The sequence below is a fragment of the Notolabrus celidotus genome, chromosome 11 (assembly GCF_009762535.1).
Source record: "Notolabrus celidotus isolate fNotCel1 chromosome 11, fNotCel1.pri, whole genome shotgun sequence".
NCBI lineage: Eukaryota > Metazoa > Chordata > Actinopteri > Labriformes > Labridae > Notolabrus > Notolabrus celidotus.
This window is the reverse complement of record NC_048282.1, coordinates 26,730,195-26,868,915: the sequence shown is the minus strand read 5'-3', so window position 1 is coordinate 26,868,915 and position 138,721 is coordinate 26,730,195. Positions and strand designations below refer to the sequence as shown.

The 138,721-nt window shown below is 39.7% G+C and overlaps 5 protein-coding genes and 1 long non-coding RNA gene across 6 annotated transcripts; 5 read left to right on the top strand and 1 right to left on the bottom strand.

Annotated features, from left to right (window-relative positions):
- Positions 1-19,538: 19,538 nt before the first annotated feature.
- On the top strand, positions 19,539-29,299 carry LOC117821865. The gene is made up of 2 exons (XR_004633076.1): positions 19,539-19,943; positions 29,020-29,299. It is a non-coding gene; the product is annotated as an uncharacterized LOC117821865 (long non-coding RNA).
- Positions 29,300-82,530: 53,231 nt separating this feature from the next.
- LOC117821419 (cytochrome P450 3A40-like) lies at positions 82,531-90,092 on the top strand. The gene is made up of 14 exons (XM_034695669.1): positions 82,531-82,548; positions 83,772-83,908; positions 86,559-86,652; positions 86,746-86,798; positions 86,889-86,988; positions 87,083-87,196; positions 87,300-87,388; positions 87,510-87,658; positions 87,741-87,868; positions 87,966-88,047; positions 88,286-88,452; positions 88,551-88,777; positions 88,863-89,025; positions 89,147-90,092. Exons 2-14 carry the CDS (start codon positions 83,838-83,840, stop codon positions 89,246-89,248), a joined length of 1,539 nt encoding a protein of 512 aa, XP_034551560.1. The 5' UTR covers positions 82,531-82,548; positions 83,772-83,837; the 3' UTR covers positions 89,249-90,092.
- A 3,126-nt stretch (positions 90,093-93,218) lies between these two features.
- On the top strand, positions 93,219-113,427 carry LOC117821418 (CTTNBP2 N-terminal-like protein). Its single transcript, XM_034695668.1, has 5 exons — positions 93,219-93,328; positions 95,076-95,183; positions 105,314-105,565; positions 106,073-106,180; positions 109,712-113,427. Exons 1-5 carry the CDS (start codon positions 93,323-93,325, stop codon positions 111,020-111,022), a joined length of 1,785 nt encoding a protein of 594 aa, XP_034551559.1. The 5' UTR covers positions 93,219-93,322; the 3' UTR covers positions 111,023-113,427.
- A 67-nt stretch (positions 113,428-113,494) lies between these two features.
- Positions 113,495-120,030, bottom strand: capza1b (capping actin protein of muscle Z-line subunit alpha 1b). Its single transcript, XM_034696015.1, has 10 exons — positions 119,798-120,030; positions 117,688-117,751; positions 117,500-117,551; positions 117,241-117,304; positions 116,943-117,149; positions 116,779-116,858; positions 116,551-116,629; positions 116,381-116,452; positions 116,181-116,243; positions 113,495-115,017 (listed from the first exon to the last, which is right to left on the bottom strand). Exons 1-10 carry the CDS (start codon positions 119,834-119,836, stop codon positions 114,877-114,879), a joined length of 861 nt encoding a protein of 286 aa, XP_034551906.1. The 5' UTR covers positions 119,837-120,030; the 3' UTR covers positions 113,495-114,876.
- A 991-nt stretch (positions 120,031-121,021) lies between these two features.
- Positions 121,022-133,738, top strand: apeh (acylaminoacyl-peptide hydrolase). Its single transcript, XM_034696383.1, has 23 exons — positions 121,022-121,324; positions 121,747-121,876; positions 123,181-123,307; positions 123,414-123,501; positions 123,655-123,730; positions 123,809-123,900; positions 124,341-124,415; positions 124,515-124,652; positions 124,737-124,828; positions 124,915-124,955; positions 127,638-127,759; positions 127,935-127,995; positions 128,087-128,184; positions 129,057-129,108; positions 129,281-129,369; positions 129,459-129,597; positions 131,247-131,330; positions 131,546-131,626; positions 132,038-132,126; positions 132,371-132,561; positions 132,851-132,953; positions 133,034-133,140; positions 133,240-133,738. Exons 1-23 carry the CDS (start codon positions 121,313-121,315, stop codon positions 133,343-133,345), a joined length of 2,193 nt encoding a protein of 730 aa, XP_034552274.1. The 5' UTR covers positions 121,022-121,312; the 3' UTR covers positions 133,346-133,738.
- Positions 133,739-134,201: 463 nt separating this feature from the next.
- tlr9 (toll-like receptor 9) lies at positions 134,202-138,109 on the top strand. The gene is made up of 3 exons (XM_034696382.1): positions 134,202-134,237; positions 134,449-137,421; positions 137,539-138,109. Exons 1-3 carry the CDS (start codon positions 134,235-134,237, stop codon positions 137,743-137,745), a joined length of 3,183 nt encoding a protein of 1,060 aa, XP_034552273.1. The 5' UTR covers positions 134,202-134,234; the 3' UTR covers positions 137,746-138,109.
- The last annotated feature ends 612 nt before the right edge of the window (positions 138,110-138,721 follow it).

The following is a 138,721-nucleotide window of genomic DNA, read 5'->3' as shown; positions in this document are numbered from 1 at the left end:
GTCAGCCCGGGACTTGTCTCCATGCCAACTATACACAGACAGCCTGTTACTGGGTTACTCAGAGTTCACTGCTGCTAGTGCAATTTTTAACTTTCACTTTCGATTTTGGAGCAGTTCGCATATTGACTAGATTGCACGAAAATGGCGTGTTCCAAGTTTGCTGGTAAAAGAAAAGTGGACGGTGAAAACCGGCAATTCAAAGAAGAATGGACTGAAAAATTTGCATTCATTCTTCCTCAGACAAGCACAAGACCCATGTGCTTAATATGCCAGGAGACTATAGCTGTCTATTCCAAAGACCAAGCAGAGGAATTTTGAAGAGACTTTTCCTCAAAATTCAGAGGTAAGAACAACAAAAATAAAGGCACTGAAACCGTCACATCAAGCTGCAAGCAGAATGCTTGTCACATCTATGACACAACAACAAAAAGAAACACAGTGCTCACTTAGAGTGACGTGGATTTTAGGTAAGTACAAGAAGCCATTCTCAGATGCAGAAATAATAATAAAAAGTGTCATGTTTAGTTTTATTCAACTGTTTATTTTAATTTATGTAAAAATGGAAGTTACATTTTATTTTAGTTCAGATTTTTGTTGTTATTTTGAATGAAAAGGAGATTTTGTTTTGGATATTACAGTATTATCAAATGTTGCCTAACCAACCTCACTAAATGGACCTTTGACTCATTGAAAGAAATCTTTGTGGCCCTTTAAGATTTGTATTTGGGTACCACTGGTCTAAGGTATCAACATGCAGATGCATAATGTAATGAAACTCTTTTCTGTGGATTGATTTGACATGATGCGTGATCAGTTTGCCTCTGGTGTTGATCATGTTAGTGAAAGTTAATAACCGTCGTCAAGGGGTTGTCAAGGGAGTTCAATCAGAATCAAGCATCTTACAGAGCCAGAAGATCAGTATGAAAGCCTGGTATTAACATTTAATTAATAAAAGCTTCAGGTTAATTCATGGCAGCACAGGAAACACAGCCACATGTGCATGTAGGTAGACTAATGTTCTGCAGACCAGCTAAAGGAAGTATGAAGCAACATTTAATCACTTTGAGGGACAGTGGTGGTCATGAGTCTTTGGCACCTATACTTTGCGGTTCACGAGCTGAAAAGTTTGCTTCAAGGTGCTGTAATTTATGAAGGGCAGGATAAATAGTATAAGCAGTACGAAAATCAACTTTATGCATGCGTTTCTCCAGAAAACAAATCAAAATCAGGCTGCACTTTAAAAGTTGATTTCACATTACAGACAAAGTGTTAAGTCCACAAACTTTCACTTCACTTCAATTTGAGTAAGTAGCAGGATATGTTATTCTGTCTACACCCTCCACCCCCTGGAGCTTCATAATAAATGTTGAAATATGTTATTCATAAAATGTTCGTGTACTGTACGCTTTACAGGAATAGTAAATGTCCGAGCTGTGCAAAGCAGAGTAGATGCACTGCAGTGGAGTTATACTGCAGGAGCATTAATGAAAGAGAAGGCTCTGCTCTGTCCCATCCTGTCAGCTCTCAAGGTGAAAGACATGTTTTTCCATCCGACCAGACCTGCACCTCTTGGGTTGGTGTCAATTTCACAGGCTCACAGGCTGAAGTGGTTGATCAGGTAGAGCCTGCATTCCTCCCCCGGAGATTTCATCATTATCATAGTTTTATACTAGACCAGTACCAGCCCCCCCTCCCTCCTGTGTTCCTCTAGACTCAGCTTACTGTGTTGAGACTTTGTACTGTTTGCAGCCCTCCTGGGACAGCAGCACCATCCTTGGCCAGCCAAAGCCCTTTCCTGGCATGGCCCTGGTCAAAAAGTAAACTGTAATAAAGTTTTAACAGAAGGTCTGAAGGGGGGGGTAAACTAATCCCAGCACAGAGGGTAAAGAGAAAGGCATTTATATTCAAAGACATCACGACTTGGTGCTGTATCATCAGAGATAAAGCACTGCAAACTGTATAGATACACCATTGTAATGATGGGGATTTAAGAAAGATTAAAGGCTTAAAACTTCAATGTTTCCCAGAAGTCTGTCCATTCAAATAAGGTCAGCGGTATTTTAAGGATTATGATATGATGACAGTAAGTTTAGACTGGAGAACCAAAGTATATGCATGTTAATTCCCTCTCAGGGATCGGATGTTTGATTTCACCGATGTTGTCCTTTCCCAGTTACCCAGAGTGGCACTTACACATGCAGTCATACAGTCAAAAAGAAGCCGGCACATTTAGAAAACAAGCACATGATAGTTATCAAATGCATATGGACACAGCGTCACAAAAGTTCTATCAGGAGGGAAATTCATCTTAATAGGTCAAAGTTCAAGGACACACAATTAATTTTGTTTAATTACACTGATAGATAAATATGTTTGTTTTTTTGTTCATATATTTACAGCAAAACCCTCTAGAGTTGAATACATGCATGCACAAAACTCCTATAAAGAGTCTGACATTATTGGGGTGAGCCACACCCTGACCTTATACCCAAACTCTTTCCTGTCGGCCCCCCCTAAGTAAAATGTCCACATTAAGCTGGGAAAGCTGATGTTACAATGCAAGAGAAGGTATTTCGGGCTTCTGTGAGTTAGCTTGCAGGATTGACATTTGTTTTAATCAACAGATTAGAACCTAGAAGGGGGACTCGACACCCGATGAACAAAAACAAAGGTTAAAGAAAGAGAAGCAGCAAAGACGTCTGCTGGATGCATGTAGCATTGTGATAAATGTAGAAAGTATTACCATAGCATGGGTCTGCATTGTTCTGTCGGCCAGGATTTGATAGATACTACACTGTGGCTTTCACTGCCTGCTCTTGATGTCATGACCTGCCTAACAAGACTCATCTCCTTAGAAGAGAAGAATTGATGCCATGAGGGACGTGTCAACAAGCAACTTTGGAAAATTTGGGGGCAAGGCTCTAGAAAATTTCTGGAAAACTTGAGTGAGACTCAGGTTAAGTTTAAGTATAAAGAAAAATGTAGTCATTATTTTTACATCTAAAAAGTAAATACTATGTGAGACATGTAACAACACCCAGATATTAGCATTGTTAGGTACTGTTAAATCAGTGCCTGCAGTAATATGTCCGTATAAGTTATAGTTTTACATCTTTTGACCCTTATGATTGGAATCAGAGCATCTTTGCCAAAATGTAGGAAAAGACCTTTCTCACGCACGCACGCACACGCGCACATACACACACACACACACACACACACACACACACACACACACACACACACACACACACACACACATGACCTTTCACAATACAGTACGTTGCTTCAGGTCCTGGACAGCACTGTGCATTTACGTCACATTGTAGAGCACCATGGGCCTCCTTCCTGGTGCCGTCCCCCACTGTGAAAGTCTCAAGAGAGAGAACACACAGCGCAACACACGCACACACACGCACAGAGAAACACATAGTCATGCAGAAATACTGACAACAGCTGGGATAAGAACATCAAAGCGATACCACTGTGGACTGAACACCTAGGACTGAGTCACATGCTCATTTGTGTGTACCTTGACCTCGTATAAACTGGACTTTAACAGGGTTCAGTCAACAGGGACACATGAGGTCAGAATAAGTGTAAGTGAACGTAAAATAAGTTCCACTCATTAGTACAGAAGAAAGCATAAATACAAATGACTGCAAAGCACTATTCTGCATAATATGAGATTACATATTCAGAGTGCCTCTGAGTTTGAATGTTACTGGACCTGGGCCAGTCACTATCTTATTATTACACTAATAAATATATGATTAAAATTCTACAGTCTAATTAAACATAAAGGATGTATGCATGCTCTCTAGTCATAATCTTTATAATCCGCAGTAAATTACAGTATTATACTCAAATGTCAACTTCAATCAGCTTCTAACCAACTGTAATTAGCACATTTCATAACAGGCCTACACATGTGAGAAATTAAACAACTGCCAAACAATATAGTTATGTTAAATAGAAATTAACTCTAGACGTTGGGATAATGCATCTGAGTTAATTAAACCTGATTCCCCTCCGTATTCTTGTTATTTGTTTTACAGGTAGACGTTATTCCTGCATGGCCCTCGGCCTGCTGCACCTCCACCGGTGCCTGTTTTGGTTAGCTGGAGGGTCATCAGTTGGGGACCACCGCTCATAGATATTTCAACACTTAGCCCAGAACATATCCTGGTGGCAGGGCAGTGAACAGGGATGTCTTTATGACACTCTGCAGCCAACCTTCTTCAGGAGCTGCTTGCTCCCGATATTTTGTTCCTTTTTCTCAGCCATAGCAAGAAGCTTGCCTTTTCGGGCTTCCTCTAAGAGCTCCCTGGTTGCCTTGTGCAGCTTAGCTCCCCAACACCCCAAGTCTTTGAGTAGCCGTGTTGTTGAAGCTCCAACAAAGCCTCTAGCCCCCACCTCCACTGGGGAGAGCTTTACGCTCCATCCTCCTTCCCTGCACTCTGCCACCTAATCTGCATATTTTGCCCTCTTTCTCTCGTGGTCAGCATCCAACCCCTCCTCCCAAAAATTAGAACTAATTAAATGTGGTTACTGACATTTTCTAAGTCTGTCGAGAGATCCTGTTAGATATAGTGGCAATTAGAGTGACAAGCCAGAGCGGAACAGTATCTGAAGTTCAGCTCAGCTCCAACATTAAGGCTTTGATGGTAAGTTAATATGTGCCTGCTAACTAGCTGCATGACTCGTGTTTCAAAGTTGACTTTCTTTTAAAAGTTGAAGCCTCCCTGAATGCAAATGATTATTATGTTCTCCATTACGGCTTGTCATCAGTGTTGGAGAACATCTTGCAGTGCTGCTCCTTTAAGGCTGTAATCTGTGGATCGCCTCTGTGAAGGACCCTTTGTGTGCACTTTGAATGGCAGACCATTGTTTGCGTCTAATATCCAGGTCCACTGGAGCTATAAATAACACTAAGGTGCATTGGAAAATTGGTTTGTTATCATAAAATTACACAAAGGCAGAGCTGTGTCCTTGACTGCCTGACCTCTCAGACAGATAAAACTTGGAGACTTACATTCAAGATGTATAGACTTTTTTCAAAACCTCCTTTCAAAAAATGTTCCTATGTGCAAGAGTCTCAAGGCCAGTCTCAAAGACAACTATACAAATGTCTCATCCATACTGTCTATAAAATGTACAGCATTGCTCCGCCTTTTCCTGTTATACAGTTTTGAAGCCAAAAAAACCCGTTCCAATGCGCAGCCATTGTGCAGCTAGAGTCTGCGCAGTAGAGAATTTCTGTGGTTGCCACGGTAATTTATGTGTTGCCATGGTAATGAGCTCTGCTCTACAGCATACCGTCACAAGATCCTACGGAGTTTCCCTCTACGGCAGCTGTCAATCAAAGTGAATCCGGGTGAATCCGGAAGTAAAACCCCGTTTTTTAACCTCTAATGACTAAGGAAAAAGAAACTTTTCAGAAAAAAGAGGCCTTGAACACAAAACAGTCAAATAATAACTACATGTCACCACAGCATACAGATGTGAGAAACATTCGTACGATGTATATTTATTTTTTAAAGTTTGACTGCAGCCTCATTCAAATGAATGGGGGAGAATGTTTTTGACAGCGCAGCCAGCCACTAGGGGGAAGAGTTTTTGTGGAAGCTTCACCTCCTGCTGAGCGATATGCATGCCTGGTCTCATCTCAGAAAACAATGGTAAATGGACTTGTACTTATATAGCACTTTTCTAGTCTGTCTGATCCAAGGGCACCCTCCAGGCTCAAACGAGGAAGCCCATGCGGAAGTGTTATAAACTGCAATATGTCAAGATTCCGCTTGAGGCTGGCCGCAGAAACACTGGAAACCACATAGACACCAATTCAAAAAAGACGATCTTTGCAACATTAATAAACATGTTTACAGCCTGGTTCAAAAAACGGCTTGGCTACAGTAGCTAATCTCTCTATCGGCACACACTGTGCAGGGGGTGAATTTTTTTCTAACCTTGACAGTTCAGAAGATATTAAGATTAAGAGTTTTTGCCCAAATGAGGACATGACTGGACTCCCGGTCGGGAACACATAGCTGTTGGCTAGGAGGCTCAAACTCCGCCCTTTTACATTACACTCTGCCTGGTTTAGTTCCGCATTTCCAATATGGCTTCCGCCATCAATTGGCTTCAAAACAGCTCTCAGGAACTACGTCCATATTTTATACAGTCTATGGTCTGACCACTCAAAACGCTTTTACACACTACTTGTCACATTCACCCATTCACTCACTGATGGTAGAGGCTGTTATTTAGTGAGGGGCCATCAGTGTTAGCTAATTTCATTCATACATATTCACACACCGCTGAACAACTGCAGGAGCAATTTGGGGTTCAGTGTCTTGCTCAAGGGCACTTCGGCATGTGACTACCGGAGCTGGGATTGAACCACCAACCTTCCGATTGATAGATGACCGACTCTACCCACTGAGCCACAGTTGCATGGATGAGCCATGTTTGCTCCTGCAAAGTCTACACATGATGTTGGTGTCAAGGTTTGTGGTGGGAGGTTTAGAGCTAGGTAAGTTGGGGTACCCCCTACATCTTTTTTGCATCCATGTAGGGAAACCTTTATTTGAAACATTAGGTGTCCGGTTTATGGCACTCATATAAGTTCTGACATCTACAGGGACATAACATTATTTTAAGACATTGTTATTGGAATCCATTGAATCCATATATTGCATACCAAAATGATGGTATATATTTGTTTTTGATTATTGCTGTGATTACATCAAGCTTTTGAATCCAGTTCCTAAATCACCCTTCTGTGGCTTTTTAGTTAAAACATGTTGAATCAGTCAATAAACAAAATATATGGACAAGTAGCTGCATTGCAAAAACAATGGAGCTGGATGTAACTTAAAAGGAAGGAAGTATACACATCTAAAAAAAAAAAGGAAGAAAAAAGTTGAGCAAGAGTTACATTTTTTCATGTTCTTCAACCTCAGGATCAGATCTTTCTCTCTATCTTTGCTCTGAAATTGAATTTGAAGCACAGAGCAATGACTCTCAATTATCGACAGCTTGAGCGAGATCTGTAAATAAGTTTGAACAGCTGCTCCAAAAGGGTGTCAGGACCCTCTAGCACAGTTTAACAAGGGGCCCCTCATCCCCAGCCAGCAGTCAGGCACAGATGGGGTGATGCTAAAGGCCTTCCACGATGGACTCGTGAGCTGGAATGGAAGTAATGAGTAATTTTGTGATGAGAGCAGTCGCCCGGCTGAATCTTTGTGCCTGGTTAGGCCTAGCAGTGGTCCCAGTACTTAATGGACACTCACTGTGGCTGTAAGGGTCACAGGTTGTTGTTCCACTGTGGAGGATGAAGCCTGCAAATGTCACCCACCAAGCCTCACTGAAATTTCAGAGGAGCACCACAGGAGGGGAAAGCTGCAAATAGTCTTCTGTTTGTGGACCGCCTGCTGGAGTGGACTGGCTTGACCTCCAATGCCATAACTATTACTACCCATCACACTTATATTATCAGTATTTAATAGTTTATAGCTCATTTGTGTAATATTTCCACTATTACAAGTGGCATTACTACTTTGAGCCTTCAGTAAACGTTGATATTTTTGTTGCTGTCTTTGGACCTATCCCAGTTAATGATTCTACACCAATGATTCTGGTTTTGCTCAGAGTTTCTGCCAGGCAAAGGGAATTGCCAATGTTGCCAAGTTCTTGCTTACTTCTGGATTATTTCTTGTTCTGTTGGAATAAAACACTATTTCAACACTAATATGCATTAGGGTTGCATCGTCTTATCCAATATACAGTAACTTGAAATCCAATTGAAACCAATCCTGAAAAATGATACCCCGAACAAGAATGAAGGAATAAGAATCAGCTCCATATTACTTCAGCAGAGGTGTCACAATATCTGATTACTTTTAAAAAGGAAATGTGTTGCTCAGGCAAGCCCGGTAAATTTACTCTAAGTGAATCTGCAGCTCAGAAAAGAAACAGTAAATGGACTGTTTTTATATTGTGCTTTATCTAGTCTTCTGACCACTCAAATGGCTTTTACCACTTTCACTCTCACTGATTCAAATCACATCAATATACTGATGGCAGCGGCTGCTTTGTAATGCAGCCATCAGTATTAACTTATCACATTCACACAGGGGCATTTTGGGGTAGTGTCTGTCTACTAGCCAAGGACACTTTGGCATGTGGACAACGGGACATGGGATCCTACCACCAACCTTCTGTTTGAGACATGAACTGACTCTACCACTGAGCCACAGTCGACCTTTTAACTAGTAAGAAGTAAAAACGTATTTTGCATCCAGCAACATGTAGTTTCTGCACAGATGTGCTGCTCTTTTTTGTACCATCTGTTTTCAACATATGGACTTTGCAACCCTGCCAGTATGGTAGTTGAGCTAGTCCTAGGCCCCAATCAAAAAAAGACGATCTTTGCAGCATTAATAAACATGTTTACAGCCTGGTTCAAAAAACAGCTTGGGTCTACTTAGCTAATTTCTCTATTGGCACACACTGTACGGGGGTGATTTTTTTTCTAACGCGACATTTCATAAGATATTAAGATTACGAGGTTTTGCCCAAATAAAGACATGACTGACTTGACTCCCAGATGGGAACACATAGCTGTTGGCAAGGAGACTTAAACCCTGCCTCTTAAGTAACACTTTGACTAGTTCAGTTTCGCATTTCCAATATGGATACCGCCGACGATTGGCTTCAAAACAGCGCTCAGGAACAGATGGGTGACGTCACGGATACTACGTCCATATTTTATACAGTCTATGGGACAGACCCACTGCCCTTAACAAACAGAGACTCGCGCCATCCCCCTTTAGCTGATCACTTGTAGTCTTTACATTCCTCCAAAGGGTTATTTACTCACTGGTATAACACTGTTTTCTATAAATGCGTGGTTATGTCCTAATGAGGGAGGAAAGTTGTTATTAAGAGGCATCACCAGCCTAGTCCTCCTCGTTTTGAGTCCAGCATGCTATGCACAGTGAACATCTGCTTACTTTTACCTGGGTTAAAGCTGGGGTTGGTAGTCTCGGAAAACTAGCATGAATTTGAATGTAGCATTACATCATGACTCCATCTAACCCCTCCCCTCCTCCCTCGGAGCTCCTCCAAAAAATGTGCCTGTTAATTTATGTGACTATGACAGAGATGAGTTAAAACCTTTTCTTCATGGCTACAGAAAATACAGAATTGGTGATTTAGGGCATACTTTTCTCATCACTGTCTTAATGCGTGTGACAACTGCAACCACCTTTGAGCTCGTACAAGCACAGATTTAAATATCAGCCACTGGTGATTTCACTTACAGGAAACATGACATAATTTCTGACCTGTCAGGGCAAACCCTTTCTTGTTGGGCACTAGGACCTGAGTGAGAATGCAAGGCCCCAGGACTCTTATCCGTTTCCAGTTTTTACATTTTTCACTTTGATGTAAACACCGAAAGTGTGGCACAAGGGTTTCCTGACCATTGCTCCAGGGCCTCCTGCATCCAGACCACCGATGACATCTGACTGTGATTTCATGCTGCATTGGGGAGCATTCATTCTCTTTCAGGAGCACGGGGGTCAGTGGGCGGACAAAACACAGGTTTTCCATTACGTCCTGACGGAGCGTATGTCCCCCTGCGGTTGGATATTAGGGAAGTGGGAGTCCTATCTGTCACAATGCTGCCTGTCTCTGGTCTCACAATGCTCGACTGGCCCAGTACTGTCAGCCACAAGAGAAGAATTGACCCACAAAAATGATTGTAGGGACAAGGTATGAGATGGGGAATATGGCATGGAGAAAATTGCATATCACTTTTCTTTGAAGAAAAATAGGAAAGCTAAGAGGCCAAACAGGAGTCTAACGAGAATGAAACTCAGTTCAGCCCGAGGGCTTGGTTATGCCAGAGAAGAACAAGTCTGTACGACATGATGTCCAACCACTTCAGAATATATTTTCAGAGCAACTACTCTCACAGACAGAATGAAAAGTCAGCTGTCGTATTCAGGAGCAAGATCGAATAATTGTATAAACATGGAGACAGAGGATCACATAGTTTTACTTTCTGCAAGTACTGAAACTGAGAACTTTAAAAGAGAAGTTTAAACCTGGATCTCTTTTTCAGCTCAGCCAATCACAGGAGGAAGCAGCCGTGCTTGTCAGATTTATGGTTTTGGAAACTTTGTCCGACCATCTGACAGCCACTTCTACCAGAGAACATTGGCTTCTAATGGCATGTAGTCCTATAAATCTTAGCTTGTCAAAGGGTTTTCTGGGGTATATATTTTTTCAATCATACTTTGAAGTGAGAGCGCTCATGCGTGGCTATTTTATCTTTTAGCAAACAGTGTATTAATAAACAAATGTTCTTCATAAAAAGGCCACACACGCAATTTTCAGGTTCTTACAATAGATAGTGTATAAAAGAACATACGATGCTTAACAAATACGAGTTGATTAGGTAGATCTAGACAAAACAAATGCTGCCATGCAGAAAAAAATATTTTATAGAGCTTAAAATTGAATTATTTTTTAGTATTTGTTGCATTTTACTGGGTCATAATGCAATAAAGGTCAACAGTTCAACAAATAAAAGCCTCCAAAATGGCTGTATGACTATAACAACACCTTTTGTGAACAGTTTCAACAAAAGCTGAACATTATGATGTGTTTTCTGAAGATAACATTTGTTCCAGATCTGTCCATATTCTGTGCTTTTCCCTTTACACTTTTGGTTTGGTTTGTGTTTTTTCTGTCGGTGGCTGGGCGTGGCTTCCAGGTTACACACTGCCAGATGATTTCTGCCTACAACTTGGTAAAGTTGGCCTCCAGTTGTAGCCTTTTGAGTAACTCTAGGGGGTTTTGTATAATACTCGTCTATTCCTGTGACTTACCTTTTGTGTTTCTCCCGACTTTCAGTGCCTCCAGCCACTGAGCTCCAGCGCCTCTAACCTCCAAAGCCGTAAGATCCCCTCTCAGTTCAACCAGTGCCTTCACCTCGCCTTTCCCTCGTGGGTGCCTTTATCCCAAGCCACCACAAGTTAAGGCTGATTTATACTTCTGCTGTGCCCCTACGCACCAGGGGCTGACGCGAACATGAGCACCACATACTTGTGCGTTGATGTATCCGTGTCGCGCAGCAATTCTCCACCGAAACGCCTGAGGACAGTGTGGTCTCTCTGATACCCGGTCGCCTGCTTCCGGCCCCGCTCTCTGATCTCTGTTTACTTTTCCACAGCGATTCAGAGCGTGTTATGATAATCTACAGCTTATACATGTTGCTGTTTATCATACAGACATGATTACATGAAGAATAGAGAGGAGGAGATGAGATACACGGCCGATGTGCGATTCTGGTAGTTACATTTTGGAGGAGGTGCACGTCAGCTACGTGTGCAGGCCTCTGCGTAGGTACGGGAGCTACGCGGACCCCAGCGTAGGCTACGCCATCGCTTCGATGCAGAAGTATAAATCAGCCTTTAGCCTCAACCTGCCAATGTCAACTTTCAATTTGTGGATACTTAAGTCTTTTACCTTTCCTCCTTTGTCTGTTGGTCTACTTTTGGGTCTAGTTGAGTCTTTAAAGAGCGCAACACAAGTAGTCAACAGGCATGTCCAGAATGCCCAAAGTGTTAAACTTTGTACATTTATGTCAACAAAAACAGCCAGATACAAACAGAAAAAACATTTACTGTGATGTGGTAAAGGTGTGTATGTAATCTAATCTGCCCACTCTTTATATAGTAACCGGAGAGTACAAACTGAAACCTCGGCTCCTTTTTGTTTAGACTGATCAATCTGGCTTTCTCACACAGGTCCTGGTATTTTAGGTCGAAAATAATGTAACCAAACACTTGAACATTACTAATGACACTAACAGTTGAGTGTTCTCCACAGAATCAGACTCATGCTGTGTATCAGCGTGCTCCTGTTTACCTGTGAGAGAGTGTGTGCTTCTGCTCGTGTGTAGGGAGGTTGTTGCTACTGTTTTTTGTTGTTGTTGCTGTTTGGTGTCATGTTCAGAGGTTTGGTTGCAGACAGACCGACATTTGGGTTATAGAGGTCAATACAAGACAAAGAAAAGTGGTTATATAAAAAGGTTTTTATTCAGTAGATAAGGTCTTTTTTTATAAGATTCAGGTGACCTGCATTTCAGTTTTATCTAAAAGTGTTCTGAATGGAGAGTTAATTAATGAGGCTTTTGCTGCTGCAAAGGAAGACCACTCAATAGACAGCCATGATAAGCCCGGTTGATAATTTTTAATTACCTGTGTGTAAGGTACATTAAACTCAGAAAGCCTGAAAGTGGGTTTGCTTTGTTCAGTTTACAAAGTCTAATGTGTTTTACTGAGAGAGAAGGATGCTGTCTCCTTGTATTGGCAGCACTGGAACTGATTTAAAACTGAAGTGGGAACATGAGTACAGTCAGTGAAACACTGAAATGAATTGTAATAAAAAATCTAAGTTCTAAAGCTGAAGCCTTTTCCCTACTTTGTATACCCTACTGCAGTTTGTAACCAGAAACACACACCAAAGCTTAATACTTAAAAGGAAGGAAAGGCTTAGGTCTACTAAAGGTTTGCGTGTATAAAAACATGTGCAAACTTGATAGCGCGCGCAATGCTAATTTACTAACCGGGTGCAACGAGGATTGCGTCTGTGAAATGAGAAAAATAGCACGTGCAATCCATTTAGCGTGTTTGCCGTCATGAATATGCAGAATACATGCCGATTATAAGAACACGCAAAATACTGAGAGGAGGAGATGCAAATGCAATCATTTTGCACCCACAATGCAATGTGATTTATCAAATCTGCAACCAATTGCGGTCGGTGTTTTTGCGTCTATATTTAGCACATTTGAAAGGCAGGTGCAAACTGGCACAGCGTTACACACAAATGGCTGCAGTCACTGTGGCGAGAAGGTGGCATAAATGCAATGACAGTCGACGGAGAGAGAAAATCTTCCGTGAGCGTGTCAACATATTCAGACTGTCAGAAATAAAAATAGAGATATATCATCTATCCAGCAAAGCCATTTTTGAGCTGCTGGATGACCTAAGGGCAGATTTGGAGCCAGTCACAAAAAAGAGGCATGCCATATCTCCTATGATTAACGTTCATCTCCTGTGCTCTCCCCTCCTTCTTCATTCGGCAGCGGCTCAGTTCAAGGACTACTGCCACTGCATGACCTCCCGACTGTTGCCAGGGCATTGACGGCCATTGTCAGCCCTGACACAGCACTGACCAGCTGCCTGGTGTGCGCAACAATGGCCGAGTGTCACGGCAGCGCGCGCGCGCCACATTGGACACAGCTTTCACCTCCTGTGCAATGGCCTGGAAACCATCCGTCTGATTTCTTTGTTGCTGCAACAACTCCTGATCAATGTCATCTTTGATGAGTGCAGCGGGCAGTGTCAGACATCTGATTAAGATTCTCCATATTTTGACGGTCATGACAGACAACTTACAAAAACACTTTTCAAATCATGAAATCACTTTTTTTCCCCCCATTCTCCCAAATCGCGTTTCTTTTGGCAACACTGAAATGTCTCTGCTGGAGTTCACTAGTGTGTTTATTTGCCTCCTCCATCAAGACCTCCAACTCCATGGCTTCAAACTTCCTTTTTTGTTTACGGCCAATCTGCTCTCCCAAACTATCCATGGTGACAGGTAGCACACGCAAAATCCTCATTTAAATATGGCGGTCAATCACTTTTGCACCTGTTCTCAATTGTGCATGCAATCATAGTAGATCACCCACAACACGCCCATAAATAGCACGTGCAATTGTTTTGTTTGCACACGCAATTTAGTGCTCGTTATTTGGGATCTTAGTAAATCAGGCCCTATCTGTTTTACATTTTTAAAATGCTTTCAGACCTCTTCACCACACTGTAAAACTGCTCATTATACCGCTCTAATCTTACTGTGGTCGATTACAGTCTTACTTGAGTGTTTTCTGAATTTGACTAAGCCTTTGTCGAAAAAACTGCCTCTGTCCAAAGCCTGCTGAGTGACTTTGTGTAGTGTGAACAGTGTCCTTGTGTAACATGAAGCCAAGCTGTGAAGCAAACACAGCCGACTGATCCAGCTCTCAGTCAAGGATTGACTTCTCTTTTTCCATCTCATCAATCCCACCATGCCTCTGCTACTCCACCCTTTTTATCCCTTTTCCTCATCCCACTCCAGTGGAATAAATCAGAGCGCAGAGATAGGTACTCACCCAAATAATCAACCGGCTCATGAGATTTTGCACCGGCAAATTAGTCTGGATCAGTTACAATAAGCTGCGTAGTGACATTGGTTTGACTTTCTCTGGAGGGCGAAAATGTACAACCCTGAAGACACTTCCTCCCGGGCCAGAGCTACACTTCCATGTCAGCATACAAACGGGACACCACAACCTTTGTCACACTGAATTAGATATGCACAACAACACATCCACATCATAGCACATTACTCTGATTAGTAATTTAAGGCATACTGAGCATAATTACTGTATATATAAGATGGGAACACACTGTGTTTTCATAACCTGTCCTCTACAGGGCTGATAATTAGCTTTCTCTTCAATGTTCTCTGCTTTCTGACAATAAGGAACACCACAAGGGAACAAGTCAGGTAAAAACTGCACATAATGCATGCAAATAAAGTAGCTTCAATTCAGTATAATTTGGATGTGAATAATACATTCCCAAGAATTGTGTGTGGGTGTTTGCGAGTGGTCCTGGTCTGAATTGAAAGTTTACTAGAATGTGTGAAGTGTGCAGGTTAATGAAGGTTAATTTCTGAAGATTCTCCCTGCAGTCTGATCTCCTTTCACTCTTCGCTCATTTTATCTGAACACCAAATTTAATTACCTTCTGATCCAATGTAACTGAAGATATTCTGGTTGTTCTGATATGGAAATCCTCTCCCCTTGGAATAACTGAAGCAATTTCACTGTCTTTTCTCTAACCTGGATTTTTCCATGTTTTCAAAACCAGGTGTCAAAATCCTTTGACCACTTTAGACGACGACAAAGACACAATTTTTTGACTTGTAAATAAAGGAGCACAGCCAAACAACAAAGTGATTATATTCTTAAAAGCAACAGACTCTGTTGTAAGGTTTCACTGCATATTGCTTAATCACTCTGATCATATTCCTCTCTTAATATTCTACTTCTGGTTCCGATTCTGAATTAGTGGCTCTGCAGCTGTGCCAGGGGAACTGAGGGATCAGATTCCGCCTTTGTTGTAAAAGGAAGCATAAGCCAAAAACGACGGAAAAACAACATTATTATTCTTATCACAAATTAACAAAAATCATTGAAAGTAGTCAAATAACTTTGTGGACACTTCTAGTGACAAATGTGTACATTGTACTGCAACACAGCTGTTTCCAGGAGGGAGCAAAGACCAGGTAAGTCCAGGTGGGTTGAAGAAGCAGGATTGACCAAAGCCAGCAAATTGCATACATTACCATCTTTATTTTTTACTTTTCATTTTCTTTTAAAGTTTCCAATGTACATACGGTTAAAAGACTACTCTATCAGTGTTTATAAAGCAAAACATATACTAACACCAGGGTAAAAAAGCTAAAAAAAAAGACCCAGAAAAGTACACACTGCAAAAACTTAAAATCTTACCAAGTGAAATTGTCCAATTTATTGTCAAAATGTCTTATCCCACTTTATTTAAGATACATTTACTTAACAAGTAACATTTGAGCAAGATAGAGGGACTTTTTTTAAGACAATACATCTTGAATATCTAGTTAAGTCAAACAATCTTGAAATGATCTTGTTTTGAATTGAAACTAGGTTTATTTTACATTTCATAAATTTTTAATGCTTAGATCTTACTTGTAGAAGACAGATTATCTTGATTTAAGATGAACATTTTACTTGATTTAAGTAAATGCATTTTATTGGAGAATCTATCAGAAAACAGCTCCATTGATAAAAGAAATAAAGAAAGAAAAGTTGTTGTTTTTAAGGGTGGGTTACAGTTTTCAGGCACTGTTTCTTCTAAATCAGATAAAAATATACATCCTGAAACTACATGCACACAATGAAACACCTACTTTTGAGCATAGCTGGCTTATCCTAAAAAAACAACATGACTAAATATTAGTATATCCAGCTCACTATTTGAGGACATTACATCTCAAAATGCTCAAATTAAACTTTGTAATCAGATGGTCTTAAACATAGAGAAGTGCAGCTATAATACAACTCAAATTAAGGTGAATATATCTCAAATGAAGAAGTTCACATGAAATGTAATTGTGCAAAAATCTTTTTTTGAGTAAAAAAATACTAATTGTTAGCATTCCTGGCTTATTCTGAGACACTAAGCTTTAAAATACTGGTAATATATTGCTTAAAATAAGTTTTCCCTGCTAATTTTAAGATCACAGTTTTCTAAATATTAAACTTTACTTTAAGAAATCTTCACTTGTTCTTTTGGCAGATTTTTTTTTCAGAAGTTTTATTTTTGTAGGGGCAGTTTTTCCAGTGCAACACTAATTTCTTTCAAATCACTTGCTTAGCCCTGTAATAATAATAATCAAGTGACATACATCCAGTAACAGAATTGAATACACACCATGTATAACAACTTCAACCCAAAAAGGGAACAAAGACAAAACCCAAGAAAAAGACAGACTATGATTACAGACCAAATGCAGGGGACCAGCAAAATCCAGAGTTTTTGAAAGTTCTCACAGAAAATGTATCAAAAAGATGTGCTTCATGATGCTGCCATGCCAACAAAATTAAACAAAATGGGTTAATAGGGAAGAAAGTGGCCCGTCTACATTTCAATTAACATATTTGTAAAATGTATGTTACTTCAATGTGTCCTCTTGCTGATTAAGATTTAGCACAGTGGGTGAAATTCAGCTGTCAGAGCAGACCATACAGCTCAAGTGGTGAAGAAAACTCACAAAGTGTATCTTATGCTTAAATTTTCCACTCTAATTCTGCTTCCAGCCACCTCATGTTCCTCTTCACAGTACTCGCGACACTGCCCATCCCTGTCCATATGCTGCTTTGATTACTGAACAACCCACTAAACACACACACACACACACCCTCACACACAGTGATGCAGCTCACAGTCTCTGTGCTAAGTGGTTGCTCACAATGTCATGTCGCAGATTTTCACTTCTTAGTTTTCACCTTCAAAAACAGCAACAAAAGTCAATCAAGGTAGAGCAATACAAACATGTCTAAAGGAAGATCTGTGTGTCTATATAAACATGTGCTGTAGTTTGTAGTCATCATCCTCTGTGCTGTCACCATTACTCTCATCATCATTATCATTACCTCCATGATTCATTGCGTCATTATCTATCCACCTTTATACATACCGCACAGTGATGGTGCAACAGTGTCTGGGTGCTCTGATTGAGATTTATGAACGTGGAGGCAATAATTATGACCCCATTACACAGGGAACGACCGCAGGTACACCAGCTTTCCACATGTTCGCTGCATGAGCCCATTTAAATGAATGATCCCGTTTTTTCACTCTGCACCAACTGTTCATGAACTGTCATTTACAGACAGGACAGCAGATGGTGGTTTTATCTGCTCTGTGGCACATTATTGTAAATAATGGTGAGCTACTCTATAGATGGGAGTAGAGAATCAGAAGAATGACTGACATTTTTATTGATTTGAGCATTTTAACGACAAGGTATAACAACAGGGTCCTTAAAATATGAAGATAAGTTGAATAGCTATCATCTTTAACAACATCAAAGTGAATAATTCCTCTGTATGAGCATTCTGGATACACTGTCAATCACATCTCTACATCTGATTAGCATGTCTTGGTTCAGATTACACACCAGCACATGCCACCAAGCTGCCTGAAGCCCACTGGTGTTATAACACCATGCCGTCATGCGGCTGTTTAAAAGCACATCCCTACTTCATTGTGACAAATAGGATAAGACTCCTTCCCTTGATTGTTCTCACTTTTATCTCACCACCTCAGACTTCAGTGGCAGCGATGACAACTTACTTGGGGGTGTTTTTGTTTGATGCGGCGCAGTCTGATCACTGTTGTCAATTCCCACGAGCAGCACTTTGAAAGTCTCTGCGCTGAGTGTCGGTCTCAGGGGGTAACAGAGCAGCTGGAAATGCACAGCCTGATGAGCTTTTCTTGCTCGGAGGTACCGGCTCCATTGAAACCATTTTTGGATGCTCCCAAAGCTGTGACTAGCTGTTGCTTCAGAGTACAAGAACAACTGTCATGAGAGCGACTGGGCGGGTTTGCTTGTGTATCTTCAACAGCTCCACAAGCACAAGGAGGAGGTATCAGATATGGAAGTTTAGGTTACTGGATCAGTATCAGATCCACTTAACATCATAAAAGTAACACTGTATGTTTAGGCTTAAGAGTTTTATACAACTCAATCCCCTCTTTGGCAATACACCTATATTCCAACGGCTGTTTTGATGTCATGCTAAGGGTGGGAAGCTCATAGATCATCAAGCTTTACTACAGTGTTTCAGGTCATAAACAATGACAGTGCAATAATTTATGGCCATTTCATTGCTTCCTCAATAAGCTGCTACATTGACAATGGATAGAGAAAATTCAGAGAGATGTTGATCCATTTTTTAGCTGAAGAACATATTTGACAACCCATAGCTAAGATCAGAAAACAGCTAACATTAGCATTCAGTCTCTGCCTAGTTAGCAATTACATTTTAAAATCACAAATACAATGGGAAATGTGAAACATTTGCACAAGCAAAATTATTTTTTACTGCTGACTGTGATAGCTTACTTTAGCAGCCCTAACGTTTCTGTTGCTATCACGTTAGCTAGCCAAGTACTGTACAGGGTCCTTACTGCTGGTACACAAATAGGGTTTCTCATTTTGCCACCGGATTGAGGCTTATATCCCCAATACTGGAATCAAGACCACAGATGCTTCAATTTAACAAGTGACCTTGTTGACTGACTTTCAGTTGAATGCTCAGGTCGTTGTTGAAGTAACAGGCTGAAAGTCGTCAGTTAACACGGTCACCTGTTAAACTGCAACACTGACTTCTGCCCTAACAGTCCTTAAACCTTGTACTGATGGAGAGCTGTTGTGCAAATGTTTACCTTTCCCATCTTATAGTAGATTTTAAAATTAAATTGTTAAAGGGGAAGTAGCTGCATGCTAACATTAGCTGTGCGCTGATGTAAACAAATTGGTAGTTAAAGCTGCTGTTGGTAGGAATGGTGTAAAAAACTGTACTTTTTTCTACTGGGTTTGGAGAAAAGGTCATAATACCAATAGGCACTCATCTGTAAGTGAAGTAATTTGAGATCATGGCAACATCTCTGTGTTTTCCAATGCCTTTGTATCAAGTAATGTTATTATTCCCCTCGTTCCCGTTATCACGGACCAATCAGAGCTACTCCCCAACCCTCTGTCCTGATTGGTCGAGTGGCGGCCCCACTACGTTGCCCTGATTGGCTGGGAAGCCACTACTTCCTCATAGAACGCGCACAACAATCTTTTGTGGGCGGGGTTACGGCAGCAGAGAGGGGAGAAGTAGTGTTGACATTCGAAATCTCTCACAGAACTGATGTTTATATCACAACTACCAACAGCAGCTTTAAATATGTTTGTTTGACTTAAAGTATGGCTGATGTCACTCTAAATTTTCATTATCATCTGCTTTGTAGCTGCTTGTTAATTGAGGGGTGGTGAAATGATAACAATGAATCAGATTGACGATGTTTGTACTTTTTAGACACAGTAAAGAAACATGATAACAATACTCAAGCTTCTCACTCTGAGTGTGACGTCACGAGGAGATGGCCTCTGTGGGAATATGGGTTGTTAGCTGTTCCTGGCTCTGCTCATTGGTTAGGGAGAAGGAGACCTCATTCTCACCTGGCAGCAACCCGGGGCTGTTTGGCATGCTTCTCTCTCAGGTAAGCAAGGGACAACACTTGTCCCTGACCAATAAGAAGATTGTTTTTGTTTGTTTTTTTCTTTAGAGTGAATAAAACCTGGTCCCTCTTCAACAACACAGACGCAGATGGCTGGTTAACAACCTGTTTAATTGTCCACAATCCAAAAGCTAAACAAGCTTTGGTGCCGAGAACAACAATTTACCCTCGCTGTCTTTATAAGAGATGGTCCTGCCAAGAAAAAGGCGTTTTTTTCAGCAAAGTCACAAAAATCTTTATATTTAAGCATTCAAAGCCCTAAACACTGTTACAGAGAAAAGCTGCATGAACATTTTTTAACAATGAGAATTATACCTCTATAATTGTAAATATGTTTTAACTATTTGATTTGATGTCTTTATTTTGATCATGTAAAAGTAAAATAGAAAAAAACATACAAGTAGAAAAGAAGAAATAGTTATACAAACATACAAGAAAAAAAGAAGAAATATTAAACAACAGAAACAAAGTCAATCAGTTCCTTTAGCAAACACTGAAACATTCTACTTTACATGTGCGAAAAGGAGTAGGAAGAAGTTAAAACTTATCTAATCCTACCCCTTTACTCACTATTTTCTGGCATTATACTAGTGCACTACCACATGTCAAATATTCATATATCATCTTCATATTTACAACTACAATCAAAAGGTAAACCAGTGGCGGTTCTAGACCAATTTTACTGGGGGGCCCAGGCTGGGGCCAAGGGTGTTGTCAGAGGGACACATTCGACCCCGACAAAAGAGACTGAGAAGGGCAAGGACCGGCTGAGAACAAACTGGCAAACATCAGTGCATCCCTTTATACTAGACATATATACTACTGTGTACTAGATCAAAATGCAGACTGACAGCAGCTGTTTGGCTGTTTACACTCAACATGAGTCCCTTAGCGCTCTAAGGGACTGGAACCAAGTGCCACACATACTGTATGTGTTCCACCTGTAACATCGGCGTGATTCCAAAGCTTTTTTTATTGTATAATATTTGTTTGGAGGGGGGGGCAGGTTCAGTTTTACAGAGGCATCGGCCCCAGTTGGCCCCTCCCCAGAACCGCCACTGAGGTAAACCCCTCATGATTATCAATGCTTGTCTTCCTCCTTGTACTTCATGAAAATCATTTCTTTATACTTCTTCTTGAACTAGATTATGTTCTGGCATTGCTGTAGCTCCATATTGAGACTGTTCCACAGTTTTACACCACAGATTGAAATACAGAAACTTTTCCTTGTGGTCTGAACACTCACCATCTTCAATCTTAACTTCTCTATTAAGTAATAGCCCCTCTCTCTTTCAAAGAACAATCTTTGAATATTTCCTAGCAAGAGATTTTTCCTAGCCTTATACACAGTTTGGGCAGTCTTAAAGTCTACAAGTTCAAATAATTTCAATATTTTGGATTTGAGGAACAATGAAATTGTGTTCACAGAAATCAACATTGGGAACTATTCTGATGGCTCTTTTCTGAAGTACTGACAGTGGTTGCAGTGAGCTTTTTAAGTGTTTCCCCAAACCTCAGAACAGTAACTGAGATATGGTATGTGCATATTTCATCCATTACAACTAATGTATTTTTAACTTGACCAAATTAGAAACTTTTTACCTTTTTCTGATGATGACTTACAAAATTTTCCTGAAATATCAGAGTCAAAACTGCTGCCCTGCAGATAGCACATAAAGAAAAATAATACTGTGTCTGCAAATGAATGCTTGTTTCAGATAAAATAACAAGTTCCTTTAGTGCAAGATGGTGTGTTAAAGACAAGAAGAGCTGAAACAGCAACTTTAAAAAGGCTCTAAACACAAACGTATCAGTGTCCAGACAGAGGGAAATGCTTGTGGAACTGATCTGTAAGTCTCAATGTCAGCATCTAGTAAAAAAATCCTCTTCTCGTCTATTGTTCGTGTCTGGGTATTTTACAGGTGAGCTCCATTCTTGGACTGAGAACCTGTAATGCAGATGGGTGACACTTGTGCTGTCACACAGTGAATTAACACTGGACACTGAGAGTGTTCACTGCATTAGTCATGGCCGTGAACCTCGATGCTTGAGCTCTGACAGGCATAACATGAGGTTAGCTGCTTTTAAACTATTAATGGATGAAGGCGGCTGTGACCCTGACTGACTTAATTGTACACACAGTGGCAGGTTATCAGACCTGTGTGTGGCAAGTTGTCAGCATGATGTTGTTGTAGCAGGTCAAAGAGTCATCAAGCGTCAGTGCCTAGTCAGAAAAAAGCACTTTAAGAGGCCAGATTTTACACTTTCTCACACACACACACACACACACACACACTACTACACTCTCATACATACAAAAGGTCCGCCTGCCTTCGTAGTCATGGAGATGTGGAGATATGGCTAAACTGAATGAAGCCCTTGGCCTCATACAGAACATCTTAAAATCCCCTACCATTGTGACTTCAATGTCAGAAATGCTAGAGCAAATTCGTCAGCCTTCCGCGGGGAATTCTACTGCTGCAATGGACGAAGCAATGAGGAGGCTCTTCAGAGCTGGGTTTAAAATGTTTTGTATGAGGCCAAGGGCTACGTTCAGTTCAGCCTTATCTCCAAATTTCCATGACTACGACGAAGGCGGGTCTTTTTCGCACAAGCCAATCAGAAACTGAGAATCCAAGTGCACTTCCGTTTCAATCAAGTTCTCTCACACAGACCTGTACTCTCACTCAGAGTCTATCATAACCGCTTACATTCACTGTCATTTTTTTTTAAAACTCAGGGCTTATTTGCGTACTAAGTGTGTGTGTGTGTGTGTGTTAGCATAGTGCTGTGTGTGTGAGTGCATAGTGGTGTGTGTGTGAGAGCATAGTGGTGTGTGTGTGTGTGTGTGTATGAGTGATAAAATAGTGGAGTGTGTGTGTGTGTGACAGCATAGCGGTGTGTGTGAGAGAGCATAGGTGTGTGTGAGAGAGTTTAGTGGTGTGTGTGTGAGAGCATAGTGGTGTGTGTGTGAGAGAGAGTTAAGTGCTGTGTGTGTGTGTGTGTGTGTGTGTGTGAGAGAGAGCATAGTAGTGTGTGTGTGTGACAGCATAGTGGTGTGTGTGTGTGACAGCACAGTGGTGTGTGTGACAGCACAGTGGTGTGTGTGAGAGAGCATAGTGGTGTGTGTGTGAGAGAGCACAGTGGTGTGTGTGCGTGACAGCACAGTGGTGTGTGTGAGAGAGCATAGTGGTGTGTGTGTGAGAGAGCACAGTGGTGTGTGTGTGTGTGACAGCAAAGTGGTATGTGTGAGAGAGCATAGTGGTGTGTGTGAGACCATAGTGGTTTATGTATGAGAGCATAGTGGTGTGTGTGAGACCATAGTGGTTTATGTGTGAGAGCATAGTGGTGTATGTATGAGAGCATAGTGGTGTGTGTGTGAGAGAAAGCATAGTGGTGTGTGTGAGTGAGATTAGAAGTGTGTGTATGAGAGGGAGTGATTACAGTGGTTTGTGTGTGAGAGTATAGTAGTATGTGTGTGAGAGTATGATTGTGTATATGAGTGAGTATAGCGGTGTATGTGAGTGTCAGTGAGTATAGTGGTGTGTGTGAGTGTCAGTGAGTATAGTGATGTATGTATTAGAGTGTAGTAGTGTGTGTGTGAAAGTATGATTGTGTATATGAGTGAGTATAGTGTTGTGTGTGAGTGTCAGTGAGTATAGTGATGTATGTATAAGAGTGTGGTAGTGTGTGTGTGTGTGTGTGAGAAAGCGTAGATTCTATACGGCCTCTCATAAGATACACCTGTTCCACATGCTGCCTCAGAAGTCTCTGGGCTGGAGACAGGTTGAGACATGGTTGCTAATGCTCACATGGTTGAGTTGGCTCATCCTGACTGGCTGAGTTAACCTTCTGCGTATTTAATTCATCTGAGGAAAAACATATTTAGTTTTTAACTTATAAATCATAGATGCATCCTTCTGTAATCATTGAATATTCATTTAGTTATTTGTAGCGTTGTGTACGCTGCGGTGGCCAACAAGGTCAAAATGGTTGCAAATTCAGAAAGTCCTGGAGGTGGTATCTAATCTGTTTTGTCATAACTTATTACATTTTTTAGGATTTTTTTGGTTCATGAAAAACATAATAAAAAGCCTGTTCATAAAAAGAAATTATGCAAAGTCAAAAACACAAAAAATCCCAAACAACAAGGGGCATGTCCTGGATGTGGCGAAGGGTGGCAAATCATCTGAAATCGGATTTACCACTGTAGGGGCTACCCAAAAATTCTTAGTTGTGATTAGCTTTCTTCCATTACAGAGGCAAGACTTGTGTTAAAAATCAACAATTGGGGCAATGCAACAGACTACTAGTAGTTTTCTTTGCCTTCAAAAGGGAGCACATCTTCTTTTGTTGGTACTTTAAACTGAAGAAAAATACATCAAACATTTATTTTATAAGGACATGCACAGGAGAAGAATGGGTCTACCAACAATGTTGCCAATAAAGGTATTCTTCACAGTGTTCAGGGATTTGCTTGTAAACTTCTAAGTGCTGTGAATCGCTTTGGACAAGCATCTTTTTTATGTCCTGAAACAATTTTTAAAAGTTTACATGTTGCCACTCAAGCATGTTACATTTAAAAGTTTTTAAATTATTAAATTTGTATTATTATAATTATACATAAGAATCTAACATCTGTATAGTACTTTATGCATAAGCCAATGTCCCAGTTGTGCCACCCAGTCAAAAAAGTCTAGTCATAGCCTTGAAAACATTATACTGTAATTAGAAAAACATGGAGTAATAAGCAAATAAATAAATTAAGATATGCACTTCACGTTCATAGATGATGCAAAAAAAAAAGAAGGCAACAAAAAAAAAACCAATGTCAATAAAAAGACTACAATGGAGACCACCACCATAGTGTGATTGTGCATGCATTTAAACATTCTCTATATATCCAACATCAAAGATGATACTTAAATTTTGACACTGTCCATCCCAATCAGCACACTCACTTGGATACATTTACCGCTAACACTTAAAGGGCTCAGGGCTGTTTTACAGCCTAATTGTCAAGTGCATGAGGGTTCAGATTAATTTATTTTCAATGCAAAGTTGTGCCATTTATGTGGGTCTTAATAAATCTGCAGACATTTGCGGGACTTACCCAGAGTTATATGCAAAATGAGTGGTACAGCCCATGACAAGTTTATTTTTATTTTATTGCATGTTCATAGAGTTGTTTGCATTTTAATTGAATATCTTCATGGGATATATGTGTTGGTTTTCTGGCATTTGATAGGTTGATCAATGTATAAATGGATAAACATGAGGGGGTGTGGTCTTTCCCTTATTATCTAACAGTTCATTTTATTTCCAGGTAATGTGTGGTGTCACAATATTAAATCCCATTTACGATTTTAAGCCCTCACAGACTCAAACACACTCAGGTGCTCATACACGTTATGCCTGATGAAAGAAAAGTGTGCAAGGGTTTAGTGCCAAGGCTTTAGTCTGACGATTGGGCCTAATAATACAGTGCAGAATCTGTTCTGTGGGAAACAAAGCATGGCTCAGTACTTCAGTCGAATGGTTCACTGCATTGTTGGATTAAACAGTGTAATTGGTAATCTTTCATTTATCATGTCTTGGCAAATCTATTAGAGTGGAAGGGAAATGTTATAGCCTGGCCAGATGTTTAGTTTACACTCTGCATTCAGTTCATTGGTTTGATTAAGTCACAGAACTAATCTTTTTCCCTTCATCTATCATCTTTTAGTTGAATAATTTACTCTGGTCAAATTAGACTGTATGTATCGCCTGTGAATTAAACATGAGCAGTAATTTGTGCAGGAAATGGAACATGATTTGCAAAGGTATGTAGTGACAACCAAAATGTATGACTAAATGACTCACCAAAGCAGGCTTGAGAAATAGCTGCGAAAACACATGAAATATGCATGATAGAAGGGATATTATTAGATCGCAGATGTTCTATTCAGTCTACACAAAGGTAACCCACAGTAACCACCCGAGAAACCAGCGCTCACACCAGCCTGGCTCAGTCAGTGTTAGTTAGCAAACTGCAGGTGGAGGAGCTGCAGAAATCTGATGGGCTGCGAAGTTGTGGTTCTAAAAAAAGTACTCGTGGTTAAGTTTGATCTGACAGTGCCCTGACAGATTTAGTCAGTTAGAAAGTCTCTGTTTTGGAGAAGCAGTCGAAAGTTAATCTAAGCTGGTCTTTTGGTAGTGATGAGTGAGAGCAGTTTTAAACTACTGTGGAGTGTTTGAAAGCAGCATGAAAGCTCCCCTCATGCTGAACTATGATGGTAACTGTAAGCTTCAGAGCGAAATCAAGTGAAGCAGACAGTTTCACCCACAGGATATGATGCAGCCATCCAAACAATCTGTTTCAAATCTGATCTCACTTTTAACTCCCTTCATCTTCTCTCTACTGATGACTTACACTCTATTTTGAATAACACGTTTAATAGCCTGCTTATTTGTTATAAATTACATCAAACAGAACATTTCCACTAAAGGCGATAATAACCAAGGTGACAGAGATTACTGCTTAAATACTTTTGTTGACATTTCTGTCATCATTGAGTTCTCAGAGCTTTGCAGTTGACACACCTTTAGCATAAATTACACAAATGTATATCAATTGGTAGAAATACAAATGTACTGATCAGCTCTCCTGTTGTTGTCTGGATTGCAGGACAGGACCTCCCTGTCAGAGATGCTTTGAGCTCATTTCCTCTTAGGCTGATCTCACATCTGGGCCTAATGACTGTCATTATTACCTGCCTTTCAAGACCAGCATGGGATGGGAGCTTAGATCTTTGTCGTAGTGTTTATCTACTTAGAATGCTAACATAAACTAACATGTTTGCCCCAGTGTCAACAGGCAGAGGTGAAATGTGACAAACTCCTTTCCACAGATTGATTTGGTATGAAGTGTGTTAACAGGTTGTCCCTGGTGTCACATTTGCTATTGAGAATTAATTACCATTCTTATGTTTTTTTTTTTGACCAATCAGAATCAAGTGTTTGACACAGCCAAGTAATAATAGAAGTATAAATGCTCCTCAGGTGTCCACTGATGGGATTTAGGATTGCATTGTTCTGCTTTTTCCTTACCACGTGGACCATTTACAGAATATAGTCTGTCCAAACTGAAACACTATTGGACAATACTGCTTAGATTACACAAAAAAACAGAATATTTACAACACCCAAAAACTTGTTGTACACCTAAAGGTTTAAATTCAGAATCTTTCAATTGGGATTGGTTGTAATGGTAAAGGTAACAGCAAATGCAACCCCTGAGAAGAGAAGCTGTATATGCCTGCTAACACGTGTTGAACTGAAGGCTTAATACTTAGCGTTAGGCTATGAATGATGGCCTTGCTCTGTGCAAGCACCGACAAAAATCCTACTTCCAAAAGGGTCAGCGACGGCAGGCGTGAAACAGATTTGCCTGGATGTGTATGATAACTGAGTACGAGCAAAAACCAACCTGAAATCTGTACTTGGCGAGAAGTCATGGCGCTTTAAAGTGAAGAATAAAGTTTAATGCTGTATGGTGCTGTGTGTGTGTGTGTGTGTGTGTGTGTGTGTGTGTGTGTGTGTGTGTGTGTGTGTGTGTGTGTGTGTGTGTGTGTGTGTTCCCGTCTTCCCATCTGTCAGACGAGGGAACAAAAGCAGCAGAGGCTCCGGCTGTGGTCAGTTCAGGTCAAACAGGACAGTATTTCAGTATTTCCCTTGCTGTACGAGTCCCTTAATTGAAATCTCAACCAAACTTACTTTTTTTACGTCTTTTACTGAATCTGCACCCTTTTCAATAAAGAATATATATATATATATACTTAAAGTCCTAGATGACATGTTCAGTGGACTAAAACTTCCTTTGTGAATTGATTATATGGGAGTTGCACAACGGCAGCACAGAGCAGCTTCTATTTAAATCCAAATGGACATAGTTAAAGTCAGCCTCTTAACATATTGTGCTGCACACTGCCTGGAGGTGTGAGGTTTTCATAATGCAGTATATTTTGAATCATTCACCTCTTCAAACCAGAGCAAAAAGTTGAGTGTGAGTTTGCTGATATGGGGAGTACATCTTTGGACAACCCAACATTTCAAAGCCACTGCTGTAAATAGAAAATGAATTCAGAGGCATATCCAGGTTATGAATTTAAAATCACGACTCCAGTCGGCCAACTGATGCTAGAAAGATTCATAAATACAGCATGTTTGGCATGTAGTCTCTGGGCCTCAGGACTTTGTGCAAGCTCAGCATAAAGAGACATGAGGGGTGGATATTTTAGAAAATCCCCCCCCAGGGTCATGAGGATGAAAACCTACAGGTGGATGCTGGAGTGAAAGTGGGAATATCAAAAAGTGAAATAAGTGAATATGCTTAACAGGGCCTCATTTGTGCAGTAGCAGGAGGGAAGAACAGTTGGCAAAGTGTTCTCAGCTTATAGACTGCCCTTGTGTGTTTGTTGGATTAAGTGGAACCTGCAGAGAGTTTGTATTGTAAGCCTGATCAGTCAGCCGGTTTATATGCAAAAGAATATTATGTAATTGTAAAATATATGCAGCAATGAAATTTGGTTTCTTGGCTTCGACTCATAACTTCTATAAGGAAACATCAAGTACACTGGCTTTAAAAACCAGTCCAGCGACAAATCTCTCCTGCTGAAGAATCAGACTGACATGTATTATGACTCTTTGTCCAGAGGGAGCAAATGAGGTTACAGTGATGTTTACACAGAACTGAAGAGGAGGTCAGGGTGCACAGAGGGGTCAATAAAATGCTGCAGTGATAGATGCTTTGAATTGAATGCTTTGAAGATGAGTGGTGCAGTATACCCTGGAGAAGTGGGGTATACTCTTAATTCATGCCCTATTTTTTTTAAGCTGTCCATCCAGCAAAAGATGAAGCACCCTGCGTTATAAAGAGTGACATGTAAGACTTCTCTTGTGTATTTAGTTCACTTAGAAAGAAGCCTTCAGTATTTAATCGGAGTCAATTAATTTCAGATTTTAGTGAAGCAGCAAAGTCAATGCAATGAAGAAATGATCTTTTCTTGTTTCAACACAGAGAGAGAGAGAGAGAGAGAGAGAGAGAGAGAGAGAGAGAGAGACAGAGAGAGAGAGAGAGAGAGAGAGACAGAGAGACAGAGAGAAATGAAGACAGTACAGCAGCTGAACTCTCCGAGCTGCATGGATAAAAGCTACCACATTTTTATTTTACAGTTAATCAGCTCCAATCTTCCAAATTCAGATCAATAAATGTCTGGACCTTGGTGACATCACAGCTGATTGACAGCTTTCCTTACAAAGAGGTATGGAAATAAAACGCTGAACTGGATCAAACTTTATTAGCACTACGTCGTCTACAATGCTGTTAGCTGGAGGCTAATGTCATACCCTCTGGTAAACATCCACACGAAACCCCGCTAATAAACACAAGCTAGCAAACACGGCTCATCACTGTTAATTTTAAAACAAAATGTTGCGGTAAATTCAAAATTAAAGGTGACATATTATGCAAAATCAACTTTAACGGTTCTTTACCTGAAATATGTGTCCCTGGCATGTCTACGAGCTCAGAGCTTGTTCAGCCCATAGACTGTATAAAATACAACTCAACTCTGCCTCCGTTTTTCATTACCTGCACACGTGTGCTAACAAGGAGCTTAGGAGGGAGGAATGCTTGGCTGTGTTAATAAACACAAAGGTTGGTTTTACTCCCCACGTCTTCAGATTTGAAGATCTAGAGGAGGATATTTATTTTTCATGGAAAAGTGCTAGCGCTAGTTAGCATAGCCACATAGCTACATGTTCGTAGCTGTGTACCAAGACACACGTCGTCATACTGACAAATAAAACAACAAGAAACACTAAATCTGTGACCAATCGTCCAGAAAGGTCCTGCTGCAGGCGTAACGCGGAGTAACGCGGGTCTGTGGGCAGCCATGTCTATGCAGCCAACATGTAAACATTAGATCAAGAGCCGAGGCCACATCCACTTCCTGAGGGGGCATGGTCAGAGAGCTCATTCTCATTTAAAGGCACAGACACAGAAAACAGCCTGTTCTGAGCAGGGCTGAAAAAGAGGGGTTTACAGGCATGCCAAAATCTGATTTCAAAGATTTCTTTTGAGCAATAAACTTTAAAGACATGTTTTGGGGACCTCTTAGACCAATATATTTTGATGAAAAAGAGCATAATATGTTACCTTTAAAGTTTTAGTTTCACAATTTGTATTGATATGGTGTATTTTGGTCTACATCAACAACCAATACTTCCCTCCACAACATAGGAGCCATGTAAAAATTGCAAATAAAAGCAGAAACAAAACAATCACTGAGGGATTCAGCAAGAAAATATATAAAGACTCGTACATACACACACATATCGATATGTACATGCATACGTACACACACACATGCATACATACACAAGTACACTTATGCATATAAACATGCATACATATCCACATATATTTTAGTCAGTCACATGCTGACCAAAAAAAGATGTAGGCTGAAGCCAAGGCTTATCCTGCCAACCCTTTTACATGACTTATGCTGTATAGGCAACATTGTGCAAGTAATAATGTTATTTTATAACAAATCTTTAAACGTTTCATTCAGAAACAAACTTACAAACAAAAAACAAAATCTCAAAACATTTCAATCTCAACATGCAGCAATTCAGAAAATCTTAGTGAAGTCTAATTTAAATTAACAGTTTATACTTCATTTATATATTTATTTATCTGTTTATTTTATCCTGTACGCTGTGAGATTATTTTTTACTAAACTGCAGCATAACCACATTTATGTGAATAAAGTTGTATTATGAGACTTGAGACACAAATTTAAAACAATACATTTGTAATACGACAAGAATCAAGTCATGAATGTAGGCTATGAGAAAAAATATCTTAATTTTAGTCTATGATTTGCCTAAAAGTTATTTATTATCATTCATTTTGTAAAATCGCAACTTCATTCTTGAAATTTCAATTAATTTTTTTATATTTCATCCTTAGTGTCGCCTTATTCCTCTGTCATACTTACTCACTCATTTCTTCTTTTTTTTTAAAAAGTTTTGGGATATTTTTGCTTTTATTGGTTAGGAAAGCTAACGAGTGACAGGAATTGTGGGGAGTAGAGAGAGGGGTAAGACATGCAGCAGGTGGTGGAGGCTGGGAGTAGGACCTGTGACTGCTGTGACGCGACTGTAGCCTGTTTATGTGGCACCAACGGTCCCCCTTACTCACGAATTTCAAGAAAAAACTAAATCCTTCAGTAGCCTTTGTAAGGATTTTTTGGTGCATGATTACAACCAAACCTTTACCTTTGCTGTAAAATGACTGAAATATTCGTAACAGTGAAATATAAACGTGTGGAGGAGGTTGTCATTTAACATTGACAGCTGACAGCTGTGTAAGAAAATAAACCCTCAGGCCTACGTGTCGATCTAGACACATTTTTTTTTACAGAAACAAGTAATTTCAAGGACTTGTTGAGCAAAACTTAACGTCATAGATGATGATGAACAGATGGGATAAGTGTCCAAGTGTTGTGTTACAAGAGTAATAGTACTTACCATCTGGATAAATTGCAATAGGTCAATGAAATGCGCGGCGCAGTGACAGTACCGAAAGTAAACATGGAACATGCACGTATTTCCCAGGCATCACTTTTCTACGACTTTACATGCTCAGAATAATACCGAGGACCATGCGGATGGGAACCAACGTTACTGCAGTTTAAATGAAATATCTGTAGCTCAAAGCCTTATGTCTCCGGCAGCCATGACAAATGAATAACTCTAATCATATGTCTCCTAACTCTGAGACTCATGAATCATTCCGCATGAACAGATTCATAGCTCATAAATCTTATGAGGAACATTATATCTCTGCAATTAGAGCAGCCGGGCTGCGGCACAAGCCTCATGGTATATTCAAAATGTTTGGTGAATATTAAAGTGAAGAGACTAGTCAGGAATACAGATCTGACGGCGAGGAGAAACTGAGTCTCACTTCAGAAAAATGTCATAATGTAGTGGAGAGAGGGGGCCGACGGAACAGAAAACCAGAGGGAAAATTAGAGCACGTGGTGTGAATGATGAGCTAGTTCTGCAGCAGTTATCAAAATGTTGAGAATCTCTCAGTCCATTTAGGGATGATGGCCGCTGTTTAAGGATGTGGTCATTACACCCAATTGTTCTCACAGAATACAGTTTTAAAAGGGCTAAATCAAACTCTGGATGGGTGACAGAGATGGATGGGAAAGCTCCACTGGCCTCAGCATTTGGAACAATTTACTGCATTGAACACTAAATAGCATTGTAACTGTACCCACAAGGTAAAACACAAACCAGCTGAGCATGAGACATCTATAATCTGGCAGTCTGAACACTTGTTCACATTTTGTTATGAGTATGGACCATCAACCAGCTAAACAAAGACTGCCAAGCTACCTTCAAAATGTAATAAGCTGAGCCAACTCTATATTACATTCAGATTCAATACAATAAAGCTACTCCTATAGAGAAAGTAGCAGGCTAAGGTACAGCAACATGGCAAAAGTTGAATGCTTCGTCCTTTTACATTGATTTTGTTTAAGTTATAATCAGTGCTGTATTTAGAATTAAGAGCAGTACACACATTTCCAGAAAATAACTTTTATCATCATCAGAAACTTCCCTTTGTTTCCTTATGATCCTGTACATGGTGTAACTGCTTGAACTTAAATGTAGTTTAACTTGCATCTAATATGTTAAAAATGTTCCTGTGGGGGCGCTGGTGGCCTAGTGGTCTAAGCACCCCAGGCTAGTCCTCGTCGCAGGGGTCACCGGTTTTATTCCCGGCTGCGATCATTTCCTGCATGTCCTCCCACGCTCTTTTCTCCCCACATTTACTGTCTCTCTTCAGCTGTCCTATCAAATAAAGGCAAAAAGCCCAAAAATATAACTTTTAAAAAAAATGTTCCTGTGACATTTTCCACATTTTCCTCTTTCTATCACAGCTGGATAAGAATGACATGCTTCTTTGAGCTTCCTTAATCGTCCTTACACTTCCTTAGTCCTCTCTTGTTTGTTCTGAGGCTAGCTTTTGACAAATTGCTAGCTGGAGCTGCTAGCCTGTTGCAGGATAGTCACTCCAGTCTGTTGTAATCAAACAAGGTTGGGCTCAACTACATTGAATGGTGAAGTTGGTTATGCTAAAGGGCGCAGTGCTAATTTCTTAGTTCAACCGCTAGCTTGAATCGAGTGGCAGACAAAGGTTTTCACAATTTACCAGATAATCCAACCTCCTCACTCACTGTCCTCCAAGTGAGCTCCTTTTCATTCTTGTTCTCATAAAAAGTAGGCAGTGTCACAAAGTTAGGGGCAGCAACATAGAGATATCATCATTTTGTCCTTTATATTCCAGATGAATGAACCTCACATTGTACGTCAACGGAGGATCTGCACGCTGACAGGCTATTGTGGCACGCATGATTCGCTGGATTAAAGATTTTTCATCTCTTGCGATTAAGCAAATTCACTTATTTGCATGTATACTCCCATCATTCATGGCGCTCAATTAGTGTAATTTGCGCCACCCAACAATGACTTGCGTCAACTTGCATCATTACATTGACTTTGAATGCAAATTATTTTATTCGTGTTTGGTGTTAACACCCCATTATACCAAGCGGCAACCTCCGGTCTCAAACTATGAAGCCCATGCCGAAGTGCTATAAACTGCAATTCATCGAGAATCCGCTTGAGGCTGGCTGCAGAAACACCGGAAACCACATAGACATGAATGGGAAAAAGACGATCTTTGCAGTATTAATAAACATGTTTACAGCCTGGTTCAAAAAACGGTCTGTCCCTTCGTAGCTAATTTCTCTATTGGCACACACTGTACGGGGGGTGAATTTTTTTTCTAATGCGACGGTTCAGAAGATATTAAGATTATGAGTTTTTGCCCAAATAAGGACATGACTGACTTGACTCCCGGATGGGAACACATAGCTGTTGGCTAGGAGGCTCAAACTCCGCCCCTTTACATCACACTCTGCCTGGTTGAGTTCTGCATTTCCAATATGGCTGCCGCTGACAATTGGCTTCAAAACAGTGCTCAGGAACAGATGGGTGATGTCACGTATACTATGTCCATATTTGATACAGTCTATGCATTATACCCAACAAATTTACCAAACTGAGTCCTGGCACAAGGACAGCTGTTCAGGCCTTTATAATGGGTTGAAAAAACATGCTTAATTATGTAAATGATAGCTTATTAGTTAGCTCTTAGTAAGAGACAGAGCCTATTTGTTTTTTTGGGAGGATGGTCTCAAAAGCCATCAACACTTGTGGGCCCCTGGCTGATCATACCACGCCAAGACAGCACAAAACAAATGCACAAGACCCATTTTAATATATTTTCTTCCGGCATTCCTGTGTTTCAGAGTGCACGGCCATGTATCAGCCAACAAGCATGACAAAAGCCCGAATGAAAATGGAAGAAAGTCCAGTAACTTTTGAAGATTATTTTTACCACACCTCTTTTGTTATATATGTCCTCATTCTGCTGCAAGTGTGGAGGTTTTAAGAGAGGTGAAATTGAATTTGCCCCCCTTCATTCTCCTATCTATTGTGTTAGGTCACAGCCTGTGCAGAACACCCACACAGGCTGAGAAATAAATGAAATGCATTTCACATGTATGTAAAGAGGGATAAGTATGCTCAGTATGTAAAACAGGCGCACACAAACTCTAAACCAATAAAGCTGCTTTTCTATTGGTGGTGCAGCAGTTACATTACAGTGTGAGATTGTTTGTGTAACTCTAAATACTGAACATACAGTCCTTCAACATCAGAATGTGTGCATATATCACAGGTCCTACATACTGTATAATACAAGTACTCATGTCATTCTTTCTGAAACATATGAAGCCAAAAGAAACAATTGAAACAATTTTAGTCATTTGTATAATATTACAAAGGGCTGGAGATTGAGTAAATACAAATCATTTCCATTTGATAATCACCTTGCACTGAGGATGAGGATGGAATGAGACTCTGTTACTCACTGCCAAGACCACTGGCACCCAAACAGAGCCCTGCCCGGCCTTTAAGGGCTATGGCATTCTTGTTAATATTCAGAGGGGTTTAGGATCATGTGCCAGCATTCAGAGCAGGATAAAGTAGAGCAATGTGACAGATATCAGTCTGACCTATGGGCTCTCTCCAAAGGAAGCAGGGGCAGTATTTTACAGCTATATTTAGTCTGCTAATGAAATATTTTTCATTGGAACATAAACAACTCACAGTGCGGTTGTCCATCAAGGCAGTCTCCAAGGACTCTGGTTTAGACCTTGGGGAAATTAAATTATGATCCACATCGCATCAACTACAGGCGTCTCCTCCCTGAATAAGGCATTGTTTTATTGGACTTGTTAAATATTATTTAAATAAGCAATGTTTTAAATACAATGCAGAATCGTGATAATAAAATAAATAGAGTCTGCTGCAGCAAACACATGCAAACACACAGACAGAGAGGAAGTGAGCAGACATACTGCAATCCAAGAGGAAAAAGTAACTACCACAGGGGTACAGAGCCAAACTGGGTGAAAGGAAAGTGGAACAAGGAAAGGAAGTGTGAAACCAGGTTCATGCAAATAGAGGCTGGTCTGCTTGCATATGGAATTTTGTCCCAAATGAGACGGACAAGTCAGAGAGATTAAGATGCGTTTCTTGAGCAGCAAAAATGAATTTAATTTCCATCTGTTTATAATTAAGTATTCGTCAACTGAATCAACTCTATCAAGGCAGAGTGGTAGTCTTCAGTACCCAGTACATTGCTGGAGGGGGAATCAGGAGTGCTGATACATGTGAAAAACAAGAGTTCAAGTATTGGATTCAAAGTCCTGCTACTAGCTTTGAAGCAGTCTCACTATTCAACTTTTAAAAAATACACATTAGTTACAAGACAAACTATATCTTAAGTTTTTGGGGTTTTTAAAATAAATGCTGTGCTCTTTTGTAAGAAGAGTTGACCGGGCAGCTGTAGAGAGATAGGAAATATGGGGAAAAGAAAATGGGGACATGCATTAGAGGGTCAAGGGCAGGAGTTGAACCTCCAACTGGTGTATTGAGGACTGTGTCCTCTGTTCATGGGGCACCTGCTCTGCCACTTTAGCTTAATTAACCCCCAATGAATATGCATTAGTTTTTCAGCAAGTAGTACATAAGTATAGAAAATAGAAAATAACACAGTAATACAACTTTGCAGTAACTTATATACATTTTCTTTTGACTATAACATGATAAATAGCTGAGTATTAGATTATAAAATAGTTAATTAAGTGGAATAAGCTTTGACCAATTTAGATACCAGTCCACAGGTAACCTGACTGGGGTGTGGCTCCCTTTTGAAGGGAAATAAAACTTATTTAAGAGGCTTGAGATAAGTAATATCACACATCTGAAAGTCTTTATGAGATTTTTTTTTTCAAAACCTGATGTGACGGAGCGGCACTGTCACTCACTGTCACGTGCAGGGACACACCGACACACATGCCGACACACACAAACAAACACACACCAAACTTTCCATCCCCAACAGTTTCCCCTTTCTCACCGTAACTCCAGTATCCCGCTGTCCCTCTCCGTTACATAGCATCGCCAGGGGTGCACACCTGAAGGCTTATTGTTTTATCACGCACGCACTCAACACTCAAACACTACAGCACATGTTGCACCGCTTACCGCCTGGGTGCGTGGAATCCGCAGAAACGGAGCGTCCCGTTTCCGCATATTAGGTAGGGTCTGTGGTGGGCAATAAGTGCCACATGGGTGTGAAAATCAACTGTTTGTATGTTTGTATGGAGTATTTTACCTCCTAAAAACAAGGTTTAGGGTAAAGTAAATTACTGTAGTGCTTGGGCATGTAATATACAGTAAATCTACAAAGAATGGAGGAATAGCTACTTAAAAGGTGCACTTGACTAAACCTTAGTTTCCACAATCATCAATACTAGATCCTCTGTTGACAGGCCCTCCCTCATCTCTTTTATTAGCAATAATTAGAACTCAGGAGCTTGTTTGTGTATCACCCTCGTCTTGTCTTTCTTCACAGCACTGAAATCAGGAAACCCAGAATGGGGGCAACAATTGCCTTAGTCACAAAAGTTCACGGTTACATGAAATAGACAGGAAACTTTATGAGTGCTTTTAACTATGAACAGATCCTCAATGTCAGCACAAGGAAACTCTGCATTCACAAAAGGCCAACACTGACAGCTTACATTAATTGCTTGGATGACTCATGTGGTCAGATTGCAGGTCCAGATCTGCTGATACCCCCCCCCCCAGCTGTATTAATTAATGTTACATCACTGATCATTAGTTTGTTTGCATGTGCTTCCTCCTTTTCCACTTATGACATGCTCTCTGATATCCACAAACCACATGCAATTTTCAGGGGGGACCATGGTGTGGTTTGTCATGAGCTTGGAAACTTGTAGTAATAACCTGTCACATCAGTGGACCAACAAATTATATATGTGTAGCAGTTTAAGTGTAAAAGTAGTGCCGTGCCAGCATGTGTTAGACGAGGGAGACATTCAGTTGACACGGGTGGTGTGAAAATGAGTCGGAGAATTAAACAGTGGAGGACAGCTGCAGGGCAGCCACCTTTACTGAGACTTATTTACATCATAGCCAGTACTGGTGACACTTAACTGTATCGATCAGCTGGCCTGGGAAATGTTTTCAGACATAAAATGGCAATCCAAATTTGAGTCAAATATACTTGTTCTCCTTCAAAACTAGTTTTAAAAGTAGTTCAGGAAATAGAGCTCTACATGTGACACTGGTTGGCTTTAAAAAGACTAATTTCCTCTGAAACCCATGTGTCTGGATATGAAAACTTCCAAAACAATATAAACCACTGTTCCCAGAGCAGGCTATAAAGTGAGTAAAGCCTCATTTAAAATTAATGAAAGAGAGAAAAATGGTCTTGGTCAATAAAAGCAAATGACAGTCCTTAGGTTGATTTACAACTTGAGGGGGTGGTGCACAACAACAGTAAGTCTTTCATCAAGGTACTCGCTTCCAGCTACTAATAGAGCCTGGCTCCACCAGCACCATAGTAAGAAAGTGTCATCAAATATTAAAGTGCGTCAGATCTGATTTTCCAATATCAATGTAGCAGAAATGTAGCCATGACAATTCACATCAAGGCTATAAAACAGGAGCAGACTGCTGAGTTACAGGAGTTGCAGGAGCAGACTGAGAGGTAAGTTGGAACAGAGTTGTAAGTCGGTCTCTCGCACACCAGTGTTCAGTCATTTGCTTGCTGTGTACGTGTATGTACTGTATATGTTGTTTTTTGCACTAATAGGAGATGATGGGAGTGTTTGCATATAGCTGACAGCTCTCATTAACCAGCAGACTGGCCCAGATGACATGCACTGAGACATTTTGTAGATTGAAATGATGATTAACTCTCTCTTGGTGAGACATGAAGCAGTGTTAATTTTGTTAACAAAATTATGACAATAAATGTTCGTCAACGACTCATTTTCTCATGACGAAAACAAGACTATGACAAGCTAAAGTTCATCACTGATAATAAAACTCGGATGAATGAATGTTTAGTTTTTGCTGACGTGAAGGATGACGAGGCGAAAACTTTAGTGGCGGACCGTCGGACATTCAGAATCCATGTTTTCCTGATTCATTCCTGTGACAGGCTGAGTTATTATTTGAGGGGCACAGTGTTCGCTTGGTCTCTACATGCAGCAGGTGTACTTTATGAACCAGCTCTCCCTGCCTCCATGCATCTGTCTCAGTTTCACTGAATAGTTTTACCCCAGGTGTGCTTTAGTGACAAAGACACAACCGGGGGACGTCTGTTTACTATTTGATGTTTGCAGTTTTTACCGCCATTACTGTAAAAAGCTCAGCGTCTAGAGCTTGATTTGTTCCAGTTTGGTGATACATCAGACACATTTTGTAAGTTTTGATCAACTTCTTGTCAACAAAGATGCAGATGCATGTCAGAGCGCCGGGAATTGACTGTCTGTGCATTCAGGGACAGTCGTAAAAGTGCAATACAGCCCTTATATTGTGTTCATGGTATTTTTATTTGAATTTAAGAGAATCAAAATATCTTTATAGTGGTCACATCAAGAATGTTTCCTTTTTACATTTTAGCAGTTAGAGGCTAAATCATTAAACTTAAGATATTACACAAAAGTGTTAAAAGAGTGAGATATTGACTATTTGAACACTTGGTAGCCCTGATACCGATATCTGATCCACTACATGAACTATTTTAAAGAGAGAAAATGTTTTCGCAAAAATCAAAGACTAAAATGTGACGAAGACTAAACTATAATGTTTTGAGTTTCCGTCGACTAAAACTAGACTAAAACTATAAAAGGGCTGAAAAGACTTCAATCTGACTAAAACTAACAGGCTTTTTTCATCTAAAGACTAAGACTAAGACTGAGATAGCTGCCAAAATGAACACTGGTCCGAACTGAGTCAAGTTGCCTCCAAAAAGGTTTAGTACTCTACTTAAACACTTCATCCCCCTATTACTGCAACACACTAATACACTTGTTGGGAAGAGAAAATATTAGACAGTTGCAAAGACAGACACTGCAATTGGGTTGAAATTATGTTCACATTCATTTAAAATTTGAAATGATTTAACTTATTATCAGATTTTTATTTATTTATGTCAACAATCCAGCTGGTAAGGGACATTTTTGTTTCCAGAAGCAGAACATTTTTTAGGGGGGCATTAAGATGTTCTAAGTTAAGTTGGATAATTGTTAATATAGCAGCTGTAGCCAGGTGGAATATTTTCAATAAAACCATGTTGTTTGAATTTAAATAATGCTTTTTTTCCCCCCCTTTGTAAGCTACTCACTGTCTGGGGTCTATGTTAGCAGCAAATCCAAAGCAGGAATACATTAACATTGTATATGTAAGTATTTGTTTATTTATTGTAAGTCATATCGTCATCACAATATGCAACAACTTTATTGCATGTTTTCCTAATATCATGCAGACCTACTTTTTACATTGTGATGTTTTACCATAAGTCTTCATACTGGTGATCAGAACATGACTCAGAGGTGCAGAGGCTCTCTTGATACTGTTATTATGTTTAAGGTGACTCATGATGACATCATTTAAGCCCTGCTGAGAACATTGTAATACAGAATGTAAAGGCTTTTTGTTGAAAAGCGTCCTGTTTACAGGTAAGCTAAAGCTAACAATAAGGCAATTATAGCCACAATTTGCGGCTTCAGCAACAGTCCATTATTCTTATGCTGTTGTTACTGAAGCCATCACTATCTTCCTGATCATTATCCCAAATGAATTAGTTTTCCATTCCCCTCAAATGTCTCAACCTCTGCCTTTCCACTTATCACAGAGAGCAGAAGAGAGAGAGTCTTGTATCCATCAGTCCTGAGATTCAGCGCCTGCTGGAGAAATAGCCTCTCTTCTGTTCTGGCATTTATCATTTATTGATGATGGTAATTGTCGCTGGCACCACTGAACAGAGCGGCACAGACACAGTGGATATTAAGCCACTTTATCACCCTGAATGAAGGCAGCAGTTTCCCTGGCATCAGATGTCATGACAGTTTGCTTTTCATTGTCATTTAGGAAACAAGTTTGTTGTTGCAAGTTTCTACAATGTCCTGGTAATGAAACTTCTTGTCTAATTGGATCCAAGCCTCTATCTCCATGGCAGCTGGCACATGAGGTGCATCTGCTATACAAGGATGAGCAGGATATGAAATGTGTCGGTTCCTCTCCACAGGCAGATGGGAAGTGCTCATCGAACCTGCCCTTTCTTTAATCATTTCTGATGCCAGTCAGTGGGTTGAAAATAAACCGCGTCACCTGGATAGCTCAGCTGTTCACATCTTTGCACTGCCGTTCTACGCACAGTTTGGGGTATATTTTGGGATAGGATGTTTTCTCAGAGATACTGTCAGATTATTGGGGCAGATTGCATTTTTCTTAGTATCTCTGGAGCTTATAAAAACATGAAGACTGTTGACTCAACTTTATTTACATAGCACTTTACAAAGAACACAGTTAATCCTGAGTGCTTCATGATACTTCTGTGCTCTCAAGGAAAAATAAATAAGGAGGCAAGGGGAAACAAATTCTAGAGTGTTTGAGGCTCTTAAAAACCTAAAAATAATTGATTTTGATTGACCCTTGTTTGAACTATCAGTTTACTTTTCTCTAAAAGTAGTATGGGAGGTAGATCCTTCAGTTATCAGGCCCCTCTGCTTTGGAATCATCTACCAGTCAGGGTCCAGGAGGCAGACACCCTCTCTACTTTTAAGATTAGGCTTCAAACTTTCCTTTTTGAGATAGCTTATAGTTAGAGCTGGCTCAGGCTTGGTACAGCTCTTAGTTAAGCTGCTATAGGCTTAGACTGCCGGGGGAACTGGCACACTGACACACTGGGATTCTATCCCCCCCAATCACTTTAACTCTCCCTGTCCCATTGAAAGTTACTGACCATAGACTTTTCTGGAGTCCCTGAGCTCCATTGTGTCGTACGTTCCTCTGAGTCGCTGCCGTAGGCGGCCTGCTGCTGTGGACGTGCCTGACTTCAGCGGCAACAGCTCCTATTAACTACCACAACTACTACTATCCATCTCATCACTATCATCGCACACTCTCTCTCTTACTTTTTCCCCTCTATCCCTCTTTCCAACCCCAACTCAGTCGAAGCAGATGGCTGTCTAACATGAGTCTGGTTAGAAGCAGACTCACTTTGAGAGAACAGAACTGCTGGAGGTTTCTGCCTGTTAACAGGAAGTTTTCCTCGCCGCCCTTACTAGCTAAATACTGCGAGGTGCAAAGCTCATGGTGGATTAAGATGAGGTAAGATGGAGTCCTGTCAGTAAGGGGGGACTGGTTCATATCCTGTCTTGTTGTTGTGTCTTTGTTAATAATTTAAGATAGAGTACGTTCTAGACCTACTAGGTTTGTAAAAGAACCCAATGAAAGGTGTTTGGGGCCCAGCAGCTCACCAAGCTGCTCACACATCTTTGCACAATAACTGACATCATTGCCGACTTTCAAGACCAGCCTGAGAAGGAGCCAAGCATTTTGTCACATTATCAACAGGCAGAGGTGAAACATGCCAGATGATTTGCTATGACATGTGTGATCAGGTTGGCTCTAATGTTGTTTTTGCTGTTCAGAATTAATCAGGGCTGTTATGGGGTTTTGACCAATCAGAATCAAGTATTTAACACAGCTGGGTAATAATATGAAACAAAAGCATCACTGCAAAAATGCAGCTATGCTTGAAATGAAAGGCTTTAAGTTTGCTTTTGTTGAATAAGACTGAACTCAACTCTGTTGTGTTGGTTAGTTTCTGTTCCATCTGTCTTCTAGTGCCAATCATTTTTATCTCAGCCCTCCACCCTCTATCAGAGTTTGCTTTCCGTATTTCCCTTGTGGGGAATCCAAATACACAAATGATGTCTGAGTCTGAGCCTAAGCTCTGAATAACTTTTCTAACCAATCACTCAGCAATTTACATGGTTAACTTCTCTCTCACTTCTTCTGTTTGTCACATCTGGAAATATTTTTGGTGCAATTACAGGATAAATGCAACATATTCCTGAAGGAAACTGTCCATTAAGGTAGTATTAATCAACACTTTGTTGTTTTGGCCTTGATTTGGCTATTTGGGTACCAGAGAGATCTAAGGGAAACACAATGAATAGCAGGAGCAGCCACTACAGAGAATAGTGAGGACAGATAAAGGGTAATAAGGGCATGAGAAAGCAGATAAAGCATGATAGTCATCACTCACGTCATAGCATAGTATCCAGCAACTCAACTCTGAAATCACTTTTCCCCATTAATTTTCTCTTATGATATTCCAGGGCTTTTTATCTGTTCAAAAAGCTGAACGGGCAAGTGGGAGGTCCTCTGAGGCTGAAAAACCAGCATGAATATGAAGTGATTTGAATATAAACTATGATGCCTACGAAAGTGAATTCGAGGCTGTAAATGATTTGAGCTACTGGAGATGAGAGCTGGGAGATGAAAAAGGAAGTTTAAAATGCCAGTGCAATCTGATTACATAAACTGATAAGAAATCAATTAGCGGCACCAAATATCAGCTTTGTTCATCGCAACCATCTGAAGATCTACACTTAATATGACAGCTTCTGATTATTTAGGTATTTCAAAGCTTCATGTTGGAATGGAAAATGATTTAGCCTCAGTGTAATGGGAAATACATAAAACAGGAAAAAGTATTTTTCTGATATTAGCCCGAGTTTCATTCTCTCAAAGAGATGATTTACCCAAATGAGTTTGAGGGTCACTTTAAAATAGTACATTGACAAAACAGGTTCAAACTAGCTCTGCAGAATCACAGATATCCTCTTTATTATTCCAGGCACTCCATTTTGAAAGGAGTGCATGGTGAAATGGTTAATTTTATCATGATTAGTTGTGATTAGTATTATTATCTTTTAGCTAATACCTAAATGTAGTTTTTTTTCACTTTGGCTGTCAGCATTAACACATAAATGGTATTTAATGTGATTTAAGTCTTTAAAGCTTCGGTTGGTAGTCAGATTTAGATACACTTTTTGTTATACTGGTTAAAATGATCTTTATTTCCCCATGGTAATCAATTCATAATGTGTTCTTAAAAAAGAGCGAAAAAAAGCTTCTATCTACAGCCGGAGTAAACCTGGGGAAAAAAAACAACTAATCCCTGCCTTTAGGGTCCAATTTATGAAACCAATCAAATCACGTCCTGCCGTTCTGCCCACCTCCTGCGTGTACATTTCCCTGACGTGCACTCCCTGTCCCCTGACTCTGCTTCCCCAGACTCTATTTACTGCCCCTCTCGCTCGACCTCGGGCCTGTCCCCTCTGACTCGATGAGGTGCTTTGCTCAGGACTGTAGTCTGGATCAGAGTCTAAAAAGCTCTCACTGCGGGGGCTCTGACAAGCAAAAAAGTTAATGACATTTAGTAAGTCCTACAGAAAATTTGGATGTATTATATGTATTACAGTTTTCTCCTGATATTGTGTCATCGGTCTCACTGGATAATGCTAGCATGACAGTTGTGAGTACTAACAGCAGCCATGTTTGTTTGTGTTTTTAACTTTCACTATGATAATGTTTTGGTGTTTTCTTACCGCTGAGTGAGACATGAGTTGACGTAGTGCAGAACACAAGCGATGTGCTGAGGACCGATTTTGAATCAGTCGCGATCATATGGTCGTGAATCAGTGGCACTAGTGCATGTGAGCGGGGGCGTCGTTTTGAAGGAGCTCCGAGGGGTTAGACGTAGTCCTGAAGACATGCCGCATTCAAATTCATGCTAGTTTTCCGTGACTACCAACCCTAGCGTTAATTAATGATACTTTTTTAAACCCAATACTATTTTGTCCCTTTAAGCACACTGTAGCTAAGCTGCCGCAGTGTCTTCCTGCTTCCTGCTGCCACTGTGATGGAAGATAGTAATATCACTGTGCTTCTGAACAGCGCATTTCACTTGGAGAAATTCTCAGACAGCTCAGTTGACAAGTCAAAAGTAAAATGCAAAAACATATTACCAAAGTATTTACAGTTTGAGCTAGCATCTACAACAGTGGTGTCCAAACTTTTTTCAAAGAGGGACACATTTGATGTTGTCAGAATACCTCAGGGCCAGTGGCTCCTACTGATACTTAGTAATCATAGAAGTTATATATGAAATATCTTTTTAATAACAATTATTTTACATTTTTGTTCTCAATAAATCAGTAACTAGGTAGTCCTCAGTTCTCCACAAGCCACGTAAACATTAGAAAACTTTATCTTCTTCTGGAGGAAAATGTTTTCCATTAGGGTCGGACAATGTGGGAAAAATAGTTTCTCATTATTTTTCTATGACAGGATCACGATCTGGATTTCATCACACTTCTTGTCATGTTGTTTTTAAGACTGTTCTGACCAGCAGACAACATTTTTAGAACAAAATGATTATTTTCCTACATTCTACATATTTTTCTGCACCAAATATGGCCTTTTCTGCACAATTTCATAATTTTGATCTTGTCTTGTATCCTCTTTTGTGTCTTCTGAACTTTTAGTGTTCATAAAGAACATTTTCACATCATGATAAAAACATTAATTTGAAAGCCTGTCAACTTTAAGAGTTCTTGTGTTTCTTCTTTATTGCCGTCTTGCAGAATTCCCAGAGCTTTGGCTTTAGAGAATAAGTCCATATGAAGCTTTTTGGGACGTTTCTGGTTGACTTTAGTTTTGTTTGTGCGCTTGAAAGAAACTGCACATGTACAGATGATTCAGAATGTGATTAATTTCTGTGCTATAATTAGCATGTTGTAAGATGCAAGCTTGGGGCCATAAATAAATTGACCTTGGGTTGCGATTGGCCCCCGGGCCGTACTTTGGACATGCCTGATCTACAAGCTAAGCTTACAGTTGCAGCTAATCAGACTTTGAGAAGGTAACTGCATCAAAGAAGACAGCAAAGCACTGTTTGAGAGTGTGTGAATTGTTGTACATTGTTAATATGGACTTGAAATGAATTCAAAACACACTGGTACTGGTGCAGCATTTATTTGAATAATAAATCAACAAGTCAAGATCATAAAGTTTCTCAAATCAAGACACTGGTAATAAATGTTGTACATTGTAACATGGACTTAAACACTGTTTTGAAATGCAAAATAATGTAGTTGAAAAATTGGATTAATTGTGTTAAGCAATTGAAATTTCTATCTTTTTTTAATCCCAAGTAAAATAATTCATTGTTGGACAACCTTAAGTGTGACATTTTTTATGAGATGCAGTGTCATTACATAATACAAACTGGAAACTTTTAAGCAGTCACAGATGTGTTTGGAGTACTTTGTAAGTGGTGATTATTGTAAATACTTGTCAGCTGCACCAAAGCTTTAAATACATACATCCCCTTTGGATTTACTGATTTAAACACACCAATGAATCCTCTATCCTTCAAGTCCCTCTCCACTTTCTGCAGCTGGAAAGAAAGAGCCTAAAAAGTTGAGTGTGTTTTAAATGGAACCACTTGTAGAAAAGAGTAGAAAATGCCTCTTCAAAGACATAGCTTTTGAAGGAGGTGATGAGTCCATCTCTCTCTGTGGCTGTCAGGGACACATGACGTTGTGGGCAAACCTATCTCTGCTGTTACAGATAATAGTCAGCCTGATTCCTGACCAAGGGCCCATGCTGAGGAGAGCAACCGAGAAGAGTGCGTGAGAGTCCCAAATGCAACCCTCTGGCATGAGGCTTTTGACAGATGAATTACACCATCTTGCCTATGCCACCCACAGCAGATGAGTGGGATGGAAAATAAAAAAGGTTGGCTTAAGCTTGTGGATGGAATAGCAATTCTGTCTTCTAGGTTGTCGGAAACAGCGGTGTATGGATCCAGGCTCATGGTGTTGTGCCCGGGCATTGGGTTTCACATAATCTGAGTCTCTGAGAGGAGAACAGAGGCTGAATAGGGGAGCCAAGATATCATCGGTTCTATCTTCTAAGCCATTGTACCTGCGTCAGTGTGTTGAATGCAAGTGAACAGGGACAGGTATGGAAACATCTGAGGCATTATCTCAGAATGACAGCTGATACCACCCTGGGAGAGAACCAGACAGTAAATACTGACAAGGTTTGTGTGTATCGAAGCGGTGATGTGGGACTGTGTGTGTGTGTACACTCAGTTTTTGTTTTTCTTCTGTTATTGAGTTCTTGGTGTGTGAATGTGTGTGTGTGTGTGTGTGTGTGTAGTATCTGCATTTGTATTTGGTGCATGTGAGGGTATGCAAGGCAATGCAGAAGTACCAAACCTGCGGTTATTCGTCTCTTCCATTACCCACCAGGGCTTGGTGAGTTGTTCAATATTTCATCACAACTGGTGGTGCTGGGCTCTACCAAGCAGGTGTGGTCGACTTGTTACCTCAGGCAGACTAAGGTTGCTTGGTAAAAATGAAAGCATTAGTGCAAGGAAAGTTTTCCAATAGATACTTTAAAAGGTTGCCAAGGAATATCAGCAAAAGTAACACACTGATCAAGGACATCCAAGCAACAAAGGGCCAGTTGATAGAGTTTACCTGGAAGTCAGCAGCTTCAGTCAACTCCACACACCATAGTGTGCATAATTCAGCTTTGATATGTCCTTGGGACACACAGTGGGTAATGCACACACACAAACTAACACACAAACACACAACCAAAAGAAAACAGAATGTTCAGTAGTTTTTCATTGTTTGTTAGAGAATAAGAAGCCTGAAGGTTTACATACAAAGAGGCATATGATGTACGGATAGATACAGACAAGGAGATAAAAATAGCGCAAGCAATGTTATTGGATTTGACAAAAGGACAAAGGTATCTGAGCGTGTAAACAAATTATGTGGCTTTCAAAGACGTGATTGAGGTAAATAAATTAGATGACACACAATAGATTTTTAAGCAACAGATAAACAACAAAAGAATAGAACAAACAACAGAAAGCATAACAAATGATCAAACAATACAAAGAGCAACACAACAGACGACAAAACCTATGCTTTAAAAGAAAATATTTCAATAGACCTCAGAATACACTATAGAACAGATGATAGATGGAAAGGTAGGCATAACAATATATAACATAGAATAAGGGATTGAAAGAGTTAAAAAATGATGTAAGGAACAAGCAAAGGATAAAATGAACAAAATCACCATAGAGCAACAGAACGACAAAAGGAACCAACAAACAGATCATGGAAAAAACTTTTGGAAGAATCATCAAACTGACAAAAGCACAAAAACAAACTATCCAACCTCAACATGTGGCACATCTGAGAATAGTCCAAAAACCAATGAACTTTCTGATGGCAAAGTAGAGCACTGAATTGTGCACACTTACACTGAGAATAGTGCTTTAGTTGGAGTGAGCTGAAGAATTAGCTTAGAATTAAACTACTTGGTAAAGCTAGCCTTGTCTGCAGCGTGGTCAACAAAGTGGTCAAGCTGACAGACATCCTCAGTGGTACTTACTGTATACTCATACAAGCACCCCATACAACTCCACCTTAAAAAACAACAACTATCCCTTTAACTGTCCAAAACAAGGCACTGGTTGCTCTGAAACGGAAATTATCTTGTTGGAATTCTGTAGAACTTGAGTTCACAGTCGATGTATCGATTGACAACCAATCATGAAACAACTATCATTTTGATGCTGGCAGCAGTTTTAATTTATTGTTTAAAGCTCACTAACTCCTCTGAATGAATGGAGCAAAACATTTGTTCTGTTGCCTAGATACTTTGGATAACTGCAAACAGGTTTATAGAATAGACAAATCAAAATAACTCACTATAGACACAGAAGTTACAGACTAACTGCAGAACAAATGACAGCAGGTAAATTCTGACTGTCATGAGTTTATGTTTAGTTCAGTTTTTCCATGTGTTTCATGCCTTGGTTTCTCCTGTGTTTATTCGCTATCAGTCATCCTTTGTGTCCCATGTGTGTTTTGCGATCCATGTCTCTTTTTGTACTTTCTGGTGTTTCTTAGTCTTGTCTTGTGTTCTCTGTTTTGCAGTTCTGAATCCCCTGTGTTTCCAGGTTAGTTACTTACTGCCCTTGTGTTTCCCTCCTTGTTGATTAACCTCATTAGTTTCACCTGTGTCCTGTGCTCCACACCTGTGTCAATTACTGTGTATTTAGTTCCTCTGTTTCCCCTGTCTCTTGTCAGATCATTGTATGTCTACCCGGCCGCACATGCCTGTGTCCTCGTGATTCTGTGTTCGAGCTGTTTCCGTGTTTTTGTTCGAAAGTAAGTTTTGTTATTAAATTCTTTATTTTTGAATCTGCATTTTTGGGTCTTCTTCCTGCTTCTCTCCATGAGTGACAACTAACTATAGAAACAAACCATAAAAGGTACAACCTCCCTATAAAATGGAGGATTTTATGTACAAGCCAACCACAGAACAAATAAGATACAAACTAATCTTAAAACAGACAATACGAGTTCAAACAAACTATAGATTGGATGATGAGATGTACAAGGTAGTGCTTCAAGTGATCAAAAAAGTAAATTAAAGACTTTATTAATGAATCACAAATCGAATCATAAATCATAATGTAAGAAACAATGCATAAAAGGTTGACTTAGGACATTGCCATATTACTAAGTAATTACTAAGTTATTACTAGTTAGTAATACCAAGTTATTTACATTAAGTTTTAAACATCAAGCTCCTTTTAATCAGACCATGTGGCTTCACACACACACACACACACACACACACACACACACACACACACACACACACACACACACACACACACACACACACACACACACACACACACACACACACACAAATCAGTCTTCATCAATCAATTTTCACAGCATGTGAGTGAGCGCATGCAGAGGAGGGTTGTTCATGATGATGCAGCATTTCAAAATGATCAAAAGGAAGATGTTTTTAAATGACATCGGAACTTTGTTCAAACTTTTCAAACTGCCAAAAGAGCAGTTTTTTTTTTTAAAACAAGAAGATCATACATTAGTGATGTGACAGAGCTTGAACATTAATGCGTCACTGCATGTGTGTGTTTTTCTCAGCAGAGCACAGGCACAGGAGAAGCAGAGCTCAAGGGGAGGCATAAACACTAATAAATTAAATCAATTAGATTTATAGCACGTGTTTTATCATGCTCATAAAGCTGCTATATGTGGCTATATGAAAACATAAGATTGAGATTCATCAACATTCATTTCTTTAACCCGTCATTTTGTACGTGATTAATTGATGATAATGAATGCATTACTTTTAACAGCCCTGGTGCAAACATGTACGTAGCAGTTTTTCAAAGATGTTCCTCTTCTCTCTCTTCCCTCTTATCACTGATGGAGCTTGCTGTATTTTTGGAGCTTGGGTTGCCCTTTTGTTTTTCTGCCCATTACTCAGGGGATGATGGTTGACATTGGCAGCTGGTAGCTAAAACTGTCTGGGAAAAGTTTTTCCAGGGTGATGTGCTAAACATTATGAAACACTGAGAAAAAAAGAGAAAGATACCTCCTGTTCTTCCCCCTTTTCTTTCTTTTTGAGGGTTTTTGAAGCAGTACAGAGAGGTGTATTACACAAAACTTGCAGTATGCCGTGTCAAGCTTCAGATAAATTGAAAACCAATCATGGCGGGCCGTGACAGTGACAGAATTATTGCCTATGACAACAACATTGCTTTTGTAGTTTTTACTCAGCCAAAAAATGATTTACCAGCTGAATGAAATAACCTGGAATTTTTTTGCAACATCCTGATAAATCATCTTCTTATTTATCATGTTAATCCAAAATGCCAGAGGCCACAGGTTGTCAGAAGAATATTCATGATGTTTGCGGACATGGGACGATTCTCCTACTGACAGACTCGACATATTGGTCTATCAATGCTCCCTTCTGGAGGCGGTAATGACAGACCAGGATAGGATTCATAAATCAGAAGCCTGTGGGGAGGGCAGCTGACATTGATGCATGTGAGGACAGTGAAAACACAGCAGAGGTAGAGCAAAAGACAAAGGGACACGCTGAATGACTTCTTGTGCAAGAGGCAGTGATGACAGGAAGCCTAATAACTTGTAAGACCAGTGTGGGGTACATTACCATGGATTCTGAAGGCTTTAGGCTGTAGAATATCTGCATAATGCCTCCCATGAGCTCTCTTGATGCTTTCACAACCAAACAAACATGTGTTTCCATGCATACACATCCCTCTCCTATGTGTGCCTTCAAGGTCATTGCCATAATGACTTGCATTACCATAAATCTGAGGTTGAGTGGTGTTGCTCAACATATGTCTGTCCCCCACACTGTAGCATCAAAGAGAAGGTGGACTACATTATCTAAAGGCCAGCCGTTTCCTCCCACACTTTATTAAGACATTAGCTGTTAAAGTGCCTACAAAAGCCACATTCATCACAGTTTTATGAGGCTGTAAAATACAATGTTAATCTATTTTATGCACTATAGGGGAATGACATATATTGGTTTCAATCACTGAATAAGTTTTTGTGGATGTTTGTTGTAATATAAATTAACGAACAAGAGGCGAAATGTTAAAGACTGGACTTTGTCCAGTTTGGTGGGAAAATACAAATGTATAGACTGCAAGTGCAGTCCATGTATTAATTATTTAGTATTAGTCAATTAAAGGAAATGACTCCGAGTACAAATGGTACCATGAAGTATTTAAAGGTACTATGTAAGGGATAGTTATAGCAAGTGGGTTGTTGCAACATAGAATACCTTTAGGGTGAGACAAGGGTCTTGTCTACCAACTAAAGATGCAAAAAGATGACACTAAGTATAGATGTTAAGCTGATTTTATAGATTTAATAATCTAAAAAAATATATTTTAAAAAAGTGCCTCACATGTGACAGTTGGTAGTTGTTATTATGGAGTCAAATTAACATTACACTGAACATTGCATTCCTCTTCTCATCTCCTTTTATCTGTTGATGACTGGTCAGCCATTCCTCCAATCTTAAGTTTTGTGCTCTCAGAATGAAGTGAGGGTAATAATAAAAATACACTCCATGTTGTTTACCATTGTATTGGAAACTTATGTTTTTGCCACATTGTCTACAGGAAGAGGTAAAATGTAAAAACTTGAAAAATGTGCCGGAATTATTTTCCGTGGTTTGATTTGATATGATGTGGTTGTCCCGGGCTTGCTCTTACTATTCAGAATGAATAAGTGTTGTTATGGGGTTTGACCAATCAGAATCAAAGAATTGAACACTGCTGGTTGATGAGTAAGGAAACTGGGTAATCAGGAATAATCATACATTCTGCTGCTCATCTATAAAGATTTGTTTGCAATGTGCATGTCATTTTCAGGCTCTATCCCAATTCACCTCTTGCCACTAACTCTTAAGGCTGAGTTATACTTCTGCGTCAAATCGATGGCGTAGCCTACTCCGGGGGTCCGCGTAGCTCCCGTACCTACGCAGAGACCTACACGCGTAGCTGACGTGCACCTCCTCCAAAATGTAACTACCCGTAGAATCGACGCAGTCCGTAAGCCTTGTGATAGGTCCGCTCAGCGGCATTTACTTTCCCGCAGTTACATCACTTCCTGGGTCCTGGAAATCGACCACACATCGGCTTTGTATTTCATCTCCTCCTCCCTATTCTTCCATATAATCACGTCTGTATGATAAACTGTAACATGTATCAGCTGTAGATTAACATAACACGCTCGGAATCGCTGTGGAAAAGTAAACCGAAATCGTAGCAGGGCCGGAAGCAGGTGACCAGCTATCAGAGAGACCACACTGCCCTCATGCGTCTCGACGGAGAATTGTTGTGCGACACGGACATATCAACACAAGTATGTGGTGCCAGAAATATAAACCAGCATTTAGCCCCACCCCTATGTTTGCGTGTTCACCTCCAGGGATAAGGTGCAAATCATTGGCAGCATCACTTCTCTAGCAGCTAAAAAATGCACAAATGATATCAGCATCTTGAAGGGTTGTCCCATTTTGTAGGGGAAGGTTTCATCACTACCCCTTTGAACTCTGTTCCAAAGGGCAAAGAGGCACTCGAAAACAAAGGGTAGAGTTAAAATGAGAAATGGGACTGAGCCTTAATACATAAATGCCAAAGCAACAGATATAGATTTGTTTTATGTAATTGGAGCAGATTGCCTTGTAGGAATGTAATATGCATATCTCTTTTCTCAAAACAATAATATTCGAGAAATTTTAGACTCACTGAATAAATCTTTCATTCCAGATTTTACTTTCATGCAAAACACTTGAACAAGAGCATAGTCTTTCACGTGAGTCCCAAATCCCTATTTTGATACCTGTGAACGCGGAGGCTGCATTAATTTCTTTCTAACAAAAGCAATTTGTGTCTGGGTGGAAAGGTTTTAAACACACAGGAGGGTGATAACATCCCATGTGTGCTCCAACCTGACACTTGCGCACAGTCAGAGGAAAAGTAATCTTCTGCTAAAGCCTGTATCTCAGTGTTCATCCCAGCAGCGGATGATGTTAGTGAACAAGTCTCCAAAGGGAAGCAGAAAAGATCAACTCTAACAGATTGGCTCTTGTACCTCTCGCATATGATTGATTGCCAGGTAAACAGCATTAGCATTTTAAATCTGCCCTCAGGTTTGTTAGCAACTGTTTCCTAATTGGACGACTATTTGATTGAAGCTGCAGCACCACCAATTTAAAGCTCTTTTTTTTCCACCCAAATCATGGAGGATTTTTTTACAAGGACATGTTTGGCTCTGGACATTTGTTTCTAATGTCCCATCGGCAAAAAAACAATTAATGAACACTGTGCTAACACAACAGCATTTCGTAGGAAAGGGATAACAGAACTCTGATTAAGGAAATCAGGTTGTTCTATGCAGAGGCGGGCAACATCTCTCCCCCGGCTTCAAATCACTGTGTCACCCTCCCACATTAAAAGAGCTGCATAAGATATTCATGCATGCCAGTAACCTAGATTCTTAAATGTTTTATTTGGCCGCTTGTTTCCTGTTGCAGAACAGGGCCAATGGAGGTTCAGAGAGGCCTCATCTTACGTCGTTAAAATCAGGACTCAGGTTGTTTAGTAATGAAAGCATACAGTATGTGTCTATTAACGGAACAAGTGTGCATATCTTCATTTCTAAGTACCCTGTAATGATGCAAGCCAAACAATATTTCTGGAGCAATGTTTATAATGCAACAAAGTAAGGCAATGCTCGATACTTGCAGCCTGTTGAAATAAAAAATGTTTTAAAATGTTCATGTAGGAGTATTTGAGCTTGATCAGACTGGCACTGGATATGAGCAGGTAACCAAAACAGTGCCAGTGCACACCATAGCTCTACATAGGGTTGTTTTACAAATTAATTAACACAGGTGAGATCAGAATCTTCTCGATTAAAGGTGTAAGGTAGTCTCAGTTACTGCGGTATGACCAATGAAAAGCATAGCAGACACTCCCTTGGTGATAGGGACATCTGATTCCTTGGAAAACAAAGATGAGATACCCACCAGCTTTTTAATTTGCACAAATGCATGCAGGCACAATGAGATATAGTTTTACCATAACACAGTACTCTTCTCCTTTGGCTTGTTCTGGGCTGTCTTGCGTGATACCACATTCATTCATTGTCAACTGTATTTGCATTAACAAAGGTTTAGCAGGGTTATAGTGATATGCATAGCCTGTTAACCCCTGAACTAAAGAGCTATGTTTGAGCCTGTGCTTGGGTCTAAATAACAGAGAGGATTAAGGAAGGTACCCAAAATACCTGCTCTTGACTGTTAAAAGTTGAGTGGTGAAGTCCACAATCAGACAGTATTCTCAGAGGTTTCAGTTCACAGTGTGTGCAGTGCTACAAAGGAGCTACAATCAAGTCTTCTCTTGTTATGGCAATCGGAACAGTGAAATAAGCATTGATCACCTATTGTAGAGATCAGGGGCTCTCCATGGGTCGGTAAAGATGCAAACAAAACTCAAAATAACTCTTTAACGTCACTGCACGTTTTTTGTATGCAGTGGAAGCTTAAGCATAACTCATATGACATTTCAGAAAGAAAATAAATAAAACATAAAACACTCTCCATGCGTTTGGGCCAAGCGGCAACCTCCTGTCTCAAACTATGGAGCCCATGTGGAAGTGTTATAAACTGCAATTCATTGAGAATCCGCTTGAGGCTGGCTGCAGAAACATCGGAAACCACATAGACACCAATTCAAAAAGACAATTTTCGCAGCATTAATAAACATGTAGCTAATTTCTCTATCGGCACACACTGTACGGGGGGTGAATTTTTTTCTAACGTGACAGCTCTGAAGATATTAAGATTATGAGTTTTTGCCCAAATAAGGACATGACTGACTTGACTCCCGGATGGGAACACATAGATGTTGGCTAGGAGGCTCAAAGTCCGCCCCTTTACGTCACACTTTGCCTGGTTGAGTTCAGCATTTCCAATATGGCTGCCGCCATCGATTGGCTTCAAAACAGTGCTCAGGAACAGATGGGTGATGTCACGTATACTACATCCATATTTTATACAGTCTATGGTTCGGGCCCAGGAAGATGACTCTGCTCTGACCCCAGTCTTGACCTTAGGTTAATATGGTAACCAACATACTGCAAATGTCACTTAAAGAGACAGTACAGGAGGTGATCATTACACCATACATAAATGATGAGAAGATAAAAAAAAAAGGGAACTGATTGTTCACTGGAAGCTGTTCTACAACCAACGATACGAACATTTTCATCAATAAGATTTAATACTAGAACAGTGGGTTCATTTGGCTTATTGGTACCAACCATTTATGAGCTACAAGCAAATGTATAGGAAAAGGGATGCAGCCTACCTTGAGACAAGCTTGATCTGATGTTGTCTGCTTCAATAATCTTCATTATTGTATTTTGTTCACGTTTAAACTCTTGTGTTTTTGCCTAAATGTTCTTTTTCACTTACTTTCATTCATCCTTGCTTTTTGACTAGTAATGGTTATGACCTTCCCTGAGCTTCCGCACTCACACATATTATCAGGAGATCACCTTTCAAGGACAAAACTGTTTTTGTGCTGGAGACAAAGTAACTCAATGTTACATGGAATAACTCACTGAGGGATGAGTTTACTACTCAACACTGATTGAGACTGACACACAAGCATGCCAACTGTGCTTCAAAAATCCTGTTCACTTTCACTAGTGGAATGATCAGAGGCTAAAGGAGACAACAGACACAATGAGCTAAAAGCCAACCAGCACAGCCTTTAAAGCAGACAGCTGAAAAATGAATACTAGCTTAACCTGTCACTTGTCAACTTTATTGCCATAGTTGGGTAAGTCATAAAAAATAAGAGTTAAGAAAAAATGTCTTTCACTTGCTTATGAAGTAATTCAACATGTTTTAAATATATCAAACATATGTTAGACAGTTGTCCTGCAACAAAAAAATCTGTGAAACTCAATGTAATAAGTTCTAATAAGTTCTTGCTTTTTCATTCTGTTGTCATTACAAAAAGCCTTGGTAAAATGACATAGCAAGTTGGCAAAATTAGACATGACCTTCATTCTAGTAAATCAACTGGATGCCTGGTACACAATAAATATTCCCCTGACATTGCTAGACCACACTAAAACATTGCCCTTCTTGGATAGATCTTCAGCTTCTCAAAAAAAACAATCATAAGCTGAGACAGATTTGCTTCCTTTGATGCATCCATTCCTTTCCTCTCGCCCACTTTTATTTGTTTTCTTTGTCTCTGTCCTTTCCTCTGGCTTTTTCTTCAAACTGGCCTTTTTTGGTTTCTCCCACTTTCAATACTTCATTTCAGTTTTTTCTTGTTCTTTTCCATTTCCTCTTTGCAATCTTATTTTTTCCTCACAGACTACTAAATTCACCCATTCTTTGTTATCACCTGCCTATTTATCTCTTTCTGTAATGCTTGAGCACCCCTTCTTCTTTTTTGTAATCTCAATGCTTTCCAAAAAGTTTGTATGTGTGTTTATATCAGAAATTTCATTTTTGTTGGCATAAGATGAACTATCAAGCAATAAACCAGACCACATTCCTCTCAAGAAGGCAGACAGTAGTTGTCCTTTCTTCAAACTTTTCCCCCAAACTTTGTGTTGCTGACCTGAGTGGCTGCTAGCCAAAGTCAGTCAGGTTAGTACATCAAGGCTGTTTTCATACATTTCAATCATAAAGATTATATGTTCTCTTCTCTTAATGTTTTTAGGATCTGCAGTAGATTGTCTTCCAGGTGTCCATGATCAAGGGTCAATTGGTTTGCACCCTGGATAGTCCTGACTTCCAAAAGATCAATCAATTCCTGATAAACAACACATTATTGGGCATTACTCAATGAAAAAAAATCATATTTCCTGAAATTATCTCACCAAGGAGGTAAAATGTTTGAGATAGGAGACTTTTCCCCTTGAATCATTTCTGAATATCTTTCCTCTTGACAGTGATTAATTTCGGATAGAAGTACTAGGTCACACAGGCAATAAAGATGTCTGATCACTGCACCAAACATGGGAAGACAGGTACAGCCTGTTCAGCCCACGTGCCACAGCCGCTGATAATGACAAGACAAAATCTTTCCAGGGAAAAAGATGTGAAACGTGTTAACAAAACAATACAGTGCACGATTAACAAGAATCATTAATCATTGTCGGGCTCAATAAAATTGCATCTGGTATGTAATTATCCAAAAGACTGTGTTTGTGAAGGAGCCCTTTGACTTAACCCCCCAGGAGAATGAAGGTTAATGATACACCACCTTGTTTACTCACTTGCATGTTAAAGAGAAGCCTCCAGTTAATTCTCTTATTCTTATGTGTAGATAGAAAGTCGTCGTGGGCCTTTGAGAGATGCCCCAAAGGTCATTTAATACAATACTAAGCTTTCTCTGTGTTTGTGTGTGCATACATGCATGTAACCTTTATCAGCGTGAGTGTTTGTTGCTAGGCTATGAGGAAGATATAATTAAATATGATATAAAGGGCAAAAGAAGAGCTTCAATCCAGGATGAGAAAGCCTTTGTTTACAAGTAAGACACAATGGTTGCTGTCTTTAAAGTTAAACTTATTAGAGAACATTGATGCAGATTAGAGTAATCAAACTCGTTTTGATTTTGTGAGTGCTCTGTGAAGTTGGTTTTCGAGAAGTGAGAAGAGCTTAATGTGAGATGTGATTTTTGACGCTGGTTTTGAAAACTTCTTTTTGATGTCTGTAGTGATTTGCACTTTGTGAGATTGGTTTGGAGGAGCTCTTTGTGTTGTCAGTTTTGAGGTATGCTTTGTTAATTTTGTGAGGAAGAGAGAGGAGCTTGGTCCTGGAGAGTTGTTTGATGTTAGCTTTGGCTTTTCACATTGAATTTGAAAAAGTCATTTTGTGAAGCATATTTTGAGAAGTGCCTAGTGAGTTTGGTTTTTGGAAGGCACTGTGCTGGTTTTGAGAGTGCTTCGACTATAGTTTTCAGAAACACTATTCATACATTGGTTTTTGAGAAGCATGTTTTTAGTGTTGATTTTGAGAAGCACAGTTTAACATTGCATAAGCACTTTGTGATATTGGTTTTCAGAAGTGTATTTGATAATGTATCCAGAGATATGCTTTGTGAAGCTGGTTTTGATCATAGACCGTATAATAAATGGACATAGACTACGTTTACATGAGACTTTTAATTCCTCTTTAATTCAGAATAAAAATTAAATCCTCTTTAAAAAGATTAAAAATGACCTTGTAAAGACCTAATTCTGAATGAGAATGACCATTCTGAATTAAACTTAAATCCGAAGTAAGTGTCTGTTTTATTCTGATTTTAAATCCGAATTGAATAATTCCTTGATCATGTATACATTCATTCCGCTTTAAATTAATTCGGGTCGTTCTGCGCATGCTCGCTCCCTTGTTCTGTAGTGATGACGCCCATATTCCGCGCTAGCGGGTACATATTCCAGGCTGAGCAGCTGTTGCACTAACCGGCTTTGATTCGCCAAAGTACGGTCTTCCGCCTCCCTTCTCCAGTCCTCTATCTCTCTTCTCCTCCTCAGCTGACGAAAGTGAAGCAGTATGTTTGTGTCCAGCTGCTTATTCAAAACTATTATCAAAATCAAAGCGAAAGTTGTACTTATTGTGTGGTCTTCAATGTTGTACCCGAAAATAAAAGAAGCAGGAACTGGAGTGTGTTTTCTTCCGGTAGACGTTAATACGTCACGCGCGCCCCTGTCCAATTAGAACCCTTCCCAACCCCCAGACCGTAAGCAGAATTGAATAAAGACAATTAAAGGTATTTTCCATGTAAACCTCAATTCAGAAAAAATAAACGCGAAGGAGAATACTTTAATTCCGAATTATTTAATTCTGAATAATTAATTCTAGATTTTAAAAAATCATGTCCCGTGGCCTAGTCTCTGTAACGTCACCCATCTGTTTCTGAAGCAATGTTTTGAAGCCCATCATCAGCAGCTGTCATATTGAAATGCAAACTTTGGTCGAAATAGTGTGACGCAAACGCATGGATTTTAGGCAGGCTCTTAAGCTTGTAAGTTATAATTGTATGCTTAATATCTTCATATAGTTTTAAAAACAATTCACCCTGCACAGTTTGTGCTGATGGAGAAATTATCAACTGTATTTTTAACCAGGCTGTAAACATGTTTATAATTGCTGTAAAGATTAGCTTTTTTAAATGGGTGTGTATGTAGTCAACCGATGAACTGCAGTTTCCTACTTCCGCGCTGGCTTCATATTTTAAGACCGGAGGTTGCCACTTGGAATTGATATGTCAAGTCAAGTCAAGTCAATTTATTTATAAAGCACATTTAAAAACACAGCAGAAGCTGACCAAAATGCTGTACAATACATACAAAAAGAGACAAACAGACAACAAGGAAAGCACATCATTGGGGATTGTAACCTATTTGGGGCTAGAGGACTCAAATGCTAAAATATGAAAGTGTGTTTTGAGGCGAGCCTTAAAAGAGTTGACAGAGGGGGCGGCCCTTATTGAGGAGGGGAGGCTGTTCCAGAGACGCAGGGCCTTGACACTAAAAGCGCTTTCGCCCTTCAGTTTATATTTTGACCGGGGAACTGCCAGGAGACCCATGTCAGAAGACCTCAGAGGCCTGGAGGTTTTGTAAGGGCTCAGGAGGTCAGTTGGATAAGGTGGGGCCAGACCATTCAGAGCTTTGAAAACAAAAAGCAAAATCTTAAAATTAATTCTAAAGCGAATTGGAGGCCAGTGGAGGGAAGCCAAGACAGGGCTTTTGTGATCCCTCTTCCTGAAACCCGTCAGAAGCCTGGCTGCAGCGTTCTGGACTAACTGCAGGCAAGACAAGGCCGACTGACTGATTCCAGAATACAGGGAGTTACAATAGTAAAGGCGTGATGAAACAAAAGCATGGATTACAATTTGAAGGTTGTTTTGAGAAAGAACTGGTTTTAACTTTGAGATGGCTCTGAGCTGGAAGAAACTATTTTTTACCACTGATTTTACCTGAGAGTCAAAAGTGAGGGCTAAATAGAGAAGGACTCCAAGGTTTTTAACAGATGGTTTGATGAAGGTTGACAGATCACTTAAATTATTGCAAATTAGTTTGGTGGCATCCTGAGGGCCAAAAAACACGGCTTCGTCATCCAGGTTTTTAAGTGGGATATGCTAGGTTTTAGGTGTGCTTTGTGACACCTGGCCACTGTTAAAAACCTTGTCGAAAAAACAACATCCATCACTGTAAGCATTATGGAGGCTCTCCACCTATCAATAAAACCTTCTGCAAAATAAGCTAGCATCCTGGTGGTTTGCTGATGGCAGTGGTCATCCATGTAAACCAACTCAATCACATGTGTCCTTCACAGTGAAGGTAAAGATAAAATACAGCATAAGCAGCATTCAGATGCAGTAAGAAAATTGCAAATAGTTAGCTAATGCAAGCTAAGGATTCAATATTTATTTTGCCTGGGGCTGTTTCAAATCTGTTTATGCTTTCACTATGAATGTTAAAAGTGCTTCTTCCCCTTCAGGTACTCACAGGGCTTCTCACTGTGTAATATTGCAAAGATGTCAATGTACTCATTTGTGTGTGTTGTAAATTCTTCCAGCAGTCAAAAAATGAATTCATGAAGACATGCTAGTTCCTCTTGTATAAGCCTTAGCTGGCCGCAAACTGCATAACGTCTCAACATAGATGTGACCTTCTCAGAGATATGTGAATTTTTAATAGGAATAAAATTGGCCTGTCGTGTCCATTCACTATTGCTTTGTATTATTCATGAATGTAGCAATAATGTTCTTGAACCATTCCTTGCCGTCTGTGGCAGCTTTTCATACTGCACACCTCCAGGACATGTTGCTTAACTTTGAAGATTTTCCCGTCCATAAAAAAGCAATGGTTGTCTTTCCAGTTTTCCTACAACCGAAAGAAAAAAATATAGGAATTCATACGTGTTATTCTTAGACTCTTTGACAACCTGATCAATACTTTAAGCATAAACAAATCTGTAACAAGAAAGATCCTAATTCTAGCCTTAGAAAGAGAGCAGCCCACTCTGTCTTTCTCATCAATCAGTGTCACAACTCATACAAATCAATGGATTGATTACCTTCACTGGAGACATACACAGCTTGTTCTAGGATAAATACAACAGAGCACACACACACACACACAAAGCAGATGCAATGCACTCTCAGCTTATTTCTATTTAAGAAATGAGTCGGTAATTGATGACGTTATCAGTTTCGCAGAGGCACATGATGACGAATGCCACTACTAAAGGATCTCATTCAGTCGGAACATTGCAACTCAGTTATTATTCTCCAGTCTGTTCAGAGAAACACATTATCTCCTGTCAGAGACACCATGTCCCCATGGCTTTTCAAGGAAAACAGCTATTAGGAGCTCACCATGCAATCCAAAGGTTTCACATCCACCCAATTTTCCCTGAAAAGCAACAGCATGCGCCCAGATTATTCAAAGCACCAAGAGACTTTCTTTATTTTTGAAGGCACACCTCCCACCCTCCATCAGTCCACAACTTCCCCTTAAAGCACAATCAATGTGTAATATATAAATTGTATTATTTGCTTACTGATGCTAACCAACAAGGTTGCCTAGCACCAGTTGCTTAGTAACCACCAGCCAGTCCATTGTTTTTCTACTACAGAGCGTCTCACTAATTCTGGTCAGAGCTATATTTAGAAACGCCTTTGATTTATCCCCCTCACTGGATTGACATAAATTGGCTGCACGGAGGGAGGCTTTCTCCAATGGTAGCAGGCTTGATTTTTCAATTTCAGCCTCGTTTTAAAAGCTTGCAGTTATTCGGCCTTTTAAAAAGCTTTGCAGAGGCAAATCTGCTGCTGTGCAGAGCTAATATGGTCAACAATGCTGAGCAGCTAAGTTTAAGACTCTGAATTTAAGGGGGATGCATTCAGGATGCCTTACCCCTTCGTCTATATTTTCTCTAAAGACGTCTGTCAGCCATTCCACAGACTTACCATCTTTTAATTTCCACTCTACAATCAACACTTTCTTTTAGATTGGCTGAGTGTTGAGACCTCTTGCTAAATGTTACAACAATTATCTCCAGTCACACACACTGAATGATGATGTAGCTGATTTGATTGCAACACAGCTGTCATTTCCCTCGGAGACAGAACCAGCCACAATTCACGTTGACAAACAAGTGAAAATTGGGTAAATTGACAGAGTCAAAGGTGGCTACAGTTAACAAATCTTACATTAACAGAAAGCTATGGAAGCATGCTGGATTAAAAGAGACAGGTCATCACAGTCTCAATCAGGACTGTGTTATCTTGTTGCCGTGGCACTGATGAAGCAGCGAGCGGGTTGTCTGTCTGTGCTCCTTAAGAGCTCTGACACGTTTATCTGCTCTTTTCTTTCTCTGCAAAGGGAAATGAATGGCCTGACTGGGACAACACATGCCATGTTCTCATTAGTCAGATAAAGCAAGGTGTTTGATTTACTGACAGAGGTGGTGGTCGGCTTGACAATGTCATGTGCTGCCCGTGATACTCAGGCTGGCATCCATAAATACCCCGTAGAGTAGAGTAGAGTAGAGTTGTTTCAAATGTTCATGTTTGGATTAAAACAGGTGTTAAGGACTTTTGTAAATTGCTTATTCCACCTATTCTTTTGTATAAGGTATTCAGAGCAAGTAAAAGCCAATCATGAACAAAAGTGTCTGTTAATGTAGCTGAGTGAATTGGTAGCTTTTAGCAGTGAAGCTACCTTTACTGGTGGCTGAGACATTCATGATACGTAGAATGTTACTTCCTGGTTTTAAAAATATGTCAAAGCCAAGACAAGAGCTATGCCCAGTGATGCATTACTTTTACACAACAGACGGAGCTAAATGCTAATGTTGGCATGCTAACAACACCATATGAGGCTCATAATAAAGAGGTTACAGTTGGTAGCTACTTTCTCAATGTTTAACATCTTCTACTAAGATCCCAAATACGGAGCGCTAAATTGTGTGTGCAATCTAAAAAACTGCATGTGCTATTAGTGGGCATGTTGCGGGTGATCTACTATGACTGTGTGCGCAATTGATAACAGGTGCAAAAGTGGTGCGGACTGCACTATTTAAATGAGGATTTTGCATGTGCTACCAGCTGTCACCATGGAGAGTTTGGCAGAGCAGAGTGTCCAGAAACGAAAAATGAAGTTTAAAGCATAGACTGTATAAAATATGGACATAGTATCCGTGACGTCACCCATCTGCTCCTGAGAGTTGTTTTGAAGCAAATCGCCGGCAGTAGCCATATTGGTAATGCGGAACTCAACTAGGCAGAGTGTGACGTACTGTGAGCCTCTTAGCCAATGGCTGTGTGTTCCCGACTGGGAGTCACGTCAGTCATGTCCTTATTTGGGCAAAACTCGTAATCTTAATATCTTCTGAACCGTCACGTTAGAAAAAAATTCACCCCCCGTACAGTGTGTGCCGATAGAGAGATTAGCTACGTAGGGCCAAGCCGTTATTTGAACCAGGCTGTAAACATGTTTATTAATGCTGCAAAGATCGTCTTTTTCCCATTCATATCTATGTGGTTTCCGATGTTTCTGCAGCCAGCCTCAAGCGGATTTTCGATGTATTGCAGTTTATAGCACTTCCGCATTGGCTTCATCGTTTGAGACCGGAGTTTGCCACTTGGTTTAAAGCCATGGAGTTGGAAGTCTTGGTGGAGGAGGCAAATAAACACACTGGTGGACTCCGGCAGAGACATCTCAGAGTTGCCGAAATAAAAGCGATTTGGGAGGCCATCTGTGAAAAGGTGAATGCTGTGAGCAAAACAAGAAGATCTGCCGATGAAATAAAAAGAAGATGGCAAGATAAAAGTCACTAGAAGCCGCTAAATGACGTCATTGCCTAATTTGCATAATCTGCATTGTGATAGACGCTGTCAGAAATACATGTAACGTTGAGGGAGAGACTTTGGGACGGGGGGCCACAGCAGCAATCTCTGATCACTTAGAACAATACATGTTTTAATTTCAGAGTCTCCAAAAGTCTCCAATAACACCAGAGAATGTCGCTAGATTTGTCACTAGTCGCTTTTTTGAAAAAGAGTCGCTAGAGGGATCTGAAAACTCGCTAAAGATAGCGACAAAGTCGCCAAGTTGCCAACACTGAGGAGAGCCGAGAGTGAGGAGAGTAAGCGGTAGATATTATTACCAGTGTATCAATGAAAAGTTTACTTTTGTGTGCCAATAAAGCCCACAACTCTGGACTCCTATGTGCTTACCGACTGCTGCTGACAAGTTAACGTGTATGGGGGATAGCCCAGTAGTTAGCATTCATTTCAGCCCTGGATCCAGCGAATAAGTCTCCAGTGTGCTTTCTGACTACAGTCTGGATGCTGAAGCAGGAAAGGCTCAAAAAGCTCAATCAAACAGCTTTCCCAGCAGGGCTCTTGTTCAGATGTTGGCAAAGCATTCATCCAACAAATACTAATTAAATACAAGCTTTTAACCACCAATCACTGACAGTTGCTGTTTGAATTATAAGAATTTACAGTAATGTTCCAATTTTCTGTTGCAAAGGGTAACATAAGATTGAAAAAGTTCTTTTTTATCTATTCAACATTTTTTAAACTTCTGTATGTCGCTCTTCAATTTTCAATTTCAAGGGCATTATCCATTCATTGAAGCACAATATATTAATCTTTTATTTATATTGAATCCATTAAACTTACCACATGTAGTGTTTTTTTAATGTCTCCACAACAGGCTGATTTGTAGTATTTCACCATCTAAACCCACTTTAAGTAGCAAGACTAGGTCCCATAAATCATGTAATGTGATTTACAACCTCACCATATATCATTTAGAAGTTACAGGGCAAGACTTATAGACTATATCAGTGCTTCGGTACAATCTATGTGGCTGCCTCACATGGTGGCAAAGAAGTAAAAAAATAAGCTAGAAGGTTGAAAGGTGTCTGTGATGGAGCAGCGGGCTAAGAGCACCTTACAAAGGCTCAGCTCACCACATGACACTGTATGCATGACCTTCGATCGCAGCATGACTGTCTTTTGTGCTGTACATTTTTGAGCACAGGCTAAAAGCTTTTCCAGGCTCCTTTGAGGAAATATATTTGGTCATGGAGAGATGAGAGTGTCACAGAATAGCAATCTATACTCTCAGATCTAGCATCTCTGCTCCTTTCGCTCATGTGTTGCCATGGCGCTGAGTACACAAGGTGCAGTAGATTGGAGTAAATGGAACAGGTATGAATATCATACTTGTAAGTGGAACAGTGGTAATTCCTCTGTTGCTGTGTTGATTGTTTCACCAATTATGATAAGCCACTGGAATGCATAGAATAAAATGAATTCGATGCTGTTTTTTTTGTATGTCTCTTACTTTGTCTTCCTGTGCTTTGTTGTATTTTTCTTTCTGTAATGACATTTCCTCGTTTTGTCTTTCCAATATTTCTGTTAAATTTCATTGTGTTAATTAGATTTATAATCATTATGTTCAATTCCAAAAAAAAAAAGAGATTTAAAATGCATTAATGATTATCAGAGTGGAACAAGGTGTCCCAGATATGCTCCTGTTTACACATGAAATGGGACAGATTGTGAAAATTAGGGTTACTTGAAGATAATTGCAGAAAGATGCCCCCAGGTCATTCCCCTCATTATATCTGCATATCGTTTATTCTGGTCACAGCAGCTCAGACTTGGCCCATGGGTTGTGAGAGACTGATGTCTTTATAGAGAAGACAGTTTTTTTTCTCTTTCATCTTACTTATTGACAGCCAACATGGACCAGACCAGAAACTGTTCCAGCTACGTGTGTGGAGATCAAACTGAGCACAAAAAAACCCCTCTTTTAACCTCCAGTGGAGTCCTTAGAGTGAGGCATGTTGAAATGCTCTGTGTGATGCATCTATGCTTGTGTGCTCGTGTGTGTTTGTGTGAGTAATAGAGAGGTTTTGCTAAGCAGGAGGCGCAGTAATTAGTAATCATCTAGTCGTACGTTACGTGCAGTGCTTCGTGTGCCTGCAGTGACAGATCTGGAGTGATGCAATGCAAAAGAGCAGAGGGAAACAGTGGAGGAACGCGACTGGACTACATAATACCTGCTATAGAAAATCATGTCTTTAAGATACCTGAAAAACATTTAAGTTAATGCTTGAGACTAAAAATACGTATGAAGCAAAGGAAAAGATTTAACCTGTGAATTAAAAAATAAAGAACATGTTCGTTCCTTGGATGGTTGATAGCATACAAGAAGGACAACAAATAGTTAATTGAAAACACTGTCTCTTTAAGCTTTTAAGTCTCAATCCTAACATGATATACTAAGTGAAATAGTATGGTTTAAACCTGATGCCTGCACTGGAGGATCACTAAGAGCATTAAAACGTCCTTAAGTGTTTATTAAAACCGCACTAAGCTTACCGGCACTCTGGCTCAAACTCTAACAACTGTTAGATATGTACAAATGGTTTCTTTTTGGGGGTTTTTTTAAACAGAGTTTTATTGTTTTTTGTTTTTCCACAAAAAGAAGAGAATTAAATCAAATCATACATCTTGCCTTCAAACCACATTACACACTTAAAATAAAACATTAAGAGTGGATTATATAAAGACATGTACATTAGAAAGAGTAGAGAAGGAAGAGGAAAAAAAAGAAAAAAGAAAATACATAAATAAAACAAAATAACCTACTGCCACCATATCATACTGTGCATTCCAAAAAAGGAAAACACAGCCGCCAGACCACTCCCACAGGTCGATGTCATGCAAATTGCCGTTATAATACGTTTTCACATACCAAGTACAAGCAAATATAATACCTGATAACAAAAGGCAAAGCTAGCTAAGCTATACCGACATTAGAGAGACTCAAAGAAAAAAAGAAAAACTAGGATGCTTATTGATTTGCTCCCTGCAGGTTTGGCCATTTTATCTCATTTTGTCCCCTCATCATAAGTTTAGTCAGTTCTTTAGATAAATAACTGAACACAGGATACAAATGGTTTCAAACTAAAATCCCACACCAAATCAAGAATTATATATGACACCATCCTTCATTTCTTGCGACAGTAAAGACGAGACAGCAGACTGACAGATTAACTCTTAAATAGAACGCAAACTCCCTCATGTCACAGAGAGTCACCTCAGCAGAAAGTTATTTCAAACTACTACCATTAATTGCCCCTTCTGACGATAGCTTCCAGAAAAATGAGACATCTCTCACAAAGGAAGTCCTTCCAAAAGCCAAAAAATTGTTCCAACTTATATCAAGAAAAGTGGTTGGCACTGAAAGACAGGTAAATTGTATTTGCTGCACGAAACTCTGCCTAAGGGCACTTTAAATGATGTCAGTTTGGCTGGACAGTTTGCTCTCAGTTACTCTCTCACTCTGTTTGAACCTGCGCTAATCTTTTTCCTGGTCTGAAAATATTTTAGACATGCTTAAGAACTGCAAAACCAACACCATCAATTATTATGGCCTTGAGAGTTCGATCAAAACCACTTTATATGGTGTAAAAATAACTGTGGTGGTAGTAGTATAATTAGCAGTAGTGTATCAGTAGAAGAACTTGTGGAATATAGTAGTAGAACTGTTTGTAGAATTTTTCAGTTGTAGTAGTAGAAATCTTATATTTAGAAGTTTAGTCAGTTTAAGTACTAGTAATTGTGTTTTCCTTATTTTGTAATCTGTCTTTGATTACTTAGTCTAGTCTATGGTGTTTCCTGTTTTATTTTGTAGTTCGTGATCCCTGTGTGTCCAGTTTGGTGTCACTTCCTGTCCTTGTGTGTTTCCCTCCTTTTTGATGAACTTAATTACTTTCACCTGTGTCCCCACCTGTTGCTCGTTACCTTGAGTGTAGTTAGTTTCTCTGTTTCCTCTCTCCTGTGTTGGATCATTACATCTTCTCCAGTGTTTCCCATCCTCTCATACTTCCTGTGTTGTACTCCAAGTGTTGTTGTTTCATGTTTATTTTTTGACATTTGGGGATTTTGGTTTTCTTGGATATTTAAGTAAGTTTTGTTTGTACCTTTTGCCTTTTTTTTGTTATCTCCCTATTCTGCCTCTGGATCCTCCTTCATTTTTCACCCACTGTGACAGTAATATCATGAGTGGTGGAAGTTTTATTAGTACCAGTACAAGTGGTAGTATCTATGCAGTACCATCAGTATTAGTAGAGGTAATATAATTCATAGTAGTAGCTGTGTTGTGGTGGTACTATTATCATAAGGAGGGGTAGCATTATGAGTATTAGTGGCAGCGGTATCACAAGTATTGGTAGTATTATCATATGCAGTGGTAGCAGTATAACTGTCATTAGCAATGTCATTTAAAGTACTTGTTGTAATGTTAGAAGCAGAGGTATCATAGTTTGAAGTTTGAAGTTTTTATTTTATTATTGTGTCATGCATACAATCATATGCCCAGCCTGCATGGGCTTACAAGTCACCATACATTTGTACAGTCCGGGGTCAGAGCACACAGCATGATCATTCCTTGTAAGGAAACTGAGGGAGAAAATAATAACAGGAAAAAAAATGAATACAAATAAAAAAAAGCACACTACTTAAAAAGACTATCTTGTCTTCTCTTCCAGGCTTTTGATATAAAATTAGCAAGTTTAAACACGTCAAAATTAAACAACCAATTGAGTTTTTGCACATCAGTCCACCACAATATTTCAGGCTTTTCACAGGCGATTTCTTCAAATAATAACTCTCTGAGTTCATCATAACTTGAACTGTACAAAAGAAAATGGGACTCTGTTTCCACTTCATTCAAATCACACATCTCACAGAGTCTGTTTTCTTCTGTGATATTTTTGAATGGACCGACCTCAATGGCCAGAGGAAGAATACCAGATCTTAACCGTGTAACAAAGATCTTTGGCTTCTAGATAAATGAGACTTTACATATAATTTGGGGATGAAATTATGCTTGATCTTCACATATGTCCTTAGTTTTGGTTTGGACAGAACATTTTCAACCCATTTTACTTAATATTTCAATGTGAGCTTATCTTTCACAGAGTTATCATAAGTAGTAGTACTATTTGCAGTGGTAGATGTGTCATTAGTAGTAGTAGCATTGCCAGTAACAGCAGCCGTATCAGTTTTTACAATGATCATGTTACTGTTGTTCCCTTCTTTTTTCAAAACTCAGGAAAGACTGCCACAATTAACAAATAATGCATTATATTTATTCATTAAATACCATAGGGAAAAATAATGCTTATGAGGTGTGTAAAAGTAGTAGTAGTATGCATGAGAGTATGGTGTAGTGTAAGGTGTTAACCTTGTGGATACAAAACAGGTGCAAAAGCTGGCCACGAAGAGATACGAGCAGGAAGTCAAATGTCTATATCCAGTGGAGCAAAGATCTCAGATGCTCTACATCTGGGTGGATATATCAAACAGCCCCTCGGGTACCTCCAAGAAAACCTATTCACACAAGTTCAAATCTGAAAAAGCATATTCTTTTTCCAAGCAGGGGTCATAAATGAAAATAATCTAACATGAGCTTCCCTTTCGATCCAGCCAAGCCTGTGCTGTTAGAACTTTTTTGCAAGAAGTACCCATGATAGATCCAGTTCAACAACTGAGGAGTGCAACACTCTGAAAACAACCCAGCACTATTTTTAAACCCCAATTAGCAAAATGTAAACCTGCAGTAATGAGAGATATGGAGAGTGAAAATGAATCAGCAGTCCAAGAATAAGAAATGCTTTACTGTTGCTGAGCATTTCACACAAACCCAAGAAACGTCTTTATTACAAAATCAAATGATTCTCAGGTCAATCTTTACACTATGGAATGACAAAGTAAAACACTCTAATACAATAGTCAAGCTAGAGTTGATTCTCTCTCACGTCAATCCCCATCCGGCCATGACGAGGAGCTCCCAATTCAGTGAGGGGCATTTAAGTACACATGTTAATGAGAGCACTAACCAACCAGGAGGTAGACCCTGGAGTGAACAATGATTATAAACAAAAGCAAACAATTTAAATTAAAAAAAAATTAAAAAATGTACTTAAATGACAACACAATAAATTAAGCAATTTTTTTAATCAACTGAAGTGGATCCTAATTCTAGCTGCTAAACACATTTTCCTCTGATCAAATTACACTCTCCCCCTGCTGGAGCCCGCTGACCACTCCTCAAAGTCTTCCTACAGATGCTGTTAAAAGAGCGTTTTGAGTATGAAACGTTAGGAAACATAAACATACTGTACTACTAACTGCTGCAGCCATTATAGCCATAGAGGAAATATACCAAATATTAACAATTTAATACTCCTAAATTTAGATTGATAGATAGATCTTTATTTGTCCTTAATAAGGAGATTTGTTGTCTCCGTCTGTACAAGAATACATGTATGAAACACAAATAAACAATAAACATCCACCCAGCCTCACAACAATGGTGCACATCATCCCACATATATATACACACTGGACACTAGGGCTGGGTATCACCAGGTCCATCGCAATACAATACTATCACGATATTTTGCCCACAATAACAATACTATCACGATACAGCGATTCTGCGATAATCGATATATCAAGAAATATCATCCACGATACATCACGGTATCTGTGTAACTGAGGAAATTCAGAATTTATTGAGTGCACTGAATCCATTTCACAGGAATTACAAAACATTGTCAATCAATTTCACATGGAAGACAGCTAAGTAAAACAAAGTATCTACTGCACATATGGTCTAACAGATGGTCTATACGTTTTGGTCGGATCAGAACGTGTATACAGCGACTTGTCTCCATGCCAACGATACGCAGACAGCATGTTACTGGGTCACTTAGAGTTCACTGCTGCTAGTGCAATTTTCACTTTTGTTTTCTCTGCTGTTTGCTAATCCTCCGCCTTGCACCATTTTCTTTTTCTTCTTGTTATTTCCTTTTCAAAGAGTACTCTACCGCAGCACCCACTCTTATTCATGCTAAGCGACATCATGTGGAGGCTTGAAGTAGTGACTCTGTAAATCAAAATTGGAGCAGGCTTTTGTGTGAGAATCTGTTTAGAACAGCTGTATGTTTATTGTTTAAATATCGATATTTGGGGCCAGTGTATCGATAACGTATGGAAAGATGAAATCTCGCGATATATTGTAGTATCGATATTTTGGCACACCCCTACCGGACACATATGAACACACAGGACACATATATGCACGCCGGACACATATGAACACACCTGACACATTACATGGGCAATTTATTTAGAAGTGCTATGGCGGACGGGACAAAGCTTCTGCCAAACCGGGCTCGCCAACAGTATGAGGATCTGTATCTGCGACCAGATGGGAGTAGTGTGAAGACTGAGTAGAGGGGGTGTTGGTGGTCCAGTGTTATAGTGCGTGCTCTGCGTATGATGGCTCTGTTGTTGAGGTCAGACAGATAGTGTGTGGGGAGGTGGATGATTTTGGTGGCAGTGTTTGTGGTGCGTATGAGTTTGGGTTTTTTGGAGACACTTAGCATGTTGTAGTAGCAGGGGGAACACTAGAGGAGAATGGGTGGGATGATGCTTTGGTACAGTAACAGTAAATTTAACCTGCTGGAAATGCATAGTTTTTCTCAATCATGTTTAATTTTTCAAGGAATTTTCCAACTTTGAAGCAGATCAAGGCTCACTATTTCATGAAAGTGATTTCAATTGTCATGGTACTTCTATCCCTAAAACATGAATCCGTTTCCTTGTGTCCCTTTTACTGGATTTTGTTATTTTTGTTTGTCCAGCTGTATTCTTATTGCCTTATTTTGTGTGTGTGTGTTTATATAGCTAGTGTGTGTTCTTATGTACACTTGCACTTAGGCTGCTCTAACAGGCAGCCAAGAAGTGACAGAGGCATAAATAAATAAGCAACATGGCCTTATATCTGTCACAAAGATACACACATCAAGACTTGCAACAGTGTTGTGAGCCATGTTCAACCAACGACAGGGAGGAACAATCCCACATGGAAATAAAAGCACACTGGTGCACACACACACACACACAGAATTCCAATATTATCACTGTTTCTTATTTTTGTTGTTCAGCTTATTGTACACAAATTCTTATATTACTTGACACTTATTACTATAAATCTATTTTTAGACATTGATCGAAAGAATGTCCAACCACCACTGATTATTTGTGTGTGTTGAGAGGACTCCTGCACATGTTTTGCCACTATGTGGTAATGGTTTTAATGGATGGTGGGTCAGCATGGGAGGCTGTGTGATCCATGAGCAGTGAGCGTCCGTCACCACACCGACAGGCAAGGCTGGAGTATGATTAATCCCCTCTTTCTCTGGGAATTTGTCCTGAAGTGTAAAAGTATGTCTTTTCCCACAATGCACTTGTTTCCATGCTGACGAAAAAGGCAATTTGCTGAGGATGGGGTGTGAAACCGATCACTTGGCATCTTTCTCCAGGATGATAGTCTCATTTATGGAAGTTATAACTGCTTAGGTTTGGTATAGTTTTTGTCAGTTATGATGGTATCAAGCAAAAACACAACAATTTAGCGATCTTATGATAACTGTTTTGGTAGGAAGTGTATTTGAAATGTCTCACAGTTCCTCATGGCGCAGGGAGACTGTGGGTACAGCATGACTGTAGGTCAAAGCTGAATTAAGAGGTTGATGTTTACAAGGCAGCATCCTGACATGTGCAGACATTGAATCTCCTGAGAAGAGTTTTTAGTAGGGGTGTAACGATTCTTTTTTAAAAACGATTCGATTCATATCACGATTCGTGGTTGGTGATACGATTAAAGGACGATATTGGTTCATTTAGAACGATAGGATCTGAAACGATTCAGTGACTTGAAATCGATTCAGTAACTTTTCAGCCAAAAATTCAACCAGTGTGACCGTGCATTAAATACCTTGAAACTTGTTGTTCCATGTTTTTCACTCGAGCCGAGTTTTGGCCTCTCTGACTGAACATGCTGGGGAGACCTGAGGCTTCTGCAGAGCTGATGTTACCTTGCGCTGCTGCTGCAGCAGGAATGCTGTAAGAGGTGCCTGGACGGTCGGCGTTGTATGAAATCCCATGGCGCCTTAGTAAGTGGTTGGATAGATTTGTCGTGTTGCCGTGGTACTTTACTTGACCTTCACATATCATACGAACAGCAAGCAACTTATTTGGAACATCTCCATCTTTGCATAAGCCAAAGTGTTTCCACACTGGACCGCAATGGGGGCTTGATAATTTCTCGCTCACCGGCTTCTCCTCTGCCATCCGCCATGCTATGTTTTGTTGTCTGCTGGCGCATGGCGATAACGTCACAGACCGGCAGCCTGAATTGAGTAACGTTTAACGTCTTTACCATTAAAAGTGCAAAAAAACCACATCCATATAAAGTCTGCTGTGCTTAAATCCACTGTGTTATTTCCTGGTATCGATACAATCGATTTATTACCTTTTACACCCCTAGTTTGTAGCACTTTTGAAGCTCTACGTATATGACCTACAAAAGCAAACAAGACTACCAGAGGAGACCATCAAAACTGACCCCAGATCCCAAAGAAACCTTTTTATTCTAAAACCTTCCTGTTCCCTCTTTTGCAGATTGTAGAGCCTATCTTTAAGGGTTAAGTGAGATAAGTGTGACACACGTCACACAGACATGTTTTTTTCTCCTCCCACATGATGAAAATAGCATATGTGTGTCTGTAATGTGTGTATTTTACACTTGATGCGCATTTCTGAGAATCTCAAACAGGGATCAGTGTCAGGAAGGCTGAAGCTTTGGGGGGCTTTAGTATGAGAACAGCTGTGTCATCCTATACATCTCAATAAGCCCCAGACTGTCTCACACACACACACAAACACACACACACACACACACACACACACACACACACACACACACACACACACACACACACAGCTGCAGGGGAGATACAGAATCACACACAAACACAAACATAGGAGAGAGGCGTGTTGTTGAGAGGTGATAGACAGACACATATAACAGACAGATGGACAGACAGACGGACAACAGAAGAACTGTCTGTTCTGGGACTTATTGTGTTGTGACTGGGGATGATGAGGATGGACACTAGAGATGCTGTCTGTGCAGACACTTTACTAATGTTTTAACGACGTTGAAGATAATGCATAAGAATAAATTATCACCCTCACTGCTGTTGCGCCACAAGACAAAGGACAAAGAGAGGTCTACAATTTAAAGTCTGCGTTGAAAACATAACGACATTTTCTTTCAACAAAACATATTCTATTTACAATGTGTTATAGGCTCACAGTTACAGGAAGCAAACAATCATACTAAACGGAATATGAGAAAATGAAGAAAGAGAGGCTAGTCTAAACAACATTCAGAGATGCAATCTGCCGTACTAGTCCCATGACAGCACATCGTAAAAGCCCGAAAGTTGTTACCAGAGCTCAACAAACTGGTCCTCTGTCTCATAGTTCCATGTCTCAGCACCAGCAGCATCATTCTTCTTCCCAGAGTCCCAGATGAGGCCTTTATTGTGTTTTACTATTACACACTGCATGGGATAAAATAATGTGACAGTTCCCATAACCCCACGTCTGCCGAATTGGGCTATAATCATACTGTAACATGTAGTCTAACCTCCACATACGGCATACCAAGCTTTATTGTCTATCCAAAGCTTCAGCGGGGAACTTCATGCATGTGCTGACTTTGGCGCCCCCTTGTGGAGAAAGTGATACCCTTTATATCTCATGTCCTGAACATGTGTAAGTAATGTTCTCTGACAAAAAATCTCATCTTGCTTTCTTTTAACAGTCAAATTCATCATTCATCATGAATGTTTACAGTGGTGAAAGACGGGTTGCCTTCAATGCTGTAAATTCCTTGTCCGACACTTGGCTCCTCGAAGCAGTTACCAGCTTTAAAAATGATACATAATTTTTTTTTTATCTTTTTCCTAATGGTCTGAATTGCTTTTGGAGATCATATAGAACAGAGGCCCTCAATAGGCGGCCCCCGGGCAGCCTATTTGTGGCCCCCGACTGTTATCCCTTCACTCTGTGTTTTTGTCGGGTCACCATGTGTTTACCGGGACTTGTCTCCATGTCAACGATACGCAGACAGGCTGTTACTGGGTCATTTGGAGTCCAATGCTGCAAGTGAAATGTTTAACTTTCACTTTCGTTTTTAGAGCAGTTTGCATATTGGCACTTTGCCAGCTGTAGGACCCTAGAATGCATGAAAATTACGTGTTCCAGGTTTGGTGCTCAAAGAAAATTTGAAGGTGAAAATCAGCGATTGAAAAAAGAATGGAGTGAAACTTTTGCATTCACTCACTCACCAACCACCACAAGACCCATGTGCTTAATATGCCAGGAGACTATAGCTGGGATGAAGATTTCCAATTTGAAACGGCATTATAGGACGAAGCATAGGAATTTTGAAGAGACATTTTCTCAAAATTTTGTAGTGAGAACTACAAAATAAATGCACTCAAATCTTTATATCAAGCTGCAAGCAGGACTCTTGACACATCTATGACACAAAAACACACACCAACATTCACAGTAGTTCATATTGTTGTTGTTATTTTGAACGAAAAGGACATTTTGTTTTGTATATTACAGTATTATTGCATATGGTCTGACCAACCTTATTAAATGGACCTTTGGTTCATTAAAAAAATATTTGTGGCCCTTTTAAGATTTGTATTTGAGTACCCCTGATATAGAGGCATCATTGCAAATTTTAGTCTGCTTCAGCACCAGTGAAAAACTCCTTACTAGAGCTTTAACTATAAATTATGAAAAAATAAACATCTTTGCATTTTCTTTGATACATAAAGGAAAATGTTTACTGAGTAGTAAATCAAGGTAGTTGACATCCATAGAATCAGATACTGTTCTGCAACCAGTGGAAGCCCCCTGCTGGCCATTTGAGAGGATGCACATTTTAAACACTTCTGTTTTGGCTTCACTTTTCAGCCCAGGTGCTTCATTTGCTTCTTAGTATATGGTTGTCAGTTTGTTTCAGTGAAAGGGACTGAATAAAAGCACCCTCACCAGATCAGGATTATAGTTACAACAACAACAACAAAAAACTTCTCCTGATGAGCTGAACTTTGTATTATGCTGTGAGCCAGTGAAAGGATTTAAGTACTGGAATAATATTCTAAGCTTTTTGTACTTGGATTATGTATTCCACTGCTGTGATTTGCTTTTTTAGCAAAAAGAGCTTTGCAGTCAAAGATGAGATGAGTGCATGAACCAGTTTCTGGGAATCAGTAGGAAAAATGAATATAAATAAACTTCCTGAGGTTTTTTTTCAAGGGAAAAAGATGCCCTGTGTCAGATATTGATCTCAAGTCTGCTTTAGGGTTAAGTAACAACATCTTATTTGGATTATTATCAAGAATTAAAAGATTCAAAAGAAGAGTATAAGCAGCACTGATTTTGGAATCATTGCTGCTTTTCCCGTACCACTCTGCCATAGACCTCAATTTCCTCCAAAGCCTAAAAAAAATCAATCAAAGAGGAACAATGTTGCATTTTAGTGACATATTAATTAAACATTAAGAAATATGTCAGTGGGATCCCTTAGAACAACCTTCAGGATTATGATCACATGGGATGACATTTTAAAATATCTCCCACAAAGCCAGAAGTGGGCCAAATAAAAAAGTTTAAAAAGGGAGGACAAATAGCTACTGTGTATGTGACTGTGCTACTTTGAAAAGACATAACACAGACAAAAAGGATAAATCAAAATGACAGTGCACTTTTTTTTTCTGTGTGCCTGTATAACTGGGATTATGCAGGCTACCATTGTGGCTTTTTAGTGTAGCTGTGTGTCTGTGCGTGTATTTGTACTAATCTCTGCTGGGTCGCTTGCCAGTCAGACAGGGGTCATACATTTTGAACCCAGGCATGTGTCCAAGAAAAAACCCAAACTCTAAACCCTTCAAAACAACCCAAAGTTGGATTGAGAGATTATGATTTCTCATCTCCAGGCAGCTTTGACACATTCCAAAAATTCCTTCAGCATTAAAGAGCAATCTGCAGACATGACCCTGAAAAGCCCTCAGTGTATACAGCTGTAACTGTAGCCAGAGCACATATGTTGTTTTGGCTTGTCACGGTCATTAACTGCTTAATACCGCTCTGAGCAGACCACATACACATATTTCATGTGCTATTTTGAGATGAGGATTTATGGTTGATTCATACTCAATGATTCAGGACGGTGCTCCTCAATAAGGAGGTATGATATGATAAGAGTATGTAATATAAGAAATGTCTATAATCTTTACATTTTTGAATTCATGGTGACCTTTCCAGGGACTTCATAAGTCACCTATTATTAGAATTTTAACATAACTAGTGCAATAATTGTGTGGAAGTGGTATAACGATATAAACACATTATTTGCAGAACTAACAGTAACCATGCATTAAAATAGCTGTCAGATAAGGACACACACATCTGACCAAAGCTTTCTACCCTTAGGCTGTTTCGGCTTGGCACTCCATGGCGCTGGGATTTAGTCTCACAACTAACTGGCTCTGTACCTCTCAGAAATCCTTTGGACAGGCAAGTGAATGTGGATTTAGTGGATTTAGCACACGCCACCAACGGCTGTGATAGAGTCTTGCTCTTCACAGTGGAGATCTATGAAGGTGTTGCTGCCCCATCCTGCTCACTCTGCACTTTCCTAAGACTCCACACGTCAGACAAGAAACAATGTAATGGACTTGGGAGCCTTGTAGCCTGAGCAACCGAAAAACTTTGATCCAGCATTCTCCCAGAGCCTTGCTGGAGTAAAAATCTTCTCTCATGTAGCCGGTGTGTGTAATCAAGAGCGGCTGTGAGAGAGGGAATGACAGGCAATTTAGGAATGATTAAAAGCCACTAAATCACCCTGTCACTGTACAAAATGTGTGTTAGAGCTCTCCTGTTTCCTGGTGTGCTATCCACCAGCAAAGTTGCCTTTCAACACAGCCGCTTGCTTGGAAGAGCAGCCATAACTCATCGAAAGTGGCTGCCAGACGGAGGACATGATTTCCTGTCTGAATTAATGGGATAGATTGGACACCGGAGTTGGCATCGAACAAGTAAACATTACACACACGCCCTCAGAAGCTTGCATCGGTGTCTCTATCATCTTGGCATGTAGATCCCCCTCCCTTTACCTAATCGGGAAAACAAACTGTGCCTCTATTTCCTCATCTCACAAAATCTTGAGATATAAAGAGACAGACGGTTTAGAATCTGCCTTGTCTTGTCACGGTGATGCAGGTGTATGACTTGGCAGTATAGCTCAGTAGCTTGGACACAGTCACAGTGTTATTTAGCTCCCTGGGGTAGGGTTGGAGGGGTCCCTACACAGAGGCATATTGCACCAGCCTGACTGCCATTAACTCTCTCTGTATGACTACCCCCTGTGACTCAACTCTGCTGCGGTGCACCTCCTGAGAGATGCTGTCAATGGTCGAACAAGTGCAGACTCTTTGCTAAAGCAAAAGTGGAAATGTGTGATTAAAACTTTAAAAACAGAAAAGAAAAGGAAAATTAGAAATATGTTAAAAATAAAATTAAAATTTGCATTTAAAGTTAGTTACAATGAGCTAAAGGTTAAAGGTTAAAGTAATGCATTTAAAATCTAACAACGTTTAAATTACAGAAACATCAAAAGTGCAGTCATTGTGTTTATATAACTGAATTAGACAACATATGCTGTTGTGGCAGGTAGAGGTGGATTAGGTTTTAATTACTTTTACACTCGTACTCATAGATAGTTTTAATGTTTAACAACCAACAATTTGACCCTACCTTTCATATTAATCTTAAATCTGAAGATCTAACATTAACCTGTATGACTTGATTGAGCATTTCTAGGGAGGTAAATAACTGATGTAATAGCAACAATCCTACAGATCTGACACGTGACAACTCCAGGATGATTTTTGTGTATCAAAGGTCACAAATCAAAAAGGTTGGAGACCGCGCTAAGCTTTAATCCATTGTATTTTATAATCTGATTACACGTGTCTCTATTTGACACAATAATCCTTAAAGTGACTTGTGACTCAAAATGTCAGAGCTAAGGAGTTCTTGTACAATATTTCACCTTAGGGTACAAGTATGGAGTAGAATTAAATGTTAGTTTGCATATAAAGATTAAGACTCATTTGGTAAAGGTTCAGTCGGGAGAAATTAGCTGCTTCAGGCCAAATATAAGAAAAGGTGTGCCTCATCGTTTAATTTCATTAGAGCAAAGTGAGATAGAGTTGGTCTTTTTTTTTATCAATTATTATTTTATATGACCTTTAAAAATGCAGGAAAGGTTATCTGTGAAAGACAAGTAGCAGTTAATGTCTTCCAACTTCCAGCGACTCCCTTATGTGGCATCTATCCACTATAAATACTGCCCTGCACTGCCCTCTACTGGTGAAAATGTTCCAGATCAGCACATAGACCATGTCAAGTGTGAACACAGGATGATGCAAATGATATATAAGGAGTAGGTAGTGATATCAAGAAGAGCGAGTCAGTTTCTGGCTGTGCTTCTAAGTTAGTTATTCTGCTATAACATGACTTTGCTCTCACCTTTTTAACAACCTGGCACTAACAGTCATCTGCCTCCACTCTCCATGCTGCAATTTAAACATATCTTCCTCCTGTCCAACAGCTGCGGCCAGACATTCCCAGCTCTCCCCAGCATGACTCACCATGCGCTGCTTTCACAAGCTCGGCGCTAGAAGGAGTAAACGCCCGCACACATGCAAACACTCACCGGCTACAGAAGGTGACATTCACCAGGCTGCCCGCCAAATAACCAGGGCCGACCGCACAAGGGTGAAATTAACTTTTGGAGCTTCCTGCTCTACTACTTTTGCGAAAAATTTGGAGGGGGGGAAAAAAAAGTGGTGTGTGTGTGTGTGTGTGTGTGTGTGTGTGTGTGTGTGTGTGTGTGTGTGTGTGTGTGTGTGTGTGTGTGTGTGTGTGGAAAAAAGAGGGAGGGAGACAGAGATGGATGCAGGGAAAGTGAACCACTAAGGCTTGCTCCCAGATAGACAGGTGTCCCTTCCAATGTCACAGACTCTCCACAGCTCCAAGCTGACTGGCGGAGCTCAGACTTCATTAGCAGGTCAATTAACATCTCCCAGACATCATCTGGAGGACACACTGGCCACCCAGCTGCCATTACACACTTCCTAATCTCTCTTCCCCTCAGAATAGCATCAAAAACTATGTAACTGCAGCCTAATGACTCAGTCTACAACTTGTACTGAGTGTTTAACCGCAATACAGCATGTAATTGAGCAGAGAGTGGCAAGGTACCCATGAGCAGTGTTAGAAATGTGAGCTCTGGACTCCAGAGGAAATCTTACATCAACTAAATATAACGTTTTGTGTATTTCTGTGCATACAAATCTATATTTTACTTCTAAGTGCAGACGTCATGATTTCTTTCCTCCTCTATTTCCTCTGGCCTCCCTTCACACACCTTATATGTCTCACATGTCATTCTCTCACATCACAATAACACTGCTACTCATCTTTTCAAGATTGATCTGAGCCAAACAGAGAACAGCAGCATTATTGCCAGTTACTCAGTGTAGTGCTGCAGGCAGATAGGCTTTTGCAAAATTGTTGACATTGATGCATTCACATGGGATCACAGAAATACAAAAGCAGAAATGAGAAAAACAACTCGATTTATTCTCAGCTGACCCAGCCACAGCCAAAGGCAGCTTCTTCACATGACAATGTCACATTTCCCTTATTTTAATATTCTTTGCAAACTCAGCTGACTGTTTTTTCCTTTACTTATTAATTTTTTTTTCAGTCCTTTTCTTCATAATTTCTACAATTAAAGAAAATTAAATATCGTTCATGGTTAAAAGAAAGGTGTTTTATGAGTCTATGCAAAAGTGGTTTGTTCAACCAACCTGTTTTTCTGTGAAGAAGCTAGACTTACCATTGTTACAATAAATTACGCTAAGGATACGCTACGGTACAATGCGATATGATTTGATACGATACAATATGCTGTGATATCATACAATAAAATGCTGTAGGATCAGCTACCCTACGATGCAATACGATACAATGTGATACAATACAATATGGTATGGTACGATATGATACAATACAATATGATATGATATGTTATGATGCGGTACAATATGATACAATATGATGCGATACGATAAGCTAAGCAACACTCCGCTGCAATACGATTTAATTTGATAAGATGCAATTCAATACGATACAATACTTTGTGATGTAATGCAATACGACATGGTACGGTACAATATGATACAATGGGATTTGATGCAAAGCAATGCGATATGATATATGGAGTACAAACAACACAGTGCGACACAAAACAATGTTAAGCATGTTAAGCTACGCTACGGTACGCTACAATACGATGCTATATAATTTGATATGATACGATGTGATACAATATGATATGATACTAGGAAAATGCAATACCCAAGGGTACGATACGATGCGATACAATATAATAAGTCACAATATGATACTAGGAAATGCAATACAATATGGTACGGTTTGATACAAAGGGATGTGATGCAGCACGATGCAATGTGATTTTATACGATACCATGTGCTAAAAAACTATATGATATGATACAATAGAATATGCAATGCGATACAATAGGATGTGTTACAATTTCATATGATATATATATATATATACACACATTTATATATATATAGATATGAAATTGAAGGGGTAAGTATTGATCTGTTAAAAAATTCTTTGTTTTTTGTTGCAAGGGGATTTTTATCTTTGAATCTCAGCAGTGAAAAAGAGTGCCTTGCAAACAGTGTAGTGAAAACAATGGAACACTGGATCTTTCAAAGGATTATCAGAGAGCTGTGCTGAAGTAATAAACTTTCCAGCAGTAAACTGGCCACTGGATGGCTCATACAGTGGGTACGAAAAGTATTCATACCCCTTCACTTTTTCTACATTTTGTTTTGTTACCGCCATATTCCAAAATGGATTAAATTATTTTTTCCTCTCAACAATCTACACACAATACCCCATAATAACAAAGTGAAAAATGTTTGGCAGAATTTCTTTTAAAATTAATTAAAAATAAAACACTCAAATATGTCATGTACATAAGTATTCACACCCTTTGCTTTGAAACTCAAAATTGAGCTCAGGTTCATCCTTTTTCCTCTGACCTTCCTTGAAATGTTTCTACAACTTGATTGACTGCACCTGTGGTAAATTCAATTGATTGGACTTGATTTGGAAAGGCAGTTTAACATAAAACGCTGCAGAACTTGAAAGAATCCAGGCGTTTATACAGAGCCTGATTTCTGCCTTTGAGTTCAATTTTGTCTAAAAACTAAAAATTACATTATTAAAAATATGTATCAAGATTTTTAGGCTTATCCAGGATTACCAGCTTGACTGCACATGAGGCAGTGTAGTAAGACAGTAGACAGTAAACTTCAGTCCTAATGAGCTTGTTAGGACGACTAAAGGTTAGTAGTTATCATCCTCTGACTGTAGCTCTATCAGCATTACATCCAGAGCAAAGTTAAAAACAGTAAACCGTCACAGGTGTACATCCGTCAGAATGTGTAAAAAGTTCATTTTATCTACTCAAAAGACTGAGGTTCAGAGTCTTGGTTTCTGCATGATGACTCATATGATGAGTCAGCATGTTTGCTGTGGGAAAGGCATATCAGTTAGAAAGCTGAGGTATATATTATAAATCAATTGGAGAATATCTGTTTATATCCACTTCTCCACAGCAATGCTTTGCCTTTGTTAAAATCTTCATCCTTTTGGTGGTATTGTCCATTTGAACCATTAATATGTGCCCAACATATTCATATTCATAAATAACAAAAATAACCTGGTCCATGTTTTGTCAATTAGCACAGCCTTTGTATACTTTACCCAAAATAATTGATGCATGAAGTAACTCAGGGCCTACATTAGCAACTCAGTTTGATATGTTCGCACGAACCAAACACACCCCAGACCTGCAAAGATGAAGCTAACCAATAAAACAACAGAAACAAAAAGGAAAAAGAAAAGAAAAGCAGCAAATATCAATGATCATTATCAACCATGTTGAGGGAATAGCAATCATAGAATCAAACAGCTGTTATCTGACCATAATTTATTACTCTGGAAGTGATGGACATCTTCCAGCCCTGACTCTTTTCTGTGGTGTTTACAGTTCATCTAATAGGCTAACTTGAGTTGCTAGAATGGAGTTGGTGTTCAGAGACAGTAATGTTTGAGGTTTTTTTTTTTAGCAGCACTTGACTTAAGATTTTAAAAGATGTACATGAAGAGGTTAATCTTTGATGGATGACTGCCAGGGACAAGGGGTTCGTTTCAGTGCAGTGTTCAGCCTCATATGTTCCTGTTTACAAACAATCACCAGTGAAATGCTACAGTACCAAAATCCAGACACCTATGCAGATTTTAATTATCATTATTTTTTTAAACTTTGATTGTAAGTCAGATTGATGTCTCTTTCGTTGTTACAGTTTTTTTCTATACATTTTATATAACAAGTGGATATGGACTGATTTAATCTATTGCCTTTAAATAGAAGTTATATTATAGCAGGTCTCTGGGTGGTAACTTATTATTTTAAAAATAAAAGTGTACTCTGGACTGAAACAGCAAGAATGACCTATTACATAACGTGCATGTTTTCCTATCTGGTGGGACCGCCTCTGAGCAGAGTTGACACAAAAGCAAAGAGGGAAGTGATCAACCTCAGTTCACAGTGGCGTAATCGGCAGGAAAGATGGGCTGGATACCGGACTTTTCCATCGAGACCTGGACTTTAATAGTAATCGTCATTAGTCTCATCGCAATGTAAGTATGCAGCCGAACTTTTTTCTCTTACCTCTGTGTTTTCAAATGCTCAGAGAAAAACGTGACGGAACTGGAGATAAAGGTTGGGAAAGCCTGATCAAGTTTGCGTTAACCCTTCCCGGTTCGACGGTGGGTCAATATGAGGATTTTTAATTTAGATTGATTAACCCTGTGTTTAATCTATCATCAAAACTAATTTGAGATATTGAGTGTGAATTGACTTTTTTCTTTCTTTTTTTTTTTCTTTTATATAATTTTATTTTATTGAGTGTGCAGGTCCAAATACATCAGTACATCCTGTGATTCAAATAATTAGTCATCTTGATTCCAAAGAGTAAAAAATAAAATTAAAATAAAAACACAACAAACAAGCAAAAGACAAAAACAAAACAAAGAAATCAAATTTCATTTCGTAGATCCTGTGTTGTTCATTCACATTACAGTTATGTCAATTTGATCTCACAGGTAGTGGGTATCCCTTACACCCACTCTGTCATGTCTGACGAGTGTTTTATCACATTTGAAGCATAGGTGCTTCCTTATTTTTCCAATTTTTCAAAATAAGTTTCTGAAAAACTAATGATGAAAATAGAATGTGACATCCAAATGGTGAATTGACTTCTTTCTGTGGAATATTCAGAACGCTTCTGCAGTTCCACCTTATCAAAAAAGACAACATCAAAACTGAAGTCATCTTATCTGGTTGTAGGGACCACATGTATTGCTAATTTGCAAAAGAAGGCAAAAAACTCTTGATTTGAATAAATTAAATAAAAATGATTGAAGAAATCTAGCTTAGATATTAAATATATTCCATGACTCATGTTTATCTTGTTATCTTTAAGTTTTTTTATTATAGCTGACATACACTGGACTGATGATACAAGAGGCACACTATTACACCTAGTTACATAACCAATGGCAGGCAAATTAGTCTGTGAGCAAACATGGCCACCTCACTGACCACTAATACAAATAAGGATTCATATGTCAAGGAAAGAACTCCTCCCAAAAATAGTAGTAGGCAATGTTGTGTTGTGACAATATTTAATATTTTTCAAGGCTCTATACATCAACACAGGTGCCATTTATCTTTCTGGCTCACAAGCCCTCTCCCAGGTTTCACATTTCATGTAAATAAGAAAAGAAAATGTTGTCATACCTACAAAGTTTGAAAAGGGAAGGTATCAGTGACTCTACCCAGCCTTAGAGAACAATGCTGAGCAGAGGTCAGTCTAGGCAAAGCAGGCTTATCCTGTGTAGGTGTGACAAAGGTGTGTGGAAGATTTAGGTGTTTGTGCAAACCTTGATATATACTCTCTACAAGCCCATACAGGTTGTGTTTTTAAATAACAGTTCATTAGGCTTGTGGTCAGTTCAAACAGGGACAAATTCATGTTAGCAATTACAAGAAGACACAGAGATGTAATGAAAATGAATGATATAGGTAGAAGCTGTCAGAGGTATAGAGGCAGTAGAGCTAACAGGTAAGTGAAGGAGTTGTCTGCCAGGTTACATCTGTGCATTTCCACACAAGAGGTCAACCAGACACTTCAGATGACATGTGTTAGTGCACCAGAGGTGTGCAACAGCCTCCTTTAACAAGGCTAACATTATGACTTCAATAGCAGATATGCAGCTAATCTCATAGTTAGGTAATGCTATCTAGCTAATCAGTCAGTTCACAGCTTAACCGTAGGACCATATCTGTGATCATTTAGGAGCAATAAAACACAGCTGGAACTGGCATGACGAAGGAGGTGGATGACATATTGGTGTTTAATTATGTCATAAAGTAGACAGTGTATTGTTTCTGCCAATGCTTTGCAAGGCAAGGCAAGGCATATGTATTTATAAAGCGCATTTCAGCAACAAGGCAATTCAAAGTGCTTCACATAAAATGATCGGTATAGTTAAAAATCAGTTGAACATAAAAAGACAGTGGCAAACAGAAGAGTCTTCAGCTTTGACTCTTTGACTTAAAGGAGCTGAGAGTTGCAGTAGTTTGTTCCAGATATTTGGTGCATAAAAACTGAAGGATACACCATACTCTCCATGTTTAGTCCTGACTCTGGGGACAATAAGCAGACCTGTCCCAGATGACCTCAGAGGTCTGGATGGTTCATAATGTGTCAGAAGTTGCAGCGTTGAATGTTTATACCATGACTTTTAATACAGCTCTTAACTGTTTTTAGGAAATTAAAAATCAAAGAGTAAAGAAAGTGAGTCAAATAATCAAATTCAACAATCAAAAAATTAAAAATACTTAAATGAATAAAATGAAATAAAGCAACAAAATGAGCAAAAAAGTAGTTCAGTAATACATTTTGGTTTGAAACAGGCTTATTTAATACACTGGTCAGCATAAAGTGTATCATGTCACAATGGATTTCTCATCACAGTGTGGTAGATAGAGTTGTGGGACAGAATAACTGGTAGAAATCCATGTAAGAGATTTAAAACAACTGTTAAAAATTGCAAAAGGATTCGCTATTTTTTCTTTAAAAATGTTATTTTGATATAATTTCATCACACTCTTGATAAAGTAGGTATCATGAAAAACTCTGAAGTAATAGTAGGAAAATTGTTTAAGTATGAAGACCCTCTGAAATAAAAGAGTTGTTTTTTGTATCCTACTTTAATTCCCCAGATATGGATATTCTCCATATGGCTTTTTCAAGAAAATAGGCATCCCTGGACCAAAACCTCTGCCGTTCATCGGGACATTTTTGGAATACAGAAAGGTGAGACACATTTGCCTGATTGGTACGGGGATTTAGGAGGATGCTTTACAGAAAATGTTTTTGACTCCTTCAAGTTTCATCTGATTTTTTTAGGGCATCCACAATTTTGACACAGAATGCTTTCAGAAATATGGGAAGGTGTGGGGGTAAGTTGATGAATGTGATGTATTTTGTTTCATGTTAGTAAAACCAGAATATACCTAAGCAATACAACAATATCTGCTTTTGATTTGAAGACTCTACGATGGCAGGCAGCCTGTGTTGGCTGTAATGGACACAGCTATGATCAAGATGATCCTGGTCAAAGAGTGTTATTCTGTCTTCACCAACAGACGGGTAAGGAGAAACACTTTGGGGACAATTAGTTTTCCAATAACAGATTAAAGAGCCCAATATAAAGAAGTTATCTTTATATGTGGTTGTTGTTTAGGATTTTGGCCTAAATGGACCCTTGCGTGATGCTGTATCAGTGGTGGAAGATGAGCAATGGAAGAGGATTCGCAGTATACTGTCTCCTTCATTCACCAGCGGTCGACTGAAAGAGGTTAAAAGTCACTCTCTTCTCATCTTCATGCTTCTTTGTTTCATGCTCTGAAACAGGTTGGTCCTGCTTGACTTTCATATTTTCTTTTTGTGCTTTGGGGCAGATGTACAAGATAATGATGCACCACTCAGAAAACCTGACCAACATTCTTCGCAAGAAAACAGAGGCAGATGAAGTCATAGATGTGAAGGAGTGAGTGATGTTTTTCTTTTTCAAGAGGCTTTATCAGCAAAATTCTGTTTGTTTTTTAAACTTGGTTTGACCAGTTATGCTTTTTTTCTCAATTAAAAGTTACGTCTGACTTTCTTTGCAGATATTTTGGACCATACAGCATGGATGTTGTGACCAGCACCGCCTTCAGTGTGGACATAGACTCCATCAACCACCCCTCTGATCCATTTGTAGCAAACATTAAGAAGATGGTCAAGTTCAACTTCCTGAATCCCTTGCTGGTGATGTTGGGTATGCCATACATTACACTGTGATCACAATCTCTGCCTTGTACTCTTGAGCTCTATATCTTTTCAACTTCCCTTTGTTTCAGTCCTGTTTCCATTCCTCGGGCCTATTTTTGATAAGATGGATTTGTCATTCTTTCCTGCCCCGGTGTTGGAGTTCTTCTACAACTTTCTAAAGAGGGTCAAATCAGACCGCAGTAAGGATGAGCACAAGGTGAAAAGTTGATTGCTTGTTCGCTGATATTTAAAAACTGTTTCTAGAACACAGCCTGGACAGTCAAAGACATAATTCTCCCTTTCTTGTCTTGTAGAGCCGGGTGGACTTTATGCAGCTGATGGTGGACAATCAGGCATCAGAGGACAACAAGGAGGACACAAAGTCTGAAAAAAAAGGTTGGGACAGACCGTCATATAGTCGTGATTAAAGGGTGTTATCAGGATACCTTGCGTCTCTTTATGTGTGTGTGTTTAAAGTGGTTTCCCTTATATTGACATTATTACAACACACCTAGTTTTAAAATTAGTCACATACCAATCACAAATCAGACTGGAGAAATACACTACTGCTCATTCTAATGCATGTGTAGCCCTCCCAAACCACACGCTACAAGCTTTTGTTCCACTGTTATAGTTGCAGGGTTGACGGACAATGAGATCCTTTCTCAGGCCATGATATTCATCTTTGCTGGCTATGAAACCAGCAGCAGCTCACTGGGATTCGTGGCCTACAATTTGGCAACCAATCCTGAAATCCAAAAGAAGCTTCAAGAGGAGATTGATGAAACCTTCCCAGGAAAGGTTACTGCACTTTACGTTATTTTATTTTTATTCTGCAGCATTTTTTTGTGCTCCTAACTAATAATGACTTGACACTGTTTCCTCAACTCCACCTCCAGGTCAGACCATCCTATGAACCCCTGATGCAGATGGAGTATCTGGACATGGTTTTGAATGAATCATCAAGGCTTTACCCGATTGCTAACCGGTTAGAGCGGATGTCAAAGTCCTCGATTGAAGTGAATGGTATGACCATCCCTAAAGGAACCACTGTCATGATACCACTTTACACTCTCCAGCGTGACCCGTCTTTGTGGCCTGAGCCAGACACCTTCAAGCCAGAAAGGTACAATGATGGATTAATGTCAGATGAAGGTCTGATTTCACCAAAATTAAGTACTTTGACTAAGCCTCATGTTGTGTTTTCTCAGATTCAGCAAAGAGAACAAAGACAACATCGATCCTTATTCCTTCCTACCCTTTGGAGCAGGGCCAAGGAACTGTATTGGCATGCGATTTGCTCTCCTGATGATGAAGTTGGCCATAGTGGAGATCCTGCAGGAGTTCAGCTTTGTCACATGCAAGGAGACAGAGGTGAGATCACTTTTCATTACTTGTGGTTTTTAAAAGTGGGATAGCCCTATGCATGATTTGGTCTCAGAGGATCTAAACTTTGGTGTAGCTTCTTTTCAGAAACGTTTCTTGTCTCTTCTAGATTCCAATGGAACTTGGAGTTGACGGTTTTACGGCACCCAAGAATCCCATCAAATTGAGGCTGGAGCCAAGAACAGCTACTGCAGATTCTTTCTCAAGTTAACTCTGATTTATACACCCTGACAGCATTCAATTAACCTGCATCAAGTTACCACTACATGCTACTTCCCATGGAAAATTACACTAAAAGTTATCTGTGCACAAGCTAACCATTCACATGTAGTTATTTAGCCTTGACTGAACATTTTTAAAATGTAGCAGTTGTCTAAATAGAGCATATATTAAGAGGCTTGGCAAGTGGTTAAACCTTAACATTTAGATTGACATTAAAAATAACATTAAAAGGGAATTAACTTGATATAAAACATGCATTCTTTCAAAATTAATTTACTGTGAAGTAAACAAGTGCAATATATAAAACTAGTGAGGTCAGCCACTTCCCTCCTAAACCTAATTCTGCTTAAAAATATAAATCACTTTTATCTTTTTAAAAATTATCTCATCATTGGGTTTGATTTATATACATTTCTAATGTACTTCACATATTTTTTTTAATCTTATAATGATCTGACTATTACAGAATACCAACCTGGCAACATTCTTTTGTTGTTCCAGAGCCTTGTAACATATCCACTGAAGATTTAAACGGCTGTATATACCCACTAAATCCACATGTTGTGCTTCTGTTCTGTTGCCTCGCCTCCATGTTGGAAGTGTTTCCTTGTTGGCAGCGCTCCGTAGCTGAGCGCAGCTGAATAGGCGGGGGCTGTGGACGCAGTACAAACAAGCTGACATGATCTTGTTCTTTTGCTCTCATGTGCCTTTCAAATGATAACTTTGATTTATGCGTATAGTACATGTTACATATGATTCGCATTTATGGTGTTCTCCCAATCTAACCTGATATGTAACTTTTTTATGGAATAAAAATGCCTAAATTTAAGTTATTCAATGTGTGGTTTTGATGGTTTTTTTTTACAGTTTTTTTTTTTACTACAGTTTTAATAAATCAATCCACCTTTATTTATACCTGAAAGAGTATTTTATTTCTAATGACACAGAGTCAAAATCTGTAGAATCAAGTCTAAAAAATTAAGATACTTTGATTGAAGGCCTTTAAACAGAGGTTACTAAAAAATGTCCAAAAAGTAAAAGACACAGCTATTGACCTTTAGCCATATCTGATAAAAGCTACAATTCATAATGAAGTGTGCCTGTGTGGAAAAATGTAATGTACTTTAATAAAAGCACTATAATTTATTTAAAGCTATAGTTGGTTGTTACTTTGCTGAATACATCTAATACAAAGAAATTGGCCATTATAACATGAAGCTATGTTGCAGAGCTAATGGCCCATGTTTACACAAAGTAGCTCCAGTAAGCATCACTCTAACCAGACACAACATTTATATTCTTCTAAACTTCCCAAAAATAGCCCAGTACTAAAAAGTTGGATGTTTTTTTTTACTTTCTTTAGAATATTTAAGGAAGCATTGAATCACAATAGTTCTTTTTCTGTAATATTATACTAAGCTCCAAGATATAACAACATATTTACATTGGAAATGTATAGATTCTACATGTAACAGAGTTTTTGTTCACATACAGCACACTGTATGCCCTGTTTTTTATGCTAATTGAGGTGTTTACAACTTGATATAATACCTTGGAAATTCCTTGAGGACAAAGAGACTCTGAACTCTGACTTAAATACAGGATGACGTGTCTGGGATTAGGTACCTACAGTTGATGCTTTGAGTCAAGGGGAAGTTATCAGCACAGTCTGATGTGTTGTACAGAGTTAGAATACCATGCAGTATTCAGTGTGAGGATAAGGCTACCGATGTGGAGCTTTTTTTTTGTCTCTCGGCAACAAAGCCGGGGCACAATCTGGAGCAGATCCTTTAACAAAAACAAGTCGTCTATCAGGTTTGTGCACCCACTTTTCATAGAGACCCAGTATATGAAAAGACAGGAGAGGAACAAAACAAGGTCAAGAACATAGATTAGACTATTCAATGCCTGCCACTGTCTATTCTATGTCACTGAATAATTGGCCTACTTTGAGATGTCAGGACATTGTTTGAAGGGGTTAATGAATTCCAACGTGACCTAACACTCACAGTATTGTCAGACCAAACTAACACTATGCTTCCCCCATTTTCAAAGATAATCTGAAACAGGTTATGTGCCATAATGTGTGTAGCAGTTAATACACACAAATGGACATATGTTAACTCCACTTAACCATCTCATGGATGCCTCATGTGAGTCCTACAGCAGCAAAATTGCAGTACAGTACATTCTCTGAAGGAAAGGAACTCTTTAAACCAGATTGTTAAATGGTCAAGCAAGTTGATTGGTGAGCCACAGGCATCCACAGCAACCCTGTACACTAATCAGTTACAGCAGATAGCCACCTCTATTTTAAATTCTGCCTCACACCCTCTGCACAGTGATTTCCAGCTTCTAAACTCTGGACGACGGTTTTTAGTCCCAAGGTGCAGGACACAGCGTCACAAGAAAAGCTTTGTTCCTGCTTCTATCACTGAGCTGAACAAGCAATAGCTTTTATTTTCTCACACAGTCAGCTCCCAATTTTATGACTTGAGCCCAGATTGTCTTATTTATTAATGTGATTCTATCGTTTTTATCGGTTGACTGTTCTCTGATATGCATTTTAAATGGAACCTTTAGCACTTTTATCATTTTATCATGTCTATTTATTTTACAATTTTTTAGTGTTAGATTGGTTTTAGGATATTTTTGTATGTTTTGCACATCAAGTAGTTTGTTCTGTCTGAAGTCTATCTTGTAATTTTGTATCGACCTAACATCTCACTGGCTGCAAAACAAGTTTACCTACGGGTACAAATAAAGAAACCTGAACCTGAACCTTCAATTTGATCTGTTGAGCAGTTACAGAGATCTAAAGATTTTTTTTTTTTCAGATATACACGCTCACTCCCAGAGCCGTGGGAAGTGGCTTTAAGTTGGGGGTGCTGTAGTAAGAGGTGCATTTTTTTTTTCTTTTTGCATTTAGGTTACTTATGCAACTGATAGGCTATATCGCACATACATTTTATTTTTATTTCTCTGGTTTGATTACAAGCTTTCAAGAGAACTTTTCAATAAAAATTCAAAAAATGCAACTTCCATACCCCGTTGTACATCAAAGAGGAGATAAGCCAAACCTGGTAAAACAGGCCCAAAAGTCAGTAAAGCGCATTGAACAGAACTTATCCAAATACATTTAGTTCTTAAGCAGGCACATACACAGGGCCCATGCATCAGGTTATTTTAAAATGAATAATTAGTTAAAATTGCTATAATTATTTCTCAAATCTTCCTCAGGCATTACATTTTCAGAAAATAATACAATAAAAAAACTGATTTATTGTGTTAATGTATTTCTTTCAACTTATTTATGCATCCAGAAAAAAATGTGTGATGCCTTTTCCAACAGTGGGTGCTGCAGCACCTTCAGCACCCCTACTTCCCACGGCCATGCTCACTCCGTGACGGTATACCCACCAGAGACGTTCACGGTCGCAGCGTAGCGATACTGTCATCTGGCCATTAAGGGAGTTGAAGCACCATGTGAGACAAATTCAAGCCCAGAGAAGGCGTCAACTATGGAAGAATTATTTTGCAAAAAAAAATTGCAGTACCAATTTACATCGCATGTTTGGGTTTCTGCATGAGCTTTTTTTTTCATTTACACCCTACCCGAATAAATAGCCTTTCTGAATTTGGCCTTTGAATTACAAAAACTCACAGTTTGGGTGCATTTTATGCACTTTAAATAAAGGAACTACAAATCATAATTAGCAAACGTGCACATAAAGCGTAAATGAGGCCTAATCTACTGACAATTCAAGGATTGATACATAAATGTGCTGAAATCAACAACAAATTAACACTGGACGTCCGAAACAAAGAGGTTTATCTCACAGATCCAGGAACGCCCTTATCCCCGCCCCCTAGCGAGAAGCCCGCCTCTGATTGGTCACATTGTTGCTTTACGGCCTTTTGATTGGCTGGCGGCCTCGTCACTGAACGTCTGTTGTTTGCACTCGCCTCAGAGTAGTGGAAACAGTGGGCTGCTTTGATTCATGCTGCTGTGGAGCCTCATTTGGGGATTTTGGGAACAATTAATGCGGCTGGAACAGAGCGTATGAAGGTATGTTTCACACGGAAGGTTGTGCACAGCATTCGCAACTTGTGTCTAGAAGTTCTATCACCCAATTGGGACGTTTTGATAATAAAAAGCAAAATGCGGAAAGTCCATAGACAGGTTTCTGACACTGCCTGAAACTGCCTTGTAATGTATGGGGCTTGCTATTTCTAGGTGAGTTAAACTTTAGAGTCATTACAAGGAAGTAGGTTGAACTTGTGCTAAAATTCAATGCACTTATGTCTTTTGCATGAAAAGAGCATGGGTAGAGCAATTTGTAATACACACGTTGAGTTCACTTACAGGCTAATGGGTGTGATCACTTAACTATTATTGATGCTGTATTGATTTAACCATCATCACGCCACACAATCTAAATAATAGCTAATTGTGGTGTTTCGTGCTGTCTGCAACACTTACAAACTAAATGTTGCCTTCGCGGAAAATAATGACAGTCCCTTGTGCCAGACAAAGGCCTTGGACGGCAGGTGGATCCTCGCCTGTTCCTCAGCAACCACAAGGAAAATTCACTGCTTTGAACACACTGAGCAGCCTGTCTTGCACACTGAGCACATAAGAACAACAAGGTTGCGTAAAGTTTAACTGAGGCTTTGTTTGAGAGTGAAATGGCCGCAAAGAGAAAATGCACACAGAGAGAAGCAGACATTATTTTTTTTGACACTGTAACACTAAGTGCTGTCAGATGAGCTGTTGCCTCTGTCTGGACTTGTAGATCTGGCTTGGAACACCATTTGCATGATTGAACCGCCTCATAACAAGACTGTTCAGATTAAGTATCGGGTAATGAAGAAGTCAAACTGCAAGATTCAAAGTGTGAGGAATTCTGGGATGTGCTCCCATGGTGTGGGTATCCCTGGAATGCTGAACTGATTTTCCACACAGGGTTTTTTTTTTTCTTCCTTTTACAGATATCTAGTGACACATAACAAGTTTGGCCTACATTGACAGCCAAAAACACAGACATAGACTAATAATTAAACTTTTATCACAGTATGTGTGTGTGTGAGCCGCAGTGCTGGAAACCACCCTCCCAATACGTGTCACGTTAGTACTACTGATTGACACTGTGTTGCTTTCCTCTGAATGTGTGGCACACCACAGAATGCTCTGAGGAATTTGGACACTTCTGTTAGAAAGTAAACACTTTACTTGAGTTTTAGCCTTGTCTGGTAGCGAAGAGGTGAGGAGAGGCTTGCTTAAAGTGAAGAACACTTCTACTTTGAATACAGAATCACTTCAGGCTTCTGACTTCACACACCTTGTAAAACACAGGGACAACGCACCAAAAACAGAGCCACACTATTTTAAGGCACTGAAAAATAACCTGAGGGGTGACTTCACCTTTATTTTAAAAGATGAAGTCAGCTGTTTTTTGTCTCTGTCTTCATTTTAAGGATGAGGTAAGCTCTGTGGGGGGGGGGTGTTTTGTCTTGATCTCACGTGACTCAACCTAGCCGATGAATCACAGGATACAGTGGAGGATAGATCCAGAGGGTGTCCAAACTACTACATTACTTCACGTCGGACAGTGGAGGCTGAATAGAGCACACAGCAGCCCTCGGTCCCTCAGCAACTTAACATGCAGATATGCTAATCACTTCCTGTTTATAACCCTGAGCACAACCAAGTGAGGCCCCTCAAGTCTCATCCTATAGCAGCTCTTTGCCTCACATAGACTCAGTCACTCTTACCACCGTGATAGTGTTTCTGATTTTCTTATTTTTCTCCTCAGGATGAGAAGATGAATGCGGAGGCTCTAAGCAGGGCAGAGCTGCTGACTCTCCTCAGTATCTTGGAGGGTGAGCTGGAGGCCCAGGATGTGGTGATACATGCACTCAGGGTGAGTAAAATCAAACACGTGAAAGTATAAAGTCCCTGGTTTCATACTGAGGGACATCTAACACACATTTAAGAGGATAGAGCAACACTTCTGGCAACCTTTGAACACAATTTAATGCTTTGTTGTTTTGAATGTCGTCACCGTAGACATCTGTCTACACTGAGCTCTAAAATGAACCTGTTTCAGCACTACAGCCCCAAAAAAGAATGTGAGCAGACAGGGAGGGATATGTAAACAGGAAACTGAAGGAAACAGGGCCAGAAAAGACAATGGCACAGGAGTCATTCTGGTTTCCTAAGCCTTTCATTTCCACCAGAGCACCCAGCATTGTTGCTGATCAGGCTGATCTGAAAACTATTCTGTTTTCCTCTAATCTGAGCACTTCAGGAGTGGAAGTCTAACTTTTGTCCAAACTCAAGTCTGCAGATCCAACCTGGTTTGTTTCAAATGCAGGTAACTCGCCTTGATCATCAGTGAGGAGGCCTTTTGTGGCTATTTAATGCCTTGCCTCGGGTACATATTTGGAACTTTTGTAAGTTTGGCTCTGGCAAATGAGCTGTATCCAACTGTGATTCAAACTTTAAACACTGGCTACGAAGATGAGTGGGCAGTATTTTGTCGTTTCAGTAAAACGGCAATCAGAGTGCTATTTTATTCAGCATACATACTGTATGTGTTTCCTTTAGAAAGATTGAAAAGTAAGGAGTTTACAAAATTGATAAGTGGAAAAAGCAACAGAAGAAGATATATCTACTAGCTAGCTTTTGGGTCCAATTGAGTCATGGGGGAGGGGAGTACAAATTTAAAAGAGCTTTCCATCAAAGACGTAATCGGTTTACGCCAGGTGCAGGTTGATTTATCAGCATCTTTTTGCATTTTGCACAAGATTACAAATAACAAAGATATCCCCAAATGAACATTTTGTAATTTTTGCACAAGATTCAATCTCCTGCAGAATGCAAAAATATATTTTGGTGGAGATGAAACTTTAAAATGTTGTCAAAGATACATGTACCTCCAAAACAAATATTTTATAATCATAGAACCAGATACTTGAGTATACTGCAGGTTAAATCAATTCACAAAGTTGTTTTTGCATTTTACAGGAGTTCAAAACTTTAAGATATCGGCAAAGATACTGCCAAAATGAATCTTTTGTCATCATTGGATCAGATATTTGAGGTTAAAGAAACATCTTTTTTGATTTTAGGGGGAACATTGAGGCAGTCTTTTATGAGTTTGCATTTCAGGACTATTTCTTTACAGCTGTTCCTTTAACTTTAAGTTTGGTGCAGCTCATCTGTAGAACTAAGTGTCAGTTCTGCTTCTCTCCGTCTACAGTGCTCGGCTTTGTTTGACTTCGGTCTGGATCCCAGTCATGACCACAGCTGCTGCTCCATGAAGCAGCTTGACTCATTGTCTGAAGCAGCGATTGAGGCTGTAATGAGCATGACTGTCTTATTCTGATAAACAGGCCTTGATAGTCACTATTACATATCAGATCCACACAGTCATCCCCTTTAAATTAAACCACAGTCGCCTTTTTGTAGTTCTTATATACCACTTTCCACATCTCTACCCGTCTTGTTTTGTCCCCTCTCCCTCCTTTCCTCCTCCCCTTTCCTCACACACAGCCACATTACGGGGGGTCTTTCATGTTCGACCATGACCCATGTCCTCTCTGCCCACTCGCTCACTCACACACACACTCTCCGGTGGTCTCTGGTGGGCCACTTAGAGGCTGCAGTGTTTACTGAGGGGAGGATGTACAGAGTTGTAGGCTCAAATCTCTGACTTCCCTTGTCCCCACTGGGGGCCTGTACACCATTTTTACTGGCTGGGGCAGATTAAGTGCAGACATGTGGCTGCAGAGAGGAGTGTCAGGGGTTGATAGCAGGCTAATTTGTTCAACATCGAGCTGTGTGTGTGTGTGCATTGATCTTGCCTCACAGGAGGTCTGTTTGCACCTTCTTCTATTGTGGATGTTTTTCCTCAATCTTCATCCACCGCATACAGATAAAAGTGTTAATTTGCATGTTATGAAGAGGACAGACTCTCTTCTCTAACTTTAGATATTCTCTCCTCTGAGCAGCAAGCACTTGGGATGCTTTTAGATCGCCTGGGACAACCGCATTTGGGCACGTTCTAATTCTAACCACTTCCTTCCCCCAAAAATCCCCAGAAAACTCTCAACTCAATCAGGGTTTGCTTACGTACTAATAAGACGGCGTCACTTTTGGAACTTGTCTTTGCAGCGTCTTGATTGTATTGTGTTTGGCTCTCACTTCTAAGGGCACAGATAGCAGTTTTACTAGAGGGAACATTCCTGAAAACATGACACCATGGAACAGGTCTTGCATTCTAACAGGAGTGGCATTGCCCTTTGAGTTGATGATTGTCTATATCTATACTGGGACAGAGCTTGTATTATCTTTCCTTTGTCAGGCAAACATGGCATGTATCCAGCATAGAGTATACCTCACAGGAATGCTGTTTAAAGATACGAAAACATACCTTTAGTAGGTGACAGTAACATGCAGCTGAAACACCAATGAGGGAGGTAAACAACCAGTCATAGTTGACTCTTTTTCACCTGCTTTAACCAATGAGCACTGTGGGAAACAAACTTTGTGATGTTGAAAAATGTCTCAGATGCCCTTCACGGACAAATTTCAGCTTAGAGTAGTTTGGGGACATTTGTGGCCAGAAAACAAAATCACCATTTAGCCAATCTTGTGTGGTCAAAAAGTTTTACTCATGCTTTAATTGCTGATTTTCTGTCTAATTCATTATTCATGATTATTCCCTTTTTTATCGATTACTTAATTTCCGGTTTTGGGTTCATGGTAGGGATGTACCGATCCTACTTTTTAGGTCCTGATACCGATATCGATACCTGGGCTTTGGTATCTGCCGATACCGATACTAGCCGATCCGATCCCGGACCGGGATGCACCAATCTGATCCTGGTAGCGGAGATCGGCTAGATTGGGTATCGGTGACAAGGGGCCAATATATAGTGCCGATCCATATGGCAGATCTATTGATCTCAGTTCTATGCTATTCTGTGTTTACAATACACTGTCATCAGCACCGGCCAGTCTTTGGGAACTCCAGGCTTTTCTGACTTTGTAAACCAAAATAAAATAAACATTTTTAAACTGACTATCATTATTCAATGGATTATAAATATGTACCAGCAGTTTGGTGAGTTAATCTTCATAACCAACAGATATTACATGATTCTACCCTCACATTAAGGAGTAGAGATTGTTAAATCAATATTGGGATCGGATTGGCTAGTATCGGTATTGGCAGATACCAAAGCCCAGGTATCGATATCGGTATCGGGACCTAAAAAGTAGGATCGGTGCATCCCTAATCCCGGTATTGATTTAACAATCTCTTTTCCTTAATGTGAGAATAGAATCATGTATTGGCAACTTCAGACTTTTCTGACTTTGTAAACCAAAATAAAAATAAACATTTTTAAACTGACTATCATTATTCAAGAGATTATAAATATGTACCAGCAGTTTGGTGAGTTAATCTTCATAACCAACAGATATTACAATTCAACTGTTAACCTCTGCAGTGGATAAGAGGAATTAAATATTCTGTATAAAAAAAACTGCTTGAAATGAGGAAATAAAAAATATGTCAACGTAGTGTTTCCATAGAGTGTTTCCCACAGAAGTACAGTGTACCTGTGGCAGGGAGGAGGGTTATTAAAATCATTGAATACATTATCACTCTGCCAAGCTTTGCCCTTACTGTTTCCCTTCTTCACGTCTAATATTGTGACAATATTAATCAGCAGCACATTTTATAGTCCGATCTAGCCGATATCCGCTACCAGGATCAGATTGTTGCATCCCTAGTTCATGGGTGTGGTTAACCTTTTAAGTATCTGTGCAGTTGGGTGGCGGGAGGTATACAAAGAGGATGAGTGGGGTTGAATATTTTTTCTTGACCACCACCGGCATCGTCAATATCATTGTTGATTTCGATCTTTTTTGTGTTTTGTTAATAAATAGAAACCTTTCCTTGGACTTTGATTTTGATTTATGGCAAGACGCGTCACAAGCATGACCCCATTTAGTCTCTGCTGCACTTTTCAATCTGAGCCGCTTCACTTGGTATGCCCTGTTTTGTTATTCATATGATGTCATGTCCTGTAATCTTCAAATGCTTCGACTATTTTTGCAGGCTGACGTCTTTTCCTGACTCAGTAAAACAATAGGGCCTGGCCAGAATGTTTTCTCCAGATAAGAGTGTATATGCTGTGACTCAACAACAATCAAAAATTGCCCAGTTTGGACATGTTGTCTTGATCGGTGAGGGGAAAATGCGATAAGATATGAGAAATATTAAATAGAGCAATAAACAGGCAGAAAGGGGACTTTAAAGTAAAGTAATACTCAAGATAATACTGTAATGCACTCTGGCCCATGATGTCAGACACTGTAGTGCTTCCATAGTAGTAGACTGAGCCAGAGGCGTGTCAAGAGTAAAGCTCCCTGACCTGAAAATGCTCGGATGACATCAAAGTACCTGAAGCTACCTTCTTTTAGTCAAGGATCAGTCTGTATGAGCGACAAAGTATGGCTCGTTTTATGCCCAAGAATAACCTCATACCCCCCAGCCTCTCTTATTTTTTACCAAGTAGAAAGAAAGAAAGAAAGAAACAAACAAACAAAGAGGCTATATCTGTAATGGTAAAGAACTCCACCCTTCACTGAGCAGGGGAGTGCTCAGCAGCTACAAATGAAACAGTAATAGAAGAGGTAAGGCCACACATAAGATAAGATAAGATAAGATACTCCTTTATTCATCCCACAACGGGGAAATTCATGGAGTTACAGCAGCAAACAAGAAGGTGTACAGTACAATAATTCCAACAATGATATATATATATATATATATATATATATATATATATATATATATATATATATATATATATATATATATATATATATATATATATATATATATATATATAAATATATATATATATATATATATATATATATATATATATAAATATATATATATATATATATATATATAAATGATAGGCAGAGAATCACAGCTTTATCATTTTATCATGGTAGTTTCTGTCAGGCTCTGTGGATTCTTTCAGTTAACTTTCTGACCCAGTTTGAAGAAACACCAGAGCACTTCCTTGTTTCCCCGTAATGATATGTTATTTTCCAAAAGCTCGGTCTGACCAAAGGGTGACAGCTCCGTCCTACATATTTCATCACTAACCGCTGACAATACCGTCTGAGGCAGTTAAACATTACTTGGAAGTTGTCTCGCAGCACGGCCCATAAAGTAAAGGGAGGTTTGTGTTTAACGTCTTCCCAGTTATCTTTGTGCAATCTGTGGTTAATGTGTGGGCTGGAGGTGTGGAGGATACAGCTTCAACCCTGAAGCACACCTTAGTTTACACTTCAGAAAGCATGTTTAAGTTTAAAATCAAATTTCTCTCTCTCCTGCGGCCAACACAAGTTGCAGATTTGGTTGCCCAATACAAGAGAATAACACATACCACATCTTTTTAAATGAAATATCCCGATGGACCAAAACCATTTCCCAAATTTGAGAAACATTTTCCACTCACTTGACTAAAAGATGTTTACATTTTTTCCTACTCAAATGACTAGCAGCCTGAGTTAGCTGGTTTGCTTAGCTAGCTGGTGTGAGGTATAATTTTAAGGAATTGGTAGAGACCAAAAGAGAGCAAAAAAAGACTGAATATTGAGCTGAAATATATATATCATATATCTGAAAGTCGAGTTCCTAAGTTGTCAGCAAATAAGCTATAACAGCCTCATAGCATCATGTTAGCATTTCTGTCTTTTAGCATGTTGTAAAGCAATCAGCCTACTAGCGACTAAAGCTCTATAAATGCTCCTTTTAAGTTGGTTCCTTTCCAATTGTGCTTCTTCAGAGAATACATATATTCTTAAGTGTGCACTTTATTGTGGTTTTGCCCTTAGCTTAGCTAAGCTTACCATTCTGTTTCAAGTGTTTCACCAAACTTGGACACATTTACAGTAATCTTGCTACGCTAGATGTTATTTGTTTTAGAAAGAAAATAATTGTGTTATCTCAACTTTGGGCTCGGAGAAAGCCTTCATTGCACACAGCTCATCTCAGCCAAGGGCCTGTGTCCACAGCATTTTTTTGTGCTGGCAGCACCCACAACCTCAATTTCATAACACTTCTTACCAGTGCTTTTTGTTGCTAGGTTTGGAAAGTTGTACCATGGCACTGATGCTTCCAATAGTAGTGACCGTTAAGTCTATCTAAAAATCTCTGTATGCTTCATATGTACTTTTATTCAATGGAATTGTACAAACAAAAGGTAAACAACTGATAAAAATCATTGAAGATAACAATCCAGAAAAATGTTCAACAATCTTGAAAAAATAAGCCTGGGATAAGACACAAATCTGAAGGGTGGCATTTAACGTGTTTCCTAATAAGTCATCAACATAACCCAGTTGTTATGTTGTTGGTCAAATTGACCCATTCAAGTTAAAAAATCTAAAAAGAAATTTCAAAAGTATTATTTCGCTATGAAACTTACATTTGCAATATGTACATTTGCACTACTTAAAAAAAGAATTCAAAAATGTAAAATAAAATAAACAAAAATCTAAGTAATGTAAATTTATTGTATTTATATTCAGGGCTTTTCAATGTACATTTTAAAAAGTTTTAACATTAATTTACATGAAAACGAGTGAGTTATCCTCATTGAACCATGATCTGTGAGAACACCATTGCACTAAATATTGATTTAAATGGTTTGTAATGGAGTTAATAATGAGATTAAACAAAATATTTATTGGGATTTTTTGGGGTTCGGACACTTTTGGATCATTAAATATGCTCCAGTCAAGTTGACTCAGGAACATTATTGCTGTTCCAGAGAAACGAACATAACAGGAGGGTTAAACATCAACTTCTGTTCCTTGTAATCTTCATGTTCTCCTCACAGGCTGAGGCTAGTAGAGGTCAGAAAAGTTTGAATTTTCTAAAAACAAAAGTGTGGTTAACCAGTTGTCTGTTAGGACCAGTATGGGATAGCATGGACAAGCACACCAGGGTTCCAAAAGTTGAACAATTTTCAACTATGAATGCTGAGAGAGAACAGCAATCAAAACAGCTGAGGGTGTTTTATGCTTTGGACAATGAAAACTCTGAACTGCATCGGGTTTGTGTAGAAAACGGGCACTGCCAGTGCAAAAAAAAATGTTGTAGGTGGACACAGGCCCTTATATGTTATTAGGAATTGATTTAAAAGTAACAAACGACTATAAGAAATGAAAAATTGGAGCTTTCTTTATGGCTATGAGCACTTAGTCTTGTTTCCACTTCCTTTTTGAAACAAGTTTTTCCAGCAGACCAAGTAATTTTATTAACGCTCTAACGACTGGCACCAAGGAAATGGGTCAGAGCCCATTGTGTCGGTTAAAGTTTGCAGCTTCAGCAGCTCTGTTAAATCTGGTGTGACTGTCATTGGATTGATACCCCTCACCTGCCAAGGCCTGTTATTCCACACAACTGACGAGTGGTCATTACACTTATTTCCTGCCCTACTGTTAAGTAGTACAGAGTAGTTGTCCAACCCTTAGGAGTAGGAAACTGCACTACTAAATTCATGCTTCCTGGAGCATCCCCATGCCTAGTCCTTTGCCCTGCTGTTTTGAGGACGCTTGCTCTGAACCCCTTAAGTTCCCTTGAAAGAAGCTTTTCATATCGGACAGGTCTGGTCCTGCTGTCCTTTTGTCTCTCTGAGTCTAACTGTTCCTCTGGGAAGCGGACTAATTCAACAGGAATGCATACTTTTCCCATAACCCCCCACAGCAAAGCTTCTGGATTTGAGATGTTACCCTGGAGACAGCCGGTTGGGCTGAGAACCTTATGCAGCGTGGTGCACACATATGCCAGCTGCAGGCTCATAGATGCATGTGCACACAGATCTGTACTTGCATATGAATAATAAGGTTTGTCTTTCACTCAGTGTATTCTGTGGGAATCAGATTAAGGTCTAAATCTTGCATTTGTAACCTGAGATCTGCACTCAATACCATTCAGAGATGCAATTTCGTCCATGCTGGCTCCCAACATAATTGTGTGAGGCTCAGTGAGGAAACCGGAGTCCCTGGCTCTTTTCAGTGCACACAAGAACGTGATTGTGCCCTGAGGCTGTGGGTAACTGACTGACAGAGACTATTTCCAGGTGAAAAGCATCGGGTTGTCTTTCACACCTTGTTACAGCTGTGGAAATGCAGCAGAGGATACGGACTGTTGGAGAGGGAAATGCTTCAACAAGTTGCAGAACACCCCTTTCTATAGGTGCAACACTGTGTTATATTTCCAAGGAATTCTAACTTATCCGACGAAAACACAAAAACACAATGAATGATGGTGGAACATTGGCAAAAATAAAAATAAATCGCTGGCAAAACTTGGTCGTAGGAACATTTCCATGAGCTTTTGGTTAAGAAATGAGAGCGTTTGCAGCAGAGATGGTATGCTTGTGGTGTCCTCTCATAAAAGAAACAAGCTCTGTCATCATGATCAGAACTATCCTGAGAAAAGCCATAGGAGACCAGACCCCCTAAGCTTGGACACACACACACACGAACACACACACACACACACACACACACACACACACACACACACACACACACACACACACACACACACACACACACACACACACACACACACACACACACACACACACACACACACACACACACAATCCAATCTCAGCCCGGCCCTTAATGATCTCTTTAAACTGTTATTTACCTCAGGAAGCTGCAGATTTGATTCCTGCTAGTCGAAGGAGCTTTACAGCTTTACTCCAAAGCCCGGCACAAATACACATGCACACATGCACAGGTAAACACACAATATAGCCCACACTCACATACACATTTCAAGGCAAAAAAAGGCACCAAACACTACACACACACATACTTTTACGCGCTTTCGCCAAATGAAGCCGACCAAGCCAGACATGGAGACAATGCACGAGACTGAAGGCATTGAGACAGTGTCTTTGTTGGAGTCCTGTAATCTCCTCACTGAGGGTCACATTCTTTGTTCAGACCCTCGAATGCACTCCTCCTTACTGATGCCCTCGGGGTATGAGTGTGTGTTTGTGCGTATTTATATGAGTGTGTGTAAAAGAGGCGGAAGTAGAAAGAGGCATTCTTCTGAGAAACGATGATGATGATGATGAAGTGGCAGAGGAATGCTGTGTCGTGCATGTTTGGGCGGAGGGGGGGAGGGGAGTGGAAGGGGGCGAAGAGGGGAGCCAGAGAAGCAGGGTGTCTGATGAGGACTCTGTGGGGAGATGGTGACGGGTGTCCTAAAGGCACGTGGAGGGAACTCTGTTGCATGTGCTGACATCACAAGCACTGCCAGCTGACCCCGCATGCTTCTGAAACTCCAACCTGCTCAGTGCCTGCAGTCAACGGGACCTCCTGATGATCCATCAGGATGACCCAGGGCGAGGTCAACAAGGCCCTATCTCATTTCACATGACTTCTTGAGTCTTCTTCCTCTTAAAAAAAAAAAAAAAAAGTTTTTCATCTTGAGATATTCTGTCCCGTAAGAATCTATTTCCCTTTGTTTTATGTTTAGGTTCACTCTTACCTCGTCATTAGAGGTAATTCTGTGTCTGCACATAGCCCAGTCCTTCACCCCTACATCCCTCGGGGGTAGTTAGCATCTGCCCCTTGTGGGGGTGGGATAGTAGCGCCTCACCTCCTTTTGTGTTTTGGTTGAGGGGGGAGACCATCTGCTTATGCCCACAGCCTCACACTGACAACAACATCACTCCACACAGTTTCCTGCACGCACACACACGCTTCTGTTTCCATTTGTTTAAGGGACAGTTAATCATTAACTAAAAATCAATGTTTTTAAGGGTCGCGTTATATTTCTCCCATGACACTTTTTGTTTCTCTTAGCTTCATGTCATCTTCTTTAAAAAAAGTTACAGGGGACCTCCTTCTAAATTAAACAAAGTAAGGCTTACACACTGGAGACTTAACAGCAGAATAAAGTGTGGTGTTTTTCTGTGTATCCAACAGGCTGAGCACAGAGATTCCTTCGTCCAGGAGCGATACGGCCAGTATGACCTCAGCGATCCGTTCCTTGCCCTGCAGCGGGACAGCGAGTCCGAGGATCGTCAAAACACAATCTCCCAGACTCACACACACCTGCAGGGCCGCGCCGTGGGCCCAAACCCGCTGGCTGTGCTTAAACTGGTCATGGCTCACTGCAAGAGGATGCAGGAGAGGATGATGGGACAGTTGGCTGCTGCTGAGAGCAGACACAGGAGGGTAAGATACAATTCACTCTTGATTTCTCTCACACTGTGTTTTCTTTAGCTCACATGTCTGCTCTTCAGATTTGCGTGCTGGGAGGATGCTGGACTCAACCAGTGTGACACTGGGGCTCCCACTTGCACAATAGGCTTGTTGTGTATGTGAATGTGTGCGTGTCTCTTTTGCTTTCTTGCTTATCCTGTAGACTCAGCTCTGGCAGGCTAGGCAGACAGACAGAAAGTCACACCCTGGCTTAGAGGGCTGATATGGAGCTTTATCACAGCTCAGTGTTGGAAGGTTTATGGAAGTTATAAACACGACTGAGAGGGGACTTTTCAGAGTTAATGAAACTGACAAAACCCTGGAATGAAGGCCTGGCTCTACTGTGGAGGCTGACTCATGAGGGGAGACGTTTCACTGTGGCAGGAAACTTCTTCAAACAAAAATAAATCAAAGACAGGTAATAAGGTGACACAATGTCGTATAAATGTTTCATAAGAGGTTTTTTTTGGGGGGGGTTAGATGATTGCTGATCTGGAGGAGGAGAAAAGACGACATGCTCTGGACTCTGCACACAGCGATGACTTCACCTTCATGCTTCAGACAGAAAGAGACAAGCTGCTGCAACAGGTATGATGTACATGTACAGTAGAGTACAAAGTGTACTTTTCAAACGTATACTCCTCAGTTCTAGTGTTTATGATTGATTATAATGGTTAAATATTAGCAAAAATTACCCTCACAAAAGATAAAAAAGGTCATCAGCTTATCCTTCTCCGTTATCACACTAGTGTCTGTGATTCAGACTCCAGCTTTAGATTGTATTGTGTAACTCAGTTGGCTGAAGAGGGCTTGCCCTGTTCAAGTACAGACCCATACAGGCACCCGTACACACAAGCACAGGGCTGTTTCATAGGAAACAGGGGGAGGAAGAGGCCATTGTGTAGTTGTCCAGAAGCCATGGGGCTTTACGATCTCAGGAAACCTGAGATAATGGATGTCCATGTCTAATGCAAGGTCAGCTCACGCACACACACACACGTGCTGTGAGCACACAATCAGCCACTCACTATACAAACTTCGCCCAGGGGCCTTATGTAAGAAAGGCTTCCTGAGTGTCTCTCAGTCTTCCTCAGGCCTTCCCGCCAGTGCTGTTTTTTATACAGTAATCACACACACTAGATTGTGTTTCATCACCTCCCATTTCCTTCTGCCACTCTTCAAAGCTTTTAAGCAGCATGGTCACCCTGTGATGACCTCACTGAAATGAACTCTCGAAAAACATGCCCCGCTAGCAAATAACTCTCAAACGAAAACAGACATGAAGGACTGTCTCTTCAGTTCGGTCTCTTTTGGTTCTAAAACAGCACATTCTGTTTTTCATCCCTTTTGCTAATTCAGGCCTTAGGAAGCGGATTCCTATCAGCCAATGTGTCAAGAGGCACAAAATGTAAGGATAGAAGGAAGAATTCATTATCTACAATGGAAGTCAGCCATTTTGGATCTCAGTGATTTCTTTGTCCTGTTTATGTTGGCCGTATTTTGCAAAGCGTAAGGTTAGTTGAAGCAAAAAGTACATACAAGCCTTATTCCAAGAGTTGGGAAGCTTTTTAAAATGTTGATAAAAGTTTAATTTGACTGTTTGCAAATCATTTCAAGCCAATATTTAATAAAACAAATACAATAAGGTAAATAGATGTCATAGGCTCTCAGCTGCTCAACAGTTTGAGGGCTCCTCTGTCGTAGTTTTTGTCTCATGATGAGCCAAATGTTTTCAATAGTTGACAAGTCAGACTGCGAGCAGGCCAGTTTGGCACCCAGACTCTCGTGCTTTTGTAACACGTGCAGAATGTTGTTTGGCATCTTGCCGTCAACCCTGAAGAATACATTGTCTGGATGGCATCATATGTTGCTCCAAAACATGAACATCGTGTTCAGTATTAATGGTGCCTTTTACTGATGTTTAAACTAGCCATGCCGTAAGCACTTATGCATTCCCATACCATCAAGGATGCTGGCTTTTGAATCATGCGCTGATAACACGCCGGGTAGTCCCTCCCTTCTGTGGTTTTTGGACATGATTCTGAGCCCATGCTGTGCTTTCCACTGCAGAGTCATGTCTGTTTTTAATGCATGGCTGCCTGAGGGCCTGAAAATCATGACCATCCAGTATCAGTCATCAGTCTTGTCTCTTTTGGTAGATGTTTTACCAGATTCTTTGAATCTTTTAATAACATTATTAACTGTAGTTGATGAATACTCACATTCTTTGCAATTTTACACTCAGAAATGTTAATCTGGAACTGATGAACTATTTCCACACCTAATCCCATCCCTTCTCAACTTTACCTCTGAGAGACTCGACCTCTCTGGAATGAACTTTTTGCACCCAGTCATGTTACTAACCTGTTGTAGATTAATAATAAAACTTAATAATAATACTTTATTTATATAGCACTTTTCAATACAGGTAAGAAAGTGATTTACAGTGGGCAATAAAAACTAAGATGAAGTGATAAGATAAAATAAAAAAATAAAATAAAAGCTTAAAAACATACAGACTTATGAAAAGAAGGATGCGGACCTGCTTTTATCTTCTTGCAGCTAACAGCCAGTTCATACGCACTAACTCCTAAGATGTGTCAGGCTTCAATCAACAGTTACTGTTATATTCATCTATAGCAGTGGGCAATAAAAACGAAGATGAAGCGATAAATAAAAAATAATAAAAATGAAATAAAAGCTTAAAAACATACAAACTTATAAAGCAGACCCTTAAAATCAGAGCTAAAATGAAATAAAATCACACAATAAAAGCTTTGAAATCCTTGAAATCTTGAAATCTTTCCTGTAAAAATGTGTCTTGAGTAATGAACATGGGACTGACTCTGCAAGTCTGATCTCCCTTGGCTGGCTGCTGTTATTTGGGAGATGTTTCCCCTGTTTGTTTGTTTGTTTGTTTGTTTTTAGCATGACACAAGATTTGTAGTGTTTTGTTGCTCCTGTCATAAGTTTTTTGAAACATGTTTCTGGCATCAAATCTAAAATGACCATTTTTCAGTTTTAGTTTTTTACTTTCATGTAGGCTTAAATGATTCACAAAACATCAAATTCTTTTTTTCCCCCTTTTTTCTTTTCCTTCTTTCTCGATTTCCTTCCCTCTGTCATTTTTTCTTTCCTTTTTTCTTTCTTTTTATTTATTTATTTTTTAAATGCTTTATTTATAGTTTTTCATTTTACAAACAAGAACATTTGCCCTATACCCACCTACCCTAAACCTAGAGACTAGAGTGACAAGAATGAAAACAAAAAATAAATAAACAACATAAAAATAAAACAACAACATTAATAAATGTGAATACAGTAACAATAATAGCTCATTCAAAACAAATCTGTAGATTAACAAGCAAATACTTACATAATAAACATAGTAAACAAAAAATAATAATAACTAAATAAAAACAAATTCTCCTTTACATTCATAGACATTACAGTGAAACATGAATAATTACATTACCAAAAACCAAAAGAGAGTTTCATGATGGACTCAGATTTTTTACATATTCGATGAAAGGTGACCAAATGGCATCATATTTTTCAGGGCAATGATTAAGTCTCAGTTTTTCTAGTTGCAGCACGGAGAGCATTTCTCTAATCCAGCTGTTGAATGAGGGGAGGTTTATCAGATTTCCACTGTAGAAGAATGAGCAAACCATCCAATTCTGCTTTTATCAACATTTTATGCAGCCTCTCAACTCTTCCGGAATCAGGGTTGTATTTATTAACATTTAATCTGTTCTAAGGAGCAGTTTGAATGAAATTCTGAAGTCACTAGAGACACTGAATTAAATTTTTATCAGCATCCAAAGGAGAAGTGTTGCAGATGATCTTGTCGGTAGGTGAAATAGACATAAAAAAGGTCTAATATGACAAAAAATACACAATCTGCTGTTGCCAACTTAACTTAAATGTCCTCATCCAATTTTTTGATTTTTTTAAAAAAAAACATAATTGTCAGAGAATGTTTTGATTATTGTTAGAGGTAAAATATTCTCTTCCTGCTCAATCCATAGTAACAAAAGTGTTCTCTTGCCTCCTTGTGGTCAATTCTAGAATTGCTACCTTGCCTCACCTCCTTTATCTTTCTTCCTCTCTTCCTAGTTGGAAGCGGAGCGTGCAACAGTGAGGAGGTTGGAGAAAGAGCAAGCACAGGCAGTGAGCCAGACGGAGGAGTCACTCTCCCAGCAGCAGCAGCTCTCCTCCTCCCTCACCCTGGAGCTCCAGACGACCAAAAGCCAGGCTCAGGAGGAGGCCCAGAAGGTTGCACAGCTTCACACCTTGCTCCAAGAAGAGACCAGCGCCCTGGAGAAGCTCCAGGGGGTTCTTGAAGAAGAGAGGTGTCGAGCGACCCAGCTAGAGGCCAGGTCTGAGAGGCAGCTGGATGAGTTTGACACAGAACGAGAGCAGATGAAGGCAAGGATCATCAAAGAGGAGGAAAGGAGCAGGGAGCTTGAGAAGCAGCTGGAGGGGCTGAGAAAGAGGTTGGCTGAGACTGGAGGATGTAAGGAAGAGTTAAAGGAGGTTGTGGAAGAGGTGAAAGAGTCAGTTTCCAAGGTAATGGCAGTGTCTACTTCTGTTCAGACCGAGCCAGATGGAAAGATAGCTCCTAAATCTACATCAGTGTCAAAGGTCAATGGCTATCATCTGCATAGAGAGACAGAGCCAGCACAGGAGGGCAGAGGGGCAGAAAATGGAGCAGTTTTAGAGAATGGGGGAGGAGTGCATTCACATTCCCCTCTTCACCATCACCCTCATCCTCCCTCTCCCTCCAGCACAGCGTCCTCTTCCCTCTCCTCTTCCCCTATCTCCTCCCCTGTCCTTGCCAAGCGTCTGGGCAGCCCCGGCTTCCATCAATCCTCCTACCAGGCCGGAGTCAACCAGCGTTTCCATGCCGCCAGACACAAGTTCCAAAGCCAATCGGAGCTGGAGCAGCAGCTGCACGGTGGCCCCCTCTCCCCTAGGGACCTCTCCCCCACCACCACCAGCGCCGCCTCTGCCTCTTCATCCATCCTGCCCCCAGCAGAGCACAGCACAGCCAAGCAGCTGGCCCGCAACACTGTCACTCAGGTGCTGTCCCGCTTTACCAGCCAGCAGGCGGGCGTTAAACTGGCCCCCATCAGCAGCTCTCCATTTGGCACAGACTACCGTAATGTAGCAACTCCTCCAGGAGGAAGGTCACCGTCTTCGGGGCCTTTATCTCCAGGCATCCGATCCCCTCTCACTCCTCGCTCTGAGAAAACCCATCCTCCTCCGATCCCGCCCAAAAAGCCAGGTATGAGTCCCACTCCAGGATCTCCGAGTCACTCCTCTCGGACCAGCCTCTTCCCAGAACTGACGGGGAACTGTGGACACAGCAACGCCGGGCAGGAGGGAAACAAGGAGCCGGACCTGCTTTTATCTTCTAGCAGCTAACAGCCAGATCATACGCACTAACTCCTAAGATGTGTCCGGCTTCAATCAACAGTTACTGTTATATTCATCTGTACCAGCCTTCAAAGCCACTTCATAAGGCTTAGCATCAGTAGTCTGCACTTCAAAGCTGGAAGGGTTCAAAGCAGTGCAACTAAGAGTTTGTTGCACCCCAGCTTTACTGCAAAAGATAATTGGAAATATTTAAAACAACATAAATTAAATTACAGTTATTCAAAATATGGTTAAATATGCCTCTAACATTCCTGTTTTTATTACTTTTGTATGAATTCTTTTATAAATTTGAGGTTTTAGAAAGAAAATATTTATGTTACTTTGTACTTAACACTGTATTAAGGACAGTAGAAAACAGGCTAAGCTTGATGCAAGAGGCGGTATTGTTATTTTCCAAATGTGTGTTTGAACTATGAAATAAGACTTGAGATAGAAACACTGACTGTATATTGATATGGACAGCACGCCTCTATCTCCTCCTAATGTAAGATGCAAGTCAAAATACTAGTGATGGGCAAATGAAGCTTCGTGAACCACTAGTTGTATTTTTTGACTCCTCTAGATGGCACTCTGGGTTTAAAAATAAAGGCTCAATGAATGGCAATTCAGTGTGCTTTGAACCCTTTGTTGAACAGAGAGCGCCATCTAGAGGGCTCAACAAACACATGAAAAGGTTCATGATGCTTCATTAGCCCATCACTACAAAACACCACCTCAGTTGGCACCGACATAATGCGCTAGTGGAGCTGCGGGACTAATATGGCCAACCAATACATACATTTAACTTATGGATAAAATGTGGAGCGTTCCTCAGGTTGGTACAGTCCATTGCAGGACAGGTTGTGTTGGTTTGAAGTGGACACTCACTGTTATGTAAAGTTCAATAACTCTTTTATCAGTGTTTGTATGTTCTTCAGCCTCTTCCTCAACTACTCTGCTGATTTGTTAAAGAAAGAGCCTGCTTTTGTAAACAGAGCTGTTAGTCAATATTTTTTTTGACTCTTGCACATAAATTAGTATGATAGGAAGTAAATATAACGACAGAAAGCCTGTCTGAGAACAATTAATTTGACCCGTCTTTTAATTTTCAAGCTTGACCCATGCTCCATATGATATAGTGGAGGAGGCAGGGTTTAAAGCTGGGGTTGGTAGTCAGATTTAGATACACTTTTTGTTATACTGGTTAAAATGATCTTTTTGTCCTGATGGCAATCAATACATAATGTGTTCTTAAAAAAGAGCGGGAAAAAAAGGTGCTATCTACAGGCAGAGTAAACCTGGGAAAACACCAACCAATCCCTGCCATCAGTATCCAATTTATGAAACCAATCAAATCCTGTCCTGCCGTTCTGCCCGCCTCCTGCGCATACATTTAATGTTTGTTTGTGTTTTTAACTTTAACTATGATAATGTTTTGGTGTTTCCTTACTGCTGAGTGAGACATGAGTTGACGTAGTGCAAAACACAAACGGTGTGCTGAGGACCGGTTTTGAATCAGTCACGATCATATGGTCGCGAAGCAGCGGCGCTCGTGCATGTGAGCGGGGGCGTCGTCTTGGAGGAGCTCCGAGGGGAGGTGGGGAGGGGTTAGACGGAGTGCTGAGGAAATGCTACATTCAAATTCATGCTAGTTTTCCGTGACTACCAACCCTAGCTTTAAGACCTGTCAGTCACTGGAGGGAGCAGCAGAGGTTTTGGCTTCACTTGAGATAGCTGTTGTTCTGTCCATAGTTTTATACAGTGCTGAAAGCTGAAGATCAAGTTGAAGGGCAAACAAATATGAAAGTAAAGCAAATATGTAGCTTTCATCATTTCACAAAACATAGTGGGTTGTCTTTAAATGTTTTCCACTTTTTCCAAAAACATCTTATTGAGATGGACAACAATATTATACTGTAAATAGTTTATACGGAATTAGAAGTCGCTTCTCTATGAATGAATGACACGTGCATGTGCTGTTTTTTACTATCTTTGTCAAGAAAACACTGAATCTTTTCTTAAAAAGGGACACTTTATACTACTATACTGTAAGACGCTATACTGTATATCTACAATTTGTTACTTTTGTTCAGGGAAAGTTCATTCCTGCTTCACCCAAAACTTGAGGGTCAATGTGACCCTTTGGGATATTCCATCAGTGAACATAAACAGGGACTAAAGGTGTTAATCTGCTACTGTAGCTGTTGTCTCAATAGTGTTTAATCATTTTAATTTGTTTGTTCTTTTGGCTTTAAAAAAAAGACTTGATTTAAGTTTATTTTAGCCGATTTATATCTGTAGATTCATACACTGTCTGTGAGGGGCAATGTCCCTCAGCTGTCTCTAGTAAATATGCATATCATGAACCCCTGCACCGCGTAGTGCTGTTTCAAATAAATTGCCCATGCCTTAAAGCTTTGTGTGTCAACTTTTTTTATGAATCCTTTTCGCAACAGTCTGAAAAAAAAAACACCAGCCTAGTCGAGATGTTCAGTCCATTTATTTGTACAACAGAATGGGGCAGTACAGTCTTAAGAACTGATCGGCACACGGTTGTAGTATAGTGTGAGGGTTTAACACTGCACATAGTATAGCTAACAAGTAACTGATCCAGAGTCAGCCTACATACAAGTCATGTAACACTTACAGTATGATGTGGCCTTACAGAGGTTATGCAACATGTACAGTATATGATGTCGCCTTACATGGCCACCGCTTTGCGTTGGCTTGGTATTGACCAATACACAAACAGTTGTTTACAGTGAAGAGTGCAATAACCTAAGACTCAGAACAAAAAAAACAGCGTATTAAAATAGAAATTTGCATACATGGGAGGGAGGATGGAGTTCTTTACCATAGGAAAGAGATTTTGGCAAATAAATCTTGGTTAACATGAGCCTGTTTTCCTTTCACAAAGGAAAAGCCGTACAGCAATGGAGGTGGTGTTGCCAAAGTAAGAGAAGAGACAATGCATTACAGATGCAGCAGCATAAAAGTTGCTTTATCTTCATTTCAGTCATTATAGCTTGCATGGGTAGATACATACATCAGCAGAGCACAACAGAAAACAAGTAAACATTTCCTCAGTCCTGACGGACACAAACAAAAGAAGTCTAACGTGCAGGAACAGAGCTATGCAGAGGAACCTGCTACTCTGAAATCTCACTTTTACTGGCAGCATATCACGTATGTGTCAGTTCAGCAATACTGAGCTTTTGTACCAACTACAACTTCAGACTGCGTTGATTTTCCTGTTTGTTTTTTTTCCAGATGCATCAAATTTCAAATTACACTCAATGTGATATCAACAGTGACACAAAAACCTTTACAAACTTAGTGTTATCCAGTCCAAAATTAAACCCTGATATGAGATGATGTGCTTTAATTCTGTAGTCAGCTGCCTTGTGCGGTCCTTGTTCTTTTCCCTGTGTGCTGAGATCTTCATTGTGACACGATCCCAGTCCTGCATAAGTTGAACTTAAAAGGTAAGTATTGTTACTTCTGAAACCATGTTATATAGAGAGGTCATTGGTTCATTAGGCGACCAAGAAGGATGATTAACTTCTTAAAATGTAGCAGTCCTGAGCACAGCCCTGCACACTGACCCAACACAACTCTTTCACAACATACATCCAGACGTACCCTACTTCTTCAAACCATGATTATCTCCATAACCACATCTTCCTCTCAGCAGACAGATGTCTGTGCCTAACAGTCTGTAAATCTTCAGTTATACTGTTTTTGTATTATTAATTCCTTGCCCCATACTGATATAGTTTTGCTTTGGTTAGTCCTTGCACATGTATAAGTGGGTTGTGAGCCCAGTGGAGTGTGTGTCTCCCTGGTCAGTCCCCGACCTTCCTCTAGGCGTTCTGCATCTCCTTGCCAATTTTGTAACTTAGAATCTTATTCCAGTCGATCTTAGTGCGTGTCACAGGCAGCTGGCGACGCAGGGCTTTAAATGTAGTGTCGGACATGGTCTGGTAGTTCTCGCTAATTGCAGTCTGAGGACAAAGAGTAATGGGAAACAAGTATTAAGAACAATTATTCATCATACAAAGTGTATTCAGATGTGTTTATATAATAAAACTTACATCTGTCATTTTAGACTAATTGATGAGAGCAACCCATTGTGGTATTTTGCACTTAACTTGAAGCCCCGCCCCTTTTTTGTGGGAAAGATGTCTGTCCAAAAAGGTGGTAAATGGAAATTTGAGGTCTTGGGCAATTTATTAGCTTAAAATAGGCCTACATATGAGTGTAGTTTCAAGAAAAAAATGCATGAGCAATAGTAAAGGGTATTTCCAGACACAAGGTCAGGGTAACCAGTCATTTTTGAAAATAATAAAACAAACTAACTCAAGCTAGCATGTTTATTTTCTAGCATGCTTCTTTGGTGCAGTGCTCACTTAAAGACATATAAATAAGAAATGTAAATGAGATGTGACCATAGACTGTATAAAATATGGACGTTGTATCTGTGACATCACCCATCTGTTTCTGAAGCGCTGTTTTGAGGCTGATCGGCAGTGGCAGTCATATTGCTGCTGTCGAGCGAGTGTGACGTAAAGAGGCGGGCTTTGAGCCTCCTAGCCAACAGCTACAGTTTTCCCGCCTGTCAATCAACATGTTTATGTCCATTGTAAAGGTCGGCTTTTTGGAATTGGTGTGTATGTGGTTTCTGGTTCTTCCGGAGCCAGCCTCAAGCGGATCCTCGATGAACTGCAGTTTTTAGCACTTCCACATTGGACTCATTTTGTTGCCGCTTGGATGTGACTAGGAAGTCACCATTAATGGACTGTGATATGACATTGTGAAGAACCCAACGACAGGGAATACTTCAAATCAATCTAATAATAATGATGATGAGAGCTGTGAATGAAAGCCTCAAGCGACTGAACACTGGTACTGAAGTTTACCACGTTTAACCTCCTTCTCTTTGGCCCAAACCGCAGGGTTTTCGTTTTACACTGCTTTGCTCTTTGATAAAGAATATGTCACTGTGAATTGTTGTTGTTGCACAACAGTGTTTAGTAATAGCGCTACACAGCCAGGGCTTTTACAGAACTTGTTTTCCCCCAAAATAGAGGCGTGGTCGCTTATGCAAGCAGAAGTGACATGTGACTGCTCTCATCCACACTTGACTCTTAATTAAAAGGTAGCTTACCTGGTAGTCATTTTCCGCATTCTCAATAATGTCAACGAATTCCTTGGCTGTCTGGCTTTCACTCTGTTTAAACAAGACACAGATAATAATCAGCTTTTGTCCTACCCAGAGATAATCTTCTCTGTATAGTAAAGCAATGTAAGCAACACAAGGTTTAAAAGGACAAACATGACTGCGTGTGTAAACATTTTTTTACTTACAGTCACTGGTATTGATTCTTCTACCTCCTTATGACTAACCAACTGCACATTCCCATCTTCATAATAATGCACCTGAGGATAGATTAACTTCATTATTGTGCTGAATTAAAAATAATATTTTCATCTTTATAGGATCATGAATGCAGCTAAAGGAAGTGAGCTTATTTTACCTGGATTTTCAAAACTCCCACCACCTGAGCAGTGGACTGACCAATGGAAAGCTTCCACTCTGACCTGCAGCGCCCATTCCTGTGGTACAGACAAGATAAGCCTTTCATTACACAGCATATAAAGAACTGTACAAAATAGAAATGTATATAAAAACACGAGTTAAAACCTCAAGATAGAGATGTATCAGATGTAGGAATATTCAGTTAAGTGAAGGAGAATCACAGTACCAGAAGTTTTTGGGTTGAAACTGATGTCCCTCAATGCAAGCTATGATAGTCTGCTGACCGTCCACCATTTTCCCATATACCTGAAACACACAGACGATATGAGTAAAAATGGGTGAGGGTACATTGTTCAGATCACACTTAAATCATTGATCTGTTTGACGTACAGTGCAGACTCCAGAGGGGTAGTGCTCTTTGACGTAGGCACTAAGGAAAGTATCACAGGAATCTCTCCAGCTTCTCAGGGCCGTCTCTCCGTCATATGGCTGCACGTCGCTCACTTCTTTTCTTAGGTGGTCGAACCGGAAGGACAAACAGTTACGGGGGTCGAGGAAGCGTCCCTGGCCGAGATCACCATGCTCTGTGATCAGGACCTGCAGAGAAAAGAACAGCAGTTTGGAAAAGTCTGGCTTTATCATTTTCCTTATCAGACAAAAATAGGAAAGAGTTAAGAAAGCATCATACCGGCTCTTCATAGCCCTCGAGTTTGGCAGGAGTGAACTGATCCATGTTGTACTGGGCAAAAGAGCTGCACCACAGAAATGGGTAGATTAGGCATTTTTAGCATTACACCAGAAAGGCTTTTAAAACTGATTTTCTTTCTTTGACCCATTAAAAACACTTGTCAGGCTTTTAGTGTCTCCATGCTATGTATACAATAGAGAAACAAATGTTGAGCTGTGTGAGTTACAGTAAGAGGTTTGAATTCTGTCCTGCTACTTACTGGGACGCCCCCTCCCGGAGGAGGTTGTCATTGTTGAGAAGAAGCCGCACATCTAGCAGGAAAAAAACAGAAAGATGTGAGACAAAATTGTATAAATCAGAGACAACATCATATTGTAGGGAAACTGTATCTGATACTTTCTTAGTATAACATAGATTGTGTCATGACCAGCTACTAATGCTTCTCACCATTGAAGACCTCATTGAACTCTCCTGGGGGGGCATGAGTCACAAAGTTGGCTGCAATGCGAACCTAATGAAGAAAATGAATGCAACTGATCAATCTGTTGATAATAAGAGGAAGAACTGTTCTATCAGCACAAAGAGAAATACAAAGATATTTTATATTGTTATTTGAAAAACAAACAGAATAAATAATAACTTTTCAATGAGACTTTGATGTATAATATAGATATATATAAAGCTGCTGTTAGTATTCGTGATATAAACATCAGTTTGGGGAGAGATTTTTAATGTCAACACTACCCCCCTCACCAGATTTCGCCAACTTCTCGTGTGCATTCTATGAGGAAGTAGTGCCGGCTTCCCAGACAATCAGGACAGAGGGTAGGAGAGTAGCTCTGATTGGTCCGTGATAATGGGAACGAGGGGAATAATAACATTGATTGATACAAAGGCTTAGGAAAACAGAGATTTCGCCATAATCTCAAATTACTTCAATTACTGATGAGCACTGATGGGTATTATGACTTTTTTTCCAAACCCAGCACAAAAATTATTGTTTTTTACACCATTCCTACCAACTGCACCTTTAAACAGTCTTTTAGCAAGCATGTCTTCTAAAATAACAATTTTCAGAATATAAATTATACATTTCCACAAGAGATTTGGTTTGTAGGAGGAAAATGGAAGACTAAATCGATCGGCGGTGGCAGCAATATTGGAAATGCGGAACTCAACCAGGCACAGTGTGACGTAAAGAGGCGGAGTTTGAGCCTCCTAGCCAACAGCTATGTGTTCCTGTCCGGGAGTCAAGTCAGGCATGTCCTTATTTGGGCAAAAACTCGTAATCTTAATATCTTCTGAACCATTGCGTTAGAAAAAATTCACCCCCCGTACAGTGTGTGCCGATCGAGAAATTAACTATCCAGACCACACTCGTCTTCTGTACCATGTTTATTTCTGCTGTAAAGATCGACTTTTTTCAATTGGTGTGTATGTGGTTTCCGGTACTTCTGGAGCCAGCCTCAAGCGGATCCTCGATGGACTGCAGTTTTAAACACTTCCGCATTGGACTCATATTTAGACCAGAGGTTGCCGCTTGCTACCAACCAGCTTTCCTCTTAGCCCCCCAACACAGATCGGCGTGTGCAGGCATGATAGAGCTGGACTCATAACCAAATCGGAGGACATACTAGGGGCCGCCCCTTAACCAATCAGGACAGAGTATTGGAGATTAGCTATGATTGGTCTGTCATGACGGGAACAAGGGGAATAATAACATTGCTTGATACAAAGGCATTCAAAACGCAAAGATTTCGCAATAGTCTCATTACTCCACTTACTGATGGGTACAGATGGGCATTATGACCTCTTCTCCAAACCCAGCAGAAAAAAAGTAAGGTTTTTTACACCATTCCTACCAACAGCAGCTTTAAATGTCTTTCCATTTCATTAGGAACATTTTCTCAGTTTTGTTTCCAGCTTTCTTTAGTTACAAGATAAGTGTCCTGGGGCTTTTACATGGTAAATGTAATTCTCGGCTGTATCAGAAAGACTGCTGCCTGTCATTCAGTCATTCAAGTTAGCCTCCAACTGGACATGTGCCCAGCTGCCACTGGTATCCACTGTCACTGGTGTCACTATCAGGCTGGATCTAAACTCTGGACACCCTATAAACTGATCTCAAGCCTTGTGAGGGTGACGAGCATTTCAGCTGCAACTGAATCTGTTTGACCCAGAAATCCAAAGTAACGTTAGCTGCTAACGTTAGCTTAGTGCTACACTGTCATTTCTGCAGGCTTTCATGAACAAGGCAGCGCGACTTCTGCAGAGGGCATCGTTTTTACAACATACTTTAAGAATAAATCTAAAAGTTTGTAGTATAGGTCCCCAGTGTTTGCACCCCTTCATATAATTCCGCCGCTAGCCGAGTGAGCTTTAACTAGCATTGGCTAGTTGTCGTGTGATAGCTTACAAACACTAGTTACTTATTCCGCTACGTCACCAAAACGTGTCTTTTCAAAACTAAAGTATTTAAGTAAGTATAATTTTAATAAAAGTGACTCATTAAATGTAGGAACAGGTAGCCCTAAGCAAAGAATTTAAGGGTCCGAACCTTCTCTTCATCTGACAGCGGCTCCTCAAAGTCCGCCATCTTGGCTCTTTGTGACCCCACCTACCAGCTGATTGACGGAAACAGTGCGGCGGTTCTTCTTCTTCTCTCGATTTACAGGCGGATCGCAAACAGCGTTTAGGTGCATACCGCCACCTACTGTACAAGAGTGTGTATACAGTCTATGGTAACATCATATCAATTCCTCATTAAATTCTTCCTATCAGTCTTGTGTCCGATAGAAAAATGTAGAGCGCCCTCCTGACTACTCTTCTGCCTCTCCATGGGGCGCCGTTTGTAAAGTTGTGCACTTCGAAAAAAAAACCCAGCAACATTTCACCACATTGAGCTCCAAATGGTCATAAAAACGTAGAGGGAATTTTAAAAAAATCAACACAGTAAAATTAATAAAATAAGTAAGAGTGGAAAGAAAAGTTAAAAATAAGGTAGATTTAACGAGATCAGATGAACACAAAATAAATAAGATAAATAAATACATGTTAGAACAATGGTTTAGATAATAATGATTAAAATAATAATAATAATAATAAAATAATAATAATAATAATAATAATAATAATAATAATAATAATAATAATAATAATAATGCAATCCAGGGCTAAAATAAACTACTCCAAATTTAAAACCTCGATTAAGAACGTAAGTTTTAAGTTTAAATGAATATATGAATATAGTTTAGTTAAGTTTATTTATTATTCATCGTGTGCACCTTATGGTGCCCAGCCCATATGGACTTACAAGACACTACAAAAACAAAACAAAATAGGAGCAACAACATAAGAAGAAAAAGAAAAATAGAAGAAAGAAGAGCATTTACAATACCGCACATGATCAACAATGACCTAAAGTAATTCAAAAGCACAGTGGTACACTTCAGACATTTGACAGTGATATATATGTAATGTATGTGTATAAATTGTATGTGCTTTGGCAACATGTCTTTGTTCATGCCAATAAAGCAAATTGAATTGAGTTGAAAATATATTTGTTTAAATGCACTATTTGCACCTGTTCATTACAAAAGCGAATGAGAAGAAAGTTTGCCACAATGTTTTGTAAATTGATTTTGTTAATAAAATGAAAAAATGAAAAAAAAAAAAAACGAAAAACAAGAGGGCGCAATTCAGTTATTATATTTGTCTTTTGCTTCCGGTTGACAGTTGCAGAATTTGCGTGCCTTCAAAATAAAAGGTTACGTTCATTTAATTGAACTGGGAAAAAGGTTCAGTTTGGTGAACACCGTTCCAACACGTCCCTGCGTATATTGCAATTTGTCATATGAGACTTCTCCACTATCAACTCATACAGAAATCCTGCTACTTTCGTTCATTCAGGAGCTACTTACCAGACATGTTACTTTATTTGTGTAGTTGCTACAGGAAGCTCAGCAGGTGTTACATTAAATTATTCTATCTTTGCACCAGGACAGGAGTGTCCACTTCATTGTAGTTCTAACAGATTGGTGTTTGCAGACTAGCGACACACATCGTCTCTACCATGGAGTCACAGGTAAGATGAGACAAACAAAAACAAGCACAATATATTTACAAATGCATAGCTTGCGTTCATTACGTTGTCATGTTATGCTGTAAGTAGTTCAGTTAATAACGTTAGCCAGCTTCCAAGTCAAGCTAGCAGACAGTCATTGTTGTTTACTGTCCACTTCAGGAAGTTCCTGGTCAAATGAAATCCACCTAGACCTAGCGTGTTCACTTAATAGATTTGTTTGTTGAGCTGAATCTGTTTTCTTGACTAATAAGACGGAGTTTTGTGATTATATCGCTGCTGGATGTGTTTTTTTGGGAGGAACTGCGTTCACAAACTTATGGCTGGGTAGCTCACTAAGCTAGGGAATGAATAGGTCATTGTTAGCCGTGCGACAGTTTGTATCACTGAGGCGTAGAGTGAGTTATTCTGCTGCTTGCTGTCAGGTGATGTCCAACCCTGAGGACATCGTCAGGCTCTACAGAGAACTCAGCCTGTTCCCGTCTTTGAGCAAAGCAGAATTGGGACCTGTCATCACGTCTCAGTATGGAGGCAAATACAGCAACATCTACACGGGTAAGTACATATGAGTGAGTGCATGTATTATGTACCAAAATTAAAATGAGAAAGAATATATTTGAAAATTAAAATGCATTAACAGAAATGCTTTTTAATTTTCTGAATATGTGTGCATTATTTGACTCATAAATGCAATTAATATTCAATAATCCTATTTGCATTTTAATTTTCATCTTCAACAATGCTAATTATGTTAGATTTGCTTTTTAATTTTCAAAAATGTCCCTCAAAATTTATGGAAGCCCGTTTCCGCCAGTTTAAAAAAAAAAGGAAAAGTAAAAAAAATATTTTTATTATTATTATTTTTTTTTAGGAAAAGTAAAAGAAAAAGAAAAAAAAATGCTTGTATGCTTCTAGCCATATCATTTTTCTTGAGAAACCATCAATGCAACCACTGATGCATATTCCATAGGGATTTCTCATAGCCATCTATATGCCATACATAGTTTGGCCTACGACTGACATACACACGCTGTCTCAAACTGTTGTGTCCATCCATCAGTCGCATCAATTGACACACAGTTTCTCTGTCTGTAATTATTCTGGCCATCCAACATATTTGGTGCATCCAACTGTAGCCGTGTTGCTCGCCAAACGTTTGCAACTGATGGTCTATGAAGGCATTAAGGTCTGCAAAGCTTTGTCTCAGCCCCTTCAAACTTTAGCTGTGACGCAACACACATTAAAGCCCATTTAGACCTATCTCATTATTATGACTTAGTATCTCATAATTATGACTTAGTGTCTCATTGTTATGACTTACTATGTCATTATTATGGCCTAAATTTTTTAATGTTTTTTTTATTTTTACTTTTCCTAAAAAAAATATTTTTTTTTAATTTAATTTTTTTTAAATTAACTGGCGGAAACGGGCTTCCATATAAGTTAGTATCATAATTCGAATTAAATAGAACATTTGAAAATTAAAATGCATTCACAGAAATGCTTCTTTTTTTTAAATGCATTTTTTTACTCAAAAATAAAATGAAAAAGCAGTCCTTCCTTTTTCATTTTAACTTTGATTTTCAAGCTTGCACATTTTGTATTGCATTGTTGAAGATGACAATTAAAATGCAAATAGGATTATTGAATATAAATTGTATTTATGAGTCAAGTAATGTGCACATATCTAGAAAATTAAAAAGCATTTCTGTTAATGAAATTGAATTTCCAAATTTGCTTTTTCATTTTAATTTTGGTACATATCTGCTTCCATAAGTACAGACTGTCCTAGTAACAATATCTTTAGGTGTCTGTATTTTCAGTGATGTTGATAAACATATATGTACTTCCCTCTGCAGAATGGAGTCAGTGTGATCTGGAGAGGAATGAGAATGTCAAGTTTTGCAGACAGTACATTGTGTTCCACGATGACAAGTCGGTGGTCTTTTCTGGAGCCTCTGGAAACAGCACTGAGATCAGAGGAGAGTATGTCACCATTTTCATATTCTGTCTGTAGAGGGATTGAATAAGTTTGTATTCACCTCACCCCGAGCTCTCTGGACATGTCTAATCAGTTTGTTTCCCCTGATAGGTTGCTCAGTAAGGATTCCCCTTCAGGTGTAATGAAGGCTGTTGTCAGAGAGTGCAAAATCAAAGGAGAGGACGTACAGTTTCTGGAGGTGTGTGGTCTGTTGTTTTAATCAGGCTTTTTATTGACACCTGTGAGTAGCTCATCAGCATTTATCTGTGAATCATCTGAACCTGTAGTGTGGGTTTAAAACCATCTGTGACTTTGCAGATCTTTGACTCTTCTTCTCTCTGTAATCCTTCAGATTTGGTGTAAAAACATCAAGACGAAGAGCATCAATCTCACGGCATTGAAGAAGCATGGCAAAGTCTATGAAGATGGTGAGTCCTCTGCACTTCAATATACAAAGTTCAATATGTAATTCAGGGGTTAATAACTCCATGTTTCTACTTTTATAGATCAGTTTGGCAGCTTGGTTTGGTCCCACTCTGAGACCCACCTCTTGTATGTGGCAGAAAAGAAGAGGCCTAAGACAGAATCCTTCTTCCAGGTATGTAAACCTCCTTGTGAGACTTAATCAGTTGTAGATCATGTTAGGCTCGATACAGCTGCAGCGTTCTTTAGAGGTTTAAAATTCCAGCCATGTCAATGCTGGTGTTGTATGAGATACTGCTCACACTATAACGACATTTTTTGGTATATATGAGGGGCTTTGTGCCTTTTTAGTACTAAGATATATCATTCAATATGAACATTCTGCAAATGCTTTGGACTTGATTGAACCTGAGGTGTTTTCCATTGCCCTTTTAGAACTTACACAACTGGATAAACTGACTCTATGTGGGGCGTGTCCTGAAAGGAGCAGAGAGAAAAAAGTGTTCATCCCTCTGTTTGATTCATATTGATTCACTGTTATAGTAGTGGTATGATATTTGTGAAGTGATGACAGATTCATGACTTTTAATTCTGTTTGTCCTTCTCTGTTTGAAGTCTGACTCTACAGGGTTGTCTTCCATTGCAGAGGAGGAGGAGATCACAAGAGTGGAGAAAAAGGAGGCTGTAAAAGTATAAATGCAATGAAAAACAAACCAAAATATTTAACATTTATGGTTAACGTTTGAATCAAGCTTAAGTTATTGTGTTTTTGCTCTTTTATTCCTGCAGGGGGAGCAGTTTGTCTTCCATGAGGACTGGGGGGAGGCGCTGGTTAGTAAGAGCTGTCCTGTGCTTTGTGTTTTGGACATAGATGGGGACAGTGTCTCCGTGTTGGAGGGCGTGCCGGACGATATCTCACCTGGACAGGTTAGTGCAGCAGTTTGTGTGATATTTATAGAAAGGTGCCCTCTTGCTCTTCCTTTTTTTAAAATCACGTATCTTACTCTGCAGGCATTTTGGGCTCCAGGTGACACAGGTGTGGTGTTTGTAGGCTGGTGGCACGAGCCTTTCAGACTTGGCCTCAAGTACTGCCCAAACAGGAGGTAATTACCTTTAGTACTGAATATAATTAAAGCTGCCTCATCAGAATTGTTTGTATACTCATTCAGTGATATCATTTTCCTATCAGGTCATCTCTGTTCTATGTGGATCTCACTGGTGGGAAATGTGGTAAGTGAATGGCTGTGTGTAGAATACATCCTATAACACCCTCTTACAACAGAGGCATTCATAATCTCTCATGAGCTATATGATAACATACGATTGTCCTTGTTTTACTTGTATTCAGCTTCAAACACAAAATATTACACGTGCATGAGAAGCATTACAACAGAGATGCTAGATTAGATTATTAGATTAGAGAACTTTATTAATCCCCTGTGGGGGAAGCTCATGTGCCTCAAGGGTCTGTTCACAGAATCAACAAATAATAAACAAGACAGTCACGAAACTCGACAAATAAACAACACAGTCACACCTTTTGAGGTATAATTACCAGCCATGAGTCAGATCCATGACAAGTGTACATTAAATAATCTGACTGCTGCACTGAGGCATCACCAGCCGATCCCTGAAGGAGCTTCTCAGTCCATTAAAAACACCGTGCAGAGGAATTGCCTTCGAAGATCAGAACAGTTTTTAATTTAGTCCTTTTTCTCTTCTCCAAGGTAACCTCAAGAGAGTCAGGGGGTAATGCCAATTACAGAGCCAGCCTTTCTAATCAGCTTATTGATTCTTTATTTTGTCATCAAGACAAATGCTGCCCCCCCAGCAAAGCACAGCATAGAAGAGGACACTAGTCAGGATTCCCTGATAAAAAACATAAAGTAGGTTCTTGCTGATGTCGAACGATCTCAGTTTCTTCAGGAAGAAGAGTCTTGCCTGAACCTTTTTAAATACTACCTTGGTGTTCTTTTTCTAGTTTAATTTATGTAAAGCACAGCACCAAGATATTTATAAAACTGCACAATCTCAATCTGCTGACCCTTTATTATCACAGGAGAAACCTCTTTTTTCTTTCTTCTAAAATCGACAACAAGTTCTTCGGTCTTTCCAACATTTAATTTTAAAAAGTTTGAACCAGCTACTTTTGCATGTTCCTCGAGTTCAGTCAGAACTGGGAAAAACTGCTTTTTGTTTCTCTGCTCCTGACTCCTGGAACAAGTTGCAGCAGCGTCTTGAATTAAATGCACTTTTACCTTTTGGACAATTTAGAATCTTAATTTTTAACCTTTCAACCCAGCTCTGCAACAGTTTTAGCTAGGTTTACTTGTGTATATTTATTGTATCATTTTAACCACCGGCCCTTCCTATTTTAGTGCTTTTATAGTCAATCCCCTACACCTCCTTTTATTATTATTAAATTAAGGTTGATCATTGATTGATTGATTGAATCACACTGACTGACAAAAGATTCTATTTCTCTTTTATAGACTAGGTAATTATCTTGGGTGAGTAGACCCACAAGAGCGGTGTCATCTGAGAACTTTTGAATATGACAGGAAGCTTGACCAATGCGTATAGTCAGCAGTGTAAAGTGTGAATTAAAACAGAGATAAAACTTTGCCCTGTGGAGCTCCTGTCTTGGTTAAAATAGTGTCAGAGTGTTTATTATTAAGCCTGACAAACTGAGGGCGAGACAAAAGATAAACAATATCCAAGAAATGTAAAATTAATTAATTATTTGCTGAAATGTGTGGTTGAATAGTGTTAAATAGTGATGGCGAGACGAAGCTTGGTGAAGCATTGAGGCTTTCCATCCAATTGGTTCACTCGTGGGCCAAAGCTTCATGGTGCTCCATTTGCTCTACTGCGCCATCAAGTGGACAATAAACGTAAAATAAATAAGCACAGTGATTCTAATGACACCATCCCTTTGGTGTGTGAAGCTTTGAATTGAATAAATGAATGATGTTTGTGATGCCAATACATAAATAATGAACTTCTTAACATGGTGTCTGTCTTTATGATACAATGGCCAGGTCAAAACTGAAAGTGGAAACAAATTGGGGAAAAGTTTGTGACTGTGCGCTGCCCCTTATATTTCGAATCGCGCACCAAACCCCCGAACCGGTTCCTGAATCAGTCACGTGGTACAGGCGGCTTGCGAACGTCACCACATGCGTCATCAACACAAGCCTCGATACGCGCTTCACAGAAATCTTCCTGGATTACTCGGCACACGCTTCGAAGCCTCGACACAGGGGGACACATCACTAGTGTTAAAAGCACTTCAAAAATCAAAAAACACAACCCTAACAGAGCTAGCTGTTGTTTCCAGGTGGTTGTAGATTCTGTGCAGCATGTAAAGTAAGGCATCAGGGCAACACAGGTTTATATTCTCACCCGAACACCTCCTCTGTGGCCTCTCCTTCTCGGCTTAAGTCTGATTTCAGGCCAGGTGAAATCAGAATCCAGTCCACTCGAGGGAGGAGGCCGTAGTTGCAGGAGCTCCTGCCGGCTGTAGGTGATAAAGGGAGGGCCTGGTTCGTACTCGGCTTGCATTGTTAGAGTGACTCTCCAAACAATTGTCGTCCAGAGCCCAAAAAGGCAGAATAAAGTGCAATAATTAATTGAAGCCATAGTTGTAATGCCAGGATCTACTCAAGCTGGTGATTATGATAAGTCAAATGGTGTAATAAAAACATTAAAAACACACAAAACACACAAAACATAGATCACAGACACAGGTGGCAGAGTCGCCAGCAAGGGGGCAGGGCCTCGATGAGATTGATGTGAACCCCTCCACCGTGGTTACTGTGATTTACATCCGACAACTGTTCTACCAGAAACAAACTTTGTTACTATTGGCACGTGTTCACGTTTGTTATATTTGTTTTTGTGTCACTTTAGAGCAGCTGTCATCAGGCACCAATGCGGTGTACTCCCCCAGGCTGAGCCCAGATCGGTGTCGGATTGTTTACCTGGAGTGTTCCGTCTATGGGCCACACATGCAGTGCAGCAGGATGTGTATGGTAGGACAGGAAACAACCTCTTCTCACTTATGACGATTCTAATATGCATCCTGGACAAAGTGCACCGCCCTCTCTGTAAACAATGTGTAGCCTTATTATCTTTACTGAAGTGTGTTAATAATAAATACATATGTTGTCTTTTACTTTTCTCTCTACTTGCACGTTGTATTTCTAGTATGACTGGTATACTAAGAAGACAACAGTGGTGGTGGATGTGCTGAAGCGGCCTAGAGAGGGTAAGGAGCACTTGATCGTGACATTAATGCAGCTTTTTTCCACTCTTTATCTAATATAGCTGTGTCTGTGTGTTCTTGTTTATCTTCACAGATGGTTTCACTGGTATCTACTGCTCTCAGTTGTCCCCTCAGTGCTGGTCAGCTGATAGTCAGCGTGTTCTTGTCGCTTGTCCTCAGCGCAGCCGCAAGGTATTGTGAGTTTATGGGGCGTGGCTTATTATTATTATTATTATTATTATTATTATTATTATTATTATTATTATTATTATTATTATTATTATTATTATTATTATTATTATTATTTAGATCAGGGGTTCCCAAAGTGTGGGTCGGGACCCCCAGGGGGGTCGTGAGACACAAATGGGGGTTCCTGAGATGTCTTCAAGAATTTTTTTTTTTTCAAGTTATTTAAAAATATATATTTTTATTTTTTTATTTATATATATTTTTTTATGTTTATCTTCCTATTTGTTTTTAGTGCTAATTTTGATCATTTCTTTGATCATTATTATTATTATTATTATTATTATTATATTTTTCTTTATCTTTTTTTTTTTTTCTCTTTGTTGGTTTTGTATTAATTTGTTAACTTGTGGTGAACAAAGAAATACTGGAAAAAATGCAATAAAAAAGTTATCTAAAAATAGTACATTTTAATCATTTATAGTAAATAAATATCAACAAAAATAGAAGCTAAACTTGAAATAAAACCTTGAAAATAGAAAATGTAATGAGTTTGACTCCTAAGTTTATGGTTAGTGACCACTTAATTATCAAAAGCATCAGTAGCAGTAGGTTAATTCGTTCAGTTGCACAGGAAACACAGCCGCATGCTCATATATGTAGGCTAATTTTCTGCAGACCAACTAAATGAAGCCACATTAAAACCCTTTGAGGGACAATGGGGTTCGCGAGCCAATGCGCCTGCATTTTGGGGGTCGCGGGATGAAAAGTTTAGGAACCCCTGATTTAGATTACTATTAAAATATTTTTTACTCACAAATCTAATCAAACGGAGAGTATTTTAATACTTATTTACCACAAAAGTTCTTGTCTTGTAGGAATTGTTGATGGTGGACACAAGCACTGGGAGCATCACACCTCTGACTTCAAGTGAGTCGCATGTCACATTTTTGATCCTCTTTAGGACTAGACAGCTCCTCCTCCCCTTCCTTTATTGTTTTCCTCTCTACTAACTCATTTGCTTACCATAGTTGTGTTATTAAAGCTCTTGAACGAATACTTTCAACCTGGGTCTTATGCTCTTTGTTTGTCTGTACTGTAGACTCCGATGTTGGCAACTGGTGTCTGCTGAACATAGAGAGAGATCTGATGGTGGTCAGCTGCTCCTCTCCAAATAGCCCTCCAAGTCTGGTAAGATCAGGGTTGTTTTTTTTCTACAACTCCATGTGATGGAGAGTGTTCAGTATTACACACTGAAATGTCTTTTTTTCTGTGTCCAGAGGGTAGGATTCCTTCCCCCAAGGGATTCTGAGGAGAAAGTGGACTGGGTTACTTTGGAAGACTCTCAGACGTTGCCAGATATTGATTGGCAGATCTTGACTTTCACCCCTCCTCCAGAGCAGGAGAACAGCCAATACCGTAAGAATTCACATTTAAAAAATAAAGTTTAAATGAAATATTTTACAGGAAATTACAAATACAATACCTCTCTCTGCCCTTCATTTTGTTTCATACACACAAATAAGACTCTACATCTCCAGACACAGCAGTCTAGTACAGTGCCACAGCTACACTAAAATAATCAGCCAGACAAATCTCCTCAATTAAGCACATTGTACTGCATTGTAAGGTACGGTATGATATCGTGCAGTATTGTATTGTAGAGTATCGTAGCGTATCGTACAATATTGTATTGTAATGTATTGTATTAAATGGTATAGTATTGATCAGTATCGTACCCCATTGTATCATAACGTATCGTATTGCATTGTATCACATCCTATCGTAAGGCATCGTACCGTGTTTTATGGTATCGTATGATATCGTGCAGTATCGTATCGTATGGTAGCGCTTGCACCATAGACTGAATAAAATATGGACGTAGTATCCGTGACGTCACCCATCTGTCTCTGAAGTGTGACGTAAAGAGGCGGGCTTTGAGCCTCCTCGCCAACAGCTACAGTGTTCCCGCCTGTCAATCAAGTCAGCTGTGCCTCTCATTGGAAGACTTGTAATCTCAATATCTTCGAAATGAGCTATCCAGACTACACTTGTCTTTTGCACCAGGCTGTAAACATGTTTATTTCTGCTGTAAAGATCATCTTTTTCCCATTCATGTGTATGTGACTTCCGGTACTTCCGGAGCCAGCCTCAAGCAGATTCTCGATGAACTGCAGCTTTTAGCACTTCTGCATTGGACTCATATTTTTAGACAAGAGGTTGCCGCTTGGCTTGTACAGTATCATATTGTACTGTATTGTATTAAATGGTATAGTATTGATCAGTATCGTACCGTATCGTATTGCATTATATCACATCCTATCATAACGTATCATATCGCATCGTATCCCATTGTATGGGTGGGAATCGCAGTGCAACCAGCACCCAGTACATGACCTAGGGTAATGATAATGTCATGATACTCCAATAACTGAAATTGCAAGAAAGTCATTTATTGATGCGTCACAATAGCTTATCAACTGAAGAATACAAAAAGCCGCCACAGGGCAAAGTGTAGGTTTTTCTGTAATCGTATCCCAGAGAGAAGTCATGAAGTAGTGATGTGGTGAGTCATATTGAAAGAGAAATAGATCTAGACTGCTGTGATTCATTTATATTTAACATAAAATTATTAATATTTGGATAATTGTATTCCACAAGTCAGGAACACAATATATAGCCGTACAAATGATTTGTTGTTGCCTGATTTAATAATGTCATCAACACAAATTTGAAAGTGTAAGATCTTAAAGGCAGAATTGAATACAAAGTGATTATATTGTGTGGGATCTGCTTGGACAGGTTAACTTCATGAATTAGTAAGATGCTTTTCCTAATACATGCAGGTGTGAATTGATCAATACTGACTTTAATATATTTATGAATTGATCGATTTTTTAGAGTGACTTTCTTCAATGTCAGGATGAATGATCATGCCTTTCAGATTTATGTAGGGTATACTTTATATGGAGGGTTGATAAGATGTGTCTGTGTGTATGACACATAATGAACAGTGTATGTAATCTTAGGGGGACTAACTAATTAGTATTCTATATATATTCCTCCAGCTGGCCTTGATTTTGAAGCATTGCTGATCAAACCAAAGGAGGTTAAGGATGGAGTGAAGCTGCCTCTCATCGTCGCTCCTCATGGTTGGTTACTTTCATTTTGGTGTTCAAACAGAATCAACAGTACATGTTTTTGTTTGTTATAAACATCATATCAGTTCAATGCTAACAGTGGTTGCTTTGATGATAGTGACCTAAGCTGCAGACGTTTGTTTCATTCAGGGCAAAGCACATAAAGACACATCTTTTAATATGAACTGTGTCATCTGTGTTTTAAGTAGCTTTATTCTCTCACTAAGGGGGTCCTCACTCAGTGATTGTAGCTGATTGGATTCTGTCATCATCAGTGCTGTGCCGAATGGGCTTTGCCTTATTACTGGGTAAGTTAAATGTTAATTTGTCATTTAACTTGTGATGCCTGCCCGTGATCCATGTATGGAAGTGATGTGCAAGGTCCATGTGCTGTCTCCAGCTGACTTTTAAAGCTGAAACTTGTGTAGGTTTTCGATGATCATATTCTGTTTCAAGTGAAACATTTGTTTTGTTTCATTGGGGAAGTTGGAGTCTGAACATTGCGTAAGCTGGGCGCTTACAGAAGCCAAAAGAAGAACATGCCTGGTTCACTTTTTTTAACTATTCGTTTTTCATTTGGCCAAAGGTCTGAAACAGAAAACTAATATCAAGCACAGTCTTGTAGAGATTTTCTTCCATGTGAAACTATATATCCTTATATCTAGCTCTGAAACATACATATCAACAATTTTAATGTGTCTTTTTTTTTTTTAATATAGTGAACTATCGTGGCTCTCTGGGGTTCGGCCAGGACAACATTTTGTCATTACCTGGCAATGTTGGCACACAGGATGTCAAAGATGTTCAAGTAAGAGTTAAACAGTCTGCTTAAAACAAACATTGTTGTCTTTTCAGTTCAATTACATGCTTTAAGATGTACTTTATGCTGATACCTTACATATACTGAAGACTCTGTTAGTTCCTTTATTGCATTGAGGTTTGTTTCTATAGTATAGGATCTAAAAATAGCGGTGACATTGATTTTTTTCTCATTACAAATCCTCACGTCTTTCAAAATGTCCCTCCTCTTTTGATTTCCTCCCCCCCTCTAGTTTGCAGTTGAAAGTGTTCTGAAAGGTGGTGAGTTCGACATGCACAAGGTTGCAGTTTCCGGGGGCTCCCACGGTGGTTTCCTTGCCTGTCATCTTATCGGCCAGTACCCGGACTTCTACAAGGCCTGCGTGGCTCGCAACCCCGTGACCAATCTGGCCTCCATGGTTTGCAGTACAGACATTCCTGACTGGTACATTGTCATTGTCAATTTGTCACATTGTTTTGAATTTTCATGCTTTAGTCGTACACAGCCACTCATCTTTTATTGTTTTATCATCTGTACCCCTGACATTTCACTATGACAGCTGTGTGCAAGTGAGTGGGATAAAGGGCATGTGTCTGCTTCACTGTCAGGGATGGAAGTGTTTAATAATGCACTAACACACACTCACACACAAACACTGCAGGAACACAAAAACCTCAAAGCTATTCAGTGTTTTCTTCCTCTTCCTGTTGATGTTTATCAATGACTTCTGCAGGTGCGTGTACGAGGCCGGCTATGACTACAGCACAGACTGTCTACCTGATCCAGCTGTGTGGGAACAGATGTTAAATAAGTCCCCCATTAAACATGTCACACAGGTAGGGGTCTCTTTCTTTGAGCATGCACATTCTTTATTGTCGTGACACAATATAGTAGAAAGAACTGATCTCTCGTCTAGGTGAAGACACCAGTGTTGCTTACCTTAGGGGAAGATGACAAACGAGTGCCTAGTAAGCAAGGAATTGAATACTACAGAGCTCTGAAAGCAAAGCAGGTCCCAGTCCGGTAAGCAGCTTGTCTGACTGATTTTGCTAATGTCTGACATGCACTGCACAACGTGGTTGATTGTTTGTTCACTAATACGCTGGTACATTTTTTTCTTAGGCTGCTGTGGTATCCAGGAAATGGCCATGCTCTCTCCAAGGTGGATGCTGAGTCCGATGGCTTCATGAACATCGCTCTGTGGATAATTCAACACTTGTATCAATGATGGTAGTTATACCACAGCAGGAATCTAGCGTGCGCAAGGGATATTCTGCTTTTGTTTCATGGACATTGTAAGGTCCAAGCCAAAGAATTAAAAGAACGCTCAAACCTTAAGATATGTTGTAAAAGAAAAAAAATCTCTTCTTGTAATTGAGCTGTTACCATGGTTGTTTCCAGTTGCTTTCTCAAAGCTAATGAAGCAGATGGAATTTTTAACACAGCACTTGAATAAAAACAGCTTGGATTTTGCAGTCTCTACACTTATAGACAAAATAAAGGGCTGTTCAGTCTGTTATTTGTGTTTGAGAGACATGTTTTTCTCTGCTCATTGTCATGTTTTTAAAAAATCAGTTTGATGTCATGATACAGTGCACTTAATAAAGTTGTTATAAAAATAGTGTTGGCGTGGGATGAATCTCTGGCTAAATGAGTTTATATGTGAATTGAAACTGAACCTGGTGCCTAAAATGGTGTTTCAGTTCTTTATACCTTTTTCTTTAGAACTCCAAGTGAATCAAGGAAGTCATCCTCTCCCAGTCTGTGGAAAAAAAACGAAAGGTTTTCTATCTTTTCATTTCATTTGTCTCTACAAAAGGAAAAGAAAACTGCTAATTTTTTTTTTATTCTTTATATAATGTATAGCAGTTGTCATTAAAGATATTTTTTGGTAATTCTTTGCTATGAAATGAGGGATTTCTGTGTTTAATGCTCCTCGTGGGCTCATCTGTGGCCACATGATTTGCGTCAGACTTCTGTGAATGTGACCACATTCTTTCACTTCTGCATAAATGGATCGAGTTTCTTGTCGCTGCATGGACTTCTACCCAACATTTTCAATCTCTGTCTCTACACCTGGATTGAAGATTGCTTTATCTGGCTCCCAACAGTCCGTTATGGTGAGTAAACAAATATTTATTTGTTCTACAGTTTCCTTATAGAAAATTAAGTGCGTACCTTATTGTTGCGTTATTACCTTATGTCTGTCTGAGAGGTCCTGAGAGAGTTGGAGCCAGTTTCTTAGTATTTGTTTTGCTGCTCTTATGATAGAATAATATGTGAAAATGTACACTGAATATGCAAACTGTAATCCTTGGTTTCTTTTTTCAGGCTGTGTTGAAAAATATATTTTTCTTTTGCCTACTTCTTCCATCACTGAAGACCAAAATTACCAAATACTTCCCATGTGAAACAGATGTGCATTTTACTATGGTAGACTGCTCTGACCGAAGACTTGAAAATGTCCCCTCCATCAAGTCTGAAACTGTTATGGCAGTCAATTTAAGTAAGACCGAGTTGCAGAAAATTAACCAGAGACATTTATCAGGTGTCCCAAACCTCCACACGCTGAAAATAACGGGGAACTGTCAACCAGAACGCCGGGGATCTTCTGCCCAATCATGTGAGATGAAGATTGCCAAAAATGCCTTCAGCAAACTACTGAAGCTTGAATTTTTGTACCTGTCAGGAAACAGCATCACCTCTATTCCCTGGTTACCCAAAAGCCTGAAGGTCCTTGATCTGCAGAATAATCACATCTTCCACATTGCCAATCCCTTGGAAACGCCACTTCTTGAACAGCTCTTGCTCTCCTGGAACTGCTTTTATGCAAACCCTTGCTACCAGCCTTTTTACATCAGCGAGAGTGTTTTAGGAGAGCTCCCTATTCTCAAAAACCTGACGTTAGGATATAATAATTTAACAGCTGTCCCTAAAGGGTTACCACCTTCTCTAGAGAACCTGGATTTAAGAGAGAACAGAATCACAGAGGTCTTAGATGGAGCATTCGCCAACCTAACTTCCCTTAAGGAATTGATTTTGGAATGGAACTGTCAGCGTTGTGACCATGCAGCTCGTCCCTGCTTTCCTTGCCCAAATAATGACTCCCTTCTCCTCCATCCGAACTCACTCTATTCTGAAAACAGCTCCATTACCTTCCTAAGCTTAAGAGGAAACTCTCTCAGAACATTCCCAGATGGTCTTTTTCGACCGTTAAAGAATTTACATGGATTGGACCTCTCTGACAACCTCCTGGCATATGCTATACAGAACGGTACTTTCTTCTCAGAGCTAAAAGCCTTAACTTGGATTAGCCTCCTCTATAACTACGAACCATTGAAGACATTTCCCGAACTGATCCTCTCCCCACATATGAGCAACGTATCTGGTCTACAAAAACTTCTTCTCAGTGGTAACTTTTTCCGCACAGTTTCAAACAAGAGCTTCAACGTTCTGTCCAAACTACAAAATCTAACAACTCTAGAACTTAGAATGAACTTCATCAATAGCTGTGATTTCAAAGGCCTAAAGCAGTTGCCGTCTCTCATCAATATTGACCTTTCTCAAAACATGCTGAACTTCCTCCCATGTTGCTTGAGTCTGTCATCTGAGATCATGGTGCATGGAAGCTGTCAGAACCAGAAAGTGTATACACAGAATTTTCCTGATGTTTCGCTTTTGCTACTTGATAGGGAAGCCACATCTGGAGTTGACATCTGGGAATCAAACCAGCCCAACAGGATGGAAATGTCTGAGGACAATGTGAATGTATTTCCATCATTATGGGACTTTAAAAAACATTTGTGCGGACAGAACCTAACATTTGACCTCTCTCAGAATAACATAATGTCTCTGAATACAAAAATGTTTGAGGACATGGAAAAAGTAGTTTGTTTGGACCTTTCCTACAATTACATGAGTCAAACATTGAAGAAAGGGGTGTTTCAAAGCATGAAAAAGTTAGCATTTTTGGGTATGTCATATAACAGACTTGATTTTTATTATACAGATACTTTCAGTGAACTTAATAGCACCCTGAAGGTGCTAGACGTCAGTAACAATGACTTCCACTTCAATATGAGGGGGATGGGCCACCGTTTAGAGTTTCTTCAGTATTTGACTAACCTGGAAGTTTTAAGTCTGGCAGATAATGGCATTGCAAAGCGAATAGATCAAAGGCTGGTGAGCAAGTCTTTGAAGTACCTCTACTTCAATGGAAACCACCTGAATATAATGTGGAATTTTGATAACAACAGGCAGTACATTCACTTCTTCCAAAATCTGACAAACCTTGCCTATCTGGACATCTCTAACAATGAACTGAAGTCAATCTTACCAGAAGTGCTGACTAACCTCCCAGGAAGTATTCAGTACCTCCGTATTATCGGCAATCAATTGCAATGCTTCCCATGGCCGAACATCTCAGCCCTCAGCAGCTTGCGTCACCTGAACCTCAGCCAAAACTCCCTCTCCAACTTGCCTTCTAACATCATTGGATTTGGAGCTAATTTTTCTCTTTTGGATCTCAGTCACAATCGCATTAGTTTTATTCCTGAAGATTTTTTCAGTGAGGCGGACTCCTTGCAATATCTGTATCTCAACCACAATCAGATCAAAGAGTTGAACCATGAGTTCCTCCCTGCCATCTTTAAAAATGGCAGTGCTCTTCAGAAACTCACCCTGCATGCAAATCCATTTAAATGTGATTGTGATACATCATGGTTCTCGGACTACTTGCGTGCAACTACGATACAGATTCCTCATCTATTCACGTATGTACACTGTGAATACCCAGAGTCCCAACAAGGCAATAGCATACTGAATGTGGATCAGCATTCCTGCCAGGACATTTACGGTAGCTTTGCCTCCCTCGTCTGCTCCTTCTTGACTGTGGCCTTCACTGTTCTGCCCCTACTGAAGCATCTCTACGGCTGGGATCTGTGGTATTGCTTACAGGTACTCTGGGCAGGACACAAAGGCTACTCCCAGCTGCCTGGAGGTGATTCACATCATCACTATGATGCTTTTGTGGTGTTTGACACCAGGAACTATGCTGTGAGAGACTGGGTCTACAATGAGTTAACTGTCAATCTGGAGAACTCTGGCCACAGGAGGTTTTGTCTCTGTCTAGAAGAGAGGGACTGGGTTCCTGGCCTTTCATGCATTGAAAACCTACATAACGCCGTCTACAACAGTGTGAAAACGGTGTTTGTGCTGTCCAGCAGTGCTAACGGTACTGAAACAGTGAATGGTGTGATCCGCCAGGCTTTCTTCATGGTTCAGCAGCGGCTTTTGGATGAGAAGGTTAGTCAAATTCACTCTTAATATTTTATTTGCGTTTTGCGGAAGTGAAACTTACCCCGCCCTTTGCTGCAGACATGTTTTCATCATACTAAATTATCTATGATTTTTCTAAACCAGGTGGATGTGGCTGTGCTGGTTCTGTTGGATGAGATGTTTCCCAAACTAAAGTACCTTCAGCTGAGAAAAAGGTTGTGCAGAAAGTCTGTGTTGTCATGGCCAAGGAACCCAAAGGCACAGCCTCTTTTCTGGAACCAAGTGAGAATGGCATTGTCCTTAGATAACTTAAAATTCTATGACAACAACATGAGTGAAAGTTTTATCTGACTACCTTTTAACATCTGATCTAAAAAGTCCTATTTTTTGCCATCTTTTCATTACCTCATTATGTCAAAATAACCCTTGTTGTGTCTCACATGAGCGAAATGACTTTTTTAAGTACGTAGCATAATTGTTATAAAAGTGATACTTATTTATGATGTTGATATCTAACTTTCAAGATTATAATTTTTAATTCTTTACATTCTTTTACCCTTTTTTGCTGCTGAGTGACTGACTTAATCCTTGCCTCCAAAGAGTTTAGTCATAGCATGAAAATGTTGCAGCTGTGGCTGTATGTTTACCAAAGATGCTGTAAATTGTTCATAGACACTGATTTTGGACTCATAAAATAAAATTAACTTGGATTTAATTGAGTATGCTGATTTCATTAGGTATTTCAAGGATGTAATGTGTAAATGAAACACCCATACACCTCAACTTAATTTTCCCTTCTTCTTTGTTACATATTTTGAGGAAATGAAACTTGTGATTGTACTTTTAGCTTACGGATGACTAACAATTTCCTTTGCTGCATCCATTCAAAGGACGAGGGCACCTGTATTTTCTTACACTTCCCTCTTTAACAAATGCACACGTTTAGAAGGAAAACATGGCTTTTCTTGTGTCAGCCTGCGGACCGCTGACCATAAGATGAGATCGAATAGCAGTGGTGAACAAAGTACTTAGGTCAAAGCATAGTTACTCTAAAAAGTGAAAATTTCTCAGTCAAATTATTACTTCAGTACCTGCTATAAAAAATACTCAAGTATTCAACACTTTTTAAAAGAAGTGAACATGATTGCTTGAACGCATTCTTCATTTCAAAACCTTCAAGCATGGGACTAAGATTTGGCCATGAGCGCTCAGGTGGAGGGTCGTCATCTTTCACTGCCTTAGACATCATTGTCACCAATAAATTATCTGCCTGTCCTGAGTCCATGGACCAGGAACCAGGTGACCATAGAGCAGGTACGGCAACACC

What these genes read in the sequence shown, in the direction of transcription:
- LOC117821419 (XM_034695669.1), top strand. Translation starts at nt 83,838, where the DNA reads ATGGGCTGGATACCGGACTTTTCCATCGAGACCTGGACTTTAATAGTA. An exon ending in CACAAAGTCTGAAAAAAAAG is followed by an intron (nt 88,048 to 88,285) that starts GTTGGGACAGAC and finishes CCACTGTTATAG; the next exon opens with TTGCAGGGTTGACGGACAAT. An exon ending in TCACATGCAAGGAGACAGAG is followed by an intron (nt 89,026 to 89,146) that starts GTGAGATCACTT and finishes TGTCTCTTCTAG; the next exon opens with ATTCCAATGGAACTTGGAGT.
- tlr9 (XM_034696382.1), top strand. An exon ending in AGCGGCTTTTGGATGAGAAG is followed by an intron (nt 137,422 to 137,538) that starts GTTAGTCAAATT and finishes TTTCTAAACCAG; the next exon opens with GTGGATGTGGCTGTGCTGGT.
- LOC117821418 (XM_034695668.1), top strand. An exon ending in TGGTGATACATGCACTCAGG is followed by an intron (nt 95,184 to 105,313) that starts GTGAGTAAAATC and finishes TGTATCCAACAG; the next exon opens with GCTGAGCACAGAGATTCCTT. An exon ending in GAGACAAGCTGCTGCAACAG is followed by an intron (nt 106,181 to 109,711) that starts GTATGATGTACA and finishes CTCTCTTCCTAG; the next exon opens with TTGGAAGCGGAGCGTGCAAC.
- capza1b (XM_034696015.1), bottom strand. Translation starts at nt 119,836, where the DNA reads ATGGCGGACTTTGAGGAGCCGCTGTCAGATGAAGAGAAG. An exon ending in TCGAGGGCTATGAAGAGCCG is followed by an intron (nt 117,150 to 117,240) that starts GTATGATGCTTT and finishes TTTTCTCTGCAG; the next exon opens with GTCCTGATCACAGAGCATGG. An exon ending in TTTCAACCCAAAAACTTCTG is followed by an intron (nt 116,630 to 116,778) that starts GTACTGTGATTC and finishes TCTGTACCACAG; the next exon opens with GAATGGGCGCTGCAGGTCAG.
- apeh (XM_034696383.1), top strand. An exon ending in ATACAGCAACATCTACACGG is followed by an intron (nt 121,877 to 123,180) that starts GTAAGTACATAT and finishes TTCCCTCTGCAG; the next exon opens with AATGGAGTCAGTGTGATCTG. An exon ending in TGGCAAAGTCTATGAAGATG is followed by an intron (nt 123,731 to 123,808) that starts GTGAGTCCTCTG and finishes CTACTTTTATAG; the next exon opens with ATCAGTTTGGCAGCTTGGTT.